The following is a 114,762-nucleotide window of genomic DNA, read 5'->3' as shown; positions in this document are numbered from 1 at the left end:
AAGCTTTTTGCAAAGAATGCAGCTTGTGTTTCCATTTTTTTTCGTTGTCACTAACGGGACACTGAAACATCATACAGAAGTGTGTAATACAATATAAATGTGTGTTAAGAATGGTCCGGCTAGCTATCGGCCAGTATCCATGTTACTGGTGTTTAGCAAAATATTTGAGAGGCAATGCTTTCTCACTTTATTACTTTTCTGACTTCAAAGATGTTTTCATGGTTTTCAGTCTGGTTTTTGAGCAATTCAGCCAATTTAGTATGCTTGTGCCTTTCTGTTGAACTGTCTCCAGTTTGCGCTATACGCTTCATTGATTCCTGCAGCTTTATTCCTAGATGTTTGTAAGGGCTTTGATTTGTTAATCCAAAGTGTTTTCCTCTCTAAACTATCTCACTTTGGCGTAACAAATGATGCATTTCTTTGATAAAAGCCATAAATGTCCAATAGAACAATCCCTATTCATACGCTTTTCCGTTCACCCTAAAATGCTGACCATGGGTCAACATGTGCCTCAAGGGTCAATTCTAAGTACAGTACCATTTCTAATTTATGCTACTGACCTAATTTTCTCAGTTAGAAATGGGAAACCCTTTTATTGTTGTCATCTGTGTCATTCTACTTGTTTCCGTTCCTATGAATGGAAGTTTGCCTTCTTTAAAACGTCTTGTGGCTTTTGGTGATAATACCACCCTTGTTACTTCTGAATTAACGGTGATAAATGTTCAATCAAAATAAGGAGACCTGACTGAGGAAGTTTTAATTTGGTTTAATGCTAATTCACTAGTTTTAAATGTTTCCTAATCTGGATTTTTTCAGGTGTATCTACGGCTTACCCTCAACTATGTGAAAATCCTCTATCCAAAGGCTCTATTTGTACACCAAAGGATGGCCGTGCCCGTTTCTTATATATATATATATATATATATATATATATATATATATATATATATATATATATATATATATATATATATATATATATATATATATATATATATATATATATATATATATATATATATATATATATATATATATATATATATATATATATATATATATATATATATATCTCTCTCTCTCTCTCTTCCTCTCTCCTTACCTCTTTCTCGGTCTCTCCTTCCCTCTGTCTCTATCTCTCCCTTTCGGTTTTATCCACTCAGTGACATCAGGAAAGGGGAGGGGGAGTGTTTGCCCCCTAGGGTCTTTGCTCCATCTCCCCCAATATCTTTAAAATTAGTTTTTGTTGAGATGTTTTCTTTGGATATGCATATTTATATTTTCATTAAAAAATTGAAAAACGAGAAATTTATCCCCCTCCCCTAAATATTGAAACATACGCTTTTGCCTCCCCATATTTTCCTGAATTGACACCCACTGTTGTCTCGTCTTTCAGTCTTATTCGCTGTTTATGAGTTAACACTTAAACAGTACAGTATGTGTACCTTCCTCCTCTTTTGCAGACTATAGTCTTTGAGGCTCCTTTGAGGTTTTCTCCCTCTTTTGAGCCTTTGAGTTAATCTATGTTGTACATTTGTAGAATTATTTTTTTAAATATTCCTCACCTTTCCTCATTATTTTCTAGTGGCATAAAATAAACAAGGAGCTAAGTTTTGAGCATGAGGAGATCAGAAAAATAATTTGGTGGTGTGGTATTCCTTAGATCAGACCAAGGCCTTGAATCAGATAAGAATAAAAGTGTCTTTATATGTTTTTAAGCCAAAATTAGCCTACCCCGTTGGCCGGAATTAAAAAAAAAAACCTCAACACCTATCTTAGTTTAATCAGATGAAGAGCAACCCATGAGAGAATTAAATAAAAGGGATTATAGGCATAGAAAAGATTGCCATAGATAAATTATTAAATAAAGGGATATAGACAAATAAATAATGTGGACTAGGGAAAGAAATACTTAGCATCTATGATGATTTTTGGTGACCACTTGTGATTATTAATAATATAGAAATAAAACAAACACCATATAAAAAAAATACCTCATCGAATAAAAAAGGGTGTACAAAATACTGACAATATATTCGGTGTGTAGACCTAGGGACGAACTACTGTGAGGCCTTAAAATCATGACATACAATTTTGGCAATAAAATAGCGTGGCCGAATTGATTTGTAGCATTTTTTTTCAAAAAAAGGGAAATCACAATACTTTTAAAATAAATCTACCCCCTTCAGAAAATCTTGTGCCCCTTATGGAAATAAATTCCAGTAGACAGGCCTATTCTGCATCATTATTATGGCAAAATAATAAAAAACATAATAGTAACCTAAGAGGAAAACTTTTTTTTTGGATTTCATAGACATACTAATTGAACAGAAGAGCTAAGGAACTATCTGTCTTTGAAAAGTTTAATCAAAATTAGCAGTTAGGTTTGTTTTAAATACATAATTGACAATTAACATATTCACCATCAGCCTTTTTTCTGAGTCTATTGTTAGGAGAAGCAGGTGTTTAAAATCTCAAAAGAATTTTCGAGGTCTTCTAGAGCACTAAACCGATATGATTATCCAACGCCCTAAAATTAAACATTAGTTTGTGATAAGTCACTTAAGTATCCTCAAGTGGATAATCTGGTATTTCCGTATTATCCCGACAACACTCTAGTTTTTCATCTGAGTAAAACTGTTTTTTTTTCTTTCTGTATTCGGAGAAAGTTAGCTTAGTCTCAGTGAGAAATTAAATTAAAAAAAACTATTTTTTTTTAGCTGAAAGTAAGGAGCGACATTAAAACTTAAAACGAACAGAAATTACTCCGTATATGAAATGAGTTGTCCCCTCCGCAATCCCTCGCTCTTTACGCTAAAGCTTTTAATAGTTTTAAAAAGTAGAATTGTGGCAAAGAGTCAAACTTTAGCGTAAAGAGCGAGGGATTGCGGAGGGGACAACTCATTTCATATACGGAGTAATTTCTGTTCGTTTTAAGTTTTAATGTCGCTCCTTACTTTCAGCTAAAAAAAATTAGTTTTTTTTATTTAATTTCTGAACGTTTTTGAATTAATGCATGTTTGGTTTTGGCTCTCCGCACATAAATTATTAAAATTAAATTTGTATATTAATTCTTTTTTTGGCTAAATGGCTTTCTCTTAGTTTTGATCAGACGATTTTAAGAAATAAGGGGTGGAGAAGGAGGCCTAGTTGCCCTCCAATTTTTCGGTTACTTAAAAAGGCAACTAGAACTTTTAATTTTTAACGAACATTTTTATTAGTAAAAAATATACGTAACTTAAGAATTAACTTACGTAACAAACTTTCATAACCTTATATTTTTATTATGTATACGAGGGGGGTTTGTACCCTCGTTAATACCTCGCTCTTTACACTAAATCGTAAGTTTTGTCCCAATTCTTTAAGAATGACCCCTGAATCAGAAAGGCCGTAGAATAAATAGTTAAAATTACTAAAAATACTTTAGCATAAAGAGCAAGGTATTTATCTCCTCCTAAATACCTCGCTCTTTATGCTAAAGTATTTTTAGAACCCCTCATATGCGTAATAATCTCTGTTCGTTTTAAGTTTCAATGCTACTTCTTCCTTTCATTTGAAAAAACGTTTTCATGTTTATTTTTCATTGTTTTCTTATAGTAATGCTAGAGAATCCTGCGCCCTTGTCATTGAATTTTTCTTCCCACATGACAAATTCCTCCAAGGAAAGATCCTCCAACATAGCCCCTCTCCTCAGCCCCACCCCCAAACAAAATAAAATCCCCCTGAAAACGTCTGTACACTTCCCAATAAGCATTACTATATGTAAACACTGGTCAAAGTTTGTAACTTGCAGCCCCTCCCCCAGGGATTGTGGGGGAGTAAGTCATCCCTAAAGACATAGTTATTATAGTTTTTGACTATGCTGAACAAAATGGCTATCTCAAAATTTTGATCCGTTGACTTTGGGAAACAAATGAGCGTGGGAGGGGGCCTAGATGCCCTCCAATTTTTTTGGTCACTTAAAAACGGCACTAGAACTTTTCATTTCCATTAGAATAAGCCCTCTTGCGACATTCTAGGACCACTTGGTCGATACGATGACCCCTGGGGAAAAAAAAACAAACAAATAAACACGCACACGTGATTTGTCTTCTGGCAAAAAATACAAAATTCCACATTTTTGTAGATAGGAGCTTGAAACTTCTACAGTAGGGTTCTCTGATACGCTGAATCTGATGGTGTCATTTTCGTTAAGATCCTACGACTTTTAGGGGGTGTTTCCCCCTATTTTCCTAAATCAGGCAAATTTTCTCAGGCTCGTAACTTTTGATGGGTAAGACTAAACTTGATGAAACTTATATATTTAAAATCAGCATTAAAATGCGATTCTTTTGATGTAGCTATTGATATCAAAATTCAATGTTTTAGAGTTTTGGTTACTATTGAGCCGGGTCGCTCCTTATCTACAGTTCGTTACCACGAACTGTTTGAAACTACGATGAAGGTGTATTTGTATTAAATATTTAATATATAGAGGTGGTTAGGTTATGTATTTAATATAATGGGTTCTGGGCGGCCTGCTTTCCGTAATTCTCTGCTGTAGTTCATAATTTTGTTACTAAAGTATTATATTTTCATCATATTTTGGTATATTTCATTAGGATTAACCTAACTTCACCTCTTGAGTGTGGTCAGGATAATTCGTAAGTACCAATAGTCTTAGCTAGTCAGACACCTAATTTGAGAAATAATATAAAAATTAAGATAAAGCAATAGCTCAACAATAACTTTTATTTTTACATATATACATTTTTACAGACCCTTTTACATACATAAGCTCTAAATTGGCACAAAAATTGACATGATCGAACAAGTAAAAAGCATAAATAAAAGCAAGAAATTTGATAGAAAAAAGCTAAACTAAAAGTTTGAGAATTATTGTCACGGCCTACTTTATTCTTGTTGATCAAGGTATTTTAAAGTGATGGGAATAAACAATTAGGCTGTATGTGTTTTTAAGTTTTTAGTTACTTTTTAGATCTCAAACTTACGTGGCACAAATAGTAGAGTAGTCAGAGGGAGGGGTTTGGGGATAAAACTGTAAACATACTATATTCTGATGCGTGTATTTTTGGATTTAACACTTTTATATTATGCCCATTTTCTTACTTTTGCAAAAGAACTGACAAACATAAGGTGGTCGAATCTCAGGCTCCTTAAAAATAAATTGGATGTTTTATTAATTGATAAATATAATTAGTTAATTATTTCAACAGCCTAATATATTACGTAAATTGTGTTTCTAATTGAATCGAGAGTTCGAAAATTGGCAATTTTAGACATTAAAATAATACGCCCATATATGCTAGCTTAAAGTTTTCATTTACATTACGGCCTAGCTGAGAGTAACTAAACCGCATTCGTTAAGTCTTCCTGGCTAGTCTTTTACTCCCTTTCACTTTCTAGTTTTAAATAATTTCCTATGCTACATGACTTAGAACCCCCTCCCGCAGAACTAGTTGCAACCTCCTTGGAACTGAAGCTTTGACTAGTACCTCATGTGTATTACTGCTACTATTGCAGCTAACAACCCACTTCAGTAGCAAGCCACCAGAAGCAAAAAAACTCCTCCCCCTCCTTATCTACTTAAAGCTTCAGTCTTTACTCCCTCCAATAAACATCCAATTGCAATTAAATCCTTTGCCTTTAAAATTAATTTAAGGTCTTCGAATTAATTTCCCTACTTTGAATTTAATTTACTTTATATATATATATATATATATATATATATATATATATATATATATATATATATATATATATATATATATATATATATATATATATATATATATATATATATATATATCCTCATGTACATAGATTTTTGAGTTAAATCACTCTAAATTAGATTTTGACACTTAATTTTTCGGGTAGGAGATTTCTGGCATGAGTTTTAGGGTAAAACATGAATTTAGAAATATGTTCGTAAACAAATCCCAATTAATACCGTGCACGGTAGCGCATGCCTAGTAAAGATAAATGACAGGCCGACACCTCTAGACGGAAAATTAAAATCGATGTTGAAGACAATATAACCATAATAGCGACTAGAATAAATAATAAAATCACTGCCTTTATGAGATCAAAAAAGTTTCACATACAAGTAATTCAGATCTGGTACATTTTTTCTTCTTTTAAGTCTTACGTATGATGTTGTTTCGTTTTCTTTTATGGAACTGAACATAATTGATTAACCTAGTAAAAAAAAAAAAAAAAAAAAAAAAAAAAAAAAAAAAAAAAAAAAAAAAAAAAAAAAAAAAAAAAAAAACGCCAAGACAGTGAGATAGAAGTCAATGCACCTCCTTTACGACAAGAAATAAAGCAACAAACAAATGTACACTTTCAAAAACAGAAAGAAGAAAAGCGGATAAAGAAAGAAAAAAATAATTGGGAGACAGAGGTAATTTTTATACAAAACAAAATAAAAATGGAATAAACACCTTAAAAAATTAATTTAAAAAAAATGTAAAACAAAAAGGTAACTGGACTAGAGCAAGTGTTTCGAGATCAGCATCACAGATATGTTCGTCACCCTCATGCTGTTGGGTAATGGGCATAAGACCCTAAAGAGGACATATGCGCACTATGTGAAGGGTTCAGGGTATGTGCTGCCATATTGGAGTAAAGATTACCACTTCCGGTTGACCAATACGATGAGGATGAAAATAGACCACCTGAGGAAGAGTAATACTTTTTTAAAGATTCAAAATAGAAAATGAGAAAAATAAGGAAAACCAAAACCCCGAGGGAGAAAATAAATCACCCGGCGAATAGAAATAATGTGAAAAGGAATACCCTAATTAGGATAAAAAATAGAAAACAAGGGGAAAAAGAGACACCAATGTGATAAGTAGGAAAAGACGTCACGTGGTTAAAGAAATACTCTTTTAATGATCCAAAATAGAAAAGGAGGGAAATAACGAAAACCCAAATGGTGAGGAAGAAAATAGATCACCTGATAAAAAGAAATACTCTTATTAGGGTGGAAAAAAGGAAAAAAAAAGACATCATTGTCATAAGTAGGAGAAGATGTCTCGTGGTTAAAAAAAGTACCCATGTAAGGATCTGAAATAGAAAAGGAAGGAAATAAGGAAATCCCAAATTTTGAGGAAGACAATAAATCACTGGACAAATAGAAATACTCTTATTAGGATGAAAAAAAAACAAGGGAAAAAAGAGACACCAATTTGATAAGTAGGAAAACATGTCACGTGGTTAAAGAAATACTCTTTTAAGGATCCAAAACAAAAAAGGAGGGGAATAAGAAAAATCAAAATGGTAAGGAAGAAAATAAATCACCTGACGAATAGAAATACTCTTATTAGGATGAAAAAGAGAAAATGAATGAAAAAAGAGACACCAATATGATATGGTAGAAATAAATCACACGTTTAAACAAATTACTCTTATAAGGATCTGAAATAGAAAAGGGAAAAAAGAGACACCAATGTGATAAGAAGGAAAATATATTACGTGGTTAAAGAAATACACTTATAAGGATCCAAAATGGAAAAGGAGGGAAACAAGTAAAACGAAAATGGAGAGGAAGAAAATAAATCACCTGACGAATAAAAATACTGTTATTAGGATGAAAAATAGAAAATGAAGGAAAAAAGAGACACCAATATGATATCACCTGTCTAAAAGAAGTACTCTTAAAAGGATCCGAAACAGAAAAAGAGGGAAATAAGGAACACCAAAATGGAGAGGAAGAAAATAAATCATCTGATGAATGAAAATGCTGTTATTAGGATGAGAAATATAAAATGAAGGAAAAAAAGACACCAATATGATAAGAGACACATGATATCACATGATTGAGGGAAAAAGAAGGATACAAGTTTTACTGAAAGTAACGTTTTAAAACTTTTCATAAAGTTGGAGGACAACTAAGCTCCCCTCCCCCGCCTCTTTTTTCTCAAAATCGTCCGATCAAAATTTTGAGAAAGCCATTTAGCCACAAAAAGTAAAATTAATCTGCAAATTTTGTTTTAAATATTCATATACGGTGAGCCAAAATCAAACCTGCATTAATTCAAAAAATGTTCAGAAATTGAATAAAAAATCAAGATTTTTTAACTGAAAGTTATGAGTGACATTAAAACTTAAAACGAACAGAAATTATTCCGTATACGAAAGGGGCTGTCCCCTCCTCAACGCCCCGCTCTTTACGCTAAAGTGTGTCTCTTTCTCACAACTCTACTTTTTAAAACAATAAAAAAAACTTTAGTGTAAAGAGCGGGGTTTATGTTTTAATGTCGCTCCTTACTTTCAGTTAAAAAACTTTATTATTTTATTTAGTTTTTTTTATTTAATTTGCAAAAATAAAACAAAGCTATTTATCAATGATCTTGGTTAAGGTTGAACATGTAAAAAATTTAGTTGACCGAGGGTTCAGTAACACGGGGATTCAGTTGCATGGGGGTTCAGTTGCACGGGGGCTCAGTTGCATATTGGTTCACCTCCACGGGGGCTCAGTTGCATGGGGGTTCAGTTGCACAGTTGTTCAGCTACAGTGGTTCAGTTGCTTGGGGTTCAGTTACGCGGTGGTTCAGTTGCAATGGAACCATTTGAAATCAGCATAAAAATCTGGTTCTTTTGATATATCTATTAGTACCAAAATTCCAGTTTTTTTGAGTTTCGGTTACTTTCGAGCCGGGTTGCTCCTTACTTACAGTTCTTTACCACAAACTGTTTTATGCAGGGTTTGTGATCAACCCAGTCAGCAATTAATAGAGGATTTGAACTGTATATGCATGTAGGCATATTTAATTTTTGCCGTCCTTGGCATTTTAAATGAACTTTCTTTCTGAGATAAATAAAGTACCTTAGGTACTTGGAGCGCCAAAAAACTAGGATGTCTTAAATAAATTTTTAAAGGAAATGGGAACTTCCTCGGAGAGCGTAAAAATGGAGGCTTTAAATAGATTGAGCTGGAGGAGGAGCGTGCATAGCTGTGTTAACCTGAGGCGACATAGTGCTGCGGTGAGTTGTTAGTAGTAGTAATAGTACTAGTAGCACTAACAAAAAATTACTCTTTAAAGTGAAAGCGAAATATCAAAATACACAAAGTTTTACCTGATGACCCCATGTGGGAACCCATAAATCCAAGCTTCGACCCCATCGAAGCTCCATAAGGTCCCATCAAAAATTCTGACTGATATTTTGAGTACGCCGTTGGATCTGCTGCTGGTTGGGTAGCCGCTGCCAAACCTTGGAAGTCAAACTTGTATGCATATCGCTTTCCATGAACTTTAGTCATTATATTCTTGTCATAATAGTACCTAAAAGTATTGACAATATAAATTATGGTGTCATTTGGTTTAAATAAACATAATGTGACTTTTGTATCGTTATTGCAATAGTAGGTGTTACCTATTAAAGAGCGAGCTAGGACCCATAGTAACTGCATATTTTAAAACACATTAGGAGAAAAATGTCTAGTGAGAATTTTTTTTTTCATTTACAGGTTCTCTAGGAATGCTAAATATTAAACAGGTGTACCTTATTACCAGAAGTTTATTGAAATAAAACATTTAAAAAATTTGAAAATGAGCTTGACATTCCTCCAATATCGGGGCAGATCAAAACTAAAAGTGCACCATTGGAATAATCATAGTCAGAAACATAGCCATGGTGGTTTTGAGCCTCCCATCTCTGTAGGTAACGATCTGTAGTCTTCCAAATCCAGACAATTTGAGCCTTTTCTTAATGTCATGATGTCCAAACAGGCCTTAACTTAGAAGTAGTGCCTTTGTAGAATTACGTTTTTCTTACTGGACCTTTAACTTTTGCCTCGGTTTGTCCTTTGTCATTATGATAGACATATCGCCAAACATTATTTTTCTTTTATTTGTACAGATGGTGGCACAAAAACTTGTTTTTCTTCCAACGATTTATCTATTCCAAATTTTTTATTTTAAAAGCTATGGTAGGCATTGATGACCTTATCTACGTCAAAATCCAAAGCCTAATTATCATCGTTGTCATTTTTTGTTTGGTTCGTTTTACCTCGGCTTGTCTTTCGTCATTATGAAATAAGTATCGCCGAACAAAGGTATGGTAGGCATTGATGACCTTATCCATGTCAAAATCCCAAACCCGATCATCCATCATTATCATTTTCAATTTTGACACGTTTTCATTCTCGTTGTCCAGGTTGATTTTCATTGACTACCTCATATGTTTGGTGTTGCATGTCTTCTAACGGCGCGTATCTTTGCTTTCAGTAGCATTTCATTCCTCGTTGAATAAATATCTCTGCTGTACACTGTTTGTTAGCTAGCTGCTGACGTCATAACAGTAACTGTGATTTTTGAATATGGATAAATTTCATTTGGATGATTTGAATAGCAGCAGTTTGGGATTTCAGAATACGCTGTAAAAATTGACAGGTCCCCACGTTCCACCGAGCCCCGTCCATAAGGGTGTCTGCCTCCACATAGCGTGGCCCTGTCCACTAAAGATAAGTAAACTTCGTTTTATTGTATCCTTATTTTCGTCATGGTACAGTTTCAAATGGGGGATTTAGCGTTAGCACAGTCAGCCAATTCGGATTGTTAAATTATTAACCAAGAAGAGTATATGCCGAAATTCATTATATTCTGCTATAGATACCATGACTTTCAAAATGTAATAAAAGCGAGTATTTTTTCGTATTAGGACAATTGTTCGGAAGCTTCGAAAAAAAAAACAGCTAAGGGCGTTAATCATGCTTTCCATGAGTGCGAATCTTTTCCTGATATGTAGCACCAGATTTTGAAAAAGAAAGAGGCAAAGGGTTTTGGATCCGAAGCGCAGGAGGCTCAGCGCAACTAGCCGCTACAAACTCCAAGTTGATTGTTTCGGAAATATATGATTCGATCACGCTGGAATGCAATAGAAAATTTGAGAAAATTGAAAAATTGTTCTTCACTCTGAACAGCCAGATTGATTCAAGATTTCAAGATTCAAGATTTTTATTTAAACTTCTGTACAACACACACAATATAAAAAAAAGGGTCAAGCCGGAGACACAAGGTCGATTGACAAAGACCCGGTATAACAATATAGCACACCTATTTGACAAAAAAAAAGAAACAAAAACAAATGCATAAAATAAATATAAATAAATCCACGACTCACCACTAGACGGGAACCCACCCACAGAACACCTGACACTCGGCAAATATCAATCCGAAAAACAAAACAAAAACAGTGTGCAAGCGAGGGTGACCGATGACCGGCAACTTATTTGAAAAAAAAATGAGCCCACCTTATCAACATCAAACAAACAACTATTCACTTTAAGATTTTTTTTATCACTGATTCTTGAATTTATTTATAAGGATAGAATGAAGTTGCTTTTTCATATGTGGGTAATATAATTAGAGCTCCGGGAACAGGAGCGTTTACTTGATTCTTTGTTTTTTGTTTCAGCGAAACAGGCACCAGAATTGACCTAGGCACTGCCCTGTTGGATATTTTTTATTTATTTATTTTATTTTTCACCCACACGATACATAAGGTAAATATGGTGGAGTAAGAATGAATATAAAAAAAAAAAAAGAGAAAAACGAATACACACACAGATTCAACGAAAACAAGAGCTAAGAGCTCATATGGCACTTGTGACGAGACAAGAAGAGCTAAGAGCCAAGAGCTGCTATGGTATGAGCTCTAACAAAATTCTAAGAATCAATAGATTGATTTAAAAGGAAAATCAGAGGCTTAATGCCGGTCAGAATTTAAAATAAGAGCTCTGAGTCACGATGTCTTTCTAAATATCAAAATTCATTAAGATCCTAGATCCTATCACCCGCTCGTAAGTTATAAATATCTAATTTTTTCTAATTTTGCCTCTCCCTTTAGCGCCCCAGATGGTCGAATCTGGGAAAACAACTTTATCAAGTCAATTTGTGCAGCTCCCTGACACGCCTACCAATTTTCATCGGCCTAGCACGTCCAGAAGCACCAAACTCGCCGAAGCACTGAACCCCTACCCCTAACTCCTCCAAAGAGAGCGAATCGAGTACGGTTAGGTCAATCACGCATCTACGACATTTGCTAATTCTATCCACCAAGGTTCATCCCGATTCCTCCACTTTAAGCGTTTTCCAAGATTTCCGATTTCTCCCTCCAACTCCCCCCAATGTCAACAGATCTGGTCGGGATTTCCGTTTTTAAAATAAAAATACCTCAATTTTTCTAATTTTTACAAATAAACACCCCCGAGCTCCTCCAAAGAGAAAGAATCCGTTCCAATTATGTCAATTATGTATCTAGAACTTGTGCTTATTCTTCCCATCAAGTTTCATCCCGATCTCTACACTCTAAGCGTTATCCAAGATTTTTGTTTCCCTCCTCCAACCCCCTATGTCCCTGGATCCAATTCGAGTCGAAAATGGAGCATCTGAGACATAAGATCCTTCTATATATCAAGTTTTATTAAGACCCGATCACTTATTCGTAAGATAAAAATACGCCAATTTTCACGTTTTCCAAGAATTCCAGTTTCCCCCTCCAACTCCCCCCAGTGTCACAGGATCTTGTAGAAATTTTAAATAAGAGCTTTAAAGCAAAAGATCCTTCTAAATATCAAATTTCATTAAGATCTGATCACCCGTTCGTAAGTTACAAATACCTCATTTTTCTGAATCACCCCCCCCCCCAACTCCACCAAAGAGAGCAGATTCGGTCCGGTTATGTCAGTCACGTATCTTCGACTTGTTTTTATTCTTCCCATCCAGTTTCATCCTGATTTCTCGGCTTTAAGTATTTTCCAAGATTTCCGGTACCCCCCCCCCCCCAACTGCTCCCCCAATGACGCTGGATCCGGTTGAGATTTAAAATACAAGATCTGAGTTACGAGGTCCTTCTAAATATGAAGTTTCATGAAGATCCGATCACTCCTTCCTAAGTTAAAAATACTTAATTTTTTCTAATTTTCAGAATCAAACCCTCCCCCCCCCCCCAATAGAGTGGATCCGTTCCGATTATGTCAATCACGTATCCAAGACTTCTGTTTATTTTTACCACCAAGTTTCATACCCATTCCTCCACTCTAAGCAGTTTTCATGATTTTAGGTCCCTCCCCCAATGTCATTAGATCCAGTCAGGATTTAAAATAAGAGCTTTGAGACACGATATCCTTCTAAATATTAAATTTCATTGAGATCCGATCACCCGTTCGTAAGTTAAAAATACCTCATTTTTTCTAATTTTTCAGAATTAACCCCCCCCCCCAAATCCACCAAAGAAGCAGATTCGGTCTGGTTATGTCAGTCACGTATCTTCGACTTGTTCGTATTCTTCCCATCCAGTTTCATCCTGATCTCTCTACTTTAAGTATTTTCAAAGATTCCCCCCCCCCCAACTGCTCCCCCAATGACGCTGGATCCGGTTGAAATTTAAAATAAGAGATCTGAGTTATGAGGTCCTTCTAAATATGAAGTTTCATGAAGATCCGATCACTCCTTCCTAAGTTAAAAACACGTAATTTTTTCTAAGTTTTCAGAATTACCCCCCCCCCCCCCAATAGAGTGGATCCGTTCCAATTTTGTCAATCACGTATCTAAGACTTCTGATTATTTTTACCACCAAATATAATCCCCAGCCCTCCACTCTAAGCGTTTTCCATGATTTTAGGTCCCCCCAGACTCCCCCCAATGTCACCAGATCCGGTCAGGATTTAAAATAAGAATTTTGAGACACGATATCCTTCTAAATATCAAATTTCATTGAGATCCAGTCACCCGTTCGTAAGTTAATAATACCTCATTTTTTTCTATTTACCACCAAATGGATATTTTAGGTGTTTTGTGAAACTTTTTTAAACGAGTGAACTAGTCACTTAGCAAATATTAATGGTTATAATTTTATTTCCAAGACTAGGAATGCTAGATTGAGAGGATTCCTTTTTTTTTTATTCAAAGTTATTTTTCTTGTAAAACTGTTTCAGATTTTGATTCTATAGATTTTTTGTAGAATTGTTACAGATTTTGATTCTATGTATGGAGAAATGATGTTTGAATTCCTTGCTGTTGAGCTTTTATTTCGGAAGTGATAAAGTGTTGTGTTGCTTGTTCTAAGGGTCACTCAGTTCTTCGGTACAACATTTTATAAGTAACATGTGCATGTTACATGTTACTGGATATATTTTCCAGTAACATGTATCTATACATTTCCAGTAACATGTATCTATACATGTTACATGTATAGATACATGGATATATTTTCTTCTGTCGCGATTGAGCAGAGTCGGAAGATTGTGTATATTGGGGATTTTAGTATTCACCATTGGCAGTTGACTTTTTCACACTTTGTCTTTCGCTGGGCCTTCTCCCAGCTTGCCAGATTCCAACTCGAGTTGTAAGCTCGACAGCAACGATAATTGACAATTTTTTTTTAATATTGAATTTGACTCATGTAATGTTATTCTTGATGAGACGTCAGACCATTTTGTGCTCCTGATGGAGATTCATACTGGTCGGTAAGCGGCAACTCCGATCAAGATAACTAGAAGACTAGGCATCTGTTCAGCGATTTAATGAACTGCCATTAAAAATTGACCCATCACCATGCTGAGACTGTGAGGATACAAATCAAGCTTGACATTATTTTGTTCACAAATTCATCAAAGCGGTTCAATTTGGCTTATTCCATGTCCTCAACCCATTCAAGACGTTACAATAGATCAAAAAAGCCTTGGATCATAAGAGGACTACTAAAGCCTATCCAATTAAAGCACAGGCTGTATAAAAATATTTTTCTCATCCAGATGAGATTAATCAAGCTTCTTTTAAAGCTTAATCTAAGCTCTAAGGTTTGCTAAACAGCAGTATTATTTGAAGGTATTCAACAATGTGCAAGGGTCTCCAAAGAAGGTCTGGTCATTAATAAATGATTGTGTCTGTAAAAAAAGATGAATTCTCTTCCAGATGACCCCAGATGGTAATACAATTGTTAAAGGGGAAATTAAGGTTGCTAACATGCTCAATACTCACTTCGCCAAAATAGGTGACAAGGCGTCGGAAGAGGCATCCTGAAATTTAGAACCAAATTCTGGTGACTTCAAAAGTTTTTTACCCCCCTCCCCTACTCACCGATTCATATTCCTCCCCCCAGTTTCATCTACTGAACTGATAATGGTATCTCATTCACTCAAAAATGGATAGTCCAAAGAAACTGACAGATCTTCTAGGAATTTACTTAAATCGATTATGTCTATTATGGTCAATTTTTTTGTGCATATAATTGATCTGTGTTTCAAGAATGGCGTTTTTCCTTTTAGTATGAAGTCTACCCTTGTCATTGCATTGCATAAAGGGGGTGATGTGAATGACCAGTCTAACTATAGGCCTATATCTATTCTATCTGCTTTTGGAAAGATTATCGAACGTTGTTTGTGTATAAGAATTGTTAATTTCCTTGAAGAAAGTAGTTTTTTTCAGTAAGTCCCAATTCAGGTTTCGCCAAGGCCATTTCACAGAACATACTATTAGCAGTAACCCAGTTTATGATGCCATGGATAAGGATGAAATTCCAGCTACTATATTTGTGTATAAACGAAAAGCATTTGATCCTATAAGCCATATAATTTTAAATGAAAAACAGTCAAATTGTGGCTTACGAACCCCGGCTAATGTGTTAACAATGTCATAGTTAAAAGATGGGGTTCACTGTATTAACGAAGGTGATGTTAAATCCTTGTCTTTAAACAAGTCAAATAATATTGGGGCTCCTCAAGGTTCAATTCTAGGCCCACTGTTGTTTCTAATTTATGTTAATGATACTAACAATTCCATTGCGGACCTGGGGCTGACCGCACTATTCGCTGATGACACAGCCTACACTGTTTCTGGAGTTGATGAGGACAGTGTAAACATAATTTAACTCTTACACTTAATAGACTAGTACTATGATTTACGGCAAATAGACTCAGCTTTGAACACTTAAAAACTGAACTTGTAGTATATTCACGTACATCACGAACCCTTCCAATTCTCAAGCTGATTGAGTCTTCTGTATCAAGTACAGAGATGTTGCGTGTTGACATTTTTGCTACCTAGGTATACTGGTTGACTAGAATTTAAGCTGGAAGCCACATATTAATAGTTTAAGATTGAAGCTTGGAAGGAACATAGGTATTATGCACCATATGAAATTCGTTTTGTCTCTCCGAAAATATGCGTTGTATTTATTTTGCTCTTGTTCATTCTCACCTAAATTACTGTCCGTTTAATTACTTGAATACTTTCAGATCCAATTTTATTCCACTCCAAAACAAATTTATATATATATATATATATATATATATATATATATATATATATATATATATATATATATATATATATATATATATATATATATACATATTGGGGCTCTTTAAAGTTTTTTGGGGCTATTAATGGATTTTAGTTCATTTAAATGGGCAGCTTACCTCAACGCTCTGCTTAGTTTGTCATAATTCATATTTGGCTTAGACTTCCTTTCTCCCCATTTTCTTGCAACTTCATCTGGGTCTGTGAGCTTAAATTCACCATTCGTGCCTTCCCAGGTTATATACTGAGAATTGGCTGCATCAGAAAGAAGTTCGAGGAGAAACTGCCATAGCTGTATTTGACCCGATCCTGAACTAGCCAATCGGGTGGTAGTTGGGGCAAACATTTGGTAAGGGTCTGAAAATACAAAATTATCAGCAATTAACAAAATGTTGGTAAATGCGAGTGGGCACACAGAAAATTGATACTACTAGTACTACAAACATTTGTGACCAGTTGTTTAGTTTGGGAAGGGGGTCAGTGGCGTGACTCTGAAAGCTCAACCAGAGTCGACCCAGCTCCAAATGGGTACCCGAGAAATCTGGGGAAGGCAAGCAGGAAGGGTGTGCGAAAGCACAGGATGGTTGGCTCCCAACCCCCCATTGCACTTCCTGGCTGAAGGGCCATGAAACGGAGATCAGCACCGCCGGTTTGGACCTTAAGGGTCTAGTGCCGTCTTACTTACTACAAACAATTCCTTCCAGTATCAAGGCGTCTGATACTGACCCAACTGCGAACACTCCTTCTCTGACCAAGTTCATTACCCTTTTACTCTTTGCTCCTCTTCCATGGGGTCCCAAATTCCTTTAAATCCTTCCTCACAACCTTCTCCGACCCCATTTGGAGACAACTGGCTTTTCATTTGGCCCATAATGGATAGCTAAAAAGTACTTTATTTATTTTATAGTTTTTTAGTATTTATTTTTATTTATTTTTTAGTATTTGTCAATCTGCCATTCTTCGTCCATAAGACATGGTGTGGCAATCTTCACTTCTCTTTTCTTAGCACGGCATTATTTTACAGATGGTGTGTTTTGATTTTGTATGTGAAGAAAAAAAATTCAATATATCCAACACTTCATGGTAACGAACTGTAAGTAAAGAGCGACTCGGCTCAATAGTAACCGAAACTCTAAAAAACAGAATTTCAATATCACTAAATACATCAAACGAATTAGCTTGTTATGCTGATCCCAAATATAAAGGAGTCATGAAGTTTAGTGTTACCCATCAAAAGCTACGAGCCTGAGAAAATTTACGTAATTTTCAAATAGGGGAAAACACCCCTGAAATTTTAGGAATCTTCATGAAAATCACGTTATCATATTCAGCGTACCAAAGAATCCTAGTGTAGAAGCTTCAGGCTCCTAAATCTGGCTCCGCAAAAATCTGGCTCTAAGCTTCAAGCTCCGTAAAAATCTGGAATTTTGCTATTTTTGCCAGATGACGGCTCGCGGATGCGTGTTTAATTTTTTTTTGTCTCAGGGGTGACCGTATTTAAATACTGGGCCTAGAAGATTGGGTGAAGGAGCATTCGAACGGAAATTAAAAGTTCTAGTGCCCTTTTTAAGTTACCATAAAGATTGGAGGGCAACTGGCTCCCTTTCCATGCCCATTTTCTTCCCAGAGTTGTCTGATCAAAATTTTGAGATAGCCATTTGTTCAGCATAATTGGAAGAGAAAATAACTACGACTTTAGATGTAAAACAACCCCTATAGTCCTTGGGGAGAGACCTGTAAGTTATGAAATTCGCCCATTGTTTACGTTTAGTATTTGTTATTGGGAAGTTTACAAACATTTTATTGAGGGGGGGGGGGGGTCTTGAGTTGCATTTCTATTGGTGGAATCTTCTTTGGGAGGAAAATTTTCCGGGGGTGAATTTTCTAGGGTAAATGTTATACGGGGGAATTTGACATGATTATTATACGAAATTCCTTTTAATTGTCTTACATTCTCTTTGCCAAATTTTACATGTGAAGATGTTCTGGGGGAGTTACCTGGGGGTTATTTTTCGCGTGTTTTGATTTCCAGAAAATAATTTACACGGAAGGGGGGATTTCTGGAGTTGTCGAGAAGCAGATTAGAGATTAAAGCCTGATTCAAATGAAAGAATGCTAAGGAGAATTTTCCAGGCTGAATCTCCACAATCAATTTTATGGGGAGGGAGATTTTCAGCAAGGATGAAACTGTCAGAGGGAATTTGACAGGGGAGGGGGTCTGCTTTACGTTGGATGAAATTTCCAAAGAGGAGTGTTCCGTGAGGGGAAGGTATATTTCATTGAGGGTAAGCAAGATTCACTAGCATTATTTGAAAAACAATCAGAAATTAAATTAAAAAACAAGTTTTTTGAAGTTAAAGTAAGGAGCAACATTAAAACTCTAAACGAACAGAAATTACTCTATATAGATAGATAGATAGATAGCTAAGTGTATTTCAAAAACCCGTGGGCCATATACACAAAAATATAAATAAATAACAAACAAGCAAGGAAATTAACAACAGTACGAACACGCACAAAAAACAGAATTCAACGCAAAAAGTACCTAATCTAACTACAAAAGAAATTAATCATATAAAACTTTTTCTTCTTATTAAAGATTTATCTATATATACTCCCACTCGAAATATTGTGGTTGGGTTAGTATTTTGTAGAATACTCGGAAGCATCAAATTAACCCCAAGGAAATAAATTTCCCGTAAATCCAAGAGCACCGGGCATTTCCGGAGAAAATGATCCAAGTCTTCATCATCATCTTTACAAAGGGGACAAACATACATATATGAATGGTTTTATATTTTATATAATGGTATATATGAATGGTTTTCCCCTCCTCAATACCTTGCTCTTTATGCTAAAATTTGAATATTTGTCCCAAATTTTTTAAGAACGGCTATTGAAACAAGGGAGCCGTTTAATTAGAATAAGAAGCTTTTTTAAGTGCCAACAGCTTTAGCAAAAAAAGCAAGGTATTGAGGATAGGGCAAACCTTCATTGACGGAATAAACCTGCCAAAATTAATATGCAATTTTTATTTTAGTTTTTCATGTACGGGCAGTCAAATTCGAACCTGCATTAGTTCAAAAACGTTCACAAATTAAATATATGAAAAAAAAACAGTTTTCCTAACTGAAAGTAAGAAGTGACACTAAAACTTAAAACGAACAGAAATTATTCCGTATGTGAAAGGGGCTATCCCCACCACAACGCCTCGCTCATTACGTTAAAGTTTGACTTTTTGTCGAAACTCTACTTTTTAAAGTAATAAAAAACTTTAGCGCAAAGATCGGGGCATTGAGGAGGGGACAATCCCTTTCACATACGGAATAATTTCTGTTCGTTTAAAGTTTTAATGTCGCTCCTTACTTTCAGTTAAAAAAAACTTGTTTTCTTATTTAATCCCTAGAAACCTTAATCTTTTGCAGCTAATTGTGTGACATTTAATATAAAAAAAGCAAGTTTTTTGACTGAAAGTAAAGAACTTTCATTAAAACTGAAAACAAACTGAAATTAAGTCGTATATGAGGAGGTTATCCCGTCCGTACACTTTTTATGCTAAAGTTTTAAGTGCTATAAAAAAAATTCTTAATCCTAATTAGCGGCACTTCCATTTGATCAGTCGTTCTTAAGGATTAAGACAAAAAACGTAAGAGCAGGGACATAAAACTTTAGCATAAAGAGCTGGGTGACGGGTGGAAGAGGTTGGACGTCAATAAAAAGGAATTTCTTGCCTCCCTACCCCTGATACGTGTACTCTGAGATATATACGAATCCGTACTCGAGATACGAAGTACTCTGAGAGTACTTGTGATGCCTTCCCCCCTCGTCTCCAGATTGTGTGCAGGTAAGCATACGAATGTGGTTTTTGTGCTACAAAGCAGCATGATAGGGGCTATCAGCCACATCACCGAAATTCAGGTCTAGTCCGAATGAAGCTAGATTAGAGATTAATTCATTAGCCACCCCCCTCCCTCTACCTCTAACACCCTTATGTAATTTATCTACGGAAAAAGTTAAATCCGGAAAAAGTCTTACGGAAGTTCTTTGCAGTTTCACTTACTATTACCATCAGTCACTCCTTATTCACAGTTCGTAACCATGGACTATTATTTCTATTAAACATCAATATAAACTGATTAACCAATTTCCTGCAAACCCTTGTCTCCTTACTTTAGGGAAGTTACCTGAGGGTTCTCATGATGACCCACCCTCCTCCCGCACCGCTCCAGTTGTGTGCCAGTAAGCATACGAATGTGATTTCTTATGCTACAAAGAAAACATTTTTCTGCAATGAGAGAGGAGCTATCACCCGCAGCATCCATATTCAGGTTTAGTCTAATGAAGCTAGATTAGTGATTAAATTTTCCCCACCCCCGCCAAGACCCTCTTCTGCAACTTATCTGAAGGTTCGCGGAAAGTTATACTATTTGGGCATAGAAATGCATTTTTGACCCATTTCCTTCTCCTTCCCCCGAAACACATAATGACTGAGCACCCCTTAAATTGACTATCTTGGTATTTCTAGTTTTGTGCCATTTTTAAGTCGACACATTAGGATGGGCACTACACCTTTTAATTTCCGTTGCAATTAGCCTTTCCCTGATTTTCTAGATATGATCACTCCTAAGACAAAAGAAAACAAAAACAAACAGCGATACGCGGATCCGTGATTTTTCTTTTCAGAAAAAATACAAAATTCCGCGTTTATATACATAGGTGCTTGAAAGCTCAGCAACTGGGAACTCTGATATGTTGAATTAGATGGCCTAATTTTCATTGATTTTATTCACCCTTTTGGGGTATTTTTATTCTTTTTGGAAAATAAAGCCAATTTTATCACGCACGTAACTCTTGATGGGTAATTCCAAACTTAGTTATTTTTCACACTCAGAAACAAAAATAAAAATCCCATTGCTTTTTAGAGTTTTGGTTACAATTAACCAGCATTGCTTCTTACTTACAGTTTGTCACCACAAACTTTTTAATATAGTCAGTCAAACGAATACCAATGAACCCTTAAAATTCCTTTGGAAACAATTTGACATCTCAATAGTAGTATTATTTTAATAATTTAAAAAGCAAACAGTTGCATTATTATTTTATACACTTTATCCTTTTGCTGCATAGGATTGGTAAAGTTCCTTCAAGGTTGTGCCATTGTTGCCAAATTTTTGAAACTTTCAGCCATCTTTTATTAGAATGTCCTTTATATTATACCCAGAGAATATTTTTGTCTTTGTATTTATCTGAACTAGGTCTTAGCTTTCCTTTTAGTTTGAATTTAGTTGTGAGTAAAAAGTATGTTAGAAACCTTGTTATTGTTTTTTTTTAAAGAACTAGGAAATTAGAAATTTCGTAGTTGGTGATCATCGGTTGTGTAATAATTTTCTTAATTTGAGACTTCAAGATTAGTTTAGTGTTTTCTTATCGATGTTATGTAGTTTTAGTTTAATATATAGATTGAAATACCTTGTTTGGTTTACTAACGAATAAATACTACTACTTTAGCCTTTGGCTGCTATTAGGGATAAGAAATTAAGTTATGAAATAAAATCCCAAAATTGCTCTGTAAATGTAAAAAACAGCAAAAAATTATAGTGCCGAAAAGATAAATTGTTAAAGAGGAAGGAATTGGTGCCTATTAACTGTTTGACTATCTATTTCCTCAGTTTGACAGAATTTTAGCAAAAGATGGCAAATTAATCAAAACCGATTGTTTTCTCAGCCACGCCCTTGTAGACATAAATTGATTAAACATTTCCCCTTGACAGGGAAATATATGCACCGCTGACGATAAGCCTCACGTTCATTTCATATTTTAAGAAGATGACAGTTTCATTTTGCTTCTTACGCAAAATCAAGTCTTGAGGGGGGTGACAACTTTTCGACAGCTGTAGGATATTAAGCTGTAGGAAGTGCCTGCAGGTAAGGCACTTCAATGGTGGGGGGATTCTAAAACCGTACATATGAGCAAATTATACGAGTATCAGTCAATGGGTTTATTAAAAGACTCACACAATTAAAAATATTTTGATCCATTCCTGGATGTCAAGAATCACAATATTTCCATTTTAAACATATAAATACCCAGAGTGTTAATCGCTCCTACTCGTAGACACGATCTTACCTCTCATCAGTCAATCAAATTAACCAAATACTCTCCTGCTCCAAGCCCGAGGGGAAACACCCATCATAAAATAAAAGAAAAAAGACAAAAGAATTAACTATTCTCTTCTCATGCGAATAAATGATATGTTACTCTTTTATTAAATGACGCAAGGGAGCTCCTACCTCTCACAAGAAGCTCCACAGGGGAGCTTCTGGTTTCAGATTCCATATCATTGCACATATTACATTCTGAGCAACATCTGATCATACGATTTGGGGTGATGGGTATGCGGAGGTTTGAAGATGATCGGGTATGTTGATTACGCTGGTCAGAGGTATGTAGAAATAATATCTTAAATGGCCTATCAAAATAATATCGTAGGCCTAACATAGGCTACTATCGGAAACCCGTAGAAATCCCAAGATTTGGGGGGGGGCTCTGCCCTTCATACATGAATTCCTATTATTCAAAATTATGCATCACTATTTCTCATAGACAGTTTAGGCATTTATTCCCTATAAAGAAAGACAAGACATGAAATTAAGTGCCAAATCTACTATTTATAATTTAGAATGACAGTTAGGTCCTACCAACAAATAGCTAATCTGGAAACTTCGTCATTCCGCGTAGATAAGAGCGGATAAAAGTTTCTGTCAGGGGAGATCAGATCAGTCAGATGGTTTTTGGATGTTCACAAGAGAGTATGCGTTTCGTCCTTTTTTTACCCTAAGACGAACGACTATTTTTCATTACTGATTGCATGTAACAAGTTCAGTAAAAAGTGACAATTTTTTCCCACAGTCTAGCATCAATCAATCTAGTATCCATTTCACACAATCTAGTATCAATAATGCCAACGCGGTAATATTTTGTCGGTTGTTTTTACAATTTAGCAGTCATGGTATAATATTGCACACTTGGAAATTTTATGGTAAAATCCAAAGTTTTGAAAACATTTGGGCTGTTTTTTTTTAAAACAGCTTTTTTTAATTTTTAAATTTTTAATAATTTTAATTAATTAATTAACTAATTTAATTTAATTAATTAATTAATTAATTAATTAATTAACTTATTAATTTTTTAATTTTTAATTTAACAGCTTTAATTAATTTTTTTTTTAAATTAAAAGTTTAATTTTTTCGAAATGTTTGAAGCTCCTTCACTCACATCCTAAAATTTAAGCAAGTTAAAAGAAATTGTAGTTTCAAGTTACTACATAAAATAGAGTATCTACATTAATGAGTTTCTCCAGAAAATTCCCCATGAGTGGGAGTACCACAAAGAACTTTGATTGGACCATGATTTAAATGGGAATAATTCCTATCTCCTATTTTTATAGATTTTTTTAAAGTCTTGTTGTTTCCATGGGGCGATGATATCCCCCTTCGCCTCTTCCCGCCAGTGTCCATGACCCTTAGACCTTCTTGTTACCAAGACATACATGAGAAAGAACCGTTAGATATAGATAGGCCTTAATGGAAAGTAAGAACTTGTACCCTAGTTCCGGTTTTTAGGCTTCAAAGGCATAGAAATGTACTCATAATTTCCTATTAAATAAAAAAAAGACAAGTTTTTTCAACTGGTAAGGAGCAGTATCAAAACCTAAAACAAACATAACTTATTACGTATATTAATGGGGTTTCCCTCTCCTCAACACCTTGCTCTTTACGCTAAAGTTTTTTAGTACATTCAAAAAAGTTTCTTATTATTATAATTAAACGACCCTTGTGTTTCAGGAGTCACTTTTAAAGAATTGGGACAAAATTCAAACTTTAGCGTAAAGAGCGAGATGTTGAGAAGGGGGCAACCCCCTTCAAATATGTAATAATTGATGTTTGCTTTAAGTTTTAATGTTACTTTTTACTTTCAAATGAAAAACCTTGTTTTTTATTTAGTTTCTGATCGTTTTTTAAACAATGCCAGGAAATCTGGCTGCGCCTCCACAAATCTCTTCCAAACGGAAATATCTTCTAGGAAATTAAATCTTGAGTAAAATTTACACCGAACAATTACGCTTAACATCTCCACGCATAAAATTGAGCAAAAAAGAGAAAACAAGACATAAAAAGAATTTTGTATAGGAATTATGGCAAATTCCCCCACTGTGAAGTTTCCCCTGAAAATTTCACCCCCCTTGAACCTCCCATCCCCATGAACAATTACCCTATGGAAAAACAGCAGAAAATTTGTACCCCCCCCCCAACCCGAAAATGTATCCAAACTTCCCAATAACAAATACTATGCGTAAACAATGAGCAAATTTTATAAATATAACGACCTTTCCCCAAGGGCTGTGGGGAGTCATGGTAATGACTCCCCTGAAATTTCCCCTGAAAATTTCACCCCCTTGAACCTTCCATCCCCATGAAAAATTACCCCATGGAAAAAACAGCAGAAAATTTGTACCCCCTCCCCCCAACCCGAAAATGTATCCATACTTCCTAATAACGGATACTATGCGTAAACAATGGGCAAATTTATAATATAACGACCTTTCTCCAAGGGCTGTGGGGAGTCATGTTATATTCAAAGGTATGGTTATTGCGCCTTTGAACTGTGACGAGCAAAATGGCTATCTCAAAATTTTGATCGGACGGTTTTGGGAAAAAGGGGTGGTGAGGGACGATTTGGGAAAAGCCATGTTGCCCTTTAATATTTTTGGTCACTTAAGAAAGGACACCAGAGCTTCTTGTGTCCATTGGAATGAGGCCTCTCCCATTATTCTAGGACCAATGGGTCGATACACTCACCCCAGGAAAAAAAAAACAAACATGAAACAAATAAAATAAACTCGCATCCGTGATCTTTTTCTGGCAAAAAAAGAAATTTCCACATTTTTGCATAAAGGAGGCTGAAACCTCTGCAATAGGATTCTCTGATATGCTTAATCTGATGGTGTGATTTCGTTAAGACCCCCCCCCCAACCCGAAAGTCATGGTAATGACTCCCCTGAAATTTCCCCTGGAAATTTCACCCCCTTGAACCTTCCATCCCCATGAAAAATTACCCCATGGAAAAAACAGCAGAAAATTTGTACCCCCTCCCAACAACCCGAAAATGTATCCATACTTCCTAATAACGGATACTATGCGTAAACAATGGGCAAATTTATAATATAAAGACCTTTCTCCAAGGGCTGTGGGGAGTCATGTTATATTCAAAGGTATGGTTATTGCACCTTTGAACTGTGACGAGCAAAATGGCTATCTCAAAATTTTGATCGGACGGTTTTGGGAAAAAGGGGTGGTGAGGGACGATTTGGGAAAAGCCATGTTGCCCTTTAATATTTTTGGTCACTTAAGAAAGGACACCAGAGCTTCTTGTGTCCATTGGAATGAGGCCTCTCCCATTATTCTAGGACCAATGGGTCGATACACTCACCTCAGGAAAAAAAAAACAAACATGAAACAAATAAAATATATCCAAATCCCCCCTGGGGAAAAAAAAACAAAAAACAAAAAACAAATAAACACGCATCCGTGATCTTTTTCTGGCAAAAAAAGAAATTTCCACATTTTTGCATAAAGGAGGCTGAAACCTCTGCAATAGGATTCTCTGATATGCTTAATCTGATGGTGTGATTTTCGTTAAGATTCTTTGACTTTTAAGGGGTGTTTTCCCCCTTTTTTGAAAATAAAGAAATTTTCTCAGGCTCGTAGCCTTTGACGAGTAGCACTAAACTTAATGAAACTTGTATATTTGGAATCAAACAGTTCGTGGTAACGAACTGTAGTAAGGAGTGATCCGGATCAATAGTAACCGAAACTCTAGTTACAATATACCAATTATACCGATCTATACCAATAGTTACATCAAAAGAATCGCATTTTAACGCTGATTTTAGATATATAAGTTTAGTCCTACCCATCAAAAGTTACGAGCCTGAGAAAATCTGTCTTATTTTAGAAAAACACGGGGAAACACCCCCTATAAGTCATAGAGCATTAACGAAGATCATACCATCAGATTCAACGTATCAGAGAACCCTACTGTAGAACTTTCAAGCTTCTATCAACAAAAATGTTGAATTTTTATTTTTTTTTTTTTTTGTCAGAAGACAAATCACGGATGCGTGTTTATTTGTTTCTTTGTTGTTTTTTTTTTTTTAGCAGGGGTGATCGTATCGACCCAGTTGTCCTAGAATGTCGCAAGAGGGCTCATTCTGATGGAAATTGAAAGTTATAGCGCCCTTTTTAAGTGACCAAAAATTAGAGGGCACTTAATCCCCCTCTCACGCACAATTTCCCCCCAAAGTCAGCGAATCAAAATTTTGAGATAGCTATTGTGTTCAGCTTAGTCGAAAACCTACTAAATATGTCATTGGAGATGATTTATCTCCCCCAGTCCCCGGAGGAGGGGCTGCAAGTTACAAACTTTGACCGTTGTTTACATATAGCAATTGTTAGTTATGAAGTGTAGAAACGTTGTCAGGGGGACTTTTTCGCGTTGGGTGGGGTGGGTTGCAGAGAGAAGGTTACGTGGGAGGATTTTTCCATGGAGGGATTTTTCATGAGGGAAGAGAATTTCCATGAAGAGGGCGCAGGATTTTCTAGCATTATTTAAAAAATAAACAATGAGAAAATAAATAATTTTTTCAGCTGGAAGTAATGAGCAGCATTAAAACTTAAAAAGAACATAAGATATTACCTGTATTAGGGTGTTCGTCTCTTCCACATTACCTTGCTCTTTACGCTAAAGTATTTTAAGTAATTTCAACTATTTATTCTAAGGCCTTTGTTATTCAGGAGTCATTCTTAAAGATTTGGGACAAAATTCAAGCTTTAATGTAAAGAACGAGGCATTGGCGAGTGGGCGAACCCCCTCATATGCGTAATAAAAATACACAAATATATAAATTCGTTGCGTAAGTTAATTCGTAATGTACGTATGTTTATTATTAACAAAAACGTTCGTAAAAAATAAAAAAATCTAATTCACATTTTTAAGCGATCAAAAATTGGAGGGCAACTAGGCCTCCTCGCCCACCCCTTTTTTTTATCAAAATCGTCCGGTCAAAACTATGAGAAAGCCATTTAGCCAAACAAAAAATAATATGTAAATTTCGTTTTAATTATGCATGTGCGGTGAGCCAAATCAAAACATGCATTAATTAAAAAACGTTCAGGAATTAAATATAAAAAAACAAGTTTTTTGAACTGCAAGTAAAGAGGAACATTAAAACTTAAAACGAACAGAAATTATTCCGTATATAAAAGGGGTTGACCCTCCTCAACACCTCCCTCTTTACTCTAAAGTTTTAATTGTTTTTAAAAAGTAGAGATGAGAGGAAGAGTCAAACTTTAGCGAAAAGAGCCAGGCGTTGAGGAGGGGTCAACCCCTTTTATACAAGGAATAATTTCTGTTTGTTTTAAGTTTGAGTGTCGCTCCTTACTTGCAGTTCAAAAAACTTATTTTTTATTTAATCAACATAAAAGCCAATTTCTTAAATATTTATTGACATCAAACATCCGTTTTTAGGGTTTCGGTTGCTACTGAGCCGCGTTGCTCCTTACTTACAGTTCACTACCACAAACTGTTTAATCATCAAGATGTCAATCATGGGTGTATTGATGTTTTAATTCACCAGGAAAATCCATGAAAAAATGCCAAGAAACTCCAAACGCTAGATGGTCCTGGTGATTTTTTTTAACAAGTTCCAGTGGCCATTCTGATTAGCTAGTACTTCTCTTTGATATTCGGGTGGAATTCGGTGAATATTTTCCAGAAAGGCAGGATGGATTCAGGATATGGTGCAGCACGGCAACATTGTAAAGGCTAGTAAGTTGAAAACAGGGGAGGTGAAGAATCTTAGAAACAACTGAAGTTGAGGGGGAAAAGTGTAATGGGAAATGTGAACACTCAGACGGGTCCAAGAGTGGCGAACAGCCGTGATGATAGGGAGCCCTATCATGGTTCCCACCATTGGGGCAGCCAAGAAACTGACGAACACTAACTCATAAGAACCAAAAATTTAGAAAGGCATTTTGAAAAAAAAACTTTCAAATACGAAAAGAATGATCATTTGAACTGGATTAAGGAACGGTGACTTTTATTTTGATTTATTTTTTTATCTTAAAGATAAAGTCCCTTTCAAAAACGAATCCCTGAGAATTTCAGAAAATAGGCCAAAACCCCACCAAAATGATGTTGCACAAAATGAAAACTGCACCGTTGGAATCAGCATAGTTAAAAACCCGATGAGGAGAGTTACAGTCCCCCATTTTGACCAACAAGGAAATGACCAACATAGGGCGATTTAAGAAATATCAATAAATTTGTTTTTTCCATAAACTTCTACTATTAAGATTGAATAAAAAAAAATTACCATGCCTGAACAGGCTTCAAATTGTAATTCCTTCTTACTTGACATTTTTTTTTCAAAACTCGTTTTTAAATATTTGTTTACTATAGGCTTGAGTTCCGTTTTTACCAAGTTGCTAACGCTGCAACAACAATTTTAAGCTATTAAATTTGCGCGGAATGGTAAAGTCTGCAGCAAAAAGCTGTGAAAGCTTCGCCAGGTCTGTCAATTGTTCCAGAATCGGAAGCTCCGATTAGTCACCGGAAGATCTTGGGTTCAAACTTTACTCCAGTTGCGATTTAATAAAGCATCAAACTAACAAAAGGAGACAGCTTTTTTTGCAGCAAAAAAATTCATTTTAGTTTTTCTTTTTTTATATAAGCTGTCATTATACTTTAGCCTACAAGAAGAAAGGGACATCAAGTTGAAGCAGAAGAAGAAGAAGAAGCGAGTGAAAACTTCTAACCATCTCATTTCAAGAAACGTAAATAAAAGCTTTAAAAAGGAAAGAGGTAATGGCGTGACTCAAGCTGTAAAACAATTTCAGTCCTCGGACAAGTTTTTTTACATTAGCGATAAAAGGAGTTTAATGTATCTTAGGGTGACAGGACTTTAATGAACTAGAAAACAGCACAATCACACGCTATCCAGGAAACGCACCTGCTTAGAGATTGGATAATGGAATTCTAAGGGAAAATTAACTCTCAAGGAAGACTTAGCAGTTGTTAAAAGTGATTAGGATCGCAAATAGAGAATTGTTACCATGAAGATAAGTGGTGTTACGACAATGGAACAAACAATTTTGGACGAATTACATCAAATGAGAAAAAATTACATAACAAAACCAAACAAGAAATATTTGGATTCAGGCTCCTTAGGCACTAGAAATTTTGAGCTTATTAGACAGTTTAAAGAAAAATGATAGGTCTAATCCATTTACAATTTAATCAAACTAAATTAAATGTGGTATTAAATTTAAAGGGTTAATTCGACCCTTCTTTGACATACAAATTTTTAATTTTACATTAAAGTACCAATGCCATCAAAATAAACCATATTTAGCCCCCTTGAAGCTTTTTGCGCACATTCATTCCTAAAACCCACAATTTTCCTTTTTTTTTGGATTTTAAGATTATAAGTTTATCAGGACAGCACCAACTTTATCAGTGTTGTCATGCTGAGTCGTGAAAATAAATAAGCGAAACTAATTAGTTAAATCTGACAACGCTTTTCGTCCAGTAAAAATTAAAGTATTAGGAATACGTTGGTTCCCATAGGGAACTACGCTTTTAAGAGACAGTTACAGCTTCTTAAGGTGTTAGGTGTCATATATTTTTAGCTTAATTTTTGCCAATTTTGATCCACTTGACTTTCTTTGTAGTTTGGTACTTACTGCTACAAAAAATAATATAACTGGGTATAGAGTTCTTGTTCAGGAAAAATTGAGTTCTCATTTGTTTTTTTTAAGTATTCAAGCCATAGTTCATGCGAGTTTCCATTTGACCCCTTCCAACAAATAGACTACATTTTCGCTCTCCTGGGTACTTTAACTCTGAGGTTGAAACATACTGCTCGGAAGGTTTATTTTGTCAAGGAGTGGCAACACAAGGGGTAAATATGGCCAAAAGACTCATATGACTTCCTATAGTGTTGGCCAAGATGGCTTTGTGCAGCCAAAGCTTGTTATCAGTAGTGGTAGCAGTGATTTTTTCAATGACACATTGACACATTGACACATGACACATTGTTGCATAGGTTTGAAGCCTGTATTCAGGGACAATTCATTTGGGTGATTCAAGGGGGGGTTTAAGAAGTTTATGATGCAAGTTAAGGCCTCTTACAGCAAAATAGGTTAGGTTAAAACAAAAATACATCGTCGGAATGTAAGAGTTCTTAAGTTTTCACATTTTCAGTTACAAAGTTTCAAATTCTACGCTTTTGACATTGTCAACTATAGATTAAACCTGAATAATTATTGAGTTCCATGAAACTTACTGTATGCACAATTAAAGGTCCCTTGATTAAAATTGTAAACCGGTAAAATGAACAGAAAGTTAAATTGTATCTGGTTTGTTCTTTTGTGTGAAAATTTAAGCCAGACTAAAACGAGCAAAACCTTTTGAGTCACACGATTTTTTATAAGTAGTCCATCTTTTTCTCTGTGATTGAAGCTCCAATCCAAAATTATAAATGAGATGCTGGAACCTGGAAGGGATGCTCTGTAAAATTAGCAAATTTTTTCACATTGTTGATGTTGCATATATATTTTATTCAGGATTGTTATTCATAACTATGTGGGATTTACAGTTTGTGAAAAAATTTATTATTCTTCAAAACATTTTACTTATGATAATATGAGCTAGAATCATTAGCAAAAATTGAAAAATAACACTTCAGCACTGTCGCAGAGGGCGGGGAAAAATTTAAAAGGGCTTAAAAGGGAAAAAAATACTTCTTGCTTTGAGATCAGTAGCTTTGGTAGCCCATAGAAATCATTGTTGGGTACCTTGATTACATCAGCTGATCCTTCTCATCAGGTAAGTAGGGCGAAGGTGCTTCCAGTTTGGTGGAGGGGATTTGTTAAAAGGCACAAAGGAACTGTACAAAATCTGCCGGGAAACTAAAGGGTAAATCTTAGCATCATTATTTCAATAAGGGAGTTCATTTGTAGACCTGTCTGTCCCTAATAGGAGCGCCAATTCAGGAAAATGAAGGGGGAATGATAATCATTTTTTGTGGAGATGGAAAAAAGGGTATTTTTCAAACTTAGGGGGAAGGGGAATTTTTTCAACAGAAATCCTAAACAAGTTATAGACGGGCCATTTCCCCTATCATTCTTAATTGGTGCCCCTGGGCTCTAATCTTGTAGCTGATATTGACACAAAATGCTGAATACCTGAAGTTGGTCGTATTTGAGTCTGAGTTTCCAAAGATGATATCGATGCTTTTGTTGCCGCAGATGGATACCCTAAAAATGAATATAACCACTAATGATATAACGAAATAGCAATCAGACTCTATACCGGGTGTGTCCTTATTATGTACATAAGTGCGACCATATCAAACAGTTAATTGTAACGAACTATAGTAAGGAGTGACCCGGCTCAATAGTAACCAAAACTCTAAAAAACGGAATTTTGATACAAATAGTTACATAAAATGAATTATATTTTTATACCGAGTTTAAATATATAAGATTCATCAAGTTTAGTCTTACCCGTCAAAAGTAACGAGTCTGAGAAAATTTGCCTTATTTTAGAAAATAGGGAAAATAACCCCTAAAAGTCATAGAATCATAACGAAAATCGCACCATAAGATTCAGCCTATCAGAAAACCGTACTGTATAAGTTTCAGCCTGCCATGTCCAAAAATGTGGAATTTTGTATTTTTTGCCAGAAGATAGATCACGGATGCATGTTTATTTGTTGTTGTTTTTTTTTCGTTTTGTTTTTTGTCACAGGGGTGATCGCACTGACCCAGTGGTACTAGAATGTTACGAGAAGACTCATTTTAAAAGAATTTAAAAGTTCTAGTGGCCTTTTTAAGTGACCAAAAAATTGGAGGGCACCTAGGCCCCCTCCCACGCTCATTTTTTCCTAAATTCACCAGATCCACATTTTGAGATAGTCATTTTGTTCAACATAGTCGAAAAACCTAATAACTAAGTCTCTGGGGACGACTTAATCCCCCATAATCCCCCTGAAGAGGGGCTGCAAGTTAAAACTTTGAACATTGTTTACATATAGTAATGGTTATTGAAAAGTGTACAGACATTTCCAGGGGGACTTTTTCGCGTTGGGGGGAGGGGTCGGGGAATAAGGGAGGGGGATACGAGGGAGGATCTTTCCATGGAGGAATTTCTCATGAGGGAAGAGAATTTCCATGAAGGGGGCACAGGATTTTCTAGCATTATTAAAAAAAAACAATGAGAAAATGCATGAATGAAAATTTTAAGCTGGAAGTAAGGAGCAGCATTAAAACTTAAAATGAAAAGAAATTATTACATATATAAGGGCGTTCGTCTTCTCCTCAATACCTGGCTCTTTACGCTAAAGTAATTTTTGTAATTTCAACTATTTATGCTCATTCTTAAATAATTGGGACAAAATTTAAGCTTTAATGTAAAGAGCGAGGTATTGACGAGAGGGCGAACCCCCTCACATACTTGATAAAAATATACAAATATAGAAGTTCGTTACGTAAGTTAATTCGTAAGTTACGTATGTTTATTACTAATAAAAACGTTCGTAAAAAAAATATGAAGTCTCAGTTGCATTATTAAGTAACCAAAAATGAGAGGGCAACTAGGCCTCCTCTCCCACCTCTTTTTTCATCAAAATCATCCGATCGAAACTATCAGAAAGCCATTTAGCCCAAAAAAATAATAATATACAAATTTCGTTTTAATGATTAATATGCGGGGAGCCAAAACCAAAACATGCATTAATTCAAAAACGTTCGAAATTAAATAAAAAACAAGTTTTTTCGGCTGAAAGTAAGGAGCGACATTAAAACTTAAAACGAACAGAAATTATTCCGTATATGAAAGGGGCCGTCCCCTCCTGAACGTCCCGCTCATTGCGCTAAATTTTCTTATTGTTTTAAAAAGTAGAACTGTGACAAAGAGTCAAACTTTAGCGTAAAGAGCGGAACGTTAAGGAGGGGACAGTCCCTTTCATATACGAAATAATTTCTGTTCGTTTTAAGCTTTAATGTCGCTCCTTACTTTCAGTTGAAAAAACTTGTTTTTTTATTTAATTTAGTAATGGGCTATCATTGCCCAATAGTAAGCCAAGTTGACAAATTTAGAGTTGGGGAATGGGAAGTATATGAAACCAATTTCTTTTTCTTTACCTTCCCAGGTGATCGTATCAAGCCATTGGTCATAGAAAAATGGAGGAGGGCTGATTCGAGCTGAATTTTCTAAACTATTTTCCTTCCTAGTAACAAACTAGACCAAATCCCAACAAAATGCAAATATTCATGTTTGATTACCTTTAAAATAGGTTTTGGCCCTAAAAAATTTAGCTGGCACTAAATGAAACCTCTGATTCAGCCAATCAATTAAGATAATGACATCTTAATCACCTCATTTGATATCTCATAATTTCAGAAACACAATTTTCAGAACCACTTAGTGGTGTATGCTGTTCATAGGCATTTAGATAATTTCAAAATCAGATTTTATGGCCAAACATAGTTAAGTAAACAAACAGTTACGTCTAGGGTGAAAAACACGGGAAAAGAGATTTTAAACACTGTATTCCCGAAATTTTTATATTTAATGCTTAAAATTATACATATAGGCCACTTTATGCTAAATATTTGAAATAATTTAAGGTAAGTTTTGACAACAATTTCTATTATTTTTTTTGCTAAATGAAAGATCTCACCTCCTACCCACTGGTGACACAATAATTTTTTTCATTTATGTTTACTTTTAACTTTAATGTCACCTGCACTAAATTCAAATCTTTAATTAAATAAAATTTTGCTACGAAAAATTTATTTGTTTATTATATATTTTTTTAAACAAATATACATTTGCCTTTGGGATATAGGATAATGAGGTCCAGAGAAAAATAAGATAAAAATTTATTTGAATTGGCTATATAAAAGCCAAATTCATTATTTTTAATTAAGCAAATCAATAAAATACAAACGAGACCATAAAAAATCTGTGAACAACAGAAATACAAATATTACATTTATCCAATAAAAAGGAATATTATGTTGGCAGAAAATTGGGTGCTTCCGTATTAGCCAGTAGTCACACGAGAAGTAAAGTTAGGTTAATCCAAATGAAATATACCAAAATAAGATGAAAATATAATACTTTAGTTATATAATAGTATAATTTGGGCTAAATATTTTGCACATTAAGGGAAGAGGGAGGGTAAAGTAACCCACCTCAACCTAACCCCCACCCTCTAATGTGCTAATATATAGTTCAAATTATACAAGACCAATCGATTCCGTCACCCATCATTTGTCTTTATGCTATGAAATCTTTTTTTAGATCTTAAATTAAGCAAACTTCTCGAGTGTGTACTGGCTAATACGGAAGTACTGAAAATTGTACTGGCCTCTTAAGCATATCACAAATTAAATAGTGATAAGTAGCATTAGAAATGAGACACGCTATATGGACGCTATCAGGGGAAATTATGGGGAACTTTTTAAGGTATCTCTGCATAATCCAGAGTGGGTCCTGAGATTTAATGCTAATATACTTTTGAAAATAAATATTTAATGTAACATACTACTACTACTACTACTACTACTATCAATTTACTGTGTAAAAGCTAAGCACACATTACAGTACCAAGCTGCCTGAGACCAACACAGCTATGCACCATCCTCTTCTATCCCAATCTATTTAAATCCAGCTTCTTTACACCCCCCTCATAAGTTCTAATTTCTTCAATATCTTTTCTTACAACTTTTTCTCACCTGTTCGATGACAACTTGCTTTTCGTTTGGCCTAAAAAGACGATATTTGGCAATATGTCATCTTTAATCCAAAAAAATGTCCTAGCCATATCATAAATATAATTAACTAGAATATATTAAGTTATAATAAATACATTGTTTCCCACTCACCTAATAAGCTGATCTTGTATGATTCTTTAAATAGTGAAGAAAAAAGCTTGATTTATATGAATAGAAATACGTTAAATTTAAGGTCAAGTTCTTATAAATTAAAGTTGAAGGTACAAGTTTAAGAGAAGAATTATGGCATAGATTTTGCTTTGTTTAGGAGCCGAGTGCAAAACAGTTTCCAGGTCTTTTTGGAGCTGCCAATAGCTTATATCATTGAATTGAAAAATTGATAAGTTGATAAAAAAAGATAAATTGTCTTACATCTATCCAATTGAATACTTCTGTTACCTCTAATGATGGTTTGTTAAGTTCTTATTTGGCCCACCCCTAGATTCTCATATTTAAAGCTTGTATCATTAGCTGGCATTACTTATTCACGAATAGAATCCATCGAGATTTATATCATCGACATCGAGACATTGAGATATCGACATCGAGACAGATATCCCTTATCAGTCTCTACAGAGTCTCTATATCTGTCTCTATATGTGTAAGGTCAGATATTAATCCTTTAACTGCGAGTCATATATATATATATATATATATATATATATATATATATATATATATATATATATATATATATATATATATATATATATATATATATATACTATTATTTAATTGGAGTTTATTTAATCTACTAATCTACTTAATTGATTTAGTCTTTTCAATCTATTTAGTTTTGTTTATTTTGTTTTTTTTCTTCTCTGAGTAAGTGACTCATTTGTCTTCCCCCTTCTTGACAGGCCAAAGAGTCTTTGGGGGAATAGTAAAATGTAATATTGTATGCGTATTTCATGATGAATAAATAAATATCAACTGAAACTTTTCAACTGAAAGTAAGGAGCAACATTAAAACATAAAACGAAAAGAAATTACTACGTATATGAGGAGGATTGTCCCCTCCTCAATACCTGCTCTTCAAGCTAACTTTAATCTTCCAATTATTTAATAATGACTCCTGAAACACAAGAGTCGTTTAATTAGAATAGTAAGTTTTTTAAAGAGCTTATAGCGTTAAGCGCTAGGTGCTGATAAGGAGGCTCCCCTCTTATCAAGGTGCTTATAAGGAGGTATATGAGGCTCCCCTCATATACGTAATAATTTCTGTTCTTTTGAAGTTCTAATGTTGCTCCTTACTTTGAAAAAACTCGATTCAGTTTTAGACTGAACCGAGTCTAATGCTGGGAATCCGGCTCCACTCCATGGAAAGATCCTCCCACGTAACTCCCCTTCCCCCGTCAGAACCCCCCGCAAAAAAATTATGGGTACTTCCCAATAATCAATACTATATGTAAACATGGGCGAAGTTCATAGCTTGCATCCCATCCTCGAGGGTTGTGGGGTGGCAAATAATTCTCCAAGACATTGTTATTAGATCTTTTCGACTCTGCTGAATAACATGGATATCTCAAAATCTTGATCGGAAGATTTTGGGAAAAAGGGCAAAAAGGATTTTCTAAAATCACTTGTTCAGTTTTATCATCCCTGGAGAAAACAAATAAACAAATAAACACTCATCCTTAATCTTTCTTCTGGCAAAAATGCAAAATTCCACATTTTTGTAAATAAGAGCTTGAAACTATATCAGCAGGGTTCTCTCATATGCTGAAAATGATGGTGTGCTTCGTATCAAGATCATATGATATTTTGACGGTGTTACCCCTTGTTCAGTAATAGGGCAAATTTTTTCAGGTTCGTAACTTTTGTTGGGTAACATTAGACTTGATGAATTTTGTACATTTTGAATAAGCATCAAATACGATTCTTTTGAAGTATCTACAGTTATCAAGATTGTGTTTATTAGAGTTTTAGTTACTATTAAGACACATTGCTCCTTACTCACAGTTATTTGCCACCAAATGTTTTACAATGCAAACGCTAAGAATTTATAAATTTTGTTTTAATTTTGTTGCGAGCGTCAAAATATGGCATAAGGGAAGCCTATAGAGTCTCAATTAGAATCAAAACGAGAACAATTATTTTTTTCGCTCATCCCTTCTTGATTAGTGTTTAGCGAGGAAGACCCATCTTTTCAAATTCCCTGGATTTCCCCAAAATAGCCCCCTACTGTGTGATAATCGAATAAAGAATTAGATAATAGAAAGAACAGTAACTAGGGGTCGATTGACTCCACCAGGTGTTGTCCAAAGACGATCAGTAATGGACTAAGCGCTAATTTCAATTACGCTTTTGTGTCGGTTTCAGTAAATAGCATATTTAGTCTTGACTAATCTGCGACCAAAGACACATGCAGCCCCCCCCCCCCCGTCACATAAATAAATATTCACTTGAATAAAAATAGTAAACGGAATTGTGTGTAAAAAATGAACTACTGGGAGGGCCAAAAGGGTAATTTGGCCGAGAGTATTATTCGAATATATTATATTATTTAAGGCTAGATAAAACTGCGATTGAGGTGGTGATGGGGGTGAGATAGTGATTTTTCACATGTGGTGATTGGGACCTGAAAGAGCTCCAGATCTTTTAGGACCTTGCAGTGTTACTTCAAAGTAGCAATAACGTCAAAATAAAAATATCCTATGGTCACATGGACCCATCTTTGCTTTCACAGTAAATATCCAGAATTTTTATCGGGGGGGGGGGGCATATCCGGATAGTCAATATGTCACAAGCCCCCCCCCCCGGGGGGGGGCCTTGGGATATAAAATAATTTTTTATCCATATTATTGGGGTTGGGGAGACTGCCGCCCCCTGTTCCTCCCAAAAAGGAGCCCCTGTTTGGCTTATCCATACTTTAAAAGCTTGGTTTTCTAAGATTTCGTCATTTATTTGTATAAAAAGTATTAAGTTTTCACGGTAGTACCACATTTCTACCTGTGTTGCCACATCGAGCCGTGAAAATAAACAAGCAAAATTAGCTACCCTGGAATTTGTAATTCATGCATTAGCATTATTATCGTGTTATCTGTAGTTTAAGTCGTTACGGTGAATAATCAGCGATTTTGTGTCACTTGCTGTCGCTTCTTCCATGGGTCTTTCTTTAGCTGTTCGGAGCTATTCATCATCTTGCATAATTTCGCATGCTTCATAGAAAACAAAAACGATACCCCCCCCCCTGGGAAAAAATGGTATAGCTTGCTCTTCAAACACATACATGCTCTTTAAATGTATCATCATTCACATGAAGAATGTTTTTCCAAAACTATGCCTCTAAGCGATTTTTCCAAAAATCGTGACATATCGAGATCGTATTTTCAGGCCCGTTAAATAAAAAAGAAAAAAAAAGTAGCCGCTTTAAGGAAAAGTAATTGAATAAATATATAATTGTTGCTCGCTTACATGCAGAGACTTAGGTAGAGTGCTCATCTTTGGCTCTTCCCCTTACCGAAATCCTGCATCTTCTCAAATTTCAAGGTACTTCTTATTCAAATTATTAAATGCTTTTTATTATTCCCCCCTAGAATATTCCTAGTTACGTGCATGAATGCATACCACTGGTTAGGGCTTGAGAAATGTTAAAGCCTCGTTTGATTAAGCATCTCTGTCATGACAAGGATTTTGGCCATTTGATTTGATCTGAGTGGGCGTTCGATTTGTAAAATGTTGACATCATCCCGACATTTTGTCCTCTTTTGACAACATAAAACTAAGAGTCCGTCTTTTTCCAATTGACGGTGAAATTATAAAATCAAATAGCAAGTTCAAAATGGAAAGTAAATTCATGACGCTTGTTTTAAAAAATGGTCTGTTTCTGTTCAAGAATAGAATTGAGTCGTAGAATCAAATAACTATTTCAATAACAGTTAATACTTGAATAAATAAAAGTTAATACTTGAATTGAATAATAGTATGAATATACCAAATACACCAAATTTGAAATTACCACCAAAAAAATTTTTGGATTCCCATGCTATTCCCAGTCGACGTAGATAGGTACATATTTCACAACAAAAAGAAAAATATTGAACAAGATATGGATTTTCTGTCAAAGAAGTACCAGTAGGTTGAGTGCAGCTTAAAATAATAGCAACAATTTATGAATTATTAATGACTTGATTCCAAAGATTTGGGTTGTTGGCCGCTCAGCAATTGACATTATGAAAAAATATTATGTGATTCTTGTTAGAAAAAAGCCTTTCCATCTTAAACAAAAGTGTTGATCTTTCCTCGTGCGTGTATCAAACAGTTCGTGGTAACCAACTGTTAGTCAATAGTAAGGAGCCGTTAGGCCCCTTACTAATGAAGTTATTAGGAAGTCGTCAGTAAGTATTAGTAAGGAGCGGCCGAATAGTAACTGAAATACATCAAAAGAATTGAATTATTATGCTGATTTATATAAGTTTAATCAAGTTTAATCTTACCCATCAGAAGTTAAGAGTCTGAGAAAAATTTGCCTTATTTTTGAAAAAAAGGGGAAAAACCCTTTAATAGTCACAGAGTCTTAATGAAAATCACATCTTCAGATTCAGCGTATCAGAAAACCGTATTGTACAGGTTTCAGGCTCCTATCTACAAAAATGTCGAATTTTGTAATTTTTGCCAGAAGAAAGATCACGAATGTGTGTTTATTTGTTTTTGGTTTCTGTTTTCTTTTTCCCAGGGATGATTGTATGGACCCAGTGGTCCTAGAATGCCGCAAAAGGGCTCATTTGAATGGATATTAAAGTTCTAGTGCCCTTTTGATGTAACCAAAAAAATCTAGAGGCAACTAGGCCCCCTCCCTCGCACATTGTTTAGAAAGCCACCGGATCAAAATTTTTAGATATCCATTTTGTTCAGCATATTCAAAAAATTTAGCAACTATGTCTAGGACGTCTTCATCCCCCACACTCCGCGGGGCAAGGGCCGCAAATTATGAACTTCGCCCATTGTTTACATATAGCATTGGTTATTGGAAAGTATACAGACGTTTTCAAAGGATTTTTTTCTGGTGAGAGGGGAGGGGTAGGGAGACGGGGTTACGTGGGAGGATCTTTTCATGTGGGAAGAAAATTTTCATGAAGGGGGCGCTGGATTTCCCAGCATTATTTAAAAAACAATCAGAAATTAAATAAAAACAAGTTTTTTCAACTGAAAGTAAGGATCAACATTAAAACTTAAATCGAACAGAAATTATTACATATATACCCTCCTTAATACCTCAATCTTTAAGCTAAAGTATTTTTAGTAATCTCAAAAGAGCTATTTATTCTAATTAAACGGCCTTTGCGATTCATGGGTCATTCTTAAAGAATTGGAACAGAATTTACTTTAACGAAAGAGTCATAAAGTTATACGAATACATAAGTTCGTTAAATAAGTTAATTCGTAAGTTATGCCTGTTTATTACTAATAAAAACGTTCGTAAATAAAATTGAAGATCTACTGCTCTTTTTAAGTAGCCAAAAAATTGGAGAGCAACAAGGTCCCCTCCCGCACTCCTTTTCCTCAAAATCTGCTGATCAAAATTTTGAGAAAGCTATTTAGCAAAAAAATTGATATGCGAATTTCGTTTTAATTATTCATGTACGGTGAGCCAAAAATCAAAAACTTAATTAATTTAAAAACATTAATAAATCAAACAAGAAAACAAGTTTTTTTTAGCTCAAAGTAAGGAGCAAAATTAAAACTTAAAACGAACAGAAATTATTCCGTATATGAAATGGACTGTCCCCTCCTCAACGCCCCGCTCTGTACGCTAAAGTTTTTTGTTGTTTTAAAAAATAGAGTTGAGATAAACAGTCAAACTTTAGCGTAAAGAGCGATGCGCTGAGGAACGGGACAACCCCTTCCATATACGGAAAAATTCCTGTTCGTTTTAAGTTTTAATATTGCTCCTTACTTTCAGTTAGAAAAAAACTTGTTTTTTTTTAATTAAATGGAATAAAAAACAAAGTGCTGAATGGACAAAATGGAAGAGGACTTCACGTAGCTGTTGGGTTAGATGTTGCTGTTGTCTTCCTAATTTTCTGCGACGTGTCCTCATTTGGAAATGCCTTCAATTATACCGAATACAGTTCTAACAAAAGTCCCTACATCACTTTTAACTAAGTCCTTACCTCACTCTGTATGGGATTAAATAAAAAAAACTAATTTTTTTAGCTGAAAGTAAGGAGCGACATTAAAACTTAAAACGAACAGAAATTACTCCGTATATGAAATGAGTTGTCCCCTCAACAATCCCTCGCTCTTTACGCTAAAGCTTTTAATTGTTTTAAAAAGTAGAATTGTGGCTAAGAGTTAAACTTTAGCGTAAAGAGCGAGGGATTGCGGAGGGGACAACTCATTTCATATACGGAGTAATTTCTGTTCGTTTTAAGTTTTAATGTCGCTCCTTACTTTCAGCTAAAAAAATTAGTCTTTTTTATTTAATTTCTGAACGTTTTTGAATTAATGCATGTTTGGTTTTGGCTCTCCGCACATAAATTATTAAAATGAAATTTGTATATTAATTCTTTTTTTGGCTAAATGGCTTTCTCTTAGTTTTGATCAGACGATTCTGAGAAATAAGGGGTGGAGAAGGATGCCTAGTTGCACTCCAATTTTTCGGTTACTTAAAAAGGCAACTAGAACTTTTAATTTTTAACGAACGTTTTTATTAGTAAAAATTATACGTAACTTAAGAATTAACTTACGTAACAAACTTTCATAACTTTATATTTTTATTATGTATATGAGGGGGTTTGTACCCTCGTTAATACCTCGCTCTTTACACTAAATCGTAAGTTTTGTGCCGATTCTTTAAGAATGACCCCTGAATCAGAAAGGCCGTAGAATAAATAGTTGAAATTACTAAAAAAAAACTATAGCATAAAGAGCGAGGTATTTATCTCCTCCTAAATACCTCGCTCTTTATGCTAAAGTATTTTTAGAACCCCTCATATGCGTAATAATCTATGTTCGTTTTAAATTTCAATGCTATTCCTTACTTTCATTTGAAAAAACGTTTTCATGTTTATTTTTTCATTGTTTTTTTTTATAGTAATGCTAGAAAATCCTGCGCCCTTTTCATTGAATTTTTCTTCCCCCATGACAGATTCCTCCAAGGAAAGATCATCCAACATAGCCCCCTCTCCTCAGCCCCACCCCCAAACAAAATAAAATCCCCCTGAAAACGTCTGTACACTTCCCAATAACCATTACTATATGCAAACACTGGTCAAAGTTTGTAACTTGCACCCCCTCCCCCAAAGATTGTGGGGAAGTAAGTCATTCCCAAAGACATAGTTATTATGGTTTTTGACTATGTTGAACAAAATGGCTATCTCAAAATTTTGATCCGTTGACTTTGAGAAAAAATGAGCGTGGGAGGGGGCCTAGATGCCCTCCAATTTTTTTGGTCACTTAAAAAGGGCACTAGAACTTTTCATTTACGTTAGAATGAGCCCTCTTGCGACATTCTAGGACCACTTGGTCAATACGATGACCCCTGAGGAAAAAAAAAACAACAAACAAATAAACACGCACCCGTGATTTGTCTTCTGGCAAAAAATACAAAATTCCACATTTTTGTAGATAGGAGCTTGAAACTTCTACAGTAGGGTTCTCTGATACGCTGAATCAGATGGTGTCATTTTCGTTAAGATCCTACGACTTTTAGGGGGTGTTTTTCCCTATTTTCCTAAATAAGGCAAATTTTCTCAGGCTCGTAACTTTTGATGGGTAATGCGATTCTTTTGATGTAGCTATTGATATCAAAATTCAATTTTTTAGAGTTTTGGTTACTATTGAGCCGGGTCGCTCCTTACTACAGTTCTTTACCACGAACTGTTTGACTATTCTCTGGGTCTTTCTTTCACAGGAAATTAAGGTCACTATCAACATCAGTAAAATATTAATTCCACAGCTAATAAAAAAGGCAAAAATCCTACATTATACATTTTTTTTACCATATTCCAATTCCATTTCCTTTGTATCGTGTAAAGATATTTATTACGTTATCACTGCCCTGACAACTATGATAAAAATAAAATAGTCACTTTTTTCAGAAATGAACGCTATCCGGTGAGTTTCAAAAGAAATCTATTTGCAAAGGGAACATCTATAGAAATTCAATTATTTACTTTATCAGCAACAAGTCAAAAGTTATCTACTTATTTTGTTAGTTCTGAGTTAGAATTCTATTAGCGGATTCCAATCTGAGAAAGAAACTTCGTTTCCGGAGTGCTTCCGGCAGCTTTCTAACCAAGTTGTGAGCAGATAAATCGACAGTGAAATTAAATATCTTATTATTTTATTCAGGAAAGTGATGTTAGAGTTTTATGGGATAACTGGGGGAGTAGGTCCAGGGAATCTAGGTCGCTAAGACAGAACCATAGCATTATTTTGAAGACGAGACGGGGGTACGATTATATCATTCTTTGAAATACTAAGGACAATGAAACCAAATTTGATATTTAAACCAGTTTTTATCAACAAACCAGTTATACCAATAAAGAAATATGCCACTTTTAACAATAAAAAAGATGTACATTCGCAGCTGCACAGTTCTGGTGGCAGCGGGTGTCAAATTTATAAAAGTAGACGAGAGGGGAAAAACACCCAAAAATTGAGCGAGAAAAAAAAGTGGGACCAAGTGGGTTAAGCAGATAGATTATAGCTTTTTTGAAGGTGAAGTTGCTGATCTACAGATCGTTCATGTTTGAATTTTTATTAACGATAAGTGTTGTCAAATTTTTTGATTAGTTTTTCTTATTTATTCTCACAGTTGCGTGGTGACGCTGACCACTATATGACACTATCGTATCAACTTCATATTATGAAATAAAAGGTAAAAAAAGGTAAAGGATACGGCATTAGACTTTACAGTCTCTACCGGCGGTGCTGATCTCCGTTTCTTGGCCCTTCAGCCAGGAAGTGCAATGGGGGGTTGGGGGCCAACCATCCTGTGCCTTCGCACACCCTTCCTGTTTACCTTCCCCAGATTTCTCCAGGTACCCATTTAAAGCTGGGTCGACTCTGGCTAAGCTTACAGAGTCACGCCACTGACTCCCGTCCCAAACTGAACAATTGGGTACACTGGGATTCGAACCCGCGTCCTTTCAGACAAAGGATCCCAAATCCAGCGCACCAACCGACTCGTAATAGCACAAATAAAATCTTAGAAAATCGCCACTTTCAAATATGAATAGATTTCATATTGAGTCAGAGAGTATTTTCTTTTTTGGTACTTGTCTGTTATAACGTCGACCACTAAAGTTATTCATCCATTGACACATTGTAGAAACACACATTGTAGGGGGTGGGGGTAAAGTATCTGAAGTGAGAAAACAATTCTTACTTATATGTTCAATAATTGTACGTAACAGATTTCGCATGTATAACCATTACTTTACCCCCCCCCCCTTAATTTGGAGATATATAGCCCAAATTTGTTTCGAAAGTGTTATATTTTTATCGTACTTAAATATATTTTATTAGGATTAACCTAACTTCACTTCTGGATTGATCGGCGCTATAACAGACCAGTTACCTTTTTTCATTACTGGCTCTTTATTTACAGGTACTTATTTCGATAACTGTAGTTAGTTCTTTAAAGGATTAACTGTTATAAATCTAGAAGCGATATATTAATTTATGTATTTTTAGAGTGAGAAATGGATTATGCTATATGTCTGGCCTGGCTTGAAAATGCAAAAAACTGTTATTTGCAAATATTGGCTATTTAAAAAAAATTGCTATCCTCAGATAGGCTAATCTTATTATTTTGAGAATTATAAGCCACATGCACTTGTTGAAACTTTAAGAGTATACAAAACCAAAATAACTGCGAGTGAATATACAAAATTTCAATCAGATCTTTTAATTAATATGTTTTTTGTGAGGTTTTCTTCTATTTTTCCTAACTTTATTTATTTGCTAATTTATCACAACTAAAGCTAGCCCCGACAGCCCATTCCTAAGACATTGTATGTGGAAAATACAAATTCCAGATTCAGATCTAAAGTTGGTCAAGAAAAAGATAGATACAAAAGTCAACATTTCAAAAAGGTTAAAAAAAAAATTAAACGACTTGAACTTATAAAGGTATTATATCGATTTGCTAAATCACAAAGAGGAGAAACAAAGAAAATAATATAAAATGAATGAAATAATTTTTGTGGGGTTATGAAGGGAACAAAACTACTTTTAAAGGACTTTAGGTTTAAAAAAAAGACTGTACAAATAGAATGCTCAAAATTAGTAAAATCAAATTTACACAATGATGGTAAAACTGGGAGGGGAAAGAAAAGAAGTTGAGGAAATTCACTTATTTAACATATTGACTATTTAGAGGGGGGGGGGAGATTCTTCTATATATTTCTTTGTAAAAATTTATTTGGATAAGAAGTGTTCATTTCTCTCGAAAAGCAGTAAAAGTTTTATCTTAAAGTCAGAATGTCTATTAAAAATTACTTTTTTTAACACAGAGAAAAAAATCATAAGGAATTTTGTAAAAAGACTATACAAATAAAATGTTTAAAATCAATACTTTATGCTTTACAAAATAATTGGTAAAAAGAAGGCAGGCGGGTATGGAAAGAGGGGGAGCGAATTCGCCTATTTAACATATCAATAGTGTAGGAGGAAGAAGTTCCTCTGTGAAAAAATTTTATGGAACAAGAATCGAAATTTGAGTTGAAGCAGAAGAAGGCAAGAACAAAGCGATGAGCTTTTATTATTAACTTATTTTATATTAACTTATTTTATTTGTTTTAAATTATTTTATTTATTAACTTATTTTATTGTATTTATTATATCACTTTGTTACTGACTGATAAAAGTCAGAGTGTCAAAATCATTAAGCGATTTTTTATTTAAGATCCATTTTTTCTTTTTTTTGGAAATGTAGGGACAAATTATTATGAATTTATTGAAAAAAGACTATAAAAATAGGATTTTAAATTTAGTAAAACAAACATTACATAATTAGTACCAAAGACGAGTTGGGACGGGGAGGGAAGGGAGGATTCACTTACATAACATATCAGTTATGCAGAGAGAAAAAGTTTTTCTGTATTTTTCTGTAGAAATTTTTAACGGGGCAAATATCAGGATTTTGTTGATACAGAACGAAGGAGGAGCGTGGGAAGGCAGAGAAATAAGCTGTATCGCTAATTGAAAGCAATAAAAGCTTCTCCTTAAAGTCAGAGTATCAATTTCTTAGATTGACTTTCTAGTAACCACATCTTAACAGCAGCAGCGTCTGTCAACGACAAGTATAAAAAAGAAAAGAAAAAAATATTTACTCTTTGTCAGGATCGAAAAAATATATAACGTTCTTTCTAGATTGACTTTCTAGTAACGTTCTTTCTAGATAATGTTCTTTCTAGATAACGTTCTTTCTAGTAACGTTCTTTCTAGATTGACTTTCTAGTAACCACATCTTAACAGCAGCAGCGTCTGTCAACGACAAGTATAAAAAAGAAAAAGAAAAAAATATTCACTCTTTGTCAGGATCGAAAAAATATATAACGTTCTTTCTAGATTGACTTTCTAGTAACGTTCTTTCTAGATAACGTTCTTTCTAGATAACGTTCTTTCTAGTAACGTTCTTTCTAGATTGACTTTCTAGTAACCACATCTTAACAGCAGCAGCGTCTGTCAACGACAAGTATAAAAAAGAAAAAGAAAAAAATATTTACTCTTTGTTAGGATCGAAAAAATATATAACGTTCTTTCTAGATTGACTTTCTAGTAATGTTCTTTCTAGATAACGTTCTTTCTAGATAACGTTCTTTCTAGTAACGTTCTTTCTAGATTGACTTTCTAGTAACCACATCTTAACAGCAGCAGCGTCTGTCAACGACAAGCATAAAAAAGAAAAGAAAAAAATATTTACTCTTTGTCAGGATCGAAAAAATATATAACGTTCTTTAGATACTGGTGCATAATATCACTTGATTATTGTTAAGGCTGGGATTTATATAGTTAGATACTGAATAGTCTGCACGCATTAAAATCTTGCAAAAAGTGAAAAATTTGCAAAAAACAAAAATCATATCAATAATCCCTTTTAAAGTAAACTTGATTCAAAAGGAATATTCTTACTTCAATACTTTATATAACAGCTTGTCAAGAACTGATCTAGCAAACAAGGCAGAATAGCATCCTTGTGAGATGTACAATACCATGGAATTTTACTTTAAGCCCTCCTTTGACTCCACCACTGACTCAGTATCCCTACTCTGCTAAGAAGATTCTTCTTTCTTCGAAGTGATTTTACTACCTTTATTAGAGTCTTTGTCTTCATTGGCGTTTATTATTGTTTTTTTTTTGTTTATTATGTTTTTTTCTTTTCTTAAGTTTTCTCTGCTTTAACAATAATACACATAATAACAATTCACTCGATATACAAATAAATGTTCAAATGGGGATAAATCCATTTATCCCCATTTATCCAAAAAGATACCTGATTTAAGGTGTTACGTCGAAAATCACGTGATATATGAAATAATAATAGGATACATAATAACACTAAGATACTAGGATACATAATAATTTTGTTAAGAATATTCTTATTTCTTCGAAGTGATTTTACTACCTTTATTAGAGTCTTTGTCTTCATTGGCGTTTATTACGTTTTTTTTTGTTTATTATGTTTTTTCTTTTCTTCAGTTTTCTCTGCTTCCCTCCTTTTTTGTAAGATGAGTATTCAATTTTATCACAATAACAATAATACATATAATAACAATTCACTCGATATACAAATAAATGTTCAAATGGGGATAAATCCATGTATCCAAAAGGATACCTGATTTAAGGTGTTGCGTCAAAAATTACATGATATATGAGATAATAATAGGATATATAATAACGCTAGGATACATAATAAGATACATAATAATACATAATAACACTTACCTGGTGAACATTGAGAAGCTGTAGGCGTAGACCATGCGGACTTGTATGCTGAATCTGCGAAAACAAAGGTGTTACAAGACTCCAAATATCCTAAGTACACCAAACATTATTGCAGATCTTTAAGAGGTCTACCCACAGTCAACCCACTTTGGACGACGTTAAATAATTTTTTTTTTTTAATGAACGTAAGGAGTAAAGTTAAAACTTAAATTGGATAGAAATATTTTCGTATATGAGGAGGCTGCCCCCTCTTCAACACCTGTCGCTTTATGCTAACGTTTGGGTTTTTTTTTACAATTCTCTAAGAACGACTCCTGAAACACAAGGGCCGTTTACTTGGAATAAAAAAATTTTGAAAGTGCCACAAAATATTAGGGTGAAGAACAGGGGGATGAGGAGAGGGCAACCCCCTCGTATAGGGATAATTTCTGTTCGTTTTCCGTTTTGACGTGGCTCCTCACTTTCAGTCTAAATAAATTGTTTTTATTTATTTTTTATCTTTTTAAAATCAAGCAGGGGTATCCTCCTCCCATTTCGTGGGAAGTTACCCTCCGAAAATCTCCCTGCGGAAAGTCCCACTGATAATTCTATATACAAATCCTATATTTAAGCAGTTGGCAAATTCCAATAACTCAAAAACATCTCCTAGTCTTTTAGAACTGTTGGTTGGATACAATCAACTCATGGAAAAAAGGAGAGACAAAAAACAAGCAAAATTAAAAACAAATACACACGCATCCAAGATTTTTCTTCTGGCAAAAACACGATATTCTCCATTTTTGAAGTTGGGAGCTAAGAGCATCAACAGTAGGGGTCTCGGATACCCTGAATCTCATATTTGATTTTCGTTAAGATCCCTTAAAAAACACCGTTAAAGGTGTTTTTCCCCTTCTTCCAAAATCAGACAAATCTTCTTGGGCTCGTAGATTTTTTTGGGTAACATTTAACTAAATTGGTTTTAAAAATTTAGTCTGTTAGGTTGTTATTGCGTATATGAGGGGGTTGTCCCATCTTCAACACCTCACTCTTTACACTAAATTTTGAATTCTTGTCACAATTCTTTAAGAAAGACTGTTTAAACCGTTGAATTTGAATGATAAATAGTCTTAAAGAACTTTAAGACTTTAGCTTAGAGCGAATGTTGAGGACACGGTAGGCCTCATCATACGCGGAGTGATTCCTGTTCATCTTAAGTTTTTATGCTGCTCTTTACTTTTAGGTGAAAAAACTTATTTCTTAATGTAATAGCTAAAGAAAGTGGGATTTAACCTCATTTTTGTTTAGCTTGCTGTTTGATATGCTGTCAGTCAAGCGAGTATATAAAACCATCTGTGGACAACATTTGAAAAAATCCTTGGACAACATCTGAAGAACATTTGGCAAATCTTCCACGGCCTTTCAAATGGCCCACGTTTCAGGACCAAACGTAAATTACTGACATTTTACAAAAAGGCCTCAAATAAATTACCGAAAGGCTTCCAATATTCTAGTCTGACTTTGCAGACTTGTGTCTTTATTCTTCCAGTCTTTATCTAACTGTAAAAAAATAAAAATAAAATCTGAAAAAAAACATCTTCACTACATCCATCTAGCCATTTCTTAGACCAGGTTTTTTGTCCTCCATACTGTAAAGTAGTACTCTCTTTACGAAACTCTTGTCTTGTGTATAAGCTCACCATCTATTTTCTAGATAAATTCTAATCAGGTACTTATTAACTTTAACACCCAAAATCTTATTAATCACACACACACTATAAAAATTATTTACCCCCTAGCGCTGGCAATTATTACTCTCCTGTAATAATTATTACAATTATTATAGGAGAACATAAAAAAAGGCTTAAAATCGATTTTAAACCTAAAAAGAAGGAAACCAAGAAAATTCAACTTTAGAGAGTAACGAAGTAAGAGAGTGAGGAGAGTAAGAGTGGTCTGTCAATATAAAAAAAAATATAATTTGAGGGAGGAAATTAAAAAGATCCAGAAAGGCAAATTCTATGAAAATTATGGTAAACAATTCTATATGGAAACCATTCCAAACATCAAGATGGTAAAGAATGCGTCACTAGACCCTTAAGGTCTGAAACAGAGGTGCTAATATCCGTCTCAATGCCCTTCAACAGGGAAGTGCAATGGGGGATGGGGGCCAGCCATACTGTGCATTCGCACATCTTTCCTGTTTACCTTCACCAGATTTCTCCAGGGACCCATTTAGAGCTGGGTCGACTCTGGCTGAGCTTAAGGAGTCACACCAATGGCCTCCGTCCCAAACCGAATAATTATGTCCACTAGGGTTCGAACCCTCGCTGTCTCGGGCAAAGGATCCTAAATCCAGCGCACCAATTCACTCGGCTAGACGGCCTTATCAAGATGTCATGAGAATGAACCCCAAAGCCCTTACTTCTTTCAAAAATGCCAACCGTTTGCGTGGCCCCGTTTATTTAAAATGATTTGATTTTTTTTCTTTCATTTCGTTCTTCTGGAATAAACGCGGGTCGGCGGTGTGACTCTGTTAGATCAGCCAGGGTCAACCCAGCCCAAATTTAGGGAAGGTAAAGCGGAGGTTTGTGCGGATGCACAGGGTTACTGGCCCTTACCCCCACTTCCTAGCTAAAGGACCATGAAACGGATGTTACCACTGTCGGCAGGGATTGTAGTGGTAACAGTGGTAACTGTCGGCAGGGATTGTAAAATCCAATGCCGTATTCTTTACCTTTTTTCTTTCATTTATTTAAAGTAAATAGCCTTTCAGATACTATATTTGTGACTAATTTCTATATTATTTTTTTTTTCAAACAGTTCGTGGTAGCGAGCTGTAAGTATTAATCCGGCTCAATAGTAGCCAAAACTCTAAGAAACGGATTTTGATACCAATAGATATATCAAAAGAATTGGCTGATTAGGCTGATTTTAAATATATAAGTGTCATTAAGTTTAGTCTTACTGATTAAAGGCTACGAGCCTGAGAAAATGTCCTTGATTTTCGAAAAATGGGGAACCACACCCTAAAAGTATTAGAATCTTAATTAAAATCACACAATCAGATTCAGTGTATCGAAAACTCTACTGTAGTGGTTTCCAGCTCCTACCTGCAAAAATTTAGAATTTTGTTTTGTTTTTTGTTTTTTTTTTTTTTTGTCAGAAGAAAGATCACGGGTGCGTGTTTATTTGTTTTTTCCCCAGGGATGATTCTATCGACCCAGTGGTCCTAGAATGCCTTGAAAGGGCTAATTTGAATGGAAATTAAAAAGTTCAAGTGCCCTTTTAAAGTGACCAAAAGGATTGGAGGGCAACCTGACCTCGTCCACACCCCTTTTTTTCCCAATGTCGTCCGATCAAAATTTTGAGATAGCCATTTTAATCACCATGATTGAAAGGTGCAATTACTATGCCTTTGGATATAACATGACCCCCCATTAGCCCCAGGGTATAGGTATTTAAGTCAAAATTCGCCCATTTTTTACGGGTGGGAGGGGCAAATGTTTTGCTGGGAGTTTTTCCAAGGGGAAATTTTCTATGGAGAGGGAAGTTTCCTGGGGTTTAACTTGTCAAGGGAAATTACACACCAGGGAAATCTGCCAGGATTCCTATACAAAATTCTTTTTAAATGTCTATCTCTCTATTTTCCGTCTCAATTTTACGCTGGAATTGTTACGGGTAGTTGTCCGGGTAAATTTTCACCGGGATTGAATTGTCTAAGGGATCTTTCTATGGGGAGGGGATTTCTCCGTAGAGGTGGGGCCAGATTTACTGGCATTACTTAAAAAAAATTGAAATTAAATTTTTTTAAATGCAAGTTCTTTGTTTCACTGAAAGTGAGGAGAAACGTTAAAACTTAGAACGAACAGAAATTATTACGTGTATGAAGGGGATTGCCCCCTCCTCAACACCTCGTTCTTAATGTTAAAGTCTGAATCTAGTCTCAATTCTTTAAGAACAACTCCTTAAACACAAGAGTCTTTTAATTAGAACAATGGGAAGTTTTTCTTATAAGTACTAAAAAAACCTTTAGCGTAAAGAGCGAGGTGTTGAGGAGAGAGCAATCCATTTTATAAAACGTAATAATTTCTGTTCGTTTTTTTAAGACTTGCTTTTTTTAATTTAATAACTGGTAAAACTGGAGATTTTCCATATGTCTACTTTAAGCAATCTAAAACTATAGATTAAGACGCATCTATGGTGTTATTTAAAAGGCAAACAAATTTTTACTTTGAAAATTTTCCTTCAGTGGATCTTCCTCTTCAGTGGATCCTTTAGAACCTTTAAAAAAGGAAAAACTTATAGAAAATCTTCAGTGAATAAAAAAAAAATGCTCAAAAGGTGCCTCTGCAGAATCTTGGAAATCGCCAGTCCCTTGTAGTACATAAATAGTATAGCTAGTTTTAATGCTACCTAAAAAAAAAAAAAAAAAAAAAAAAAAAAAAAAAAAAAAAAAAAAAAAAAAAAAAAAAAAAAATCTTGGCTTTTAAAGTGATGCCCTTTCCATTTTGAGAGAAATTTTCAAGTTATCACATGGTGTTGGCTGACTCAAGTAATGATGGATATTGCAGAATAGTTACAAGCTAGTTATACGGGGGCTCAGCCCGCCCCCCCCCCAATAATATTTTTAAAGAGTTGCTCTGACCTCCCCAAATTCTGCGAATATACTCAAAATCAGGGATGGAGTCATTCGTGAAGAAAGTGTTAAGACTAATTAGGCCACTTTGGATTGAAGAAAATGCCACCACTAGGATGAAGGGCTGTATATTTGGCCAAGTCATTGGTATTTTAGGGCTGAACCCACAATGGACTGCAACATACACTAAAAACGGTTGCACACTCTTTGAAATACACACAGGGAAAAGCTATTTACAGTCACGAGGGATAGTAGAGACAGATGAAGGGGGACCACCTGCCCCACAATCTGATTCGTAGGGGGAAGGGGAATCGTGATGCACTTTTGGTCTGATCAAAGAAAATTCGAACACTAATTTCTCGGTTCTGGAACACACCAACGATTGTCTTGACGATGTATTTAACTATGCCTGTATGAATTGCTTCTGATGAAGGGACGTTCAGCAAAATTGAGATTAAATAAAGACTATCTTAGAAATAGGATATTAATAGAAATAGAAATTAGAAATAGCCAAGCAACGGTTAAAAAACCTGAACATAATCCACATAGAACATGGCTAATGGGGCAAAGCCAATGGCTTCGGGGATTTCATAAGAAGATAATACAAAGACAATTTCTTCGAGAAAAGCATGTTAAGTTAATTTTTAATCTACTTTTTAATCTAATTTCATCTACTTTCTAATTTATGATTGTAGCCTATATAATTTAAATTGCATGTCTATTGTGTGATGACACACAGTACGCATGCAATATTGTTAGACTGAATCTTAGAGTCTTGCTTGAACCTTACTGTAAAATAAAAAAAAAAACTAATTTTTTTATCTGAAAGTAAGGAGTGACATTAAAACTTAAAACGAACAGAAATTACTCCGTATATGAAATGGGTTGTCCCCTCCGCAATCCCTCGCTCTTTACGCTAAAGCTTTTAATTGTTTTAAAAAGTAGAATTGTGGCAAAGAGTCAAACTTTAGCGTAAAGAGCGAGGGAATGCGGAGGGGACAACCCTTTTCATATACGAAGTAATTTCTGTTCGTTTTAAGTTTTAATGTCGCTCCTTACTTTCAGCTAAAAAAAATCAGTTTTTTTTTTATTTAATTTCTGAACGTTTTTGAATTAATGCATGTTTGGTTTTGGCTCTCCGCACATAAATTATTAAAATGAAATTTGTATATTAATTCTTTTTTGGCTAAATGGCTTTCTCTTAGTTTTGATCAGACGATTTTGAGAAATAAGGGGTGGAGAAGGAGGCCTAGTTGCCCTCCAATTTTTCGGTTACTTAAAAAGGCTACTAGAACTTTTAATTTTTAACGAACGTTTTTATTAGTAAAAAATATACGTAACTTAAGAATTAACATACAAAACAAACTTTCATAACCTTATATTTTTATTATGTATACGAGGGGGTTTGTACCCTCGTTAATACCTCGCTCTTTACACTAAACCTTAACTTTTCTCCCAATTCTTTAAGAATGACCCCTGAATCAGAAAGGCCGTAGAATAAATAGTTGAAATTACTAAAAATACTTTAGCATAAAGAGCAAGGTATTTATCTTCTACTAAATACCTCGCTCTTTATGCTAAAGTATTTTTAGAACCCCTCATATATGTAATAATCTCTCTTCGTTTTAAGTTTCAATGCTACTTCTTCCTTTCATTTGAAAAAAAGTTTTCATATTTATTTTTCAATATTTCCTTATAGTAATGCTAAAGAATCCTGCGCCCTTTTCACTGAATTTTTCATCCCCCATGACAGTTTCCTCCAAAGAAAGATCCTCCAACGTAGCTCCCTCTCCTCAGCCCCACCCCCAAACAAAATAAAATCCCCCTGAAAACGTCTGTACACTTCCCAATAACCATTACTATATGTAAACACTGGTCAAAGTTTGTAACTTGCAGCCCCTCCCCCAGGGAATTGTGGGGGAGTAAGACATCCCCAAAGACATGGTTAGTATGGTTTTTCGACTATGCTGAACAAAATGGCTATCTCAAAATTTTGATCCGTTGACTTTGAGAAAAAAATTAGCGTGGGAGGGGGCCTAGATGCCCTCCAATTTTTTTGGTCACTTAAAAAGGGCACTAGAACTTTTTATTTCCGTTAGAATGAGCCCACTTGCGTCATTCTAGGACCACTTGGTCGATACGATGACCCCTGGGAAAAAAAAAAAAAAAAAAAAAAAAAATGAACACGCACCCGTGATTTGTCTTCTGGCAAAAAATACAAAATTCCACATTTTTGTAGATAGGAGCTTGAAACTTCTACAGTAGGGTTCTCTGATATGTTGAATCTGATGGTGTCATTTTCGTTAAAATCCTACGGCTTTTAGGGGGTGTTTCCCCCTATTTTCCTAAATAAGGCAAATTTTCTCAGGCTTGTAACTTTTTATGGGTAAGACTAAACTTGATGAAACTTATATATTTGAAACCAGCATTAAACTGCGATTCTTTTGATGTAGCTATTGATATCAAAATTCAATTTTTTAGAGTTTTGGTTACTATTGAGCCGGGTCGCTCCTTACAACAGTTCGTTGCCACGAACTGTTTGATACATAGAATTCACATAAAAATATATTAATGATAGTAAAACAATTAAATAAACATGCAGTAAATGAATACTTTCTTCAAAGAATTAAAATAACCATATTCTAATATATACAGTGGATTTGTTGACCAGAGGGCACCTAATATCCTTCGTACCCCGGTGTTTAGATCCGTACCTGAAAAATAGAATGAGTGCATTTTGGTACCCTTTGGGTATTTTTGTTGATTTGTTTCCTTTATCTTCGCAACAGAGAGGATTGTTTTTGCCAGAAAATGGTTGCATTAAATCAGCGTTTTGTTTTAGCTGATTTTTGGCCACCGAGACATTTCCAACGAAAAAGTATTAAAAGCGCTAAGGTTCATATTATTCCTTGACCACCACAAAACTCTGATAAAGAGCTGCAGTAATTTTTTGCTTTCTAAAAGACGGCATTTATTTTATTTGATCAAGAACTTCCTTCAAGATCCAAAAAGCAACCCAAGTTATGATGCTTTCAAATGACGCCGTAGAACTTTTCACACTAGAATTAGGGCTTTATTTTCGAGTAAGCTAGCAAAGTTGGCTTAGCTCTCAGTCTGATATTTGGTACTATTTGAAAACTGCCTAACCGTTATTTGCAAAAAGACAATAAAGGCTTGATTTAGAAAATGAACCCAGGCCACCAGTGGAAAATGTTTCTGGCTAGTAGTTTTTGGCGCCAAGTTTAATTTACTGCGATTCATGCGATTACTACCTAACCATTATTTGCGAGAAGGCAAGAACGGGATGATTTAGAAAACTAACCCAGGCCGCAAGTTTAAAGTGTTTCTGGCTAGTAGTTTTTTTGGCGCCAAATTCAAATTACTGCGCTAATGTCTTTAATAAACTTGCGAGTCCTGTGGTGGCGCAGTGGATTTGACCTTAGCTTGGTTATACGGGACCCAGAGATCGAACCACGCTGCAGGAATGCTCTGCAGGGCTGACGCACGGACCTTAGTAGTCAAGAAGCGTCGTTAATTCTTAAATTATAATAATAATAATAAACTTGCGATTAGTTGCCTTAGCACAAGGGTATGAGACATTCCTGGAGGCATTAGGATATGAGCTCAAACCAATCTATGGTAACGGTTGTATGGTATATATTCCCATATTTATATATTATATATTCTACTAGCTGTTGGCAGAAATCCTGCGAATTCGGCGAACAGCTTCTGCGAAGCTGTTCGCCTCGCAGAAGTACATTGAGGAATTACACCAATAGAATGGTGAAACAAGAGGCCCAAAACAACCTCCAAGGACAGATGGGAAGTAAGTCAAGACTAACCTGAGAGAAGCATAGGAAAATTCGCCAATGGGGCTGGTCTTCCGAAATACTCATTTACTTGAGGCTTTATATCTAACATTTTTAAACACTTAACTTCGACCTTTTCACTGCGCCGGAAATCCTAATTGTGTCATCTCAACCTGAAGGACTTTCTATTTGGAAAAAGAAAGCGCTGCGCGTCCTGGGAGGAGCTTCCATCAGCCAATAGGATACGTGACAGAGTGTCCCAGTGGAGAAGCTTAATCAATAGCAAGAGAAATCTTGGAAGATGTTACAGTTTAATTAAATGTTCCTACGCAAATGTTTCTTCAACAAATTAATTGAAGAAGTCATTTTGAGAAATGAGACTTTAAGCAAGGTCTAGGCAAGATTGTGATCGTAGTTGCAGGCTCTTCCGGTGGAAGTGGAGGAAACTGACAAGATAGAGAGGGGGGTTGAACTTACTTATTTATATCAGAGATTTCCTTCTATAGTCACTCTGATTTGGGGAATCTCAAAAAGCTATAATTTGATTAAAAACGAATGTTGTACTTTATTTTTCAAGTTTTGCAAGGGGTATTTCTTGGCCCTCCAAAACCGGGCAACAGCTACAGAGCTGACTAAAATATAGTTCATAATTTCAAGATTCTCACAATTTGACGAAATAAGTATTTATTCTTATAAATATGTTTGTGCATATTTTTGGTCAGGGATAGTGCCAGTTGACGGAAATGTAGAGGAGGGCAAAAAGTAGAGAAGTGCAATTTAACGTCCTCACCTTCCTAGTTCGTGCCAGTGATTAACCTGTAACAGATGTTCTGAAATTTATCAAAATCCCGAAACTTCTAGTATCTATAGAATTTACATAGGTAGGTTCTTTATCCCAGTGAAGCTATTGAAGATAAAATGAAGTTTTTATAAGCTTTTAAGCTTTCTACGTTCTAGCTATTCACTCCTTACTACCTTTGTAAACGCTAAAACAAGGATCATGGCCACTAAGGGGAGGCTTTAGATGGTTGAAAAAATCCATAGATAAATAATAGGCAAAGTTCATAACTTCAGCCCCTCCCCCAGGGACTGTGGGAGATTAAGTCATCTTTAAAGACATAGTTATCAGATCTTTCGACTATGCTGAACAAAATTGATATCTCAAAATTTTGATCGGGTGACTTTGGGAAATGGAGCGTAGGAAGGGGCCTAGATGCCCTCCAATTTTTTGGTTACTTAAAAGGGCACTAGAAAGTTTCATTTCCGTTCGAATGAACCCTCTGTACATATTCTAGAACCACAGGGTCGATTCGATCACCCCTGGGGGAAAAACAAAAAATAGACAATACAAAAATACAAAATTCCACATTTTTTGCAGATAGGAGCTTGAAACCTCTACAATAGGGTTCTCTGATAAGCTTTATCTGAAGGTGTAATTTTCATTAGGATTCTATGACTTTCAGAGAGTGTTTCCCCTTTTTTGAAGATAAGGGAAATTTTTTCAGGCTCGTGACTTTTGATGGGTAAACTTTAAAAGGGATGAAACTGATATATTTGAAATCAAACAGTTCGTGGTAACGAACTGTAATAAGGAGTGACCCGGCTCAATAGTAACCGAAACTCTAAAAAACGGAATTTCAATACCAATAGTTACATCAAAAGTCAAAAGAATTGTATTTTAATGCTGATTTTAAGTATATAAGTTTCATCAAGTTTAATTTTACCGATCAAAAGTTACGAGCCTGAGAAAAATTTGGCTTATTTTTGAAAATAGGGTGAAATGCCCCTTCAAAGTTCAGAGTATCACACCATCAGATTCAGAGCATCAGAGACCCCTACAGTAGAATCTTCAAGCTCCTATCTACAAAAATGTGGAATTTTGTATTTCTTGCCACAAGACAGGTCACGGAGGCGTGTTTATTTGTTTTTTTGTTTTTTTTTCAGGGGTGATCGTATCGACCCAGTGGTCCAGAATGTCGCAAGAGGGCTCATTCTACCGGAAATTAAAAGTTCTGGTACCTTTTTTAAGTGACCGAAAAATTGGAGGGCACCTAGGCCCCCTCCCACGCTTATTTTTTCCGAAAGTCACTGAATCGAAATTCTGAGATAGCCATTTTATTCAGCATAGTCCAAAAACCTAAAATTCATGTCTATGGGGACGACTTACTCCCCCATAGTCCCCATGGGAGAAGCTGCAAGTTGGTTGCTGGTTGTATTTTTTGGTTGAGGAGAGGGGTTGAGGGGAGGGGATTATGCGGGGGGAACTTTCCATTGAGGAATTTGTCATGGGAGAAGCGGATTTCCATGAAGGGGGCGCAGGATTTTTTAGCATTTTTTTAAAGAGCAATAAAAAGATAAATTTGAAAAAGTTTCTTCCGTCGAAAGTAAGGAGCAGCATTAAAACTTAAAACGAACAGAAATTATTACGCATATGAAGGGTTCACCTCCTGCTAATACCTCGCTCTTTACGCTTAAGTAATTTTTTTACTTCAATTATTTATTCTATGGCCTTTGTGATTCAGGGGTCATTCTTAAAAAATTAGGACAAAATTTAAGCTTTAGTGGAAAGAGCGAGGTATCGACGAGGGGATGAACCCCGTCATATACGTAATAAAAACATACGGATTTAGAAGTTCGTTATGTAAGTTAATTTGTAAGTTACGTATATTTTTACCAATAAGAACGTTCGTAACATTAAAAGTTATGGTTGCCTTTTTAAGTAACCAAAAAATTGGAGGGTTACTAGGCCTACTCCCTCGCTCCTTTTTTCTGAAAATCGTCTGATCAAAACTATGAGAAAACCATTTAGCCAAAAAATTAACTAATATGCAAATTTAGTTTTAATTATTCAAACGCGAATTATTCAAGTTTTTTAAACTGAAAGTAAGGAGCAACATTAAAACTTAAAACGAACAGAAATTATTCCGTATATTGAAGGGGCTGTTCCCTCCTCAACGCCTCGCTCTTTACGCTAAAGTTTTTTTTCTGTTTTAAAATGTAGAGTGGAGAGAAAAAGTCAAACGTTTGCGTAAAGAGCGGGGCGTTGAGGAGGGAACAGCCCCTTTCATATACGGAGTAATTTCTTTTTGTTTTAAGCTTTAATGTTGCTCCTTACTTTCAGTTAAAAAAAACTTTTTTTTTTTCAATCAGCATAAAAATCTGATTCTTCTGATGTATCTATTGGTATCAAAATTCCGGTTTTTACGGTTTCGGTTACTATTGAACCGGGTCTCTCCTTACTTACAGTTTGTTCCTACGAACTATTTGATAATAAGATACAATTTTTTTATTTCAACCCTTACTAAGACACCCACTAACTCCCCTTCCCAAGAATCGATCTTTGTTGCGCCTAAGTGACTATCTGATACAGTTTTTTTTACCTAATAATTTGGTTCTCTGAAAAATAATAGGCTTTTTTGCCCATAGGAATTAGTAAACCTTAGTAATGTCAAACAGTTACCAAATCAATGGAAATTTACGGGTATTTTCTTATATTAAATAAAAAAAACAAGTTTTTTTAACTGAAAGTAAGGAGCGACATTAAAACTGAAAACGAACAGATATTACTTCGTATATGAAAGGGGCTGCTTCCTCATCAACGCCCCGCTCTACACGCTAAAGTTTTTTACTGTTTTAAAAAGAAGAGTTGAGAGAAAGAGTCAAACTCTAGCGTAAAGAGCGGGGCGTTGATGAGGAAGCAGCCCCTTTCATATACGAAGTAATTTCTGTTCGTTTTCAGTTTTAATGTCGCTCCTTACTTTCAGTTAAAAAAAAACTTGTTTTTTTATTTAATTTCTGAACGTTTTTGAATCAATGCATGTTTTGATTTTGGCTCTCCGCAGAGGAATAATTAAAACAAAATTTGCATTTTTTTTTTTTGGCTAAATGGCTTTCTCATAATTTTGATCGAATGATTTTGAGAAAAAAAGAGCGGAGGAGGAAGCCTAGTTGCCCTCCGATTTTTTGGTTAATTGAAAAGGCAACTAGAATTTTTAATTTTTTACGAATATTTTTATTAGTAAAAGATTTACGTAACTTATAAATTAGCTTACGTAAAGAACTTTTGTATTCTCATATTTTTATTACATATACGAGGGGGTTCGCCCCCTTGTCAGATCCTCGCTCTTTACACTAAAGCTTAAATTTTGTCCCAATTCATTAAGAATGACCCCAGAATCACAAAAGCCGTAGAATAAACAGTTGAAATTAATAAAAATACTTTAGCGTAAAGAGCGGGGTATTAGGAGGAGGTGAGCCCCTCAAATGGGTAATAATTTCTGTTTATTTTAAGTTTTAATGCTGCTCCTTACTTCCAGCTGAAAGAACTTTTTCATATTTATTTTTTCCTTGTTTTTTTTTTTTAAATAATGCTAGTAAATCCTGCGCTCCCTTCATGGAGGTTTTCTTCCCCCATGACAAATTATCGATGGAAAGTTCCCCCAGCATATCCCCCTTTTCTCAAACCCTCCCCCAACCAAAAAATCCTCCTGAAAACGCCTGTACACTTCCCAATAACCATTACTATATGTAAGCACTGGTCAAAGTTTGTAACTTGTTGCCCCTCCCACGGGGACTGTGGGGGAGTAAGTCGTCCCCAAAGACACAGTTATAAGGTTTTTCGACTACGCTGAATAAAATAGAACTTTTAATTTCCGTTAGAATGAGCCCTCTTGCAACATTCTAGGACAGCTGGGTCGATACGACCACCCCTGGGGAAAAAAAAAACAAAAAACAAATAAACACGCATCCGTGATCTGCCTTCTGGCAAAAAATACAAAATTCCACATTTTTGTAGATAGGAGCTTGAAACTTCTACAGTAGGGTTCTCTAATAGGCTGAATCTGATGGTGGGATTTTCGTCAAGATTCTATGACTTCTAGGGGGCGTTTCCTCCTATTTTCTAAAATAACACAAATTTTCTCAGGCTCGTAACTTTTGATGGGTAAGACTAAACTTGATGAAACTTATATATTGAAAATCAGCATTAAAATGCGATTCTTTTGATGTAGGTATTGGTATCAAAATTCCATATTTTAGAGTTTTGGTTACTATTGAGCCGGGTCGCTCCTTACTACAGTTCGTTACCACGAACTGTTTGACTAGCAATTTTCAACAAAAATAGACCAATGCCCAAAGCTGGAATCGTGAAAACAATTCGAACGGTTTTCCTTTGATTAAAATTTGATTAAAGTTCCTCTTATTAAATCGTTTCATTTCACCTGAGATTGTTCCAATGACCCTGATTCCGAAATATCCGATAGTTGGGGCTTCAAAGTTTTTCTTATATTTAAACCTTTGCGCAAAAAATTTTCCTGCTTCCCTTCCCCAAGCATCAAACCTATCTACGTCTATGATTCTATGAGAGAGAGAGGGATATATATGTATATATATATATATTATTTATATTCTTTGTTATTTTGTGTTGGGTTTTATAGGCTTTTGAATAAAAGTGACGTAAAGAGGGTCATGACGGATTACTATCGGTATTGTAAGTTCTTTTGTTATTTACCACGATCATTTCGGGACCGAAGGTTAATTAGTAAATATCAGGCAACGAATATTGTTCTCTCAGTGGAAAAACTAAGTTCAAAATTAATTGAGGAAGCGCCAATCCGTCTTGGTCCAAACAATCATCTTATCCGGCCCTTTTGCTAAATTATTATTTCTTTTTCTTTTGTGGTTTTTGTTTTTGTGTTCATATGTTATTTTTTTTTATTTGTAGTTCTTTGTTTTTTCTCCTTGTACTCCACTTTTTCCCTTTTGCAAGTGGGTAAGAAATAAACTATTTATGTATTATTATTATTATTATTTTTATTATTATTATTATTATTATTATTATTATTATTATTATTATTATTATTATTTTATATATATATATGAGCCCTTGTGTTGGGTTGTTGCCTCTAAATTATTTGTCTTTATTATTTTTTCTATTGTTTGGTAAATGACGACTTATACTTATTGACGACATGACTGCCTGTCCATGGATTATTCTTTATGGTTGATTGTGTTTGGCTATGCTGTTTGACCTATGTGATTGTATGGATGAGTAGGGTTAAGGCCTCATTCAAGTGCTGATCTATATTAATCACTAATTTAGGAAAACAGTCTTCCTTTTCTCCTTATGTCTCTTTTTTTTATGTGTTTGTGCTGTTGCATTGGTCATTTCTCTTTTCATGATACATATATATATATATCATCATAATCATTTTATTTATAACCCATCACAAAAACCTGGCCAGAAAGCCCAAAAAAAGACAGAGTAAAAATCAAGAAAACAAAGAGACAACAGAAATAAAAACATAATTTATATGTATACATATATATATATATATATATTTATATATTTTGGCTCTTTACCTACTGATCGGTATCATGAGCTAGAGCCTATTGATAAAGAATGTTATTCACACGACTTTCTCCCTGAATATAGGAAAAACATTACCGAAAAACGCAATAAATTATCAAAGTGCAAAGAACAGCACTCAAGTAGAACAATTGAAAGAGTCTCATTCCGTCAACTGGCACTTGAGTATCATTCTTTGTTGTTATGATCACCCCCGATAGCCCCCGGAATTCCCACGATGGGACAATAGAAATGCCACGCACGATATGTCATAACGAAGAAATTTAGTAGTTGCATTTGATTTGTTGCATTATTTGAGTGAATAACAATAAATTGTTTAATTAGATGGAATATTATTTAAAAAAAGAGGTATTAGAGGGGATCACAGGCAATGGCGTATGGTATATGCTATTTGAATCTTATTATTTGTAACAGAAAAAATGAAAGGGTGGTAAGGGTATTTACCCCAAAGCGCAAAAACAAGGCAAGATATTTGCTATACTTCTGCTATTCTGAGTCTGAATACCTTATAGTATTTCATATTACAATAAGTTTGTGACACCTTACTTTGTTTATTTTGTTTAAATGTGATTTTTTTACTTTATTTTTTCTACTATGCACTTGCTCTGTTTCTTTTATTTTAGGCTATTTTTTTTACATTGATAAATGCGTCTGAAGATGAAGCCGAAATAAACAAACTTCTATTAATATTTTTTTATTAAAAAATTTAATTTTCTTTTTCACTTTTTTACTAAGAAAATTTATAAGTCTCTAATATATTTATATATATAATATATCTTTGATGTCTACTGTTTCATTATTTTTAGGATTTCCTCTTTTAGGGTTTTACCTCTGTTTTATTTTTATTAAAGCCTATGGTTGCCTCAGCAGGCAGTGTCCATTTGTCGTTAATTAAATAAAAAAAACAAGTTTAAGGACTGACATCAAAACTTAAAACGCACAGAAATTACTTCGTATATGAAAGAGGCTGCTTCCTCATCAACGCCCCGCTCTTTACGCTAAAGTTTGACTCTTTCTCTCAATTCTTCTTTCTAAAACAGTAAAAAACTTTAGCGCAAAGAGCGGGGCGTTGATGAGGAAGCAGCCTCTTTCATATACGAAGTAATTTCTGTGCGTTTTAAGTTTTGATGTCACTCCTTACTTTCAGTTGAAAAAAATTGTTTTTTTTTATTTAATTTCTGAACGTTTTTGAATCAATGCATGTTTTGATTTTGGCTCTCCGCAGAGGAATAATCAAAACGAAATTTGCATATATTTTTTTTGGCTCAATGGCTTTCTCATAATTTTGATCGAATGATTTTGAGAAAAAAAGAGCGGGGGACGAAGCCTAGTTGCCCCCCGATTTTTTGGTTAATTAAAAAGGCAACTAGAACTTTTAATTTTTTACGAATCTTTTTATTGGTAAAAGATTTACGTAACTTATAAATTAGCTTACGTAAAGAACTTTTGTATTCTCATGTTTTTATTACATATATGAGGGGATTCGCCCCATCGTCAGTACCTCGCTCTTTACACTAAAGCTTAAATTTTATCCCAATTCATTAAGAATGACCCCCTGAATCACAAAAGCCGTAGAATAAGTAGTTGAAATTACCGAAAATACTTTAGCGTAAAGAGCGAGATATTAGAAGGAGGTGAGCCCCTCATATGGGTAATAATTTCTGTTTGTTTTAAGTTTTATTGCTGTTCTTTACTTCCAGCTGAAAAAGCTTTTTCACTTTTATTTTTAAATTTTTTTTTTTTTAAATAATGCTAGTAAATCCTGCTCTCCCTTCATGGAAATTTTCTTCTCCCATTACAAATTCTCGAAGGAAAGTTCCCCCAGCATATCCCCCTCTTCTCAACCCCTCCCCCAAACCAAAAAAAAATCCTCCTGAAAACGCCTGTATACTTCCCAATAACCATTACTATATGTAAGCACAGGTCAAAGTTTGTAACTTGTTGCCCCTCCCACGGGGACTGTGGGGGAGTATGTCGTCCCCAAAGACATAGTTATAAGGTTTTTCGACTACGCTGAATAAGATGGCTATCTCAGAATTTTGATCCGTTGACTTTGGGAAAATAATTAGCGTGGGAGGGGGCCTAGGTGCCCTCCAATTTTTTTTGTCACTTAAAAAGGGCACTAGAACTTTTCATTTCCGTTAGAATGAGCCCTCTTGCAACATTCTAGGACAACTGGGCCGATACGATCACCCCTGGGGAAAAAAAAACAACAAAAAAACAAATAAACACGCATCCGTGATCTGCCTTCTGGCAAAAAATGCAAAATTCCACATTTTTGTAGATAGGAGCTCGAAACTTCTACAGCAGGGTTCTCTGATACGCTGAATCTGATGGTGTGATTTTCGTTAAGATTCTATGACTTTTAGGGGGCGTTTCCCCCTATTTTCTGAAATAACGCAAGTTTTCTCAGGCTCGTAACTTTTGATGGGTAAGACTAAACTTGATGAAACTTATATATTTAAAACCAGCATTAAAATGCGATTCTTTTGATGTAGCTTTTGGTATCAAAAGTCCATTTTTTAGAGTTTTGGTTACTATTGAGCCGGGTCGCTCCTTACTACAGTTCGTTACCACGAACTGTTTGATGCGATTGGTTGTATTGCTTGGATTGTTTTTGCTCAGAAATTACTCTGTTTTTTGTATTTTTGTTTAATATTACTTAGACTTTTTTTTACCATTGATAAAGTTATATGACTATGAAGCTGAAATAAACAGTTTTCTGTTACTATTTTTGTATTATAAAAGTTTAATTTTCTTTTTCACTTTCTTATTAAGAAAATGTACATTTCTGTAATATATTATCGTTTTAATTGCAATACGATTCAACACCTATTGTAAGTCTGCCTTGCATATTTATATATAATATACTCAAAATAAACCTGTATAATTTTATATAATTTGTCCATTAAAAAATCTGTATTCTGGAAAATGCTTAATAACTTTATTTTGCATCTCGTAAAACGATGAACAAGTTAGATACGGCCTTTTATCCATGGCACGATAACACTGAAATTTCTGCTGTAAACTTAAGTTATTCTCATGCTATAGGACGAAGATTAAAAGCATTCGACCATTGTGGCAACATAATAAAAAAAAAATACAAATAGCTCACAACAAAATGAGCAAGGTATGGAAAAATGAAGGTACGAGCCCTTTTAAATTTGATAACAAAAAGTAGGGGAAACAGGGGGCACCAACTCACGGAAAGAAAAGTTTTTTTCGGGGGTGGGAGGAGCATGAATTTTTTAAACTAATATACAAATAAGGTATTTTCATGATTAAGAGTGGATGATTTTTTTCCTTAAAAGTAGAAACAGGGGTACCAACTTCCAAAAATAAAAAAAAAATTCTCCGGAGGGTAAGGTTTTCTTTTATTTTTAAAAGAAAATATAAAAAAAGTATTTTTCAGCATTTAGGTATTTCTCTTGATTAAATTAAAAAAACAAGTTTTTTTTAGCTGAGAGTAAGGAGCGACATTAAAACTTAAAACGAACAGGAATTACTTCGTATATGAAAGGGGCTGCTTCCTCATCAACGCCCCGCTCTTTACGCTAAAATTTGAGTCTTTCTCTCAACTCTGCTTTTTAAAACAGCAAAAAACTTTAGCGTAAAGAGCGGGGCGTTGATGAGGAAGCAGTCCCTTTCATATACGAAGTAATTCCTGTTCGTTTTAGGTTTTAATGTCGCTCCTTACTTTCAGCTAAAAAAAACTTGTTTTTTTAATTTAATTTCTGAACGTTTTTGAATCAATGCATGTTTTGATTTTGGCTCTCGCAGAGGAATAATTAACACGAAATTTGCAAGTTCATTTTTGTTTGGCTAAATAGTTTTCTCATAGTTTTGATCGAATGATTCTGAGAAAAAAAGGAACGGTGGAGGAAGCGTAATTGCCCTGCGATTTTTTGGTTACTTAAAGAGGCAACTAGAACTTTTAATTTTTTACGAATGTTTTTATTAGTAAAAGATAAACGTAACTTATAAATTAGCTTACGTAACGAACTTTTGTAATCTCATGTTTTTATTACATATATGAGGGGTTCACCCCCTCGTCAGTACCTCGCTCTTTACTCTAAAGATTAAATTTCGTCCCAATTCATTAAGAATGACCCCCTGAATCACAAAAGCCGTAGAATAAATAGTTGAAATCACTAAAAATACTTTAGCGTAAAGAGCGAGGTATTAGGAGGAGGTGAGCCGCTCATATGCGTAATAATTTCTGTTCGTTTTAAGTTTTAATGCTGCTCCTTACTTCCAGTTGAAAAAACTTTTCATGTTTATTTTTTCATTGTTTTTTTTAATAATGCTAGAAAATCCTGCGCTCCCTTCATGGGAGTTATCTTCCCCCTGACAAATTCCACGATAGAAAGTTCCCCAAACATATCCCCCTCTTGTAAACCCCTCCCCCCAACCAAAAAATCTAACTGAAAACGTCTGTACACTTCCCAATAAGCATTACTATATGTAAGTACTGGTCAAAGTTTGTAACTTGTAGCTCCTCCCACGGGGACTGTGGGGGAGAAAGTCGTCCCCAAAGACATAGTTATAAGGTTTTTCGACTACGCTGAATAAAATGGCTATCTCAGAATTTTGATCCGTTGACTTCGGGAAAATAATTAGCGTGGGAGGGGACCTTGGTGCCCTCAAATTTTTTTGGTCACTTAAAAAGGGCACTAGAACTTTTCATTTCCGTTAGAATGATCCCTCTCGCAAGATTCTAGGAGCACTGGGTCGATACGATCACCCCTGGAAAAAAAAAAATAAACAAACAAATAAACACGCATCCGTGATCTGCCTTCTGGCAAAAAATTAAAAATTCCACATTTTTGTAGATAGAAGCTTGAAACTTCTACAATAGGGTTCTCTGATACGCTGAATATGATGGTGTGATTTTCGTTAAGATTCTAAGACTTTTAGGGGGTGTTTACCCCTATTTTCTAAAATAAGGCAAATTTTCTCAGGCTCGTAACTTTTGACGAGTAAGACTAAACTTGATGAAACTTATATATTTAAAATCAGCATTAAAATGTAATTCTTTTGATGTAGCTTTTGGTATCCATTTTTTTAGAGTTTTGGTTACTATTGAGCCGGGTCGCTCCTTACTACAGTTCGCTACCACGAACTGTTTGATAGTGATAACAGGGTTATAAATTAAATCAATTTTTATGCGAAAGGGGATTTCTCAAATTTTAGATAAAATACGAAATAGTGTATTTTTTCAGATCTAAAGTCACAAATATTTTTCCTTAATACTGAAAACGGAGATAACTTACAATTTTTTGGGGGGAGAGAGAAAGGATTTTTCATTTTAAGATCCAGGGTAAGCAATGCCCCATCCCCTTCACTTTCCCTAATTGGGGTCACTGAGTGGAATGGCTTCTGATACTTTGTATTAACTCAGTAATTAAATTACTAAATTTTTGCACTATTTAATTGAGGCAGAACAACCGAGAGTTGGGAGTTTTTATCTACAACTTCTCTCCCTATAATTAACGCACTTGTTCCATAACGACTAAAGCGGTATGACTTGCAAACAAGCATTAATCCCTACTGTTCAGTTTTCGCCTCATTTGTGCTTACGACAACAATGCACGTGTTCTTGCTCAGTCAAAGTCAACCTTCTCCATTAGTGCCACGTGGCTGGCACGAGACCCTCATACCATTGTTGCCAATTTTATTGGGTGACATACAGTATTGTTAGCTTCTTCGGGAAGAGAAGGGAATAAACGGAAATGACTGCCCATTTTTTATTTTTTGGAAAAACAATTGATGTTTTAAAGCTTGGGGAGAACTTCGAATAGAAATAAATTAGATGATGAAGTCTGAAAAGTTATTCTCTTGCACTTTTCTCTACAAAACAAATATTTTTCCACAAAGTAATAGAAAATAAATAAACAACAGAAAATAACAAAAAAAAATAAACAAAGAATAGAAAAATTGTATAAAATTTAAATTGGACTAAAATCAACGGCGTTTAAAACTTAAAGGGGGTTGTGGTGGTGGAGGTGCCGTCAATTAATAACTGAATTTATTTTGACAAAATGTTTATAATTAAGATTCAAATAGTCAGAGTATCAAGGACTGTGAACACGAAATCTTACTGATTTAGTTGATTAAGCGGAAGCTTACGCCACCGTGCATATTTTAATAAACTTAATTTTTAATAAACATGTATAACATATTTAAAAACTTAAGGGGAAATCCGGCACCCTCTTCATGAAAAATTCTCTTCCCCAACAAAAATTCCTCCATGGAAATATCCTCGAACGTAACTCTCCCCCCCCCCCCCAACTCGAAGTACCAAGGACAGTGAACACGAAATTTGCCTGATTTAGTTGATAAAGTGGAGGCTTACGCCACCGTACATATTCTAATAAATTTTATTTTTAATAAACATTTTATAACATGTTTGAATATATAACATATTTATAACTTAAGGGGAAATCCAGTTCCCCCTTCATGGAAAATTCTCTTCCCCACAAAAATTCCTCAATAGAAACATCCTCGAACGAAACATAACATATTTAAAAACTTAATAAACATATTTTAAAAATAGAATTATTTGGGATTAAGTGGAAGCTTACGCCATCGTACATATTTTAAAAACTTAATTTTTAATAAACATATATAACATATTTAAAAACTTAATAAACATATTTAATAAACATATTTTAAAAATAGGATTATTTGGGAATTCGTATTTTAGTGAGCGAACGTTCAGTGCAGTTATGCAGTTTTTGTAATAAAAACTACTATTATCACTATTATCACTGCAATTCAAGGTGTAGCTTTTATTTGAAGGTGTTTTTGCCTGTACGTATCATTAGATCGTTAATGTTAACATTTTTACTGACGAACAGCGTTGTAATACTTAATTAACGGCTTGCGCACGGTTCAACTAGCCTACTAGCCTACTTTTACTTTCCGCCATATTTGGCTCAGATCCAACAGCTGCTTATGGTCGATATCCTGGTAATAAGAATTTAGGTGCCCCCTTCTCTCTCCAACGGTATGATTGCGTCCACATTCCAGCGTAAAATTTAAATCTAACTTCAAACCAAGTCTAGTTGGGATTAGAGAACCGCTGTCTGTGGACTTCCTGATAAATAGAATGTGGAGCCCTCCTTTTCACGGTTCAACCTGGCAACAACGATGAAAATGTGGCACTGGCCAAAAACTTTATAATTTTGAAAGAATCAATAGCAAAATATTAGAAAATGCAGTTTTCATTCATGAATAGACTTAAAAAGGGTCCAGGGAGCCACAAATGTTTTAATTTTGATGCCTTCAAAGAACCAAATGTTTAATTTGGTTCTTTAATATACCAGAAGCTAGCTCATGATGGTTGAACCAAAACAAAGCTAAAAAAGAACCAGAGATAAATTTCCAAATATTGGTGACAAAATTTAAATGGCTATCTAAATTTTTGCATGAAATGTGAAGTTTGTGAGCCTATTTTATTCCAAACTTAGAAAATTAAGAGAAACAGCAGTTTCGAACTGTAATGCGATTTACAAAAAAATCAAATTACTGGAAGTGTTTAACTAGTCGTATTAACTTAGTTAACTAGTTGAAGCCTTTAACTAGTTGTGTAAATGTCATTTATATCTAACATAAAAATGGTCGGTTTATTTTTTTAACATTTTGCTCAGAGATTTCAAAACTTTACCAACTGCAGCCGAAACAAAACTAATCAGACAGTTCGTGGTAACGAACTGTAAGTAAGGAGCAACTCGGCTCAATAGTGACCAAAACTCTAAAAAAACAGAATGTTGATACCTATAGATACATCAAAACGATTGGCTTTTTATGCTGATTTGAATATATAAGTATCATCGAGTTTAGTCTTACTCATCAAAAGTTAGGAGCCTCAGAAAATGTGCCTTATTTTCGAAAAAAAGGAGGAAATGCCCCCATAAAAGTCATAAAATCTTAATGTCACACAATCAGATTTCAGCGTATCAGAGAACTCTATTGTAGAGGTTTCAAGCTCCTGTCTGCAAAAACGTGGAATTTTGTATTTTTTGCAAGAAGAAAGATATTGGATACGTGTTTTTTTTTTCCAGGGGTGATTGTACCGACCCAGTGGTCCTAAAATGTCAGAAGAGGGATCATTATAACAGAAATTAAATGTGGTAGTTTTTAAGCCCCTTTTAAGTGGCCAAAAATTGGAGGGCAACTAGGCCCCCTCCCACGCTCATTTTTCCCAAAGTCACCGGATCAAAATTTTGAGATAAAAATTCAAGGTATTGACTAGAGGGCGAATCCCCTCATATACGTAATAATTTCTGTTCGTTTTAAGTTTTAATGTTGCTTGTTACTTTCAGTGGCAAAACTTTTTTTTTCTATTTAATAAAAAAAAACAAGAGTCCCCTTATCACCTCCAAAAAAGACCCTGGGCCAAGCCTCAAAGCGTCTTGCAGCTGTCCTAACGATACAAAATTAAGTACGCTAAAAAATTAAGAGCACAAATTAGTATCAACCCGAAAGATTGAAAATCAAAGAGCATAAATTTGTATCGACCCGAAAGATTTAAAATCAAACAGTTAATGGTAACGAGCTATAAGTAAGGAGCGGTGCAGCTCAATAGTAGCCAAAACTCTAAAAAACGGAATTTTGATATCATTCGACATATCAAAAGTATCGACTTATTGTGTTGATTCCAAATATATAAGATTCATTTAGTTTAATGTTACCCATCAAAAGCTACGAGCCTGAGAAAATTTGCCTGATTTTCAAAAAAGGGGGCAAAGCCCCCTAAAAGTCAAGGAATCTTAATGAAAATAACATCATCAGATTCAATGTATCCGAGAACACTACCGTAGAAGTTTCAAAATCCCATCTTCAAAAATGTGAAATTTTGCTTTTTTGCCTGGAGAAATCACGGATGTGTTTTTTTTTCAGGGATTATTGTATCGAACCAGTTATCCTAAAAGATCAGGAGAGGGTTCGTTCAATCTGAAATCAAAATTTCTAGTGCCTTTTTTAAGTGAACAAGAATATGGAGGGCATCTAGCCCCCCTCCTGCGTGCCTTTTCCCCAAAGTCATCCGATAAAAATTTTAAGATAGAATTTTGTTCAACATAGTCAAAATATCTAATAACTATCAGAATTACTTGACCACCACGTCCCAGGGGGGAAGGGCTATAACCAATGATCATTGTAAATTGTTTACATATATTACTGTATATTGGAAAGTGTACAGATATCTTTCAAGGGGAGTGATTTTCTGTGGGGAAAGGGTATTTCCCGCTGGTGGAATTTTCCATTGGAAAGAAAGTTCTTGGGGGTGAACTTTCAAGAGAAAAATTTACACGCAGAGGGGGGGGGTATTGACCAGAATTCATGTAAGAAGCCCAGAAAAAGCTTTTCCCGCTTGGGCGGGATGTCTGCCATTACCTGAAGAACATTCAGAAATTATATAGAAAAAACATGTTTTTTAACTGAAAGTAAGGAGCGAGATTAAAATTTTAAACGAACAGAAATTATTTCTTATATGAAATGGCTCTCTCCTCCTCAACGCCTTGCTCTTTACGCCACAGCTTGATTCTTTGTCGTAACTCTATATTTTAAAGTAATAAAAAACTGTAGCGTAATGAGTGAGGCGTTGAGGAGGGGACAGCTCCTTTCAAATACGGAATAATTTCTGTTCGTTTTAAATTTTAAAGTCGCTCCATACTTTCAGTTAAAAAAACTTGCTTTGTATTTAGTTCCTAAAAAGAGCTTATCCAATGTTTATCACCACCTACTACTACTACTATTACTACTAACAATTCACCGCAGCACCAAACCACCTGAGACTAACACAGCAACCTATGCTCTTTCTTCACCATGGTCTACTTAAAGCCTTCCTCTTTACACACTCCCATGAAGTTCTCATTTCCTTAAATTTTTCCTTACGACGTCCACCTACCCCAACAAACGACGACCTGCTTTCCGTTTAGCCCTAGACTGTTGGCAGAAAAGGATAATCTTCGGTAATCTGTCATCGTTTATCTGCAGAACGTGACCTAGCAATCTCAACCTTTCTCTCCTTATACCTTTCCCTAGAAAGCGGGATTGGAACATATTTTCACACAGTTTACTGTTTGAAATACGTTCAGTCAGGCGGGTAACCAAAAAAATCCGTGGGCAATTTTACTGGAAAATATCTAGCAAATCTTCATCCACTTTTCGGAGTGTCCATGCTTCATAACCATATTTGACCACTGTCATCATCATAGCTTCAATTATTCCAATCTTGGTCCGCAGACTTATCTTCTTATTCTTCCAAACTTTTACAACAATGAAAAAACCCTTGTGCCTTGGTTATTCTACTTTTAACATCTACAATGTACCCACCCTCTTTTACTAATAAATCAACCAAGGTAATTAAAGCCGTCCACCTGATCGATCTTGTCGTTACCCTACGTCACACTTTCAACTTCACTTATTCCTATCCTCAGTGATTCAGTTTTCTTAACATAAATTTTCAAGCCTATTCCAGCACCTTGAAGTCGGAAAACCTCTAAAAGCTCATTCATTTTGACCACGATCTCATTCAGGATGCATCAGCATAATCTGAGTCTAGTAAAGTATTTCTTCTCCATTTGTTTCCATGTTCTCCCATTTCCTATCCTGTGCTTCTTAAGACAAAGTCCATCAAAATGATTCATATAAATGGGGATAGAACACAACCCTGCTTAACTCTTGATTCGAGATGAAACCAGCTACCAACCTCATTTCCTACCTTAACCACAGCAGTGTTATTCTCGTACATAGCACTAATCAATTGAATGTATTTGTTTGGTATACCATATAAGGATAGGATTTTTGCTAAAGCTCTTCTATCAGCTAAATCAAACGCTTGCCCATAATCTATAAAACTGAGATCTAAAGGTGTTTTATGGCTCAGATACTTTTCAGTTCTTAGCCTAAAAGTGAAAACTTGGTTGACAAATCCTCTACCCTTCCAAAAACTGCAGTGTTCTTGTCTTAAAGCTTTGTCTACAGCATCTTTAAGTCTAAAAAGTATCATCATACTAAGTAACTTACTACCTACAGAAACCATATAATTGCCACACTCACTCTTATCACCTTTCTTATTCAGGGGCATAATCAGGGTTTTCCCAAAATCACTAGGTACTTCCCTTCTTTCAAAACCATATTCATCGTCTTCAGTAACTTATTTCTAACCTCATAGCCAACATATTTACGAAACTTATTTACCACACTATCCACCTCTGGGGCCTTTGTATTTTTTTATCCTTCTAGAGCTGTCACTAATTCTACCTCACAAAATAAATCTTCCTTCACATCCAAGAAGTCAAAAACTTTTTCATTTTCTTCTATATATTTTCCTGTAACTCTATCCCGGTTTAGCAGATTTCTGAAATATTTTGCCCATCTCTCTTTAACTCTTTCATTATCACTAATTGTGGCTCCGTTCCTATCTTTAACTCGTACAAGTCTAGATTGACTACTCCTTCTCGATTTATTAACATACGAGTACAGCATTTACTGTTAGGCCGTCTAGCTTTATCTTCGAGATCATCAGCAGTTTTATCCCTGGCCTCCACTTACATTCTTCTTATTTTTATATGATCACTCAGAAAATTCTCGTATAAGCCCCTTCTTCTCTCTATTAAAAATAAAGCATTTTCACTAGTATTCCTAGCTGCGTTCCTAACTTTGCTCCCTAAGACAGAATCAGGAACTTCTCTATATTGTCAAACTTTAAACCCTTCGGCTCAGTACTCAACTGTTCCTGAAAAGTTTCCTTAAATTCTCATCCTGGAGTCTACCAACGTCATAGCTTCCCAGAAGGTAGTTACTATTCAAAGATTTTAGCTTTAAATTAACCCTAGACAGTACTAGGGGGCGATCTTTACTTTTCACATCAATAATATCACTCCTATATTACCTATTATCTTGTACTGATCCTGCCAGTCTTCGGTTTAAAATAACATAATCAGTAAGGTTAGCTGTGTTATCGTCATGTGAATGCCATGGGACCATTTTATGAGCAAATATTGCATTGGTTATAACTAGATTGTTATGCCTACGAAATTACAGCTGTCTGTAACCATCACCTGTTTCTTTATGCTAAATTTACCAAGGCTAGGATACCATCTATCCCTATTTCTACCAACCCGGGTTTTAAAATCTCTGATAAGACACTATATTTCTACATGGAACCCTTTCTATTTGCTCCTGTAACTGTAAGCCAAGTTCATCTGATTCACTACTATCTTCGTCATTCGGTCTACAGGGGCATATACTACTATGAATGATACACTACCCTTTTTGCTCATAAAATAAGCGATTAGCGTTCTATTATTAGCCTAATAACTTCCCAAACTAAACAGGACTTAGCAGCTTTGTTATTCATCATGAGCTCTCCCTGTCTATGTACCCTATCCTTCCTGCCTGAGTAAATAACCTAATTAAACTGAGTAAATTTCCTACGCCTGGGGTATGAGTTTCTGAAACCTCTAATAAGTCCAGTTCAAAAGCCTAAATTTGTCAGTTAAGATGTCGACAAGATAGTTATTTTTTAAAGTAAGAACATTCTAAGTTGCAATTTTCATATTCTTTAAATCATTGAAATTGATTTGGCCTCGGGAAAGCAATATTCCCAGAGCCAGTGCAGAGCAGGGGCCAACATTTCTTCTCAGATCGACACCGAACCGCTAAGGTGGCTTAGAGTCAGACAGCAAGCAGCGCCTTGGAGCTCCAGTTCAACGGAGGCTTTATGCAATCATGGGCCCATCTTGGTCACAAAATGGGTTTTAGCACTTGGCGATGCTCTTCCATCAACAAGAGTCAAGATCTTGGACAGAAAATTTCAAGCCTATTACCTCCGACTCATTAGGCCTATATATTCATACCTACAAACATTTTGCTACTACACGGATTAAACATATAATGGATTAATTCGTTACTATTGGCCAGTAAAAGTCTCCAACTCTTAACAGAATTCAGATCTAAGAGATCATTCTTTGAGAACACTGTTTCGTCACTCTTGAGTTACAAATCCCTAATTTTCCAGCCAGCAGGAAGCACCGTTCATCTTTTCTTCAATCAATTTTGAGTTGTCACTGCAAGCAAGCAATAATAGACTTCGAATAAGGAAAGAATGACCTCGAGTCCCTACTAATCAAAGGATAATCTTCCCTTGTTGTCAATAGGCCACTTAAAAGTGACTGATAGGTATAGGACACAAAATCCAAGATGGAGACAGCTATTTTTCTCTTAGGCTTAAGTGTAAATCAAATTGATGACCCCCTTTACACCTGCAACATAATCACAAGTTATAATATCACTTTATATTGTGACAATTGTCCAACCTATATAAATTAAAGATAAAGTACTAATAAATTTTACAATTAAAATTGGATTATTTTAATAATTAAAAATGACCATACATCGTCTGTATTTGTCCAAAGCAGGGATTATTCTAACGCACCATTATAAGGATGTTTAATAGATGTGAAAACTTATTGACATTGACATTTACGCTAAAGCTTGACTTTTTGTCCTAATTCTTTAAAAACAACTCCAGAAATGCAAGGGCCGTTAAATTTGGATGATAAGTATTTTTTTAATAATCTTAAGATATTAACGTAAAGAGCGAGGATTGAGTATGAGGCAGCCCCCCTTGCATACAGAATAATTTCTATTCGTTTTAAGTTTTAATGTTGCTCCTGCCTTTCAACAAAAAAAAACTTAAAAACTGTATAGGAATGTCTTGAAATATACTAAAATAGTACTTGTTATTTAGGAAATATGTAAATTTTTTGTTTTTTATTTTTGTTCTCCAAGAAATTAGAAAACCTATAATAGTTAAATTCAGTTACTGCCATGACATTGTAATTTTAGAAACACGCTGACGGAAAAGGAAAATCCACCCCTTTCCTTCCCAGGGAGAACTTTCGCAAAAGATTAACATTTTTTTCAGAAAATACATTAAAATATGCAAAAGTTGACCTATAATATTCTTCTTATCCAGTTTAAATTATGGGCCTGGTGAAAAAATCGTCATGGAGAGGGAAGGGTTAAAACCACATCCTCTAAATTCTGAAAAATGATTTAACACAACAACCCGTTAAAGCGATGATTAAAGAAGGATTGATCAGCCAGGTTCTCAGTAGAGTTCCTGATGTATTCCGGGAATAATGTAGGGCTTTAGAGATAGTTTTCAGTATTTATCATTATTAAAATATTATTTTGACAAGTAATCAAGCCATTTCCGTTTTCGTGCTAACTATATAGCGAAGTGAACTTACGTGATGTGTTAATAGAAAGTCCAATTCTAGCTGTCAAATTCTACCCCCGCTTTTCAATGTACCTAATATTCTATTGCGGAAATGGTTTCTATCTAGAAATGGAAAGGCTTAGAAAGCCCAAGACAGTCAGGAAATGTAATTTCTATCCATCAAAGAAGGGACACTATTAGAAAATGAGATGGAATTATGGACTTGATAAACATAATAAGCAGCTTTGATGAGGTCCCAAAGGAGATTCCTGATTTTCCTCATAGTGACACCTGAGAAAAGAGCAATGGCAAGTTCTTTTTCTCCTTTTGTCTCTCTCTTTCCTTCTCCCCCTTCTCTCTCTCTCTCTCTCTCTCTCTCTCTCTCTCTCTCTCTCTCTCTCTCTCTCTCTCTCTCTCTCTCTCTCTCTCTCTCTCTCTCTCTCTCCTCTCTCTCTCTCTCTCTCTCTCTCTCTCTCTCTCTCTCTCTCTCTCTCGCGCGCGCGCGCCATTTATACAAACATCATTTTTTCATTGCGTCACTTTCCAATGCGTATATTTTTTTTTAAACAGTTCATGGTAACGAATTGTGAGTAGAAGTGCACATATCAATAGTAGCAGAAACTTTTAAAAACTGAGTTTTGATAACAGTAATCACGTAAAAAGAATTGAATTTTTTTATTTTGATTCCAAATATCTAAAGCTCGTTATATTTAGTGTTACCAATCTAAAGTTACAAGCCCGAGAATATTTACCCCATTTTTGATAGGGCGGGGGGGGTACCCCCAAAAAGCCAATAGATCTTAATAGAAATATCCCCTTCAGATTCAGCATATCACAGAAACCTACTGTTGAGGTTCCAATTTCCTATCTAGAAAAATGTAGAATTTTGCATTTTTTACCAGATTTGTAGTGACCAAAAAGATTGGAGGGTAACTAGCCCCCCTCAGACGCCCTTTTTTCCCCAAAATAGGTCCGATCAAAGTTTTTAGATAACCATTTTGTTCATCATAGTAAAAGATCCAATAAATATGCGTTTGGGGATAATATGACCCTCACAAACCCTGGGAAGACGGCTGGAAGTTACGAATTATGGCCACAGTTTACGCCTAGTATATGTTATCGCAAAGTACATAGACTCTTTTTTAGGGGTAGGGGGGAGACCTCTCTCCCGTAGGAAGAGAATTTTCCAGGGTCGAGCTTTGTATACTGGGAATTTGCCAGAATTCCTATAGGAAGTTCTTTAGATTTGGCTTAATTTATCCTTGGAGACTCAATGTTACACGTGGGGATGTCTCGGGGAAATTTTCAGTGGGATTGGGATTGTCTAGAATATTTTTCGGAAGGGGAGGAATTTCGTCAAGAAAAATTCTCTGTGGGGAATTATACGGGAGCAATTTTCCATCGAGAAATTCTCCGCCGGAGCAACTTTCCACCGGGAATAGGAGGATTTCCAGGAAAAGATTTCCACGGAGGAGATGGGTTCTCAGCGTCATTTGAAGAACAACCAGAAATTAGTCTTTTTCAAATGAAAATATGCTAGGGAAAATTTTTCGTGTAGAATCGTCGGCAAGAAATTTTTCGGGGGTTTTCTTCGAGGATGGACTTTTTCGGGGGGGGCGTATTTTACCTTGGAGAAACTCTACTTGGAGGAATAGGAAAGGAATTTTACATGGAGGGGAGCCTGATTTCCCGGCATTATTTGGAAAACGATCAAAAATTAAGTAAAAAGCAAGTTTTTCAAGTGAAAGTAAAGAGCAACACTAAAACTGTAAAATTATTTCGTATATTAGGGGGTTGCCCAAACCTCAATACCTTGCTCTTTACGATAAAATTTGACTTTTTGTCCCGATTCTATACGACTCCCGAAGCACAAAATCTATTTAATTAGAATAAGAAGCTGTTTTAAAGGTTTTAAGACTTTACCGTGAAGAGCGATATATTGAGGAGGGGGTATCCCCTTTAATCTATGGAATAATTTCTGCCCGCATTAAGTTTGACTGTTGATCCTTACTTTTGGATGAAAAAACTTGTTTCTTTTTATTTAATTGAATTTAAAGGGATAGATTCGCCTTCTTATGGCTTCAGGATTGTTCAGTATAAGTTTCTATTTAGTTAATGCACAGAAAGATTATAGACACTTGACTTGAGACTATGTACACAAATAGATGTGCATAGATACATATTATGCGTTATAGTTTTATGCTTCTTCATTCATAAATTTACATACATACATAGCCATATATATATATATATATATATATATATATATATATATATATATATATATATACATTCACACACACACACACACACACACATATATATATATATATATATATATATATATATATATATAAACTTGATAATGAATTTGGAAGTGACTTACTGTTCAGATGTGAAGTAGCATGGGAAACTTTTCCCTTCATTGTTGCAGATGATCCGCCGTGAACTAGAACGAAACGATCAAGTTGTTACCAGCCTTTTAGCCGAGTATATCAAAAGTTGGGGGAGAGATCATTATTCTGACTCTTCCCACGAGTGGCTTGCACCCTTAATGACGATAATCAGAAACCGTGACGAAACAAATGACGCGATTATTTAGTAGGATGAGAAACATAAAACTACATGTTTTAATTGGTGCTGATCAGTCTTTGGTTTATGATGAATATTAATCATATTGTTGGTGGGAAATTGATTGGAAAAATAAATTATGAAACTAGCTTCATAAGGAAGGGGGAATCGGAATTGCAATACAAATACTAAATTTTAGACAGTAAACTAAAGATAATTGTCAAAAAGTACTAAACACAAATCGATCTTACAAAAAAACATAATGGAAATTGTATAAAATGGCCATGATGACGCTTCAATTCATGATTATCGCCGATTACCACTATTATTAGGGAATGAAAGAACTATTCGTTTATTAGAGCGTAATTATAAAAAAAAAAAAATACAGGACAGATCAGAATTAAAGAACAAACTATTTACTTAAATTATTCAAGATCACACTTAATTTATCATCAGTGTTCACTATACTATTTTACGGGATATTAGGGAATAAATGAATGAAGGAACTATGATTTATAACAGCGTGATTAGAAAAACAGGTACTCGTGTATTATTCAGTACATACTCGAGAAGTGAAGTTAGGTTAATCATAATGAAATATGCAAAGATATTATTAAAATACAACACTTTAGTAACAAAACTATGGAAAATACAACAAATAATAATGGTAGGTGGGGGGGGGGGCTGCATAGAACCCATTATATTAAATATCTGCCTAAAATAACCCAACCAAAATACCACCTTTACATATAAAATGTTTAATAAAATATACCTACAGTGTAGATTTCAACGGAGCGTAAGCTAATTATCCTCGAACACTGACAGGTATAAATCGGTTATTATCTGATCTGCAGATCCAAATTCTTGATAGTGTATTGAATAATACACAAGTACCAAAAAAAAACATCAGGGCAGACAAAATATGAAGCAGTAAACTAAAAAATAAACAATTGTCAAAAAACCAAAAAGCATAAATCAATCTTGCCAGATCATAAATATATATGTCTATATTAGTCATGATCAGATTTTGGATTTAAGACCAACATTCCTGTTGGCAAATATGATTAAGGCCATCGTCATAAAAAGTAAAAAGGATTATCTAGCATAATATATTCTAAAGATTCACCCTTCCCCGACAATTTCTCAAGGCCTAAGCAAATTAATGATTGAGTTTATAAGTGTATTTTTGTCAATAATCAAAATTGAATGCTCAAAGAAATACTTGAAATGAGTGCTGTATACTCGTATATACTTCGGTGGTAAAATGAAAAAATAGATAATACAAAAAGAAAACGAACAAACCGAATTAAAAAAAAAAATAATAAGGTTGATAATTTCTAGAGGCAAAAGACACCTAACCTAAGTTTATGCAAAAACATTTGGTAAAACTTTGCCAAAAGTTTTTGGTAAAACTTTACCAAATTTTTCAGTTTTATTACCCTAAAAAGTATTCTTTCGTAACAGATTATCTCTTGGATTATCTCGGATGATTTTTTCATTGTAAGTCAGGATCCGATAAACCTAAATATTCCAAAACACATACCTCTCAGCCTTCTGTCAATCGTTGAGTTTATATCTGAAGCCTCATTTGAGTCCTGATCGGAGAGACTGGGGGGTCTTTTTACTGCAACTCCATGCTCTTGGGGGTCCAAACCACATTGAACATTAGCGAAACTGAAAAAAAACTGAAAAGATAACAATAGATGGAAGGAGGGGATAATGAAATGAAGAACCAGACTTAACGGACACATTTAATTAACCATATGCGAACAATAATATTAAGTTTAATGCATAGCAGTTATTAGCCGTTTTATATATGTTAACTTATTGTTTAGTAAGATTTATGTGTGCGATTTGTTTTATCTGTATAGAATTTTTAATTTTAATATTTTAATGTGGTTTATAATTTTCCTAGGAAGGAAGGTCAGCGTTTTCTATGAGAAATTCTTCGGATGAATCAAATTAATAATGAGATGATTTGATAACATAAGATGAAATGATTGATATATATATATATATATATATATATATATATATATATATATATATATATATATATATATATATATATATATATATATATATATATATATATATATATATATATATAACCTACGTGACATCCTTCTCTGGAAAAATAAAAGTTTCATAGCATAGTCAAACAGTTCGTGGTAACGAACTGTAAGTAAGTTCCGACCCGGCTCAATAGCAACCGAAACTCTAAGAAACAGAATTTTGATGACAATAGATGCATAAAAAGAATTTAATTTTTATGGTGATTCCAAATATATAAGTTTCATGAAGTTTACTTTTACCCATCAAAAATTACGAGCCTGAGAATATTCGGCTTATTTCTAAAAAAGTGGGGAACACCCCCTAAAAGGCATAGAAGCTAAATGAAGATTACACCATCAGATTCAGCGTATCAGAGAACTCGTCTATAGAGGTTTCAAGCTCCTATCCTTCCAAAATATGGAACTTTGAATTTTTGCCAAAAGAAAGATCACGGATCCGTTTTTTTTTTCCTTTTTTTTCTTCCCAGGGGTGATCGTATCGACTCATTGGTCCTAGAATATCGCAAGAGTACTCAATCGATCTGAAATAAAAAGTCCTAGTGCTTTTTTTAAGTGACCGAAAACCTGAGGACAACTAATCCCCCTCCCATGCTCATTTTTTTCCAGAGTCATCTGATCAAGACTTTGAGATAGCCTTTTTATTCAGCATAGTAAAAAAAAATCTAATAACTATGTCTTTGACGATAACCTAATCCCCCACGGTCCCTGGGTGAAGGGCTGCAAGTTGGGGATTTTGCCCATTGTTTACATACAGTATTCGTTATTAGGAAGTATACAGACTTTCTCAGGGGTATTTATTCTGGTGGGGGGGCTGTGGGGCGAAGGTTACGTGGGAGGGTCTTTCCAAGGAGGAATTTTTCATAGGGGAAGGGAATCCTCCGCGGAGGATGTACTGGATTTCCAAGTATTATTTACAAAATAATCAGAAATTAATTATATAAACAAGTTTTTTCACCTGAAAGTAAGGAGCAACATTAAAACTAGAACCGAACATAAAATTTTGCCTATACGAGAGGAGTTGCCTCTCATCAATAGCTTGTTCTTACGCTAAAGTTTTTTAACCTTTAAAAGAAGTTATTATTCTAATAAAGAAAACTTTGTGGTTCAGGAGTCATTCTTAAATAAATGGATCAAAATGAAATTTGGGTTATTAGAGGGTTATTATTAGTTATAAGAAAAAGTTAAGATTAATACTCGAATTGTTTTTTAATTATTCATGTACAGTGATGAATCTTCAAAACCTGTATTACTTCAAAAATGTTCAAAAATTAAACAAAAAAACAAGTTTTTTTTATCTGAAAGAAAAGATCAACATTAAAACTTAAAGCAAACAGACATTATTCCGTATATGAAAGGGGTTGTCCCATCCTCGAACACCCCAGTCTGTACGCTAAAGTTCGACAACTGGACTTCTTAAAACAACAATAAATGTAGCGTCAAGAGTGGAGTGTTGAGGAGGGGACAGTTGCTTTTATATACAGAATAATTTCTGTTCGTTTTTAAGTTTTAACATAGCTCCTTACTTCAAGTTTAAAAAAACTTGTCTTTTTATTTAATTTCTCACAAGAATGGGCCTCCTTTTTTTTGGGGGGGAGTAATACTGATTTCTGAGATTATGTAGATCTTTATGCATATTTTAATCAATAGTTTTTTATACCCTGCTTTAGTAATAATACATTTTATATATTTAGACTCAGCAATAATAATATATTTTGATGCTTTGCACATTGTTTTTAAAACTTTACTCCATAAGGATTCGGTTTTCAATTTGCAAAAGTTGCTTTTTACTGACAGTTCGCTGCTAATAACTGTTCGAACTCTCTGTTGGCTACTACTTTCCCCTTCATTCTAGGTTGTTTGTTTTTTTCAATTCCATGTTAAAACATTCATATAACAATGTTTCGAGAATGATTAATCAACCCTGAAGTAGTAGGAGTAGGTCGCAAATCTTTGCAACCTACGGTGTACGTAGGGTGTACGTATGCAAATCTTTGGCATAAAATTTCAGAAAGGATTTACAGAGTCATGCTTCCTCTTAGTTTTAAGATAAGTTCCTTAAAATAACCCCTTTTTTACAGGGACGTCGCCCATGGAAGCCAGCAAGGAGGCTATGGGGCAAGGACCCTGGAAGCAAAAGCACAGTGAATATGTATATAGATAGAAAAATAAGATTATTTCCATCTAAATCTAGATAAAAACATAAGTCCTCGTAGTACTCCCCTCCCCTATAAAGTCTACTGTTGGTGCTCAAGATGGCTTTCCCACCTCTCCACCTTTTCCACCGGTAGGCATATGAATTTGGTCTTTTACATTATTGAATAAAAATAATTTTTTTCAGCTGAAAGTAAGGAGCAACATTAAAACTTAAAACAAACAGAAATAATTCCGTATATGAAGGGGTTCTTCCCCTAGCAACACCTCGAACTTTACGCTAAAGTTCAAATTTTTGTTTCGATTCTTTAAGAATGACCCCTAAATCACAAAGGTCGTTTAATTAAAATAAATAGCTCTTTTGAAAGTACTAAAAAAAACTTTAGCATAAAGCGCGAGGTATCGACGACGGACGAACCCCCTCATATACGCACTAATTTCTGTTCGTTTTAAGTTTTAAGGCTGCTCGTTACTTTCAGTTGAAAAAACTTGTTTTTTTTTATTTAATTTCTGATTATTTTTTAAATAATAATGGGAGATCCGGGGCCCCCTTACTGGAAAATTCTCTTCTCCCTTGAAGAATTTCTCCATGGAAAGATCTTCCCACATAATCCCCTCCCCCGACCCCCACCAGAGAAAATACCCCCTGAAAACGCCTATATACTTCTCAATAACCAATGCCATATGTAAACAATAGGAAAAATTCATAGGTTGCCGCTTTTCCTCAGGGGACTGTGGGAGATTAAGTCGTCCTGAAAAATATACTTATTAGATTTTTCGACTTTGCTAAACAAAACGGCTATCTCAACATTTTGATCGGGCGACTTTGGAAAAAGTGAGCGTGGCAGGGGGCCTAGATGCCCTCGAATTTTTTGGTCACATAAAAAGGACGATAAAACTTTAAATTTCAGTTTAAATAAGTCTTCTCGAGATATTCTAGAACCACTGGGTCGGTGCGATCACCCTTGGAAAAATAACAACAAAAAAACACGCATCCGTGATCATTTTTCTGGCAAAAAAAACTACAAAATCGCACATTTTTGCAGATAGGAGCTTGAAGCCTCTACTATGGAGTTCTCTGATGCGCTGAGTCTGATGGTGTGATTTTCATTGAGATTCTACGACTTATAGAGGATGTTTCCCCCCTTTTTGAAAAAAGACAAATCTTCTTGGGCTCAATTACTTTTGACGTGTAAGACTAAACTTGATGAAACTTAAATTTTTGAATTTTTTAAGTTTCTGTTTCTGTTCTTTAAGAGTTTTGGTTTCTATTGAGCCGAGTAGCTCCTTACTTACAGTTGGTTACCACGACTGTTTGAAACAGAAAAATAGTTCTTCATTACAAGAGGGGTTCCTAGGGGCACCCTTATTACCAACTTAGACCAAAAGCATTCGGTGGAATGAAGGGAGATTAGAGACTAATGTCTAGCCCCCCAAGTCTCAAATAAATCAAGTGTGAGGACTTCCTATATCTTTAAGAACGATTAAACTTGGAAGGTCAATTTTTAGTTTTCTTGATAATTTTTAGATTTCTTGATAAAAAAAACAAACAAATTGCTTCGACACAATCTTTTTTGCCACTTAATAACAGCTTTCCTGATATTGCAGGATCTCCGGTATATTGCAGTAGTTTGTTTTCCTTATTTCATGGATTTTTTTCGTTACTTTACTTTACCCCCCCCCCTAATGTGCAAATTTTTAATCTAAATAATATATTTTCCACGTATTTGACCATATATCACTCTTTTGTTTCAACTTAATTCCCATAAATTGAAGTAGTGCTGTCAAAGTTAGGAAACGGAAAAATGAATGGAAAAATTTAAGTTTCAGTACACGGGCTATTCACATATTGGGGGGGATAAAGTAAAATGAAGCGCTTTTAGAAACAATTAACTACAATTTTTCTGAAGTAAGAACTGATTTCTTAATATATTATTAAGAAATTATTATATTGTTAATTAAGAAATTATATTATTATTATATTATTAATATTATTATTAATATATTATTAATATATTATATAATATTATTAATATAATATATTATATTACAGACTTAATTGTACACTAACACTGAAATATGTTGCATACTATGAAGTAAGAATTTCAATGTTTTACTGTTGTTGTTTTTTTTAGTTTGATATCCAAGGGCTATATATGGAATCATCAGGTAGGGCATGCATTGTCATAAAAATGACCGCGATACTTTGAAATGGTATAACTTAAAGAATTAAAACAAAGATTAAATACTGACGCATAGAAAAAATTACAAAACAAATTTTTAATTGACTAAAATCATAAATAAAATATATTTATACATTAAATAAACTTATCAATGAAACAAGTTTATACATAAAATATGTAATAAATTTATTAGTAAAATAAATTTAGAAATAAAATTAATTTATAAATAAAATAAATTTATAGATGAAATCAATTTATAAAGAAAATAAATAATTAATAAATAACGTATCAAAAGGTATCAAATTTATAATATTTTGAAACATTTCAAAGTAAAATTCAGAATTCAGTTCTGTTGTTCTGCTTTCTTTACTTGGCTGTAAACATTTTTAAGTGTTCATGTGTTTCTACCGACGTAATAATTTCTATAATCACGCGGTATTTGATGTGCCAACTTTTGATGAGCAGTAGGGATTTGATCTTTCCCAGACATTAGGAGGTTCAAAGAACTAATCCTTTTTTTTGCTTTGTTTTTAAATTTTTTAGAGTAATTTCAGAATGCCAGGGGGGGGGAGGTACACGATGTCTATATGTCTATGAGTTTCATGGAATCTTCAATAGATGTGAAATATTCGATTTTGAACTAATTTATATTTAATCTTTGAGAAATTACTGTGTTAATGAAAGGGACAGGGCAGCCATTTCTGGCAAGTATATCTCTAAAAAAATCTTATTTCTGCTGAATATATGAATCTGTTTAATATCTAATCCCCCCCTAATAATTAAATATGTAAGAGACACCCAAAACCCAGGTGGATGTAGAAGACACAGAATATAAAATCGTTTATTTACTCTTAGATCCTCGTCCTAGCATCGACAACTCGATCCGAAAAAGACATTACAATATTCCTTTTACTCTATGGAGGATGGTTAGTTTTTAAGGTGGTTAAACGAAATTATGTTTGGAAATGTGTCATTTTGTACAGGCTTTCTAAAAACTATAAAATCGTTATTAAAAGGCTTTCTAAAAACTATAAAAACTCGTCGACAGTGTGCATATTCTAAAGGAATTAAAAAAAAAATATTAAGGAATTAAATAAAAAAAAACAAGTTTTTTAACGGAAAGTAAAGAGCGGCATTAAAACTTAAAACGAACAGAAATTACTTCGTATATGAAAGGGGCTGCTTCCTCATCAACACCCCGCTCTTTACGCTAAAGTTTGACTCTTTCTCGTAACTCTACTTTTTAAAACAGTAAAAACTGTTTTAGGGGGGGTGCTAATATTTAAAATCAGCATTAAAATGCGATTTTTTTATGTAACTATTGGTATCAAAATTCCATTTTTTAGAGTTTTGGTTACTATTGAGCCGGGTCGCTCCTTACTACAGTTCGTTACCACGAACTGTTTGATTTTGTAGCTTCTATTACAAGCATACAATTAAAAAAAAAATCTTAATCATATCTTTACCATAATTCTAAACTGGGTGAAATTCATAATGTGTTCATGAATAAATATATATATATATATATATATATATATATATATATATATATATATATATATATATATATATATATATATATATATATATATATATATATATATATATATATATCTTCAAATTAAAAAATCTGCTTACCTAAATGTTGCAGTGAATGGGTTGTATCCGTAGGGAAAAGCAGTACCAAAGCTGTTTTTAGAGCTTGGAAACCCACTAAACCTGTAAGCTCCGCCCCAGCTTCCAGTATCAGTAGCGTTTACTCCTGGACTATAATCATTTTCTGATTTGATAGTTACTCCTGTGGATCGACAAGAGGGTAGACAAGCAAAACCGAAGCCATGAGTATCGATGGCTGCCGAGTTAACGGTTTGCGGTGAGGCTAAACTGGATCTTCGCAACTCATTGATGGCACCTTGATAGGAACAGCTCTGATGGCTGTCGAACATTCTGGAAATAAAAAAGTAATTAAATTTTCTTTTAAACTACTTATTTTTTGAATAAAGAATAAAAATATTTTGAATTATATAATGTTTTGGTTCTCTGGGGATTTAGATTTCAGTTACCTTTAAAAAGGAGGAGCAGCCTCGAATAGGGTCAGGGCCTAGATCAAAATTGCACAATCGAATTCTCAGATGTCTAAAGAAACACTTGATCAAAAGTTTCAAGCCCACATTTATAAAATGCAAAATTCTGTAGCTTACATGTTTTATGGATACGCGTTTATCTTTTTTTTTTCAGGGATAGAATTTTAAAACCAATGATCGTGGAATGTCATTTATAATAAATGTTAAAAATGTTGAAAATTTTTAAACAAATATTATAAAATATTTTTGAAAACTTTTAGAACAGCCACTACTTCCTTGAAGACGGCCCTTGGACACAGGGCCGAAATATTAACTGAATTGAATTCCACTGCCTTGAGAAAATTTTCCCTATTTTTTCTGCATGTCTATGTTTGTTTGTGACTTTTAAGGTGAATTCGGCTATTGATTTTAGCTTATAATTTAAATTAAAAAAAAATTAAAAGTTCTAGTTGCCTTTTTAATTAACCAAAAAATCGGAGGGCAACTAGGCTTCCTCCCCTGCTCTTTTTTTCTCAAAATAATTCGATCAAAATTATGAGAAAGCCATTTAGCCAAAAAAAAATGCAAATTTCGTTTTAATTACTCCTCTGCGAAGAGCCAAAATCAAAACATGCATTGATTCAAAAACGTTCAGAAATTAAAAAAAAAAAAAAAACAAGTTTTTTTAACTGAAAGTAAGGAGCGACTTTAAAACTTAAAACAAACAGAAATTACTTCGTATATGAAAGGAGCTGCTTCCTCATCAACGCCCCGCTCTTTACGCTAAAGTTTGACTCTTTCTCTCAACTCTTCTTTTTAAAACAGCAAAAAACTTTGAGCCGGGTTGTCCTTACTACAGTTCGTTACCACGAACTGTTTGATAATTGTTTATAAGTAAAGTATTTTATCTCTTTCATCCCTCTGATTTCTTACGCGATTAATAGTGCAATATTCATTTTTAGTTGTTGGACACAAAATTCTTAATGTTATATTTTACTAGTCTGTGTCAATCTTTTATTAACCATTTTTATTGTTTGACGGATTTCTTGTTTGATTTATTTTTAACATTAGTTTTGGCTGTTTCTGTTTTGCTTTCTTTTACTTTGACAAAAATAAACATTTTAAAAATAAACATTTTAAAAGGTCTTAGAAATCAGGTCTTAGAATCAGGTCTTTTGTTCCTGTACGATTTTCTCCCCGTCAGCAATTGGGGAAGGATTTTTTGTCAGCCTTATTTTCCTTCCTGATTTTCTTCCCTAAATTTCCATTAAGTCCACCGTGTTATCATACACTATCTAGTGTTGCCCCGTAGTTAAATGCATCGGAATTAATGGAACGCAAAATAAAATCTAAAAATTAGAATGAAAATTAAATTTATCTTAAAACTCGTGGATAAACATTCTTACTGTATCATTGATATCAAATTACAACACCAAGGTTTAAAATGGGACTAAACACAGGAGAGAAGTTTCACTCAAAAACTTAAATTCTTCGTTAATTTCTATCTACCCAAGATTATGTACATAAATAAAATTTCAGAATCTTTCAAAACTTCAAAACTGGCATGTTAATAAATTGAGGGGTAGTAGTCAATTTGGACTTTTTGTCACCTGGGGGGGCGTCAGGGGGGATTGTCCACATTGATTAAATTGTAACTTCTATTCGGCTTTTTTACTTATATTTGAGTAGGGAGGGAGGACACTGTAGTTAATTTTTCCTTGGGCACTACCAACCCTAGGAACGGCCCTGGATGTGGAGGAACAAGCCATTGTTTTTAGGGATAAATCATCTTTAAATCATCTTTTAAATCTTTAATAAATCATCTTTTATAAATCATTGTTCAACAAAGCTTCATTTAGATTTAAAGAATTGCGGTTTTCATCAATCCGTCTTTGCTGTTTAATATATAGTAAATTTTTATTAGTTCTCCAGTTTTTTTGGGTAAAACTGAATTAGTTCCAAAGTTTCAAACAGTTCGTGGTAACGAAGTGTAGTAAAGAGCGACCCGGCTAAATAGTAACCGAAACTCTAAAAACGAAATTTTGATACTAATAATTACATCAAAAGAATTGAATTTTAATGCTGATTTTAAATATATAAGTTTCATCAACTTTAGTCTTACCAATCAAAAGTTAAGAGCCTGAGAAGATGTGCCTTATTTTGGAAAATAGGGGGAAACACCCCCTAAAAGTCGTATAATCTTAATGAAAAGAACAATGTCAGATTCGGCGTATCAGAGAACATTATTGTAGAAGTTTCAAGCCCCTATCTACAAAAATGTGGAATTTTGTATTTTTTGCCAGAAGACAGATCACAGATGTTTTTTTATTTGTTTATTTGTTTTTGTTTTTTTTTCAGGGGTGACCGTATCGACCCAGTGGTCCTAGAATGTCACAAGACGGCTCATTCTAACGGAAATTAATAGTTCTAGTGCCCTTTTTAAGTGACCAAAAAATTGGAGGGTACCTAGACCCCTCTCACGCTCATATTTTCCCCAAAGTCACCTGATCAAAATTCTGAGATAGCCATTTTATTCAGTATAGTCGAAAAACCTAATAACTGTGTCTTTGGGGACGACTTACTCCCCCGCAGTCCCCGTGGGAGGGGCTTCAAGTTACAAACTTTGACCAGTTTGACACATAGTAATGGCTATTGTGAAGTTTACAGACATTTTGAGGGGGATTTTTTGGTTGGGGGAAAGGCTATGCTGGGGAAACTTTACATGGATGAATTTGTCATGGGAGAAGATAATTTCCATGAAGGAGGTGCAGGATTTTCTAGAATTATTTAAAAGAACAAGGAAAAATAAATATGAAAAAGTTTTTTCGACTGAAAGTAAGAAGCAGTATTAAAACTTAAAACGAACAGAAACTATTACGCATATGAGGGGTTCGTCTCCTCCTAATACCTCGCTCTTTACGCTAAAGTATTTTTAGTAATTTCAAATATTTATTCTACGGCCTTTGTGATTCGGGATCATTCCTGAGGAATTGAGACAAATTTAAGCTTTAGTGTAAAGAGTGAGGTGTTGATGAGGAGGCGAACCTCATCATATACATAATAAAAGCATACGAATATAGAAGTTCGTTACGTAAATTAATTTGTAAGTTATGTATATTTTTTACTAATAAAAACGTTCGTAAGAAATTTAAAGTTTTAGTAGCCTTTTTAAGTAACCAAAGAATTGGAGGGCAACTATACCTCCTCCTCCGCTCCTGTTTCTCAAAATCGTCCGATCAGAGCTATGAGAAATGAGAAAGGCATTTAGCAAAAAAAAATAATACACAAAATTTCATTTAATTATTCATGTGCGGAGAGCCAAAATCAAAACATGTATTAATTAAAAAAAAAACAAGTTTTTTTAACTGAAAGTAAGGAGCGACATTAAAACTTAAAATAAACAGAAATTACTCCGTATATTAAATGGGCTGTTCCCTCCTCAACGCCTGGCTTTTTACGCTAAAGTTTTCTACTGTTTTAAAAAGTAGAGTTGAGAGAAAGAGTCAAATTTCAGCGTAAAGAGCGGGACGTTGAGGAAGGGTTCGTTTCAAGTTATAATGTCGCTCCTTACTTTCAGTTTAAAAACTTCCCTTTTTTTAAATTCAAGAATAAACGGATCTCGGTCGAGGCCTTCGGCCTCGACCTCGATTGTTTTTTTATCTAATGAAATTAAAGAACTGTTTTTAGTTAGGTAAAATTAAAATAGACGGCTTTTAACTTATTTAAATATTATCTACATCCATAACCTTTTTTTCTAGAATTTGAATAACGCTTTAGATAGCTTTATTTGTTATTATTTCTATTATTTATTTTTTAGCTATGTTTCTGAGCCTGTTGTTTATCGCTGCTGACTTCGGTTTGTTGAAGTATTATAGCAGTTTTTATTTATGTATTTATATGCTCCACGATTTCGAGGGAAGTTAATAAATAAATTAATGTATGTACGTTGAAAATTTTCCAAAAGTTTCAGATTTCTTGCATAAATGAAGCAGCGACTTTAATTTTAACTAAAATAAAACCCAAAGTAACTTTAGTAAGCTGTACTTGTCGGGGGCTGCAGTGTCCTGACAGTCCTAGATTATCCTTTGAACCGAGGGATATATCCTATCCCACTTATTTATTTTGAATATCACGAATGACTGAATAAAAATTAAGCTGATATAATTTCTCTAACTGATCAATGGGGTGATCGAAAAGGAGCGTTCAAAATAATTAGCCTAATGTAAAAAATAATTAACTAATATAAAAAATAGTTAATTAAAAAATAATTAACTTTTTTTAGAATGAGTTTTCGAGTGGTTGGACAGTTTTGATCTCAGGTGGCAATTCGTGTGGTCAATTATTAATGTCAAAATAAAAGTTTGAAGGTTTTGTGAATACCGGAAGACATAATTTCTAGAGTTTGCGCAGAATAAAAAATTACAGGAAGACAGCTGGTATTGAAGAGAGATTGAATATTGATAGTTTATAATGAGGTGTTCTTAGGTTTAAAAATACATTCTCAAGCCTAGTAAAAAAAAATAATTGTAATAATTTACCACTCAAAAATTTCTAAAAACTAGAGTCTTGTTAAGCTTATGTATCTGAGAAAGATTGAAGAATCCTCCATAAATATATGATATGGACATTTCATCATATTTCAAAATATTTATCAATAATTCTATTAAATTTTTTTCAACATTTCTAATAAAATTTTCAAGATATTTTCAATAAAAAGTCGTTTGGCTTTGAAAAATAGGAAAGATAAAAGTATCGCTAAACTTAAAAATGCATAGAAAAAATGCAAAAAATGCTGTTAATTGAGACTAACCTGTACAAAGAGAAGAGAAGGAATATTCCCATCCCTAAGATCGACACAAATGACAACCCTTAGAAAGATAAGACGCTACCAGTTTAGGAAAGGTAATTTTTAAATGTATCCCACGACCCCCTCTAACTTCAGGCTCCTCTACTACCCCTCAACCTTTGCATTAAAACCAACAAATATTTTAGAAACTAACGCAAGAAAGTCTCGGTAAAGTAGCGTAAAGGATTAACGCGGCTTGAATAACAGGTTTTACGTAAACACTCACATAGCAATAACATATTCAGAGCTAACCACTTACCATGATCTATTAGTCCCTGAAAAGCCTGTAAAACCCAGGATATAATACAACTTTGTTCTATTTGCACAAGAATCAGAATCTTGGGATTTTCCCTTCCTACTAAGCATATTTACTTTTAAGACTACATACCTTTTCCCTCCTCTACACACAGTTTCCTTCCTTTTAGAGCCGGGTTTCCTGTCGCCGGAATTTTGCAGAAGAAACTAATTATGGATTAACACCCAAAGGGAAACGTGGGAAGGAAGCCCAACGTCAAGTGAAAAACTCAACACTTACAAGTTCTAGGCTTCGGAAGTAAGTTAGGAACTGCTAAGATCCGGCTTTCCCGCCCAGAGGGCGGGTCCTTCAGGATATTCCCTGTTTAATTGAATCAGTGCGATTCCAAGATTCGTCTGTTTGTCGGATTATAAGAGCATGTCAAGTTTTTCTTTCCTTTGGAAATTCTTCTCGGGAAGTTTCCAAAAATAGAAAAAAGTAGCCAAAAAAAACATTACTTAAAAAAGAACTTGAGCAAATGAAGGGTCTGATGGTCTAAGTGTTGCACGTGCAAAAGCAGTTGCACTAGAGCCTTTTCACTGAGGGCTCCATATTAGGGTTTTAGATCTAAATCCCTTCTTTGGCACTACCAAGGGAGGGAGGGGGAGGGGACAGATCAATGATACACCTCCCTCTCCTGATAAAACAAAAGTGCAACATTTAATGGTATATGGAAAAAAGCGCTAAACACAGGAGAAGTCTTTGTGAGCGTGTGGCCACTTCACATGAGCTATTGATGAAATTTGTTACACTAATGCATTAAATGTATCAAATGTATCGTTCTATCCCCAAAAAGCAAATGTCTATTGAGCTCAGTTTGTAACGTTAACAGCAGCAACAGTTGAAACCGGCTTACCGGCAAATGCTTAATCTGCCATCTATGGCAGCACAATCCAAATTTATTGACGTTACTATACCCTTCATGGTACTTCTTAATTATTCCGAACACACTAAAGTTCTTGATCTAAATGTAAGATATGAGAAAACTGGTTTCATAGCCACAAATACAAGTGACAGGTGACCGAATGCATTGGATTTATATAATTTGGACTATATATTTGCATATTAGGATGTTGGGGTAAAATTAAAATTCTTTAGTGTGTTCTGAATAATTAACAAATACTGGGTAAAGAACAGCGGGTCTGCATGCAAAATGTTTTAGCTACAATTATTCTGCATATTATGAACTAAAAGTTGTTTTCTAATTCCACGCTGTCCAAACACTTTACCGCCTCCCCTAATTTGCAAATATATAGCCTAAGTTATATAAATCCAGAGCATTCTGTCACCTGTCACTTGTCTTTGTGGCTTTGAAACCGGTTTTCTCGGATCTTGCATTCAGATCAAAATTCTTTAGTGTGTTCTGAGTAATTATGTATTTGTAACAAGTACCTCTTTCATGTCTATTGCTCCATTTGGTCCATTCTGTATGTATATATATATATATATATATATATATATATATATATATATATATATATATATATATATATATATTTATATATATATATATATATATATATATATATATATATATATATATATATATTATATGTGTTTTCTTTTTTTCTTTTTTTGTGTATTTAATGAGTTAGTATTATTGATGATTAAAGTAACATGAATGTAGTCGCTAATACAGGCCAGAACGGCCTTTTTGTGACTAATTGATATGTATATGATATAAAGGTTTTAAATAAAAATTTACCTACCTACCTACCTACCATTTTCTAGACTAATCATTTTCATCTTCTCAATTTTATTCCATCTACACATTTACCTTACACATTTACCTATCGAGAAATACCGGAGGCCGTTGAGGAATTGAGCTTGTTAGTCGTCCATCTGGAGTCCAATGAAAAACAGGTCGAGAAGTGGTCATAAGGAAGTATTTCAAGCAAATTGGATCCCCATCGGTGGGGTAAAGAGAGAGGCTTTGAATATATTGGGACGAAGCAGGAGTGTACACAGCTGTATTGCCTCAGGTGGTTCGGTGCTTAAATTAGTTGTTAGTAGTAGTTGAGGAATAAACAGGGTTCTTTGTCTAGTCAGTAAAACACAATAAATAAGAAAATACTGAATATAAGTTTTTTTTTGTCAAAAAAATGTTTTTAACGCAATATTTAAAAGCGATATTTAAAACTAAAACGGGCAGATATATGGTTATCCTATAAATAATCCAAACTCAAAGTAAAAACAATTACTACGAAAGAGCATACAAAGGCTAATACGAACCATTCCGTACGAAAACTTCGCCGCAAACCAGTAGCCACTGAAACTTATTAAATACAAAAATAAGTTTTTTTAACTGCAAGTAAGGAGTGACATTAAAGCTTAACACTAACAGAAATTATTCCGTATATGAAAGGGGTCCCCCCCGCAACGCCTCACTCTTTACGCTAATGTTTGACTATTTGTTACAACTCTACTTTTAAAACAAAAGAAAAACTTCAGCGTAAAGAGTGACGCGTTGCGGAGGGGGGAACCCCTTTTATATACGGAATAATTTCTGTTCGTTTATAAGTTTTAATTTCGTTTCTTATTTACAGTAAAAAAAAACTGTTTTTTTTTATTTAATTTCTGAACGTTTTTGAATTAATGCATGTTTTGATTTTGGCTCACCACACATGAATAATTAAAACAAAATTTGCATATTTTTTTTGCTAAATGGCTTTCTCATAGTTTTGATCGGATTTTAATAAAAAAAGGGGGTGGGGGAGGAGGCCTAGTTGCCTTTCAATTTTTGGTTACATAAAAATGTAACTAGATTTTTTTTGTACGAATGTTTTTGTTAATAATAAACATTCGTACCTTACGAATTAACTTACGTAGCGAACTTCTATATTTGTGTAATTTTATTACGTATATGAGGGGGTTTGCCCCCTCGTCAATGCCTCGCTCTTTACACTAAAGCTTGAATTTTATCCCAAATCTTTAAGAATGACCCCTGAATCACAAAGGCCGTAGAATAAATAGTTGAAATTACTAAAAATACTTTAGCGTCACGAACAAGGTATTGTGGAGGAGACGAACCCCCTTATATACGTAATATTTCATGTTCGTTTTAAGTTTTAATGCTACTCATTACTTCCAGGTGAAAATTTTTTGTTTATTTATTTTCTCATTGTTTTTTTTTTTAAATAATGCTAGAAAATCATGCGCCCCCTTCATGGAAATTCTCTTCCCTCTTGATAAATTCCTATATGGAAAATCCTCCTAAGTAACTCCTCCCCCCGAACCATCCCCACCCCAACGCGAAAAAGTCCCCCTGAAAACGTCTGTACACTTCATAATAACCATTCCTACGTGTAAACAATGGTCAAAGTTTATAACTTGCAGCCCCTTCCCAAGGGACTGTGGGGGATTAAGTCGTCCCCAAAGACATAGTTTTTAGGCTTTCGACTAGGTTGAACAGAATGGCTATGTCAAAATTTTCATCCGATGACAGTGGGGGAAAATGTGCGTGGGAGGGGGCCTAGGTGCCCTCGAATTTTTTTGGTCATCGAAAAAGGGCACTAGAAGTTTTAATTTCCGTTAGAAAGAGCCCTCTCGAGACAATCAAGGACCACTGGGTCGATACGATCACCCCTGGGGAAAAAACAAAAAGAAAAAACAAACAAACAAACAAACACGCATCTGTGATCTGTCTTCTGGCAAAAAATACAAAATTCCACATTTTTGTAGATAGGAGGTTGAAACTTCTACTATACGGTTCTCTAATACGCTGAATCTGACGGTCTGATTTTCATTAAGATTCTATGAATTTTAGGGGTATTCCCCCTATTTTCTAAAATGAGGCAAATTATCACAGGCTCCTAACTTTTGATGGGTAAGAATAAACTTGATGAAACTTATATGTTTAAAATTACTATTAAAATGCGATTCTTTTGATGTAATTATTGTTATCAAAATTCTATTTTTTAGAATTTCGGTTACTATTGAGCCGGGTTACCACGAACTGTTTGATAACGAACAGGAATTACCAAAAATAAGAGTTGCATTGCCACTTCCCCCCCCCAAAAAAAAGCTTAAAGTATCATTTGTAGTTCATTCGAAAGATAACCTTCATTCAAAAAATCATGTGTACCATGCGCGTACCATGCGTGAAAGCAGTACCATGCGTGAAACCATGGTACTGTTAGCTAATGTAACAAAGTTACATTTATTAGCTAATGTAACAAAGTTACTAATGTTAGCTAATGTAAAGGTACTGTTACCATGCGTGAAACCATACGTGAAACCATTTCACGCGTACCAAGCGTGAAAGCAGGAGGGACAACGTTGTAGAAGTACACCTCTACGCGTTACAAGAGGCCTTCTATAAGTGGCAGTTCGGGATAAGTGGCAGTTTAAGATTTAAATCAGACGGCACATAGTGGGCACCCCTTGGGTTTCACGAAAAATAAACAAATTGCTTCAAAATTTTAAAATGAGGTTTGAATAATTTGAGCTTTTTGCAAGTTTTAAGGTGAAAAAGAGTCCTAACAAAAAGCAAATCCTGGTAAAAAGCTATAGCACGTTTTTAAGCCGGTTCTTTCTCTAGCATCTTGTTTTTAAGCCGGTTCATTTTTTAAGTCCGTTTTTGATTCATTTTTTAAGCCGGTTCTTCTGTTCGAATCTTGGTTTTAAACCGGCTCATTTTTTAAGCCGGTTTTTGGCTCATTTTTTAAGCCAGTTCTTCTGCTAGCATCTTGTTTTTTAATGATAATCCAGCAAAAAAGAAAAAATAATATTATATTTAATAATTTAAAAATAATAATTTAAATATATTTTTATTGTTTATATCTAACACCTTTTTCAATTTAGTTAGAAAATAAATGAAAATTTATAGTAGCATAGTATATCTTCATATTCTACCAAAAAAGGAAAATTCTGCCAATGAAGAAAAATTCTATCAAAAGAGGAAATTCTAAAAAAAAGGAAAATTCTACCAAAAAAAAAGAAAAATTCTTTCAAAAAAGGAAAATTCTACCAAAAAAGGAAAATTCTACCAAAAAAAAAAGGAAAATTCTATCCAAAGAAGAAATACTCTGCCAAAAAAAAAATTACCAACGGAAGGAAAATTCTACCAAAAAAGGAAAATTTTGTATATTTAAAATAGGTATGTACGCAGATTTCCTTAAAACACTAAGGGGGAAGATAAGGACTACAGCTCTCTCCCGCACACCCTGGGTTTGTACACAGTCACAATTCTTAAAAAGGTTGACATTTTTGTGGTTCGCTTTCTAAAAAATCTTCGCCTTTTGTTATTTAAAGGAATTTCGGGGTACTATAGAATATTATGATATATATTAGCTACTGTATGGTTCTATGGTATATTTTGAGGGGCTAGTCCTTCAAATTCAGAGGTGATTTTAGGGGGGACAAAGGGGGCACATGCCCCGGGCACAGAAATTGCAGGGGCACAAAATTTCAAATAAATAATATAACGATTGAAATCATTTTTTAGTTTTTTAAATTTTATTCTTACTAAAATAAGGTAGAGGACGATGTTACCAGGAAGTATAGCCTAAGCAAATTGAATCTTAAACTTTCATTCATTAATTCCCATACCTTTATCGCCATTCCTTGAAAATAAAAGTAGGTAGACCAAATATAACTAGTTTTAATTATATTTGTCATAATAAATTAGGTTAGTAAATAAAAAGTTTTGTCAAAACTTAGTCTGGAAATTTTTGGGAACCAGGGAGGAAGGGGGGGGGGGGTTTAATCAAGTCTTTACATCGAGAAGATGACTGGCCAGAACCACCACTCTGCCTTTTCTACGCCTATAACACATTTAAAGCAGTTTTTCATACGGTTTAAGGTATCCACTTCCATTCTGAACAAAAGATTAAGGAGTGAGGAAAAAAAAATAATCGATTATCAGTTTCAGGATCCGAGTAGTAAACGAATAGAAATCCCTTTTTCCTGGCACTAATCGAGTCTCAGCTTTGAAAAATGCCATTTAGGAAAGAAGATAAATAACTATGGGAGACAGACGATTATTGTTCATCGAAGAAGAAGGAGACAAATATTGAGATGAAGGAAAGATTCAGGGGTACATAAACGTAATTTGTCTAAATCAAAACAGTATAAGTGAAAAGATAGTTTTTAGAAACTCTTACAAGGGTCGTAGGAAAAGCAGGACATCTGGACCCAACAGAGTAAGAGCCAAATATTTGGTGGTTAATTTTATTTTTCCAAAAATTAAAAAAAAAATTAAAAACTCAAAAGACTCAAAATTTTAAGGCCTCTGGTGCTGATAGTGTGGTAAACGAAATTTTGAGATATGATGATTATGAAGCTATAGAAAAGTTACTAAGATTATCAATGTGATTTTTGAAAAGCGGAAGTACCTAGCGATTTCAGGAAAACTCTAATTAAACCCCTTTATAAGAAGGGTGATAAGAGTGAGTGTGGTGATTATAGAGACATAAGCTTGATTTCTGTAGAAAATAAATTACCTAATATGACAATACTTTTTAGTTTTAGAGCTGCAAAATATAAAGTTTAAAAAATAGTGTGGTTTTACGAAGGGAAGAAGATTCAAATAATTTCTTAGACCTCATGCTTTTCTATTTACAGAATTTAAGAGAGAAAAACGGGTATAATTTAATAAAAGGTGGAACAAAAAAAAAACTACAAACTTTAAATAATACAAATCTGAATGTTTCGACCCCACGTCAGGGAGTCTTTATCAACGGAAAGAGAGTTAGAGCTAAACTAAAGTAACGCAACATATAAAAAAAGACGAACCGAAACAAAAAAAAATCACACAAAAAATAAACAAATGAATAAAACTCACATCTGAATGCCCCAGAATAAGCACACAGAAATTACAAAAGATTGTCTCCGGTACACAAAATTTTCTCTCGTATCATTTCAGTTTGGCAATGACATCTAACACAAAGGAAACACTATGTTTAATTGAAAGAATTTATACACGCCGCAGAACACCACCTATAACTCAAATTACAAGGTTAAGATCATTTGAACTATATAGGTAATCTAAGGTTATATAAGGCAACAGGTCAAAGAAACTTAAGAATTATATATTGAATTAATTTCTTGTTTGCTAACTTAGCTACGATTCGTTGCCTCTTCCAGCTTTGACCTCATCCCGACTTTCAATCACAAGGCTTACACTTGTTTGGGGGCTATTATGTAGCCCTCTATTATGTTATGAGCTTACACTTGTTTAAGGGCTATTACGTAGCACATGAATTTTGATCTGCCCCATGAATAAGCTATTGCACGATCGATTTAATCTATTTCCCACTTCGTCTCTACTAATACTAATGGCCCAATAGATAGTTTTTTCAAGTTCCACAATTTCTCAGAAACATTGCAAAAGTCTAACAAATGCACCCATTATAGCAACGAGATCTAGAAAAAATGAAATCTCGTATTTATATGAAAGTACTTTACTTTGTTGACTCCCATTTGTTGCAATCTTGTGCCAGCCCTTCAGCAAACCGGAGCCTGCAGATCTCCCACTCTCTGCCAAACCTCCGAAATCTATCAATGTTATCAAGGTCGTTTTTGACAGTTGACCATCAATTTGTCAATTGACTGCCCATATTTCTCGCCGATGTAACAGAGGAGCAGCAAAAAGTAATTGCTTGATGATGCGTTCATTGGGTATTCTCAGGACATGACCAAGCCAACGCTGTCTTTTCTGTTTGACAATCGTGGCTGTGGGCTGGATTTTAAAGCAGCGGTGACGTTCATCAGCATTTGAGATCTACCGGAGTGTAAACTCCTCAGGATTTTTTGTTAACAGCAGTGGTCAAAGATTTTCAAATCCTGGAGATAAAGCGCCTTCAGTGGCCAGGTCTCAATTGCAGAGAAGAGAACAAACCGAACAGCCGCTTAATTGAAACAAGTTTTAGTCTTCAAATTGATCTCCCGTCGGTTCCACAAATGGCGGCTAAGTTGAGAGAATATGGCTTAGGATTGTCGATTCTGTTTTGTACGTCAAGGTCACAGCCTCCACGAGAGTCTATTAGCGAGCAATATAAATGAAGCCATCAACGTTTTCCCATTCCTTTCCATAAGGCACAAGCTGATAATCCGACTGTATATTTAGGTCCGTGACTTTACTTTTGACCGTATTGATTTTCATACCCACTAGCTGAGAGAAATATGCCATTTCATTTAGCATTGCTTGGGCAATTACTGGATCAGCAGCAAGAGCAACGATGTCATCCGCGTAGTACTGGTCAGATACGTTAATGCCAGTCCCATAATGATAGCATCAAAACTCGAGTGTTGTTTCTACAATCTTCTACCATGATTCGCCGATGGTTTTCATGGGTTACAGAGTTGAAAGCAGCTACAAATTCCAAAAAACACGTTAATTATAGGGAGGTTGTAGCGTTCGCACTGTTGCAGAATAAGACAAAGAGCGAAGATCTGATCAGTGCACCCTCTCCCTCTGCAAAACCCGTGCTGATTTTCACGCGTCCACTCATCTCTAAGTCTCTAGAACCTCTCGAGCAAATTTATCGCCAATACTTCGGTGACCATGTCTATGAGTGATAGCCCTCTGTAGTTACGGCTGTCACATTCTTCCCTGTTTTAATACTGAGATTAATACTAACTCTTTCTAATCAGACATATCTCAAATGGGAGACGATTTTCACCAGGCGACGTTGATTTTTGGCTGTTTAATAACATTTAGTATCTCTGAAGTTGAAGGTGGAGCCATGTCAATTTCATATGATCGATTTTCAGCTGTTGGTGGCAGTACCATCGACGCATCTTGCCCATCTCTGTTTGGATTAAATATGTCTTTAAAATGATTCTTCCAGTAATCCAGTTTACTTTGCATGTCAGGAGCCATATTTCTTTTGATTGTCTTTTAATGGGACCAGCGATAGGTGACTTTTTTCCAGCTATTTCTTGGAGAGACCTATACAACTTTCGTGTGTCATTATTTCTTGCTGTTTTTTTTTCCATATCTAATGCAGCTTCATTCCGAGATTGCTGGCAGTTCCGATGGAAATTAGTTTTAATTTGATTACGTAAGGACTTTTTTACTGCGGTTGATGCGTTTGATGCCTGTCGTCTAGCCTCAATTAGTTTGCAGTTTTCTCTGAGACATAACTTTTCTCAGCTTTGCAGGAGCAGAGCCGATAGCTTCGGCAGCCATCTTTCCAGTGGTATCCGAGAATTGCTTCCATATGGTGGTAGGAACTTCATCACAGTTTGTAAGGCTTGCAAACTGGGTCTATAACTTCAAGCAAAAGTTTTACTTCACTGGTTGAACTCTCGATTTCCCTACGTCTAACTTCCTTTCTTGGGGTTGTCTCTTCCTTACGCTCAGGAGTATTTTTAATCCTACAAGCCTATATAACACTGACAGATCAATATGTGGTGAGTGCCAGCTGTGGAGCTATTATTTGAGTGCCAAGTTATCCTTTGAGAGGTTTTGTGCTGGAACGTGGTGTTGGTGATTGTAAGATTATGATATTTTGCAAACTGGAGTAGCCTATCCCTGTTGGAGAAGTGTTGTCCATAAGTTGACCAACCAACAATGTCGCCAATATTTGGATAATCTCCAGATAACCATAGAAGAAGCCTTTATCAGACTATGTTGCCACTCTTGTTAGTGCGTAGACAGCAATGATAGAGATGTTGGATAGTCTTCCTTTCAGTTGCAGTCTGGCTTTTTTTGGGGTTCACTGGGTCCCAGACAAGAAGAGCTTTTTGCCCTCGAAGGCCAATCATAAAGCCGACTCCAAGGTTACCGGATCCATCATACGCACCAGAGTTGAGGAATAAGTACGAATTTTCAGAATCACGATCTGGTATGGATTCTTCATACACTTTATTCAATCTTGTCTCTGACAGACAAGGAACGTCTGCTTGGTACCGATTCATTTCCACAGCCATGACTAGCCTTGTTAATTTTCGCTTCACGGATTTCACTGAGAACATCCCTCTCATTTTTCGATCTCACCGTTATTACAGGAAACGGGATCCCTTCACTTGAAACCGGGGACTCCGTAGCAGAAACATCCTTTATGGGAACACTCATTTGTTCATAAATATTTCACGGGAATTTTCTTAAGGTTTCCATAGACGCTTGGCACCCTGACAGGGTCAAGACTACCCTTCGCAGAGACTCCTGTCCATAAGAAACGAATTCTATTCCCTGCTACAGTTTTTCTCCTGTAGAGGATCGTCCTACGATGGTGTTCTACTTCACCATGCAAGTTTACCTATTGAAGGGAGAAGGTTTGTAGCCTACGGAACGTGTCCAAAACCCGGTGGACACTGCTGAGTGCCTTGTTCCTCCTCCAACTGTATTTATTACCTTCCGGCTGAGGGTGTCCCAGTTTCCGTTATGGACCCCTAGGGACTAGGTCCCCACTTGGTCTTCGCCTCCTATTTAATGGATGTACCCCACATATCAGTAGGATGTTCCCCTATCCGCCTCCTGGGGACTTGCTGAGTGGCTTGGGGGAGGCTTCTACTGAGAAGGAATCGCAGTAAGTATCTTGTTGTGTTTATTAATATGAAATATATATAAATATCATAATAGATTTTTACTTGAAAGGATTTACATAAACCCTAGGTCATCACCCATAATTATTATTTTCACTCTTCAACAAAATTTTCCATCAAATTTTCATTCTTCAGAAGCATCAGACGCCAGTAATCCTTGGTTTGATAGATTCTGAAAGAGCATTTGATTTGTCCGATAGAAGAGCTTTAGTTAAGGTTCTATCCTTACATGGGGTTTGAGCATTAGATTGATTGGTGCTGTGTACAATATTTCTGTGGCAATGTATCTGCTGCTAAGGTAGAATGTGAGGTAAGTGGCTGGTTTAGTATTGTTCCAGGAGAAAAGCAGGATTGTGTTTCATCGCGTTTTATATTTATGTGGCTTATTTTGATTAACTTTATTTTGTAGAACACGGCAAAGACTATGGGAGAGACGAAACTGAATAGCAAAGTAAAACTCTCCTGGACTTTGACTTCGCAGATAATTTGAGTACCCAAGATAAAATATCAGCAAAATGAAGGAACTTTCAGAGGTTTTAGGAGTTCGGTGTGCAAGAATAGGTTTCAAAATCATTTTCGAAAAAACAAGGAATAAATGAAGGAATCAGGAATAAATGAAGACATAAGGTGATGTTCAATAACGATTAGATCGATCAAGTAGATAGCTCTACTTACGTGAGTAGTTTTATGAGTACAAATCGTGGATGTAGTAAAGACATACGAAGTAGAATTTTCAAGGTCTATGGTGTTTTTTTCACAGCTAAAAAATATTAGCTATATAAAATTATATAGGCAGGCATAGTTCTCAAACATGAGCACTTCAGAAGACAGAGGAGAGGGAGAAAGGTTGAGATGGCAAGGACACATTTCGTGGATGAAAAACGATAGATTTTCGAACATCGTTCTTTCTGACCATCCAGCTAAGGCCAAACAAAGAGTGGGTCGTTTCCGAATGGTCCGAAGAGATTTCCGACTTCCGTAGAAGATTATATAAAAGTGGAGCTTTATAGGATGGTGTAAAAAGTGTAACTTTGAACGGGTCGGGATGAAGGAGAAGCGTACATAGTTGTGTTGACCGTAAATGGCTCGGTACAACAGTAAGTTGATGTAGTAGCAGTCACGTGAATATAACACAAATAGAAAACATAGGACAAAATTGTCCTATTGCTAAAAAAAATTCCAAGAAAAAAATTGCAAAAATTCCAAGAAAATAAATATAATAAATAAAAGTAAATAAAAACAAATAAATAAAGAAAAATAAACAAAAATTTCAAGAAAATAAATAAAAATAAATAAAGAAAGAAAAATAAATAAAAATTCCAAGAAAATAAATAAAAATAAATAAATAAAGAAAAATGAATAAAAATTCCAAGAAAATAAATAAAGATAAATAAAAATAAATAAAGACAAATAAATAAAAATTCCAAGAAAAATATGATTTAAGATTTTGAATGTTCTTTTTCAGGCGTTCCGAAGTCCAGCAAACAGAATTGTATTAGCTTAATCTTTTAGTCGATCGTTAATAATAAAATATAATAATAAAAAAATAATAAAGTATAATGATAAAAAAAATAAAACATAATAATAAAACAAACAAGCAACAGAAAATGAATTTTGTTGCTTAACAACAAGGATAATGTTGCGCTCAGGAAAACTGCTGACGTATCAAATAAGGAAAAGCTGAGCATTTTGTTACTAAGCAAGAGAATGTTGTTCAGACTACCTATTTAAGATAATTCAAAAGAAAGAAGGAACTTTTGTTAAATGGCAGAAGTTCCCCAAAATTGGGTTTCTTATGGAAGAAGGTAGTTTTGTTCTTAGGTCCGCACTCACAGAGTCCCCACAGAGACTCAACCATTACCAAGTTACATTGGAAAAGTAACAAAAAAAAACGAAAAAAATATAAATTTAGTTTAATAGGAATTTACTAAATTTTACTCTTAAACTAATGCTCTAATGCTAAGGTCTAACAGAATATAACAAAATATAGCTTGTAAAAAAAAAGTTGGCAGGGCGAAAAAAAAATTGCCTGGCAATTGCGGTGATTTTTCGAAATTGATTTTTTGCGGTGCTTTTGGAAATTGAAGGTGATTTTTTTTGCATTTTTTTCTTCTAGGCCTGTATTATATTATGAACATTTTGTTGGCCAGATGTAAGCCAGCAGCACATACTAAAAGTCAATTGATTTGGGGATTTTTAGCAAACAGCTTGTGATATTTGTTCCCCTTTATTTATTAAAAGCTAGACTACTCATTTCAAAGATTGAGGAAATACCAAACACATTTTTGCCTGATTCATCAAGTGTTTGTATTACCTCATTCCATGCACTGTTTTAATTCATAGGTCCTCGTGTTTTCTGCAGCGAATATTATATATTACAGGATTATATATTATATTATTATATATTATACATAATCTAATATTTTTTATCAATTCTTCAACATCCATTGTTCTTTACTCAAAAATATCACCTGGCCACACAATTTTTTTCAATTTCAAGGTGAAGCTTGGCGTAGCGATTTTTTTCGCTCCGGAAGGTCTTTTTTGTGGCATGGCAAAGCCGTTTTCACTAGGCGAAGCAATACTCGCCTTTTTTTATAACTAAGCTTTAGTGTTCTTGAATCCAACATATTTTCTAAGATGAGACAGGTTGTTTTAATAATCATTTTTTGGGGGGGATTACAAAATAGTGAGAGAAAGGTTAATTAGAAAACAGCAAAGGTAGTAATGAGCAGGGTAACAAACAGGGTGGTGAGAATCTATTAGACTTAGATTATACACATGATTTAAGCGTCTTAGGTAAAATGTTAGCGAAACAGATGAATTTTGGGGATTTTAGTAGTTCAAAAGTTAAGAGAAGGATTGAAAACAAGGCTAATTTTCTTCCATTTTCGAAAATCTGTCAAATTTCTCACGCTTGTAGCTTTTGATGACTAACACTAAACTTGATGACTTTTTTTATATTTGGAATCAGCAAAATCCAATTCTTTTGGTATTAATTGTTGTCAAAATTCTTTTTTTAGTTTCGGCTACTATTGGGCTCAGTCGCTCCTTACTTACAGCTCTTAACCACAAACTGTTTGATTAGTTGAAAACTGGAGCCAAACAAAGAAAATGATTGAAAGCCCTACCCTTCCTTCCCCTTTCAATAGTTTTAACCGAACAGCCATAGCTATTCCTAGGATATTTAAGATGGGAAATTAAAATTTTACGTCGATCTTTGGCTTCTTTTGATTTCCAGTTTTGAAATACCCACCCAAACAACTTGAAACCCATTTAACCAAATACCTGACTTAAAAAAAAACGACGAAGCACTTTTTTTGGCTGTTCTATGGAGTTGTGGTTCTTTCACACTGTTCACGCCGTAGAATATTTGACACTGATATGACTTGAGGCTTTACTTTACGCTACGCAATTTTACAAAGAAGATTTGAACCATAACGTGGGCTGCGCCAAATATGCTTGATCTGTACAGAGATGTTCACTTTACTGAAGCTTATGTTATGGTAAAGCTAAATCAATATGATAGAAGCAAATTGGAACTTCTGGATGAGGAATTAATAAACATTTAAAAACAGTTTTTATGCAAAGCCTTTCATGCTTAATCAGGGCTTGATTCTCCATCTCCGTCTTCATTATAAATTTTTATTTTCAAAATTTTGCTTATGATTATGTGATGTATTTGACAATGATTATGATGGTTTTTGAGATCTTTACTTTTGCCTAGTGTGAAAGAAATTGTTTAATTGTGATAAGTTAATCCCCACCCCGAGAAAAAAAAAAACAAGTCTACCAAATTGTGAGTTAATAAAAACACATAGTAAAAGGGCTAAGTAAAAATGTTACCACTTACTAATTAACACTATTAATGATATCTAAAGTTACGGTACTTGTTAATTATATAGAAAACACCCAAGAAGTGAAGTTAGAAATGATATATACAAAAATATGAAAAAAATATAATACTTAAGTAACAAAAATATGGGAACTAAAGTAGAAAATTGTGGAAAGCAGGCCACCCAGAATACATTATATTAAATGCCTAACCTAACCAAAATATCAACTCTATATATTAGATATTTAATTATAATATACCTACAACGTAGTTTTTTCACTGAGTCTAAGCTAATTGTCTTCGAATACAGATAGCTAAACCGGTTTACGTCAGATCTTGGAGAACCAAATTCTGTGTGTTCAGAATGATTAACAAGTGCCCAAATTACTAAATTTGACCTCATTCGTCGGTGCACATGGCGAATAATGCGCACCTCCATGACGACTCTCTCTGGCTGATTTGACAAAAGATCTTTCAAGAGTGCCATAAATGAAAACGATGATGATGCCACAAACCCATAACGAAAAAAAGATAACGAAAAAGTGCCATAAATGAAAACGAAAAAAAGACGATGTTAGTACTACATAATAACAGCGATAAATCATTGATAATAAAACTTATAACAGCAATTAAATTTTTTAAATATCTAGAGCAGTTCTTCCATACTGCTATTTTGGGAAAACAAAAGCCGCATGTTCATGATTAAATAGAGACAATTTTTATAAGGTAGCTTAAATATTTGGTGATTTCCTAAACTGTAATAAACACTGCCGACTGTAGTCGGTCAGAGAAAATGCTAACGTAAATCAACTTTTCCACGGAACTTCGTTTTGCTAATGCGACCTGTGAGACCTGTGACCTGTGAGCGACCTGTGAGAGATAGTTTTCGGCCTGCCAGTTCGACCAAGACCCAACCTTATATTTTTGCGGTTTTAGTTGAATAACAGGAAGTGCAACAAGGTTATATTTCTAGTAAAGAATTGGAAGGTGGAGGGATGTTGGTGTTAAAATATGTTTCGTGCACCGTCATCAAAAATCATCACGCCTACAAAATACCGATTCAATCAGATCCAAGGAAGTGAGCGGGATGATAATTAAAAGATTTGAACCGACAGGCGAAGTCTTTAAATAGTGTTGTAGTGAACAACTTGGTTTCATTTTAAAATGCAATTACAGTATAATGTCCCTGAGCTAAATTTACTCAAAAGTCAGGAAGGCTTTTTTGTCCCAAACCAATTCTAGTATCCTTTCAATTCAAAAATCCGACACGCCTCATAACATTATCCAATGGGTGTAAAACTAATTTTCATCTGCTATTTAATATTTTCTTGGAGGACACCTCCTGCAAGTGGACTGTATGGTAATATAGACTATATGGTAAATATTTTGTTTAAAAAACATAAAAACATTCTCTCTCTCTCTCTCTCTCTCTCTCTCTCTCTCTCTCTCTCTCTCTCTCTCTCTCTCTCTCTCTCTCTCTCTCTCTCTCTCTCTCTCTCTCTCTCTCTCTCTCTCTCTCTCTCTCTCTCTCTCTCCTCTCTCTCTCTCTCTCTCTCTCTCTCTCTCTCTCTCTCTCTCTCTCTCTCTCTCTCTCTCTCTCTCTCTCTCTCTCTCTCTCTAGCTCTTTCTCAGCACAGGCATAGAATTTAGTGTCTCTGGAGTTGTAGAGGAAGAACCTGGCTGCAAAAGATTTTTTTTTGCCAAAAAAAAAAATTTTGGGCCAAATTTTGGCCAAAAAAGCCAAGAACCTCAAGGTTCTTGGAAAGAACTAACCCCTATCCAGAAGAATTTCCATTGACCACCTTCCTTATTCTAAGCCTATGCGCCCCGGTAAACAAACGTAGCAAATAAAGCCCCACCAAAGCAACTTATTTTCAAAAGCTGTTTCAGACGCACCATTTGGCGTTGGATCTGGCAATATATATGAATTTCAAAATACAACATCAGTTACGACTAATAAAAAAATAAAATAATCAAAGCTTATACAAAAGCATTCAATAGAAAAAAACTTATCATCGCTTACCCCCGACTATCATTTTCCTTTGCCTCACGCCCGCCTCTTTTTTCTTTCTTTTGACTTTACACTCGGTTGATTTCCACAAGGCATTTGTAAGAGAATAATATAATGGCCTTGCCTATTGTCCTGAATATCTTTGCCAGGGAATTATTGGTGCATGGCCCCATTTCCGAACTGTGAGTTGGTGTTCCTGGCGCCTTGGAACTTCTTCCGGTAGGACCCCCTAGGGAACAAATCGAAATATTCTCTTGAATCAAGGCAAATGGGAAGGAAATTTAATAGTGCAATGTATTGACTTGAGATTATACAATAAAAAAGAAACAGTTATTGATTAGCATTGGAACTCATAGAGATTACCAAGGGAGATGTCAGGGGTTATAAAATTCAACAGCCAATAATTGTATTGTATTGTATCAGATTAACGACGCCTCTTGACTACTAAGGTCCCTGCGTCGACCCTGCAGTGCATTGCTGCAACACGATTCGATCTCTGGGTCCCGTATTACCAAGCTAAGGTCAAACCCACTGCAGCACCGCAGAACAACAGCCAATAATCTTTAGCTATTATTATCGTTTTAAACCAACTATCGTAACCTCAAGTAGCATAAATAAATAACACCTCCCATAAAATTCTAGATTTCAACCGTGGTTGCCACAAGTTCAATTCTAAGTTAGAAGTTGTGCAACTTCAAAACCACTCTGGCCTGGAAGAAGAATGCCTTATGCAGAACATTTGGGCTTTAGCTTCTTCCTGATCCTCAATTTCTGGTATCTTTCTCCACATTCCCCAACTGTCCTGAATTTATTGTAAATAAAAGAAGGAAGTCCTTTGGGTGTCTACCCCTGACAGGTATAGGAAGTTTTTCGTAACCTAAAGAAAGTTCAAATGGCGATTTCTCTTTATTTGGTAGTTTTTCTTTCCAAAAGCCTTTTTAGTTTTTTCGGTTAGTATGGGCTAGAATTTTTCTTTACTAAATGGCCCCTCAGAGGTAGAATATGATAAATTACAACATAATAGCTTCACTTTTAGTCCTAAAATTTATAATTTTTTTCGGGTAGCTATTCAGAAGTGTCATTTTTAAGAACTGAATCCATTGTTTAATTTATTATTTAACTGTCGCCCTCAGAGTATTTAGATATATTCTTATCCTTAAGGATGGTAAAAACTATCAGAAACTTCTATTTTATAAAATATTTATTTCTTTTAAAATCCCTAATTCTGTACGAAAAAGCAATTGATTCCAGACAGAGATAAGAAGTATTACTCTTTGGGATATTTTTGTTTTTGGATATTCTGAATAGAAAAAATTGCTGTCATTGGGTTTGTTTAAGCTCCTCTGTGACTAGTTTCTCTTCTTATTTTTACACATAACATACATAAATGCAGGGCGTCGTCTGGGGAAGCAAGGGGAGCAGCTGCCCTCTAATACTTTGAAAGAAATAACTATTATATATCCCCTGCCCATTGACTCCAAATATAGACCCGTCTTACCTCCCCCAATAAAAATGCTGGAGCTGCTCCCTTGCATATATATATATATATATATATATATATATATATATATATATATATATATATATATATATATATATATATATATATATATATATATACTAGCTGTTAGGGTGGCACTTCGCGCCACCCAAACACCTAGTTAGTGGGGGCACTTCGCGCCCCCCAAGCTCCCCCGCGCGCTTACGTCGTTACGCGCCATATTAGTTACGCGCCATTGTAGTTGTGTCCCTGCGTCCCACCTGTGAATACAGATAGATATATATATGTTTTTAACTACGTAAAATTTGCGAATATACAACATTCTTCGCTGTCCCATTGTCTGTACGTATAAATAGATTGTCAGGTTTACCGACTCTTGAACATGCAATATATAATTGTCCATGGGAAAAACAATCCGTATTCAGATCTATACCTCATTATTCTAATGATTGCCCTTGACCTATGTTGATGGTGATTGCTAATTGAAAATTCCGTGTCGCCGTCGTTATTTATATATCCCGTGTGCCCCCGGCGTCCCCGTTGTAGTTGTGTCCCGGTCGTCATTTACATTCCCTGTGTCCCGGTCGTCATTTCTGTCCCGATGTTTTTTTCTTTTTAGTTTTTTACCTTTTTTTATTTTTTTCCTTTTTTTAAGTTTTTTTCTTTTTAGGTCCCGGTCTTTAATTTCTCTTTGAGTGTATCAGTGGCCATTTACATTTCCTGTGTCCCGGTTTTCATTTGCGTCCCGGTATTTTTCTTTTTAGTTTTTGACCTTTTTCATTTTTTTCCTTTTTTTAAGTTTTTTTCTTTTTAGGTTTTTCTTTTTTTAGCTTTTTTCGCGCCATATTAGTTACGCAACATTGTAGTTGTGTCCCTGTGTCCCACCTGTGAATACAAATAGACATATATATGTTTTTAACTACGTAAAATTTGCGAATATACAACATTCTTTGCTGTCCCAGTGTCTGTGCATATAAGTAGATTGTCAGGTTTACCGACTCTTGAGCATGCAACATATATAATTGTCCATGGGAAAAACAATCCGAATTCAGATCTGTACCTCATTATTCTAATTATTGCCCTTGAGCTTTGTTGATGGTGATTGCTAATCGAACAATTCCCTGTGTCTCGGTCATCATTTATATATCCCCCCCTGTGCCCCCCGGCGTCCCTGTTGTAGTTGTGTCCCTGTGTCCCGGTCGTCATTTATATTCCCTGTGTCCCGGTCGTTATTTGTGTCCCGGCGTCCCAGTTTGTAATTTCTCTTTGAGTGTCCCGGTCGTCATTTATAATCCCTGTGTCCCGGTCGTCATTTGTGTCCCGGTCTGTAATTTCGTCAGTCGACAAACATGACGTCAGTCGACAAACAAACATGACGTCAGTCAACAGACACACAGAAAACAAACAACTTATTTTTATATATATAGAAGATATATATTTGATATGATACATATATATAGATATATATATATATATGTAATATGTAATCTCAGAAACTGGGAAAAGGAAGATTTGTTTTGTAAGAAAGAAAAAGCAACGGTACTAAAAGAACTAAAAAATAATAAGGCCCCAGGTGCTGATTGTGTGCCAAATGAGTTCCTTAAATATGGTGACTCTGAGGTTGAAAATAAGTTGTTGAAGATTATAAATATGACTTTTGAAAAAGGGGAAGTACCTAACAATTTTAGGAAAATCTTGAATAAAACCACCGTATAAGAAAGGTGATAAGAGTGAGTAATTATCGAGGCATTAGTCTGGCCTCTTTATGTAGCAAATTATTTAGTAATATGAAACTTTTTAGACTGAGAGATTCTGTAGACAAAGTTTTGAGAGAAGAACAGTGCGGTTTTAGAAAAGGTAGACGATATGTCGACCAAGTTTTCACACTTAGGTTAATAATTGAGAATTACCTTAGTTGTCAAACATTTTTGGTACTTAGTTTTATAGATTATGAGCAAGCGTTCAATTTTGTTGATAGAAGAACTTTAGCAAAGGTCTTATCCTTAAATGGTATACCAGACAAAAACATTAAAGTGATTATTGCTATATAAGAGAATAATACTGCTACGGCTAAGGTAGGAAATAATATTAGCAGATAGTTTTGTATTAAATCAGGAGTTAATCAGAGTTGTGGTCTATCCCCCTTTACATAGATCATTTTGATGGACTTTGTCTTAAGGAGCAAAGGCAATGGGAGACCACGGAATCGAACGGGGAGGAAAAACTTTCCTGGACTTAGATTATGCTAATGATTTAAAAATCCTAGATGAAAGTGTGAACAAAATGAATGAACTGTTAGAGGTTTTGCGAGTTCAGGGTATCAGAGTAGGTTTGAAAATTAATGTTAAAAAAAACTAAGTCACGTAGGCTAGGAATAAGTGAAGATAAAAAGGTGACGCTGGGTAACGGAAAGATTGATGAGGTGGGCACCTTCACTTACTTTGATAATATTATTAGTAAAGACGGTGGGAGCAGGGAAAATGTTAAAAGTTGAAAAAAAGGTTAGAAGACCAGGAAGATAAGTTTGCAAACCAAGATTAGAATATTGTAAGGTACGGTGATGACAGTGGTCAAATATGACTCTGAAGCCTGATTGCTCCAAAAAGTGGATGAATATTTACTAGACGTTTTCCAGAGAAATTGTCTACGGATTGTTGTGGGTACCCGGCAGACTGACCGTATTCAAACAGTAGGCTATACTAAAAGTGCGGTTCAATCCCACTTTCTAGGGCTATAATGAAAGGAAGATTGAGATGGCTAGTACACGTTCTGCGGATGGAGGATGACAGTCGTTCTCGTCTATGGCGGTAGGATGTCGTAAAGAAAGATTCAAAGGAATGGAAAATTCCTGGGAGGGTGTAAAGAAGGAGACTTTGAATAAATTGGGATGGAAGAGGAGCGTGCATAGCAGTGTTGGCCTCAGGCGGCTCGGTGGTGCGGTGAGGTGTTAGTAGTAGTAGTAGTAGTAGTGTATATATACAGAGTCAAAATATACATACATATACATATACATATATATATATATATATATATATATATATATATATATATATATATATATATATATATATAAATATATATATATATATATATATATATATATATATATATATATATATATATATATATATATATATATATATATATATGTAATATGTAGATATATACAGAGGCATATCCAGAAACGATCTTCTTATTGGCAGCCAATACAGCTAGTCACTTTGTTTCTATATTTAATCATTGAAAAAAAGTAATTCCAATTGAAAGTAAGGAGCAACATTAAAACTTAAAACAAACAAAACTTACTATGTATATGAGGGGTGTTGCTACTTCCTCAACGCCTATCTTCTCACGCTAAAGTTTTTCAGCAGTTTCGAAAGACCTACTTATTCTAATTAAACTGCCCTTGTGTTTCAGGGGTTACTCAAGGAGTTAGGACAAAAAGCTATTTAGGGAAGCTTATAGCTTTTGATGCGAAAGACTAAAGAAACACGCATCTAGGGTCATTCTTCTGACAAAAAAAAAATTAACTCCACATTTTTGCATACGGGAGCTTTAAACCACTACATTAGGGTTCTCTGATACGCTGAATCTGATGGTGCA

The 114,762-nt window shown here is 34.8% G+C and overlaps 1 protein-coding gene across 2 annotated transcripts; it reads right to left on the bottom strand.

Moving 5' to 3' along the window:
- Positions 1–6,278: 6,278 nt before the first annotated feature.
- Positions 6,279–93,527, bottom strand: LOC136027887 (DNA-binding protein D-ETS-3-like). Of its 2 annotated transcripts, XM_065705312.1 has the most exons (9): positions 93,415–93,527; positions 87,756–88,064; positions 81,252–81,382; positions 79,524–79,586; positions 48,111–48,164; positions 31,614–31,685; positions 16,427–16,664; positions 9,082–9,287; positions 6,279–6,677 (listed from the first exon to the last, which is right to left on the bottom strand). In XM_065705312.1, the coding sequence occupies exons 2-9, from the start codon at positions 88,061–88,063 to the stop codon at positions 6,538–6,540; spliced, it is 1,212 nt and encodes a 403-aa protein (XP_065561384.1). In that variant the 5' UTR covers position 88,064; positions 93,415–93,527; the 3' UTR covers positions 6,279–6,537. The 2 variants fall into 2 exon arrangements, with proteins under 2 accessions (XP_065561384.1, XP_065561385.1); XM_065705313.1 differs by lacking the exon at positions 31,614–31,685.
- Positions 93,528–114,762: the final 21,235 nt, after the last annotated feature.

Source organism: Artemia franciscana, chromosome 6, assembly GCF_032884065.1.
Source record: "Artemia franciscana chromosome 6, ASM3288406v1, whole genome shotgun sequence".
Classification (NCBI taxonomy): Eukaryota; Metazoa; Arthropoda; class Branchiopoda; order Anostraca; family Artemiidae; genus Artemia; species Artemia franciscana.
The sequence above is the reverse complement of the archived record's forward strand: the minus strand, read 5'-3'. Positions and strand labels throughout refer to the sequence as shown.

Excerpts from the sequence above, each read along its gene's own strand:
- LOC136027887 (XM_065705312.1), bottom strand. The coding sequence starts at position 88,063 with ATGTTCGACAGCCATCAGAGCTGTTCCTATCAAGGTGCCATCAATGAG. Across the intron at positions 48,165-79,523 it reads TGCTACTTCACATCTGAACA|ATTCAGCATACAAGTCCGCA; the intron begins GTAAGTCACTTC and ends TTGTTTTCGCAG. Across the intron at positions 31,686-48,110 it reads AGCTTCTCAATGTTCACCAG|GGTATCCATCTGCGGCAACA; the intron begins GTAAGTGTTATT and ends ATTCATTTTTAG.